The sequence below is a fragment of the Eptatretus burgeri genome, chromosome 1 (genome assembly GCF_056783735.1).
Source record: "Eptatretus burgeri isolate ZD-2024b chromosome 1, Ebu_testis_v1, whole genome shotgun sequence".
Taxonomy (NCBI): domain Eukaryota; kingdom Metazoa; phylum Chordata; class Myxini; order Myxiniformes; family Myxinidae; genus Eptatretus; species Eptatretus burgeri.
Window position 1 is genome coordinate 48,920,097 of NC_140961.1, and position 144,179 is coordinate 49,064,275.

Below are 144,179 nucleotides of genomic sequence, written 5' to 3' on the forward strand. Positions count from 1 at the left end.
TAATTTTGAAACAGTTATGTTCTTTTTCATATTTTTTATTTTCAACAATTAGAAGATAATCACAGAATATATATTGTTTATTGGCTTCTGATTCTGTGTTTAATCCCACCCTATCACATGCAGGATAATTCTCAAATTTGTTATATGGAGAATCAGGGAATTCAAGAGGCTCAATATCTCGTATACTATTCATATTTATAAAGTAATACTTTACTTCAAACAAAATCCATCATCTGTAGTACTTTCATTGGTGCTTTCACAATCATCTATAAAACTACTTTCATAACTATCGTTTGAACACAAACTCTTGGTATCATAACTGTCTTCTGTTCCAACAGAGATACTATCATCACTCTCATAATCTTCAAAATCTTCAGTTGATAATGACTCGTATTTAATTAGTAGAAAAAACATTTCCATCTATATTCATATACTTTTTTTCATTAACAGATTCAACTACAACATTTTTTTATATTAAAGGTAATTTTAAAATGGTCCTTAACTACTACTGAATGAAATGTCATTTCACCTGATATATTAACATCCTTTATTTCATCAAGATTTACATCTTTAGGGTTGTTGAAAAAAATACAAATTTCTCCTTGCAAATTGCAGATGGTCTTTTCTTTTCTTTCGAAAGCTTCATCCATAAGGTTTTTCTTTTTTGATACTTTTTCTTGTTTCATTGCTTTTTCTAGTTTTGGATATATAGTGGGGCGGCTTAGCCCAAATATTCAAAAGAATTGTGTATTTTGTGATACAATTACCAAATTTGGCACAAATGTACATTAATATGTTGCGAACATTTTCAGATATTGGGCCACTTGAGATTCTCTCTTTATGTCCGCCATATTGGATTTCAAAATGGCCACCACTTGAAATCGACATTTGCTATTATCTCTGGACGTAATGCAGCTATTGACTTGATTCTGGTATCTAAATGTATGTTTTTGGGGGAAAGGAATCCAATGGTACCATTTTCAACTTAATATTATCTATCACAGTCTGTTATATAATTTTATTTGGAAATTATCTAGGCAAATATTGGATTCAACACAATACTTTGAAAAGAATGTCTTAGTTCTGTAAATATAAATAAAATAAAAAACTATACTAAATCACTAGTAACAACTCAGACAAGCTCATATATACTGGCAGTCTAAAATATAAATTTTATATTAGCCCAAATATTTATATTAGCCCAAACAAATATAGGCTGCCAGACGAGGGATGGAAACCTTGAGGAGTTCTTTTGTCACGAGAATCAGCCATGTCCTCCTGCATTGTCTGATGGTAGAAGCCTTTGCACTGGTACCAAGAGTGATCTCCTCACATGCTTGGAAGAAGTCTCCGACGCAAAGACAGAGACTCCTGTCACGACCTGTATTGTGCTTGATGGAGCAGCCATCATCCAGATGCTGAAGCCGGCTGCATCAAAGACCTTTGAAGAGTATGCACAACAGATCTTCATCCCATATATGTCCATGAAGCTGCAAACAGTGTCACGCCTGGATCTGGTCTGGGATACTTACCTTGCTGATTCACTGAAAGGTAGTACACGTGCAAAGCGGGGACAAGGTGTGCGGAGACGTGTGGTGGCTGCCGCAGCCATACCAGGAAACTGGCAGAACTTCCTACGAGTGGACAGCAACAAGACCGAGCTGTTCAGGTTCCTCTCAGCAGCTCTCATGGAATGGTTTGACCAGGAGGACAAGCAACTCGTCATTACTGATGGAGAGGCAGTGCTCAGCAAGCCACTACTGCCAGATCTGACCTCACTCGCCCCATGTAACCATGAAGAAGCTGACAGTCGGATGTTGCTGCATGCATCTCACGCAGTCCAGCATGGACACCATGCAATACTCATCCAGACTGTAGACACCGATGTTGTGGTGCTGGCAGTGTCCCTGGCACAGGAGTTGCAACCAGAAGACAAACTGTGGCTGGCATTCGGAACAGGCCAGAGTTTCCGATACCTAGCAGCACACGAAATAGCAGCTGGATTGGGATGAGAGAATGCTCGTGCACTGCCATCTTCCATGCTCTAACTGGATGCGACACTGTGTCTAGTTTTCATAGACATGGCAAGAAGACTGTGTGGGCAGTCTGGACGGTACTGCCAGAACTCACTGAGGCACTGCTGCTGCTGTCCTCTGCACCTTGTGACATACCAGACGATGCAATGCGCATCATCGAGAGGTTCGTGATCCTGTTGTATGATCGAACCAGCAAATGCACAGACATTGACAAGGCCAGGAGGAAACTCTTCGCAAGGAAGAACAATGTGCAGCTCATCCCTCCAACGAAGGCAGCTCTGGAGGAACATGTCAAGAGGGCAGTGTATCAAGGTGGACATGTGTGGGGTCAGATACTGCTGCTAGCACCAGGGCTCCCTCCACCAACCAACTGGGGTTGGTCAAGGACTGGAGAAGGACAGTACACACCTTACTGGACCAGGCTAACTGAGGCAGCTCACAGCTGCATTGAGCTGGTTTCTTGCAAGTGCAAGAAAGGGTGTGTGAGGTGCTGCAAGTGCAAAAAGGCTGCCCTTCAGTGCACAGCCCTCTGTGTGTGTGAAGGGGACTGCACATGACGATGAGTCATCAACATACATGTACTTGTGGCAATGCTGAACTTGTTAACATGACACTGTTTATGTACACGTATCTTCAGTACCGGTATATACCTAGCCTCAGATACCAGTACACCTAGCCTCAAATACTAGACCATGTAGCATGTCAGTATTATACCTAAGACATTTACAGAACTAAGAGATTCTTTTCAAAGTATTGTGTTGAATCCAATATTTGCCGAGATAATTTCCAAATAAAATTATATAACAGACTGTGATAGATAATATTAAGTTGAAAATGGTACCATTGGATTCTTTGCCCCCAAAAACACACATTTCGATACCACAATCAAGTCAATAGCTGCATTACGTCCAGAGATAATAGCAAATTCAGATTTCAAGTGGTGGCCATTTTGAAATCCAATATGTCGGACATAAAGAGAATTTCAAGTGGCCTAATATCTGAAAATGTTCGCAACATATTAATGTACATTTGTGCCAAATTTGGTGCTTGTATCACAAAATGCACAACAGGTTTGCTATGCTGCTACGCTAATATTGCCAGAATGAGAGGAGAAACTTTTGTTGGAGCTACTTTAATTGATGTTCTTCCACATATACAAAAAGCCCTTCCACTGAAGGAAATTGAAGAACTCATTATTCGCCATAATTGTTTTTATCCAATAGTTGTTATATTTATCTTCATTCAATTTTACATCCTCGACATATTTCTCAGTATCTTTTACAAATGTAGAGATTGATTGAAACTTGTCTTTTGTGTCTTGATACATTGTATTTGTTAAGTAAAAAAAAAGTTCGTGAATAAAATGGTTTTAATCACAGATTCACCTATTAATTGTATGATATTTTCATCAAGAAAATTTTAGTTTGAGCAAAGTTTTGCGATATCAATATGATGAATACAACATACTGCGACATTTGTAATCATCTATCTATAATTCCAGCAATGTGTGTGTGTGTGTGTGTGTGTGTGTGTGTGTGTGTGTGTGTGTGTGTGTGTGTGTGTGTGTGTGTGTGTGTGTGTGTGTGTGCGCGTGTCTGTGACCGCTGTTTCTCGACAACCGCTGGTCCGATCTAATTGAAACTTGCCAGGTATATTGCTGAGGCCCTGAGGATGTGCCTTTTCAAGGTTTGATATTAATCGGACAAGTGCTTCCCAAGTTATGGCCATTTATTTACCAAACCAATGACAAGACATGTTGTTGCGTGGGCGTGGCCAATGGGGAAGGGAAGCTCAGCTGCGTTCCCCATTACGGGTTACAACGTACGGACTTCCGGAGAGTGATGACTTCGTGTATTCTTATAATTTCTCGATTTCTTATGCGCATTTATTGATAAACACAATGCCGCAAGTTATGATCGTTTTCATATGAGACGGTGCATAAATTTCGGTAACATCAGAGTGCTGGTATGCTCCGAACCAGGAAGTAAATTTTTTTCTCTCTCTTGTCTTCTCTTTTTGTTTTTCCTTGCGATGACATTGCGAAAAGGCAAAATACGTTGGCGCTAATTGAATAATTGGCCATTAAAACCTAAATTGTGAATCATCGTAACTGTGATATGCGAACTTCCGCGCCACGCACGTACGGGCATGCGAGAGTGAAGAAACGGCCTGTGAGGTTGTTGTTTGTTGCTCGCGGTTGGAATATTTATTTATCATTATTTTTTATTATTTTTTTTTTATGGGCACGTACTAGTCTATATATATATATATATATATATATATATATATATATATATATATATATATATATATATATATATATAATTCCAGCAATCTGTGTCTGTATGTGTGTGTCTGTGACCGCTGTTTCTCGACAACCACTGGTCCGATCTAATTGAAACTTGCCAGGTATATTGCTGGGGCCATGGGGATGTGCCTTTTCAAGGTTTGATATTAATCGGACAAGTGCTTCCCAAGTTATGGCCATTTATTTACCAACCAATGAAAGGACACGTTGCTGCGTCGGCGTGGCTACGTAGGCTGATGCGCGGCTGGCCGACGATGTCACATGCTGTTCCGGTTACGATGGGGATCAGTGCCTTAGTTACCGTAGCGTAGGAGTGGCAATGGTCAATGGCAGTGAATGTCATGGCAAGCAAAGACAGGGAGGTAAACTTGATTTTAATTTGGATTTTAATTAACTCTGTGTGTGTAAGTATCACAGCAGTTGTTACTTCAGTGCAAGCGATAATTCGTGGAATGCATGTCAACATTCCGTACGGGCAAGCACCACTTCCGGATAGTGATGACTTAATGTATTCTAATAATTTCTCGATTTCTTATGAGCATTTATAGATAAACACAATGCCCCAATCCAATCGTCGTTTACGAGAGTGAAGGAACGGCCTGTGTAGTTGTTTCTGGTTCACGGTTTGAAAGTTTTTTTTTTGTTTGTTTTTTGGGGGGGGGGGGGTTGCACGTACGGGCACACATGTACGGGCACGCGAGAGCGAATTAACGGCCTGTGTGGTTGTTGTTTCTGGCTCGCGGTTTGAAAGTTTTTTATTTTTATTTTATTTTATTTTTGCATGTACGGCCATGCACGTACGGCCACGCACGTACGGGCATGTACTAGTGAATATAAATGTAATAATAAAACACCTTCAAAGCAACAAACACACATTCAATCTTTTCAGACAAATATCTCCATTTAAACAAGAAACAAAACATTGTGAGAGATGTGTTATTGATATTCTTTAAAAAAATTATAGTCGACACCTTCAATCACACAAATGCAAGAAGAATGAAGAAAGGGAAGCGACTACCAAATTCTCTATTGAAAATACTAATGGGGCATTTAAAGGGCATATAAAAATAAGATCGTTTTGCTTTGAAGACCCTGGACCATCTTCAATCATTGAAGCTGTTGATATGGTTAAACAAAGTATTGAAACTGTAATTAAAAACACATGAGGTGAAATGAAAACTTTTAAGTTTTACATAGGAGTAAAATTGAATATGGTAAGAGAAGGTGATGAAACTACTCCCGAAATGAGAACAAACCCTCACTTTATCACATCATTTCAAAATTTTGTAAGATGTGATATTTACGATGAACTCCAGAAACAAGAACAAGATGTTGATAACACTGTAGTGGGTCATGGATTTGCGATTTCAAAAATAATCTTTTTAGATATACACATCTTAAAATCATATCCTCTTCAAGCTTCTTATATTGATTTACCAAAAGAGATAAAACTTAAGAAAGCGGTTATTAATATTCAAAACAAAGATAATAAATGTTTTTTATGGTCTGTTCTTGCTCACGTAGATCCTCCACAAGGGAAACCTGAAACGGTTGAACATTAGAAGAAATACGAGAATACGCTAAATGTTAAAGATTTAAAGTTTCCAATGTCATTGAGAGATATTCCTAAATTTGAGAAAATGAATAATCTATCTGTTAATGTATATGGATTAACGGATACAAACAAAGTTCAAATAATAAAAATTTCAATAACTATAAAAATGATGAAACACACATTGACCATCTATGTTATAGTTCAGGGAAAAATTCACATTGTGCTTGTATCAAAAATTCATCAAGACGAAGCACCTCACAAGTATTCAATAGAACAAATAAAACATATCCCTGCAAGAGATGTCTCAACTTCTTTCATTCGAAAGAACGATTAAATCAACATTCAAAATACTGTGGTAATCATAAATCAACCGTAATTGATATACCAAAAGTCGGAAAGAAAATATCATTCAAAGATTACAACATATGTAACAAACATCCATTTATGAGATATGCTGATTTTGAAAGTATCCTTGAAAAGATAGATACTGTGTCTCCAACTCCAAATAAATCATACACAAATAAATATCAAAAACATAGTCCTTGTGGTTTCTGTTATTATATCAAATCATCTGTTGGTGATAAATACAACAAGTTAGAACTTTATAGAGGAGAAGATGCCTCAGAGGAGTATGTCAGATGATTGGAAAAAGACTGTATAAGACGAAGAGAAATAATGGTTAAAACCTATGAACCAATGTCATTAACAAAGGGAGAGAAATAGGAATTTAGAAAGAACAGTATCTGTCATATTTGTGAGGAGAAAATTGAGGGAGAGGTCAAAGTTAGGGATCATTGTCATCTTACTGGAAAATATAGAGGTCCAGCTCATTCCCATTGTAATCTTAATTACAAGCCCCCAAACTTTATTCCTGTCTTTCTTCACAACCATGCTCACTACGATACAAATATATTTATAAATTAACTTTCAAAGACATCTGGAGATATTTCTGCCATTCCTAACACAGATCAAAAATACATCTCATTCACAAAAACAATTCATACATAACCCATATCAGATTTCTTGACACATTCAAGTTTATGGCAAACCCATTATCTAACTTAACATCATATATTAAAAACTGACTGAATCTTAAATCACATTTCTCAAATCAAGAAGAGAATGATCTCTTATCACAAAAGGGAATATATCCGTATGGATTCATTTGAGAGGTTTAAATAAACAGAACTTCCTTCAAGGGAAAGTTTATATAGCAAGTTGAATGAAAATCATATTTCCGATCGAGATTACACACAAGCTAAAATGGTTTGGGAGAAGTTTAATATAAAGAATCTTGGAAAATATCACTTTGTGTCTTAAAATTGATGTATTATTATTGACTGATGTGTTTGAGACTTTTAGAACAGTCTGTCATAATAAAAATTCTTATGGATGAGACACTGCTCACTATTACACAGCCCCGAGTTTGGCTTGGAGTGCAATATTAAAAATGACGAAACAGGATTTCGAATTAATCAGTGATATAGATATGCTTTTAATGATAGAGAAGGCTAAAAGAGGAGGAATATCTCAAGTATGTTCCAAAGGATATGCTAAAGCAAATAACAAATATTTTCCTGATTATAATAAGAACGAGGACAACTCTTACCTGATGTATTATGATGTGAACAATTTGTATGGGTGGGCTATGTCTCAATCTTTACCTTGTGGAAAACTTAAATGGGTTAAAGAAAAAGTTATGAAAAAGTTTTGCAAGCCATTGTTATCGCCTCTCAAAAAGCATTGGATGAAGCTGAAGTTGGACATTATTTTGAGGTTGATTTAAAATATCCAAAAGAACTTCATAACAAACATAAAGACCTACCCTATGCCCCTGATAAAGAAAGTCCAAGAAAAGAATGGTTAAGTGATTACCAACAGTCATTTAATATAAAAGGTAAATCAACAGAAAAACTACTTACAACATTAAATGATAAAGAAAGTTATGTTTTGCATCAAAGGAACTTGAGGCAATATTTATCTGCTGGGTTGAGAGTTTGGAAAATTCAACGAATTTTGAAATTTAAACAAACTCATTGGTTAAAGAAGTATATTGATTTTAATACAAAAAGGAAAACAGAAGCAAAAACAGATTTTGAGAAGAACTTTTAGAAATTAATGAATAATGCTGTATTTGGAAAGACGATGGAAAAATGTTAGGAATAGGCAAAACATAAGACTTGCTACATCTTGGAAACAGGCTTCAAAGTTAATTAATCGACCAAGTTTTAAGCGAGCGGAGGTGTTTTCAGAAAACTTTTGTGCTGTTCGTTTGAAAAAAAGAGAGTATTGAAATGGACAAACCTATTTATATAGGACCATCAATTCTGGACTTGTCAAAGTCGTTAATATATGACTATTACTCTACTAATTTAAAACCAAAGTAGAAGGATAATGTATCATTGTTATATATGGATACAGATAGTTTTATATTAGAAATTAAGACAAGTGATGTATATGGGGATATGATTGATATATATGATACAAGTAATTATGTCAGGTGATGTGTTGTTTTCATCAAAGAATAAAAAGGTTATTGGAAAGTTTAAAGATAAATTGGGGGGGAAGGTAATGAGTGAATTTATAGGATTGAGATCAAAGTCTTATGCTTATAAGTATATTGATAATAATATTGAAGGGTGTGATAAGAAGCTAAAGGGACTAAAGAAAAATATAATCAAGGAAACAATAAACTTTAAACATTATTACAACTGTTTAACCTTAAAGAAGGAAGAGTATGGAAAAATGAATATAATAAGAAGTTATAAACATCAATTATATACAGAAGAGGTAAATAAGAAAACATTAGGAGCTTTTGATGATAAAATATATATTTTAGAGAATGGAATCAATTGTCTCCCTTATCAACCTTATGGTTATAAGTATGTGTTAAGATATTGGGTTGGGGATTTTAACGGGCTACTGCCGTCTTTTTTGCTGATTTATAAATGATAGAACCAAGCAATAACCAAACCAAAGAGTGGAGATGTAATCAGCCTTGGTATTTAAATGGGAAACATAATGAATGTGAGAAATATCAAATAAGTCTTATTGAAGAAACAATCAGGGTAAAAGTAGATAAAACAAATAAGTTGGAGGATTTAAAGAAAAAAATTAATATCCTTGAATGGACTGAAAACTTTGATGGTTATCAATTGAACAATGGAAAAACAATTTACTACAATCTCAAAATGTTATGTGGTTCAGGAGGTGGTCAGATAAGAGCATTAAGAGACGTTTATCATTTTATCTTTGCTCAACAAAGATACTTAAACCAAGAACCAGAAGCAACATTCTCCCTCTACTTCTGTCGCACACCAACCCCGAGTGCAGATGCAGCAACAGGCAGACAACGAGGTGCAGTGAAGAGAGGGCAGAGCAGAGAGACAGAGAAGTGGGTGCGGCAAACAGGCGGAGACGAGTGTGAGGCAGGCAGGTGAGGAAGTGTAGGTGGAGAGAGGGGGAGGGGCGGGAGGGGAGAGGGTGGACGGCTTCGCGATCCGGCTTTTATAAACCCTGGGCAAAGGGTGGGGCGACGACCTGAAGCGACGCGCCGTCATCCGAATTGTGCCCTTCCATTGGATCCTGGCCCCGCCCTGCCAGGCTCCTGGGGCCGGAAACGGTCTCATTCGCATATCCGGGGCGACATCGCCTGGAGCCCTGCACCAAACTCCTGGGCCATGTTTTGGCGACTAGACGAGGGTTGTGTCGGCCTGCATGCCCGTTCAGTGCACCCCCGGTGAGCTGCGGTTGGTGTTGTTGACGTGCTTAGCCCGACCCGTGCCATGCGGTCCAAGTGTCCTGGGCTGTGCAGCATGCCCCTGTTTGGTGGCAAATTGTATCGATGTGGGGGCGCGGGGTGATTTATTCCTGTGTGCGGGAGATGTTGGTGGGCGAGGTTGTGAGCTTCTGGTGAGTGAAGCTGGAGCAAGGTAAGATGCCGTTGTAAATCGGTGCACAGATTCCAATGAAAGTGCGCGCCATGCGAGTTCTGTACAGTGTTGGTGGTGAGTCTCTCATAGGGTGGCTGCCTGGGTGCGGTGCCTGCTTTGATTTGTATCCTGGATAAAAGGAAAATGGTTGGAATGGAAATCATGATTGAAGATAGAGATATAGTTATTAGACCTAACTATTAGACCCACACAATGCACTTTGTCCCGTTAACCCATTAGACATGAGGGGAAGATCTGACTGCACGAAGACGAACAAAATAACTGCCTAGGGATCACTGTATGTTGGGTGCCATTGCCTTAGAGGCATGCGGTTTTGCCGAACCACAACAATATGTTCTGTTCTGGAAACCGTATCCCTCCAACTCCAATAGCAGCCAACACACAGTGGTCCTCAGTCAGGTATTTCATTAATGTACATTCAGATCGTCCCCTCATTCTTGTCTAGTGGGTCAAATGGGACAGTGCATTGTGTAAATCTCATAGTTAGGTCTGATTAAACCTCTGAACTTCATTCCTACTCTTTCTTTTTGGCTATTCCTGAGGTAAATCCAAGAAAGGGGTCCTTGGGAGGCTGGCAGGCACTCTGCTCGGACACCCATCGGTAAAAATCACAGCCACGCCCTTCGCGCAAGAATGCGTCCTCACAGAAGACGAAGGGCAGCAGTAAAAGCCAACAATAAACGCCAGCGCTGCATGGAGCACGTGCAGCACAACGATGACCCCCCACCCATTGTTCAGGTGATCAGAGGCATAACCAACACATCAAATGCTAACAACATACAGTATGCACGTGGCGCACTCTTCTTCAATCCAAATCTCCTTTAATAAATATATCTATATCCAATCCTTTCCCTCAATTCCCTGACACAGATCAGGGCTGGCACCGTGTGCCTCGTCGCCTCTGATCACTGCGAACATGATGTTCGATGACGGGCGGACTTATGCCCTGACCACATGTACAATGGTAGATCCGCGCACACTGTACAGGGCATGCTCAATGGCAGGCGGACTTGCGCGCTGACCACGTGCACATTGGCGGACCTGCGCGCACTGTACGGGCATGCTCTATGGTGGGTGGACCCGCGCGCTGACCATGCGTACAATGGTGGACTTGCGCGCAGCCCGTGATACTTTATCATCCTACGGAACGGGGCAAGAATAACACACATTCTCGGTCTGGTCTGCGCATGAGGTTACAATAAAATCTTACCATCGGTCTTCGCTCACCACGACGGCCACAAGTGTCTCACGCAGACGGAAGACATCATCCCGCACCAAAGCCTCAATGCAGCTGCTACCAGGCAGAGACATGCTGTGTGGCCGGTGGCTCAGGCCATGTGGCGCACCACTGAGCAGGCACATTGACCGGCGCCAACCGTGGGTCGCTGGGGCATGGCACGGGGTTCGGTGCAAGGTGATTCATATCACGGGGTTCGGTGCAAGGCGATTCATATCATGTGGTTCAGAGCAAGACGATTCCGCAGCTTGGAACCATCTGGCAGGAAGTAAAATGGGGCCGCTTCCGGTCATGGCGGCCAGCCCGTGTGCTGGCCAGGGCCCAATCAGAGTGCTTGATTCAGATGATGACACATCACTTTGGGTGGTCATCCTCGCCCGCACCACGGGAACTATAAAAGGACAGGTCACGGAGCCGCTAGTGTGTCGTTCCTGCTCGTCATTCCTGCCAATCGTTCCTGTCTTCATTCCTGTCGGCTCGTTCTGTCTGTCTTGGGATCGACAACCTACCCATTTGCCTGCCTGCTCCGCCCTTCTTTGCCAAGTTTCCTGCTGACTCCGCATTCTTCACCACCTCGCTGCCCTTCTTTACCAATTTGCATGATGACTCCGCATTCTTCACCATCTCGTCGCCCTTCTCCGCCCACTTGCTTCAGATTCCGCCTCTCTCCACCCATTGGCTTCTGACTCCACCCAAGTCCCTTCATTCACACCTGATGGTCGCATCTCATTCTCTTGACCGACGCCAGCTGCAGGAAGTGCCACGATGCAAGAGATGATGTGCCAGCTGTCAGGGAGGTATCGCCCAGCAGACATCCCCCAAAACATATTGGTGACGCGATCAGGAAATCATGCAAGGTATTGAGAGACCGTTAACCTCATGTCCCCTCCACTTTTTATCTTAATTAACTTCTCTTCATCGGGTTTTGTGTGTGTGTGTGTGTGTGTGTGTGTGTGTGTGTGTGTGTGTGTGTGTGTGTGTGTGTGTGTGTGTGTGTGTGTGTGTGTCCTGGCACCTGTCCTCGCTTAAGTTAAGGTTGTACAAGAATTATATCAGGATAACCCTGCTCTGTGTCTGCTTTTGTAAGTTGCTTGGACATTGCCGCACCTTTCACATTTCTTCCTATTCCTGCTACAGACAACAATAAACTATATTCACTGTGCCACATTGCTTTCCTCACCTGCCTGTAATAAATCCTTTTGTAGAAATGTTCTCAGCTCGTTCTTGTCTTTTTTGTCATTGATCCAGCATGGTCCGTATCCTAACCTAGCCGGGACTTTATTCCCAATGATCCGTTCCTTTTAGCCGGTACATCCTTGGTAGTGTCACTCGGCTGCATCTGATCTGGTAAAGTGATCCGGTTCGGACAAGGCGTACTGAGGGCGTGTCCTCCAGTAATTTGGTCACGTGATTAATTCGGTAACCGAATTAACCCATAGGCAGAGGACCCTAGGTCACGTGGTTGAGTTATTGGCATTCATGCTCGGTTAGTGACCCGCCACGTCACGGAATTATCCATGTGCGACGGCCTGCAATTCCGGGGAGTCTGGTGGGAACCAGAGATAGCTTCCCCCCCTGGTGGTCTTCTCACCCAACCCCTGGCCTGCAACAATATTCATCGGGATTTCCCGATTTTTTTATTTTTTTATTTTTTTTTAACAACAGGAAACCACCAAAATTTCCTTCTGAATTTTGAAAAGAGCTTTATATTTTATCAACTTTAAAACCTTTTTATTATTTAACATTTTGGTTAAATTCAAACTTGTTGGTTTATCAACATCAGTTTCAAGCCAATATTTAATTGAAAACCCCCCATTATTATTATTTTGTAGAACATATTTATTAATATTTACCCTTTTCTTGTAGGTATGCTTGGACACAGAAATGATAATTTTCTTGAAGCCTTCTTGCTGTCATTTATGTATCAGAAATATATAATCGATTGATATGATGACAGGTAATACCTACCCATCTTCCGATTGTTAAATTGGTGTGTATTCCCTCACTTGCTATATAAAATCCTGTTTTTGTGTTTTCATTATATAAACTACGGCAAAGCTGTTTTTGATTTTAGTGTGATTAAATTCTTTTATTTGTTGTTTGCCAATAGTGTTTCCACAAATCCCTTTATTGGCACCAAGTGGGTAATATTCTTCCTTACGAGACTGATTTAATTATTTCAGGGCTTTGAGGTTTATTTTAAATGACCAATTATACTTTCAATCATTCATATCATATCTCCAAGGTTATATTCTCATAAAAACGATACGTCCTCCTTTTTAAAATTTAATTTCAATTGGAATTGTGAATTCTGTATGTCCTGGAGATAAAAATCAACGTTTCTGTATCTTTGGAATACACAGCTGTTTTCTTTCAGGAAATATATTGTGATAAATCAATTAATCTCACCAAATCATTCACATCAGTAGGGCTTGGATAACATTAATTTATCAGTATTTTTCACATAAATATTTTTTGTTGTACTATATTTCTGTCGTTCAGACTGTAGCTTTGTATAATGATTTGACATATCACTATCTAACTCTTGGGTTAGAGTGTTAGACCAAAGGTAGAACCATCTTTTCCAACATGTCATTTATATTAGATTAAAAATAACTTCATAAATTATTTTATTACCATTGAGTTGAAATAACACATATAGACATAATTGACCACAACAGAGCCTGGTGTTGGTGCAGTGGTTAGGGCAGCGGCTTGGGATCCAAAAGGTCCTGAGTTCAAGCCCCGTTTGGCCACTAAATTAATACACCAGGGGGTTGACTCAGCCTGTCATCCTTCCGAGGTCGGCGAAGTGAGTACCAGTGTACTGGGCCAGTGTATACCCCGGTTAAAATAGGTGTACCATATCCCTGTGTCGTAAGAGGCGACCAGGGTTGCGTCAGGAAGGGCATCTGGCGTAAAACATGTGCCAAATCACGATGCGGATCATACGGATGATCCGCTGTGGCGACCCCTAACGGGAGCAGCTGAAGGAAGAAGAAGAAGAAGACATAATTGACCACAACACTTGGAATTTAATTCTTGGACTTCAAATGTTTGATAAACACCCTTCTGTTAGAATTTTATTACTTCAAGAGGTGGTAGTAGACCATAACTATCAAAATAATATTTCGGTGTATTATTATAAATACAAACCCAATGAGAACTTCTCCTATTATTATCTTCTAAATTCATAACAATATTCTTTGTATATTTAGACAAGTTTGTTAATTCATCTCTCATACAAATAACCACGTTATCAATTTTTTTTTTACAATATTTGGCAAGTTCTATATTTGATGTTGTATTCTTTCCAAATTCTTTAAACCACTCATCAATGCTCATTTATTTATAAGAAAGACATAATCTATTGCCCCTTTTAGTAAATTTTACACCAGTTTGTGCAATATAAGAAAGCATATCTCCAACTAATAATCTTGCATTATCAGTAGGCTTTCAAGTTTTTCAGCAAAAATCTACAATTACACCACTTTCACTAATTTGTTTCTCCAACTCTTTGTTCTGTCTTTCCAACTCTTTTTGAGTTTGTATTTGAGCCTTCATTTCGTTGGCAGTTTTCACTGCTACTGAACTACCACATGACTGGTGTTGGTTTAATGGTTAGGGTGGTGGGCTTGGGAACCCAGGATCCTGAGTTCAAATCCTGCTTAGCTTTTGAATTAATACCAGGTGGGGTTGATTCTGCCTGTTATCCTTCTGAGTTTGGCAAAATGAGTGCCAGCTTGCTGGTGTCCTGTGTCGGAGTGGTAACCCCTCCAGGATTGTGCCCAATAGCCAAGGAGACTGCCGAGGCAGCACCAATGCTCTGCACAAAGTATGGTCCCAATGGGTGGATGGAAATACCACCTGTCAATGCTCCTGTTTACATATACCCCCAGTTGGCACTTTACTACTCATTTATTTATCAAAAAGAGGAACTTCCATGGTAAAACTATTATCTGCTTTTGTATCATCATTATACACTGCCATTCTTTGACTATAACCAAGGTCTGGGTTTGTTACCGTTGCCATATCGGGAATACAATCTTCGACAGCCCCCTTACCCATTCTATCACGAAATGAATATTGTGTAAATTTCATCATTTCAGACATAGCAGGGACAGAATTAACTGCTTCAAATTATTGTGTTCCAATATACAAACGAACACGATGAAACATTTTCCAGAAGAAATAATTTACAAGTGTAGCATTTGTGTTATTTCCAACCTTCGTGAATGCAAATTTACACAACAAGAAACTATCGGCTAGATTAAAATATGTTTGTTGATTATTTATTTCAAAGGTTTCTGTTCATTCTGTTTTCCAGTCTGTTCCTATTATAGCATTTATCTTGAAGTAGTCTTCGTTTTTAGTAGATTTTGAAACAATAATGGTATCAACCAAATCATAGATACTATCAATTACTTCCGTACTTGTATTTATTTTGTTAAAAAAAAGATCTTAAAACCTTTGAAACCCTGATATTTGAATTATTTTTGTCGTTCTGGGGGAGACAATTGAGTTTTAACTTTCTTAATTTATTTTGTTTCTTGTAATTGATGGGACTCCTTTTGAGCATCATTTGTACTCCTTATAGCACCCATTACATTTCCCACGGCAGAAGCAGTTGAACCTATTGGGTCTTTTTGATAAAGAGTAGTTGAACTTATACCCATTAGACGATTAGAGCATCAATTATGCCATCTCCTATATTTTGAAATTGATGTCCTCCACCCCATTGTCATTTTTGTTTATAGTACCCTCGACCAAGATACATACCTTCACCCCTATAATATGGGGGAAAGGAACATCAGTGGAGGATAAATGGGGCTTCCGAGACAGCCATTCAAATGAATGGGGAAAAAGGGAAAAACTCTCTGAATCAAGCCCCAAAAACCCAAAATAGGAGACTGATTTCCTCCCCTCCCATACAAATGAATGGGAAAAACTCTCTGAATCAAGCCCCAAAAACCCAAAATAGGAGACTGATTCCTCCCCCTCCCATACAAACAACTGTAAAATTGAGTGTCTCAAGGCCTAAAACCCCAAAATAGGAGACTCATTTCCTCCCCATCCCATACAAGCAAATGTAAAATTGAGATTTACTGATTAAAGCACTTCTTTCCTTTTATATTTTCATTCCACTCAAAGAGCGAACCAATGAATATTTGTCCATGTTCTCCTTCAGGAAATAACTTAATTTTCCTATTACATTCATCACCATCGAGTATATTCACAAAGATTACTTTGGAACTTCGTTCTTGGTTTAAGTATTTTTGTTGAGCAGAAATGAAATGATAAACTTCTCTCAATGCTCTTGTTTGACCACCTCTTGAGCCACATATCATTTTGAGATTGTAGTAAATTGTTTTTCCATTGTTCAATTGATAACCATCAAAGTTTTCAGTCCATTCAAGTTTCAGTGAGAGGAGAGGTGATGATCTGTGAGCAGCAATATGGGTTTATGCCAGGAAAGAGCACCACTGATGCGATGTTTGCTTTGAGAATGTTGATGGAGAAGTATAGGGAAGGCCAGAAAGAGTTGCATTGTGTGTTTGTGGATTTAGAGAAAGCTTATGATAGGGTGCCAAGAGAGGAGTTGTGGTATTGTATGAGGAAGTCGGGAGTGGTGGAGAAGTATGTGAGGATCGTGCAGGATATGTATGAGGACAGTGTGACAGCGGTGAGGTGTGCAGTAGGAATGACGGACCGGTTTAAGGTTAAAGTGGGATTGCACCAAGGATCGACTCTGAGCCCTTTCCTGTTTGCAATGGTGATGGACAGGTTGACGGACGAGATCAGACTGGAGTCTCCATGGACTATGATGTTCGCGGATGACATCATGATCTGTAGGGAGAGTAGGGAGCAGGCTGAAGCGAGCCTTGAGAGGTGGAAGTACGCACTGGAGAGAAGGGGAATGATAGTCAGTAGGAGTAAGACGGAGTACATGTGCGTAAATGAGAGGGAGGGTGGTGCTATGGTGCGGTTGCAAGGAGTTGAGGTGGGGAAGGTGGATTGGTTTAAATACTTGGGATCAACTGTCCAAAGTAACGGAGAGTGTGGGAGAGAAGTGAAAAAGAGAGTGCAGGCAGGATGGAGTGGGTGGAGAAGAGTTGCAGGAGTGATTTTTGACAGAAGGGTAGCTGCAAGAGTGAAGGGGAAAGTATATAAGACGGTAGTGAGACCAGCTATGTTGTATGGTTTGGAGGCGGTGGCACTGACAATAAGACAGGAAGCGGAGCTGGAGGTGGCAGAGTTAAAGATGCTGCGATTCTCGTTGGGAGTGACGAGGATGGATAGGATAAGAAATGAGTATATTAGAGGGACAGCGCAGTTAGGACGGTTTGGAGACAAAGTGAGAGATGCGAGATTGAGATGGTTTGGACATGTGCACAGGAGGGAAACGGAGTATATCGGGAGAAGGATGTTGAATATGGAGCTGCCAGGCAGGAGGAGAAGAGGAAGGCCAAAGAAGAGGTTCATGGATGCGGTGAGGGCGGACATGCGGGTGGTTGGAGTGTCAATGGAAGATGTGGAGGAAAGAGCAAAATGGAGACGGTTGATCCGCTTTGGCGACTCCTAACGGGAGCAAGCCGAAAGAGGAAGAAGAAGAAGATGTAGAAATGCAAAAAAAAAAAATTTTTTTCTCTAACAATTTTTTGGGGGGGAGGTGGGGGGGGGTTGGAAATCACTTAAAACATGTAGAAATGCAAAAAAAGGAAATCGAAATTTTATTGAAAAAAAAGTTGCAAAAATTTTTTTTCTCCAACAATTTTGGGGGGGGGGGGTTGTCCAAAATCTAATGGCATGATCGTTGGACCATACCTAACCCCCCACCAAGTTTTGTCGAGGAGTTTTTCCGTAATACAAAATATTTTTTAATTTAACATTTTCATTTAATTTAACATTTAACAAAAATTTAACATTTTCACGCTCACGCTCATGCTGGTGCTCACGCTCACGCTGGGGGTATCGCTATAGCTCTCTGTTCTTCGAACAGGCGAGCTAAAAATGGGGCACAGAGGCCTCAGTGTGTGATTTGTTTTGAAGTGCTTTCTACGGAGTCTATGAAACAAAATAAGTTGCAGAGGCATTTGACTACAAAACATGCGCCTTATCAGGATAAGGAGAGAGCGTTCTTTGAGAGGAAACTTCTTGCACTCAAGAATACGGGTTCTAACAGAGAGGGTACATGCCATCAGACCAATTCTCGAGCATTAGAGGCCCCGTATCGAGTGTCGCTCCATGTTGCCAAGACTAAAAAGTCTCACTCCATTGCGAAAGAACTCGTGCTGCCATGTGCAAAGGACATGGTTTCTCTGATGGTTGGGGAGGAAGCGGCGAAGAAACTGGCAGTTATACCCCTCTCTGACAACACCATCCAACGCAGAATTGAAGATATGAGTCTGGACGTAACGGCTCAGGTCGTAAAGAAGATCAAGGAATTGCCGTGGCATGCCATACAGTTGGACGAGTTCAATGATATCGCATCGTACGCGCAACTCATCATCTGGGTCCGCTTCATCAAGGCTGATAACTTTGTTGATGAGCCTCTGCTCATCAAACCATTGGAGGCCACCACCAAAGGTGAGGACATTTTTGGGAAAGTAGAGCAGTTTTATCGTGACCATGATCTGGACTTTGGAAAGTTGCTCAGTTCTACAACAGACGGCGCACCAGCAATGTTAGGAGTGCGTTCTGGATTCAAGGCTAAATTGCTTGAGGTGGCTCCTCAGACCTCCATGGTACACTGCATGATTCACCGAGAAGCGCTCGCCTCTCGCACTTTGCGAGAAACCTAGCAGAGCGTGCTCTCAGAAGTCCTAAAAATGGAGAATCACATCAAATCGAGTGCCCTCAACACTAGGTTATTCAGGCCATTCTGCCAGGAGATGGACGCCGACCATAAGAATTTACTATTCTACACTCAAGTCAGATGGTTATCTCGAGGAAACCTTCTTCTGTGCGTTTACGAGCTCAAAGATGAACTGAAGGAGTTCCTACGCACACAAGGGAAAACGGCATGGGTAGCGTTGCTTGAGTCGGACTCTTGGCTGTCAGAACTGTGCTATCTCATTGACATCTTTGAACATCTCAATGTCCTCAACCGTTCCCTCCAAGGCAAAGACGCCAACCTCATGATTTTTCACGACAAAATGAGCGGATTTCTGGCGACTCTAAAATTACTGGCAGACAAAGCAGCTGTTAAGCGCTTCAGCCTTTTCCCCCGTCTGGTGGAGCATCTAACGACCTGCCAGTACGATGATACTGAGCTCGACAGTCTTTCTGGGGAGATAGCACGTCACCTTCGGTCGCTCATTGAACAGTTCGAGCACTATTTCCCTGAGCTGGATGTGCAGTCCTTTTTCTGTGGTCCGGGGCCCTTTCACCGCTCCACTGGACTCGATTGCTGATGAAGATGATACAGCACAGGAAGAGCTTGTACAGTTCCTGCAGGATTCAGGAGCGCAGGCTCTTGCGCGGACGGATTCGTTGTCGACATTCTGGTGCAAAATGCTGCCGTCGTACCCGACCCTGTCACGGCACGCCATTAAGGTTTTCATGCTATATCCTTCATCATACTTTTGTGAGCAGTCGTTCTCCACCATGGTGGTGATTAAAACAAAGTTCAGAAATCACCAAGAAATGGAGCATGATATGATCCTGGCATTGTCATCTACTTCTCCACGAATAGAGAAGTTGGTTTCGGATAAACAGGCTCATCCTTCTCACTGATATATCTAAATGTCATTCGGACTAAACTTCTGAAACATTCAACTACTATTTGGATACTGTCAGCTATTCTCCGTTTACTCGTCTATGAAAACATGATGATGGTGAATAAAGTAAACAGTAAATGTTCTTATGTCATATGAAATCTTATCTTGTATATTATGAATTGGGTTTTGAATCTTTCGGGTCACGCAATGTGGAGGTTCTGAAATTGGGTCGCCACGAAAAAAAGTTTGAAAACCACTGCTCTGGAAGATAGTGTTGTGTCAGATTCCTCCAGAAGATTACGTTGTGTGTTTGAACTGAAAAATAATAATAAAAAAAATAATGAGTCAAGGACAGACACACACACACACACACACACACACACACACACACACACACACACACACACACACACACACACACACACACACACACACACACACACACACACACACGTTTCTCACCTTGGACTCGACTCATTCAAGGTCATATGATGTGAGAGTAATTCTTTCCAGTCAACAATAATATCGTTCAGTTCATTTCGAAACGATTGAATATCTTGAAGGAAATCATTAATTTTTATCCACTCATTGTGTAATTCAGATAACTCATTTTCATCATCAGTTATCAACAAAGTTCTTATTGGGGGCAACCTGTTAGAAAAAAAAACATACAATAATTATTAGTCGTATCATGATTTAATTAATAATCAATTGCTTCACCATCATTCTAAGAGGATGCCAGACTTTACAAATCACACACACACACACACACACACACACACACACACACACACACACACACACACACACACACACACACACACACACACACACACACACACACACACACACACACACACACACCAATATTGTGATGGGTTATCTTCTTCGTCAGATGAAAGATAGTTCATGTCTCAGTCATTTACCATTGGGACAAGATGAGAAAAATGAAAAAACTGTCAAACGGAAAAGATTTTCAACCGAGAGAAATGCCTGGCTTATAAACACGGTCTTCACACAACTTGATGACGTAATGGGAGATTACATAACAATGGTTTTTCCAGAGTGTGTTTCCACAAAGAAAATGACTTGGTTTGGGCGAGGCAGCCGTTCTCAAGCAGTCTGACTCATTTTAACATGAAAATGAAAAATGTTTTAAATGATTTTAATAAAACCTACGTTTAAAAGCTGTTTTTAACTAAACTTTGTTCTGTTAGTGTTCTGATGATTTAAAATAAAACCACGAGAGATGGGCACAGAATACTTACTCATTTTTACGACAACTGTGTTCTAGACACTTCCCCATTTTACAAAACTCACCCGAACAGCCCTTTCTTTCGTGCTTGAAGAGATAACGTGAATATAATAGGATAATTAATTTACTCCCCAAAGTAGAACATGGGTAAATATTCATTGTTTCGCTCTTTGAGTGGAATGAAAATATAAAAGGAAAGAAGTGCTTTAATCAGTAAGTCTCAATTTTACATTTCTCAATGGGGCAGAGATCAGTCTCCTATTTTGGATTTTTGGGCCTTGAGACAGTCTCAATTTTACATTTGTTTGTATGGGAGGGGGAGGAATCAGTCTCCTATTTTGGGTTTTTGGGCCTTGAGACAGTCTCAATTTTACATTTGTTTGTATGGGAGGGGGAGGAATCAGTCTCCTATTTTGGGTTTTTGGGCCTTGAGACAGTCTCAATTTTAAATTTGTTTGTATGGGAGGGGAGGAAATCAGTCTCCTATTTTGGGTTTTTGGGCCTTGAGACAGTCTCAATTTTACATTTGTTTGTATGGGAGGGGGAGGAATTAGTCTCCTATTTTGGGTTTTTGGGCCTTGAGACAGTCTCAATTTTACATTTGTTTGTATGGGAGGGGAGGAAATCATTCTCCTATTTTGGGTTTTTGGGGCTTGATTCAGAGTTTTTTTTTTTCCCTTTTTCCCCATTCATTTGAATGGCTGCCTCAGAAGCCCCATTTATCCTCTACTAACATCCCCTCTCCTGCAATTATATTATATTTTCCCAACTCGTATTTTCTCACAATAACCATCGTATTTATTTCTTGGTAAACTTTACGTAGGTGAATTCTGATGGATACAATTTCTCCATTGAAGGAAACCATACGATTACCTTGATCGGTTATCCTAAAATTTACTCTGTTTTTTTCTGCCACAGGTAGATCAACAAGATTTTTCGGCTCCATATTGAATTTATAACCAATTGGAGTTAAGTATGTGCTGAATGAAAACATTGTATTTGTTATTATTCCATCATTATAAACACCATCAAATCACAGTGAATTAACACTGAATTTATACCTGAGGATATTTGAATGACATTATCATTGTAAAAAAAGAGTCCATTCGTTTCAATTTTTGTTTGAGGAGAAAATAAATCTCTAAATGAATTATCAATTGTGAAATCAACCTTGTAATTATTTTTTTGTTTCAACATTGATTTTGAAGTACGTTTATAAATATCCATTACAATATTTTTTTGTTCATCACCCTGTTCTTTCAGAAGTCGAGCAATTTCAGAAGATATTTGATAAATTTTGTATGCTCCGGATGAAAATGTTATAGTTTTGTATCCGCTTCCCGGATTATAACTAAACTTATCATTTTTTCTGTGATATTAAAAAGGGTATTATAAGTTTCGATGGACAATAAAGAAGCCTCATATTCTTTTGTTGGGTGAAGTTGTAGTGGGTAAGGGAATGAAGCCGTGTGAAATATAAACTGAGGATTGTGCTTCTCATCTTATTAAATATGGGGTAAAATATCTTTATATTGTCATTTATTAATTATTTTCATTAACTGGTCTAAAATGGCGGATGCTTCATTAAAACAATTGTTGTTTCCAGCCTTCTTACTACCTAACAGCACGAACAATCTATTAACAAAATTGTGATGGGTCATTTGGAAGAAAACATCTGAACCATGCCTACTGAAAGCCTTAATAATATATTTGTGCTTCTCATTTTTCTTTTTTCTCCCAGCAACATAAACCCATAATCAAGTGAGTTTAACAAATAAATCTATACTCTATCATCTTCATTTTCCACATTCATTGGTTAATTTAAATCTGAAACTCGATTCTTGGCTAAAATGTAACATCCATCTTTGGTTAGAAGAAACATGAATCTTAGAGTTAATTTAACAGGTGGTCAGACAGAACCTAATAACCTCAATTCATCATTATATGTCAATACTTTTTAGCAGCGTCTCGCGTAGCGAACGCTGCTCATAGAGAGCTCGGCGTTGTTCTTGTTGTTGTTGTTCTTCTTCTTGTGAAGACAAAACCTTAATCTCGAGGACTCGGCTCTTGTATATACAAGATCCGGATCTCCTTAAATACTGAGCACATGTACACATCCTCACATAGACGGTGCCTTTTGAGAGCGTCTATCATGAACTTTTAAATATATTCCGACATTTGCTTTAAAGTTTCGAAAAGTTCACGTTACTATTTAAAGATTATTCCATTTATCGTATTGTAATTTCGTAAATACACGATATATCGTAAATACGTAAATACATTTTGACGGGTTTCGCTATTGGCTTAATCAAGGCACGTGACGAAATATCGGAAGTTGTTATTGTTGTTGTTAAATTTTTTTGCTGACAAAACCTTTAGGACGCTGCTCTTGGACACATTTGTCCTTGTTCTTTAACAACATAGAATTGTTGTGTGTTTTGTTTGCTGGTTGTTTGGTTGGAAAGAGACCTGCAATGGAATTTTTTTTAATCTTTTTTTTTTAAAACTGTTGAACATTCCTTGTTTTGGAGAGCATTCACAACAATCAGGGGGTTGATTTATCACTTCAAGTTGTTGAAATAATCCATCATCATATTCTAATTTTCCTGTATCTTCTAAGTCTTGCTTCATCATTTGACTAAAATCTTTCATCATTTGAGGGTTTTCAGGAGTGTATTCTATCACAGAAACTATAGAAACATCTATCATTTTTGTGGAAAGTTTTAAAAAGTGGTTAAAAAAATTTCTCTTGTTTTCTTTCAAACGCTTCTTCACCCATTAGTTTCTGTCTGCATTTCTTCTTTATGTCTTCCTGTTTTTTTACAACATTTGAAACCAACTCTTGATGTTCCTTCAATCTTCTTGCTCATTTTTTCGCATTCATTTATTTATTGTAAAATATCATTCCCTGAATTGTGAAGGTCAATACAGAAATTTTCCTTTTTTACATCATTAAAATAGATGTTTTCTAATAAATCCTTTTCTTTAAATATTTCATCAAATTATTTATTAGCATTAATATGAGTTATAATTTTTCTGGATTGGTAAGTAGTCAAGTTTATACATCAAAGCATAAATCATGTCCTTGAAAGAGATGTCTAAATATCCTTCGATCTCAACAAAGACTTGATAAACATTTAAAGTATTGTTCCAATCATAAAACAGCATTTGTTGAGATACCAGAACCAGGAGAGAAAGTTGTATTTAATTAAACAAATAAATGTATAAAACACCCATTTGTAAAATGTGCTGATTTTGAGAGCAATTTGGAAAAGACTGATGATATAAAAAAAAAAATGAAAAGCATATTCCTTGCAGGTTTTGTTATTACATTAAATCATTTGTAGGAAGTAAATATGATAAGTGGGAGTTGTATAGAGGACTTGATGCTGCTGATGAATTTGTGAAAAGGCTTGAGGATGATTGTATTTAGTAAACTAAAATTATGTCAAGAACCAATAAACCTCTTGACTTATCTCCTCATGAAGAGAAAGAGTTTGAAGAAGCAAGGATTTGTTCTATATGCTCAGAGGCTTTGGAAAAACTGATAAAAGGGTTCGAGATCATTGTCATTTAATGGGGACATATAGGCATTTAATGGGGAAATATAGAGGAGCAGCTCATCATGATTGTAATCTTAATAATAGGATTCTTATATTCATACCTGTATTTCTTCATAATATTTGTCATTACTAGTGCGGGCCCGTAGGTGTGTGCCCGTAGGTGCGTGGCCGTATGTGCGGGACCGTAGGTGCGTGGCCATACGTGCAAAAAATAAATAAATAATTGTGACGTCATAGCACCGTGTCCTGTCATTGGTTGGTAAATAAATTGCCGTAACTTGGGAACCGCTTGCCCGATTCATATCAAACCTTGAAAAGGCACATCCTCGGGTCCCCGGCAATATTCCTGGCAAGTTTCAATCAAATCGGACCAGTGGTTGTCGAGAAACGGCGGTCACAGACAGACACACATACAGACACACACAGAGATTGCTGGAATTACAGACAGATGATACACATCTCTTATCAAAGAATGAAGTAAGACTCTTTTTGTACAATAACAGCAATTCCTAAACATCAAAATTAAATCTCATTTGCAAAACAGATTTAAACTCCTGAAATGGGTATAAATATAAATATTAGATTTCTTCACTCATGAATTTATTGGGTTCTTTTGGGTCTTCAGGGTCTTTTCGTGTCTTTTGGGTCTTCAGGGTCGTTTAGGTCATTTGGGTCTTTTGGGTCTTCTAGGTCTTTTTGGTATTTTGGGTCTTCAGGGTCTTTTCGGTCTTCTGGGCTTTCAGGGTCTTTTCGGTCTTTTGGGTTGACTGCCTGTCATCCTTCCGATGTTGGCAAAATGAGTGCCAGCTTGCTGGTATTCTGTGTCAGAGTGGCGATTTTTTTGCTGTGCAGTATTTGCTGTACCCCGTAGTTTAAAGTAATTTTGCTGTGCAGAGTTAAAGGGAGAGCCCGTATTTATGTACAACTAAAATGGCCGCCAGTCTACCAGTAGGCAATTTTAATCAGATCGCAAAATAAAGTTAGGGGCAAGTGTATGCCATAGTGTACTGTGCTTGTGCCAAATTTGAATAAAATCGGACCATGCATGTCAGAGAAATGGTTGGGGGCCATCTTGGATTTGATGTCGAAAAAATGGCGTGCATATGTATACCATCATGTATCATCTTTTTGCCAAGTACAAATAAAATCGGTCCATACATGTCCGAGATATGGTTGCGGACGCACGCTCGCACGGACACGAAAATCGAGACCAAATCCATAAGCCCCCATTTCGGACTAAGTCTAAGGATGGCTAATAAAGATGGCTGTTGTTTGCTTGTAAATATCTATGTGTTTGATGATTGCCTGTCTGTGTGTGTATAAATAAATAATTGTTATCTTTCAAATGTGCCCCGTTCGTGTCCTTTCAATAATTATCCAACATAGCGCGTTCATAATTGATATACAGAAAGGTTTTGCCCCAATGATTGGCTTCGCTGATTCGGGAAAGCTGCACGCACATTTCTGCTTGGCCGTAATAAGTACTCGAGTGCACGTTGAGGGCGTGGACCCTAACTCAGGTAGTTCGAACAATGAGTAGGTAACCTGATTATGATGTGAGCACCCTGCTTGGTTTAATTGCTTTTGCCAGCGATCGCGGTTGCTTAACAACCCATCTGGCTGCCGAGTTATCTTTGGTCCGGGGGCTTCAGGGTCTGTGGTGGTAGCAGATTTGAGTACGCACCTCGTGAGCCCGGCACATGTGTCGATACCGCAACAATATTGATATAACTTCAAAAACCCGGCACGTCAAAAACAAGACAATGGATGCCATTCACGACATTCTTCTCTAGCCAGATCTTTGTGCCCAGTGTCAGTTTACCATACCTGTGCAATGAATGAAGCAGATGAGGAACCGTGCTGATGACTACGTAGTGGCTTCCAATTAACCGATCAAACAAACACCATGTGTTGCACTCTATTGGCTACTGTTACAATTATTCTTTGGGACCAATTGTCCCAGGAGCACTATTCCAGATCAAACCTGAACAAGATAAGTCAAGACAAGGTACTTCCATGCACATAATTTCAACACAAGCAATTGAGCAAGAAATGAGATGAGAATGGTGGTTTTGAGAATTCAAATGGGGGAATGGTGGGAAGGATGGCAGTTGGGGAATTTATATGGGAAAATGGTGGGAGAATTCAAAGGGAGGCAAAGCAAAGCATATTCAACTACAAGGGCACTCGGTAGAGCGCATACCTCCGCCACGTAATGCCTGATCCACGAGAACATATCGGGCCCAATACATTTTTGAAATATCATGCTGTATATCGTTTTTGGCTCTATGTTTAAATGGTGAAGATCACTTTAAAAATTAAACAATTATCGTATCCAGATCCGGATTCGGATCTTCACCAAAATCAAATAAAGTCGTTGTGGTCACACACTCAACCTGCCCACCAAGTTGCACCAGAATCCGTCCACAACATTCTGAGATATCGTGATATATATTCATTAGTTTAGCCATATCTCTCAATGGTGAATAATTACTTTAAAAAATGATCGGATCCAGATCCGGATCTGGATCTTCACCAAAATTGAATCAATTCTTCCTTGTCAGATACCCAATGTGTTCAAGTTTCATCCAAATCCATCCACAATGGTTTGAGATATCCTGCACACAGACTGACAAACAAGAAAAAGACCGTGCAGAGCACAATACTTGCAAAATCCACCCCCCTCTCCAAAGGTTGCCATGGTTACTTTAAATTGTCAATTTCATTAAGATTAAAATTGACAATCTTAATCAAAGCTCAGGTCAATCGGATTAAAATTAATTATTTTTCAGATTGAAATTGATGATTTTAGAAGTTTTACCTTGAGTTGACCTTTGACCTCATTTAGTTCGTTTCCAAATTCAGTGAAGGACGATGCAAATGGTCTTCAACTTTCAAGTTAAGAGGATGTAAATTGACGATTTTTCAGTTGAAAATTGATGATATTAGAAGTTTTACCTTGAGTTGACCTTTGACCTTTTGATCTCAAAAATAGTTGGTTTCCCAATTCAGTGACACAATATGCAAATCTTTTTTAAAATTACAAGTCAATCGGATGAAAAATAACGATTTCAGAAATTGGACCTCAAGATAACCTTTAACCCTTGACCTCAAAATCAAAAGGCTTCTCAGTTGAGACTACCTCTACAACTTGATGATGTTTCATGATGATCAGTTTAGAATTGTGGCCTGTAGGCGATAGACAGGCAAACAAACAGACAGCCAGATAGACAAACAAAATCGACTGACCAATATACTTCTTGCACTCAAGAATACGCGTCTTAACAGAGAGGGTACATGCCATCAGACTGTGGCTACCTCATTTTCTTGGGGCGCGGCTGTGCCGCCAATGCAGTGCCCCCCCCCACACACAAAATTTTCCCCCACCCCGTTACCAAGAAGCTGGTACTCATTTTGCCAACCTCAGAAGGATGACAAGCTGAGTCAACCCACCTTGTGTTAATTCAATGAGAGACAGGGGCTCAAACTCAAGACCCTAAGATCTTAAGACAGCCATCTTAACCATGAAGCCAACACCAGGCTTTGTGAATTCGAAGACTGTGATAGCATCATAGGGGAGCAGAAAGTGTTACATCGTCCACCGTTTTGACGTGGGAATGCTCATGTGCTTTCATGAGTGGAAGGAAGGTGAGAGTGAAGGTGGGGAGCTTTGGAAGGGGGAGGTTGAGGACTTTCGGTGGGGGAAGGGTTGGAGGATTGAGTGAGGGGAGGGGATCGATGCTTCAGGGTGAGGAGGCGAAGGGTGAGGACTTGGGGTTAGGTGATGGGAGTAGATTTGGGAGGGGGAGACTGAGGCTTTTTACCTCCACCACCGAAGGTGAAGGAGGTTATGTTTTCACCTCTATCCGTGTTTGTTTGTTGCAAAATCGAAGATTTCTGAACTATATTGATCAGTCGATTTTGTTGTTCTGTTCATCAATCACCTGCAGGTCACAATTTTAAGCCGATCTTCATGAAACTTCAGCACATGGAAGAGTTTGACAAAAGCAAGAAGCCCATTGTTTGAGGTCAAAAGGTCAACATAGGACAAAGTTCAACAACTTTATCAAATTTCTAAAATCCTCAATTTTTCATCAAGATGGACGAGAAATTTGAACAGGATTTTCATATCAGCTTAATGAATCCAACCACCAATGATTGTTCAAGTCAAATTTGTTTTTTGGATTTGGCAAGTATCGTGCTGTGAACGGCCTCTATTTCTTGTTTGTTTGTTTGTTTGTTTGTGTGTTTGTGTGTTTGTTTGTTGGATATCTCCAAAAGTTGTGATGGATTTGGATGAAACTTGGTGGACAGGTTGGATGTGTGACAAGGGTGAAGTTATGAGATTTTGGTAAAGATCCAAATCCGGTGACTGCAATTTTTTAAGTGATTCTTCATCATTGAGAGACGAAACCAATAACGATAGATAGCACGATATTTCAAAAACTTATTGGGCCCAATATGTTCGACTGGATCAGGCATTGCACGGCGGAGGTATGTGCTCCACCAAGTGCCCTTCCATTTTGTTGACGAATTGGTGTGTGTGTGTGTGTGTGTGTGTGTGTGTGTGTGTGTGTGTGTGTGTGTGTGTGTGTGTGTGTGTGTGTGTGTCTGTGTGTGTGTGTGTGTGCGTGTGTGTGTGTGAGACCACCATCTCACACACACAATCACTCCATTGTTAATGTGCTAGTTATTCTTAAATGAGCGTTGTATGGGAGCTGGATGGTAGATGAGGTTCACAGGCTAAGAATTATGCGTTGACAGATATTATGACACAAATGGACAGATTTTGCAGGATGAAGGCAGAAATCACAATGAAAATAATTGACACCTCATAGGAGTCCATTCCCTCTGTGGGCCCAGTCTCATGCCCACACAGGCAGGGTACAGGGTGCATACCCGTTGAGGCAGAAGCATGGTTATCAGCAGAGGAAGGTTTGGCCCCAAGGAGCAATCCCAGCAAAGACAAAATGTCACTAAAGAGGAACTGATATCTCCCCTCCCCTCCTATTATCTCTTGCCCCATGCATGGCCACTGAGGCAGTCGACCCAATCACAGCGACATCATCGTATAAATGACCCTCTCATTGTAACATCGTATAAACGACCCTCTCGAGGACCCTCTCACTCTGCCTCACTTGGCCCTTGCTGGTTCAGTCATGTCAGACAACGTGCTTAATCTTACTCGCCTCTTCCGCTAACATCGTCGTTAAAATGTGTACTTGAACAGGAAAACATGATCTCAACACAAAGCCCTTGTTGCATGTCAAAATGATCAAATCACACTCTTCACTATGTCTCTCTGAAAGGACCCTTTGGAACCCCCCCTCCGCCCTCCATCCACTTTCTGAACAATCTTCTGGAAGAAGTCCTTACTTTCAAGTTTCTGGGTCTCACTATCTGCCATGATCTTTCCTGAGAAATCCACATTTCCAACCTGGCCTCCAAAGCAAGTCGCCGACTGGGAATCCTCTATCGTGCAAACAAACAAACTTCCTCGACCCACCTGAGCTCCTGACCACATACAAAGCTTTCGTCCGCAGCCTGATGGAGTGCTGCTCTCCCGACTGGGCTGGTGCTCCTGCCTCCCACCTTTCACGACTTCACGCTGTGGAAACCAAGGCATTTCGGATCATTGGCATCTCCTGCGATGATGCTGAGTCTTTGGGTCTCTCACTCTCACCGTAGGCAGGTCGGTGGTCTTCCTGTCTTCTACCGTCTCCTCTCCAGTCTCACCCCCCCGCCCCCGCTGCACTGTCTGCGATTTGTCCCCCCCACCATATTTCTGAAGGGTGCTCAAGGTCCGCCAACAACCCCCTTCTGGTAAATCTACCAAAATCACGAATCACGACTCACCTTCACTCCTTCATTCCTCTTTTTTTCCGCCTTTGGAATAAACTCCCTCACGCTGTTCAATCCCATTCTTCCCTCTTGGCCTTCAAAACAGCTGTTCACCAGCACCTCTTATCATCCCCCATCCAAATCCTCGATCTTTTCTACCCACGTTAATCTACCCCAAACCCACCTCCTTCAAATTCCCTGCATTCCTTCCTGAAAGTCCCTGTAATGTCCATCTTGTATTCCCCATGTTACCCGCCCCATCCCTCTCCCTTCCACATATCTCCTTATGTCTCTTTTCCCCACTGTTTCGTCGTTCCCACTCCCGCCCCTCTTGTGTCATGTCCCCCTTGGTAGGCGTTGTGTGTTAGCTCTCATACGAGCCTCGACAAGGGATACAACAAAAAAAACATCTACATCGATGTACATGGACCATGCTCGTGCCTTCCGTTTTAATAGCTATACCTTACATCACACACAACACAGCCCCCTCCGCCTTGATATGAGATTCCTGACAAGATCAACCTGAGAGGTAGGCTTTGGCACTTAAAAATTCACATGCTAAATATATTACCCACGAGCAAATACCACCTGTAAAGAGAAGGGGCAGAGAGATGGGGGGCAGGAGGTGGGGAGAGGGATAGAGAGACAGAGAGGGTTTGGGGTCAGAGAGGGTAGGTTAGGGGATGGAGGGGTGGGGGCGGGAGAGGAGTGTGCAGAAGGAAAGAGAGAGACAAGTGGGAGACAGGAAACAAGACCAAGGCTTACCTTGCCGTGTTTAACCCCCTGGGGATCTTTGACTGGTCAAGGGTTAAACATGACCATCACCGCCGCGCCTCAACACAAAGTGCCATTTCCTGTGTGTTTTGTATTTTACTGCGATGGCCCCACTTCACACAGGGGCGACAAAGGTTTCATCGGCTTGAACTGTGTCCTCCTGAACCAGATAGAATGGACAACCGACTGAAGTACAGCACTGACTGCATTCTGCCCTCCTGTACCTCTGATCTCACAGTCATTGTTGCTGTTTCCTTCTGGTCTTGCTTTCTGCTGTTGAGTCAAGGCTGACCTGGATGCAGCTTTCGCAAATTGTTTTTGGGCAAGTTCGCTTCTTGTACATTTCCTTCTTTTGGTGGGAGTCATCTTCCTACAAAATAAAGGAGGGAGAAGGGGGCAGGGGGGAAGGGGTGCGAGGGAGCGAGGGAGAGAGGAGCAGAGGGAGAGAGGGGCAGAGGGAGAGAGGGGCAGAGGGAGAGAGGGGCAGAGGGAGAGAGGGGCAGAGGGAGAGAGGGGCAGAGAGAAAATGTGCTTTATGAACGATAAAAACACACACACACACACACACACACACACACACACACACACACACACACACACACACACACACACACACACACACACACACGCAGACACACAGACACACACACCCTTTTGACCTTGAATATGACCAAATTCAGAGAAAGAGGAATGGGTGTTCGCCCATTCCTCTGATTGTCTCAACCCCTTTTTCACACCATTGATGTGTGCATGTGCATCCACATACCTCTTAATATCCTCCTCATGTTTCTCCAGGTTGTCACACCACCTCTCCAGCTCACCGCACATCTCTGCAGCCACCAGTGTCCCGTGCCGTGTCTGTAAGTCCCATTAACATCAGACCTTGTTGCTTCAACACGCATGTTCAAGCTTACATGATCGAGCAGTGTCCGTAGGTGAGTGAGAGTGAGTGAGTCTATAAATACTTCATTCATTATGGCTTGAACTAAACACACGATTTTGATGAAACTTGACCACAACCTTCATCACCGATGACCACAACCGATGAAAAGGCCTGAGAGAACCGGTGCATAACTGCTTGTTGAGGCATGGGTTTCAACCGCTCCATTCATCAGCTTCATTGTGTCCGATGATATCCTCACCAACTTCTCCTGAAACTCACATCGTATACGTCACCAACATAAATATGATTCTTCATCTTTTTATTATCTAAAAGTGAGGTTGAGGCTCAGCTAAAAGCAACGATTCTGTGCAACATGTCAAACATTATAAGATCGCTCATACACGAAAACATTTTGATGGATGTAATTCCTGTTGATCAGGGGACAATGTATGATGTCAAAGAACTTTGTTTCTGAAGGCACCATTCCACACATGTACAAAAAAGTGTCAGGGCAAAAAGACTGGTCCCCATTCAAATAAAAATGAGGATCATGTGTGCATCATATGATTGAAGCTTTTTTTATTCCATGAGGGATAAAGTCTTGAAGATATAAAGTGAACGTCTGAATTTGGGGTTTTCCATTTGTTGTGAACAAAATTGTCATTTGTGGATAAAGTGAATCTTGAACCGGACGAGATCATTACAAAAGAGCTGGTGCCATGCACTGTTACACAAGATGTCCTTTTGTGTCACTTACCTCACTGTTCATGTCATTTCAGATCTGAGAATGGTCGCATAGTTCTGTGGATGATTTGGTTCATGTTCTTCTTTTTGGGGATTTTCTCTGCAAAGTGTGAAAACAGGTTACACGTGCACTGAATCGTATAAACTACCTTTGTGTACTTTTTCTCATTCATATACATTTACTTGTGTCAAACGGCACCCGAGTCGGACCGAACAAACCAATCAGCGCTTGTGATCAGTGAGAATCGTGAAATGATGATGTCCTGGGAGGTCTCTGTTCCATCACCTGAAAGCCACCAACATGTGGAAATTGCAGCAAAACAGCGTGCACATATAATGGAGATAACACACACACACACACACACACACGCACGCACACACACACACACACACACACACACACACACACACACACACACACACACACACACACACACACCTCCTGGAATAGTGACCATCATCCCCTGTGCCACACCAGCACTTGCTGATCAACAGAAGGTGCCTCTGCCATATCTACTCCACTCATTACCAGGTTACAAGATCTTTAAGTTGCAGATGGCAGGATAGATCTCAAAATAAAATAAAAATTACCCCCGTGTGGTGGTGACGGTCATCTCTGTAATGTTTTTTTTACGATCATAATCGATGAACCGTTGCCAGATATCTCCTAAAATGACAGATGAGATAGGTTTTGAAAATGGCCACTTTCACAAATTTCTGGACCTTGACCCTGACTTCGAATCTGGGAAAAATATGTCGTTGGGCATCACTCATCGACCTCAACCCACATACCAAATTTCATCAAGATCGGAAGTAAAAAGTTTTCTTTGTACCTGGAGGTTTTTTCCACCATCTTCCAGGTTACGTGGCAGCCAAACGGGACGGATATTCAAAAATCTGTCCGGTTAGATACACGATAATATTTTTTACTATCATAATCAATAAACAGTTGCTGAATATCATGTAGAATGGCAGACGAGATAGGTTTTGAAAATGGCGATTTTTATAACTTACGTGACCTCGTGACCTTGACCCTGACCTTGAACCCGGACAGAAGTTATATCGTTGTGCAACACTCATCGACCTCTACCCACATACTTAGTTTCATCAAGATCGGAAAGAAAAATTGTTGACGGACGGACGGACATCTGGTCCGGCTTCATTGGGTCATCTCGGTAGAGATGACCTAAAAAGGCGTCCTGACTTGGTTGCTGTCTGTAGGAACCCCTCCTCGCCCTAAAAACAAAACAAAACAGCTGCTACACTACGAACCACAGCATCAGTCAACCTTCATAGCTTTAGATACGAGAAGTTCCAAACCTGCAACAAATAGTTCCAAACCCTCTGCTGTTTCCAAAAAAAAATCATCTATTTCTGCTCCTCGAACCATTCCTCACCATGTACTCCTTGATAATCACCTATTTCATGTGTTTCTCTCTGGTGTGCTTCCAAATCTGATTTACACACAACTCCCTTCTTAAACTCCAAGGAACCAAAATGATTTCAGAAAAAAAATGACAATGGCTTCAGCACGATGCATTGTCACTACAAACGAAGGCAAAACGAAAACGATGCAAACGAAGATGAGTACAGAAAGGGAGCATCCCCACCATTTAGTTACAATTCCCATGATTGCCAAGAGAAGAGAGTGAAAGTATAAAATGTGCTTCACATGCAGGTTCCACCATAAAGCCCACGGCCGTTTCAAAGGGGACGTTCAGTCGCTTGTCTGCATCTGCAACCATTCACTTGTGGATATGATCGTGCTCTTCGTACAGGGTAGGCCATTGTTTGCTCATACATATACCCTTTCCAAATTCCAGTTTGCTGCCGTACACTAACTACGAAGAGTTTGATTTGTTTGCATCTCGTCTGCCATTCGGAGGGATGGGTATACAGGTGATGAAAAAGATGCACCACTCAGTTTATAAAGTACAACCGCGTGGATAACCAGACGGGACCTTTTGCACAATCGCAAAGCAACAAACACATGATATCTACCAGGAAACGACCAATCACCTGGCAAGCATCCAAAATTCATCACCTGTCTTTTCATGTTCTTGTCAGTACTCTGCTCTCCACTCGAACTTTCATCATTTTCCCGTTTTCGCTTTTCTTTCCGACTGTTCTCTGTCATTTCAATTTTGAGACCATTGCTTGGAACGTTGACTTGCCCACTTCTCTTTGGTGATTGCTCTGTTGTGAGGTTCACAAGAATTAGTTGATGTTTTAAACAGCGGAATGACAGCCAAGACAGAGCATCAATCGGTACCTTTGTATTTACGAAGACGTTTGCTTGGTGTTTCATCCACATCCACACTTAAAAAGTCATGTGAACGTTTCCTCGGCCCATGAGTCTCCTTGTTCATCCATGGATGCTCCAAGATCTCCTGCAAAGCAAAATAATTTGGTTTATCCAGATCCGTAAAATTGCATGATCACCTTTCGACTCCATCTCATTTGATGATCAAGAACCACTTACTCCACAAAAAGTGAACTTTTGCAGTCCTGGTTGAACCATCGTTCATTAAAATCAAACATACAAAGCAGAAGCAGCCAAATGATCACACACCTTCATTGAAATCCTCTTGGTTGGATCCATGCAGAGCATGGCTTTCAAAAGCGCAGTGCACTGGTGTCCAACAGAAGTGGGAGGATCATATTCGTAGGGATAATTGATTGATGCCAGTTCCTGTAAAGAGATCGATCTGTTAATTCACCAATTCATTAACCGCTGTCCAAATCCACAGTTGGTGGAGCAATTAAGGTTAATTCACACACGAACCCACAGGATGCCAGTCCATGGCATATATCTTTGCTCTATCCTCTAAATGCTGAGCGTCCAACGAGGAATCAACATGTACCATTTTTAGTGTTTGCTATGAAACGACCAGGTTCACAATTTGTCTCGCCACCTTGCAGACCCTGAGTGGATAATCCAATTTTTACATTTTACATTCTAAATTTATACCAAGGATAAAACAACATGCAGTGAACAAATTGTACAATGCTGCTGCTTTCTCCATTGCAATGGTGACGTGCTCCCGTAAAATCATCGTTTCTTCACAGTTACTGTTCTTTCATTGTAACGATTTTACTTACTTGGGCTGATGTTAAATCTGATGAGGATACTCGTAACTATGAATTACCATGACAGAGACATTCCCTTTGATCATCATGATGAAGATCATCGCGATGATTCGGACCATTGTGAGGAGGGAGAGAACACTCACCTCCATGATCTGCCACTGGAATGGGAAAGATCCCTGCATCACAGCATGCATGAGAATCCCAAGAGCCCACACGTCGACCGCAGGACCATTGTAGCCCTCGTCTCTGTACATCTCCGGAGCCATATATTCAGGTGTTCCACATCTTTCAAACAGGAGTGTGCCAGGTGTAAACACACGTGATAGCCCGAAGTCGGTGACCTTAAGGGTACCGAGGTCATCGTACATGATGTTCTCGAGCTGGTGGGAGGGGAAAGCAGACGAAGATAAGATCAAAGTGTGGAAGATATAAAGTTTGTATTTTCAGAAAGGAATCTTTTATACCTGCTTCACTCAACTCGTATCACCATTCCTTTACAAAGCGCACTCTTTATTTTCTCTTTATCACATGAAATGTAATCACAAAAAAAAGTCATATCACCTGAACTGTAAATAAACACACCACAAGATCACATGGTTTGAGGACATTGAGTGAGACAAATACAACACTGAATGTTTTAACAAGAGTTACTTATTGCATGTACATTATCAACTCAAAACACAAAAATGTCTGACAGGGGAAAACTGATATCTCCACGTATGAGATCAATTGGACCATCATGCCTGTGGCATATCAATCCCCCCCCACCCCCCACCACTGTAACATAATCAAGCAATGCATGAGCCCAACTTGGGGAAGTGGGGGGGGGAGGGGAGGCCATGCAATTTAGTGAAGGTTATGTTAATACAGACAACATGTTGATGCTTTACAACACCCACAACCCACAACAGCAAAATATGATAGATTTTACATCATCTCTGACACCAAATCTGAACCTCTGCTCGTTCTCATGGGTATTGATGTTTGGAAATGGAGGTCGACACCAGTGTCACTGTTTCCCTTGTCAGCTGAGCTGCTTTCACCAACCTGTGCAGTGAACCTGACCGATCTGAACTGCACCAGGTGTCCTTTCCGCTCTCGACCGACACGGCTGAGCAGATCAAACCATGTGGAACTTGTGATATTACCTTCTGTTATGGCAATCTTTATAGGTCTTGCCCTTAATGGGATGCAAGACGATCGCAATGCCACTGCGTGTGTGTGTGTGTGTGTGTGTGTGTGTGTGTGTGTGTGTGTGTGTGTGTGTGTGTGTGTGTGTGTGTGTGTGTGTGTGTGTGTGTGTGTGTGTTTGTGTGTGCGTGTGTGCGTGTGCGTATGCGTTTCCGCATCTCTATATTTTCACTTGAAAATGTTTTTCTCTGTAACCGCCTGTCTGATCGATGCAAAACTTCAAACATCGGGGAGAGACTCCTGGTGGAGAATATTGTTGTTGCGAACTCTGACGTCATAGGTCACATGGTATGGCAGCCCCATTGGATTAAAGGGAAAAAAAACTCCACATCATTTTCTTCGAAAGCACTCAAGGAAAAAAAACTTGAAACTTAACATATTGTCTCAACTCCCCATGGGGCACATTGGATGATGACGATGACGTCATCAGTGAAGTGGTATTCCGGCAATAATTGAATAAATTGAAATCCTTATCCAAAAATGGTTTTCTCTGAAACGACTTGTCCAATCGATGTGAAACTTTAAACATGGGAGAGACTCCCCATGGAGAATATTTTATTGCTAACTATGATGTCATAGGTCACACGGTATGGCAGCCATGTTTGGTAAAAGGAATAAATTTGGACAATTTTCTCCAAAACTGCTCAACAAAGAAAATTGAAACTTGACACATGTCATCTCCCCATGCGATATGCAGTGTGTGGTGGAAAATAACTCAATTTCCACAAGTTGGATCAGCATACCAAGGGAGAATGTTTAATTTCGTAGATACGGAGGAAGAACATTGAATGCTTGACTTGTGTTGTTTTGTGTGTTTTGTGGAATAAAGTGTTTTACAGTGGCCGGATTGCAAATCCTGGCACCGACCTCCAAGAAAGGTCCCCAACTGGAAGAGGATGTCCACAGACACAGTTGGGCACCAGATATGGATGGCCGTTGGCTTACAAAGATCTCTGAAGGGTGAGTCACACTGTCATATCAATACCATTCACACATCCACATACAATGACAGAAACCTCTCCAAATCCTGGTCTTTAACTGATATCCTTCTCCGACTGCATGATCATCATGTTTTGTGTGGATTCATTTTACCTTTATGTCTCCGTGTGTAACGTTCCTGCTGTGCATGACGTTGAATGCAGAAGCCGCCTGGAAAGAAAGGACTGACTTAATGGGTGGTTACACAAATAGGAGTTTCCAAAAAAATCTTATTTTTTTTAAATATCCCGTTTTTAAACCACACGATAAACATCACAAATAACGAATTCCATCAACATCGGCTCAGCTCACCTGACGAATTAGGGGTCGCGCCTGCTCCTCAGTCATGAGTGTACCTTTACCATTCATATAATGAAGCAGATCACCTGTGCAGATAATCCAACAGATACCATGAGTGATTGAAACCTTTCAGTGAAATCTACACATTCGCCAACAATCACCTGTAGCACTCGGGATTTTGGAGGAACACCGATGAGAGAGAAGAGTTTGTTGAGTGAAAAAGAGGGAAGAGTGGTTTGGGGGAATGGGTTGGATGGTCACACTCACTCTCCATGCTGAAATCACCAAAACAAAGACATGATTTATTTTTCAACATTGTGGCTTTACTTCTCAAAGGCCGTACAAGCTGTTACAAGTGACCACCACTTTCATGGCTCCTGATACTTGTCTCCCTGGCTCCGTGATGAAGTAAACCACTTTCCAATAAATGGGGAACTTCATTATTTTATTAATGTGTAAAATTATTACCCTCGTCAGTTCAAAAAATCTTCTTCTCTGAAGTGGCTGAACAGATTGAGGCAAAACTTTACACGTCTTACCGTCTCTCCATGAGGAACAAAACGTTCACACACCTGACAGCATCGGTCACATGGTTTGGCAGCGATATTGGATTTACCCTGAAACCTATAAAAATCTTCTTCTCCAGAACAGCTGGACAAATCGAGGGGAAACTTCACACAAATGTTCCCTCAAACCATGTGTATACGAGTTTGTTAAGGCATAATTGATCAGTCACATGGTTTGGCAGCCATATTGGATTGAAGGGAAATACTAAACAATGTTTTCTCTGGAACCGCTTAATCAATCGATGTGAAACTTCAGATTTATGATCTGGTAGTGATAGAGAATAAATGTTTTAAATTTCAACTTGATCGGACACGTGTTCTGGCAGCCGGAATTATTTTTTTATTTAATTTTGATATGAGTTTAAAAATAAATAAATAATAAATCTCACTTGGCTGTGCCTGAGGGGAGAGAAGTAGCAGCTGAAATGTGAATCCTCTCCAGGTTCCTCTTGATGACCTCATCTTTGCTTTTTCCTTGTTCGGATTCCTTCTGATTACTCCAATGCAGGACCATTCCTGTTTGGTCTTCCACTTGATTTGAATTAAATGTATTTTTATCCCATTCCAAATTCAATTGAATGATAATAAACGTCATGGGTCAGGGTCAGGTATCCGATCAAAGCGGGACGTCTTGGTACCCAGTCATCATTGCCAGCAGTTATAAAGTGACAGTTGTCGTTATTAATTATGTAACACACAATTACATACACCACACAAAACACACCACACAAAACGACACAAAATACACCACACAAAACAACACAAACACCACACAAAACAAGTTCTGGAGAGGTCCAGCAATATCTGATTACTCTTTTTCTTGTTTGTTTTCCAGGACATTCCTCTAAATTTCCCCATTGAAATTTCACCTGGAATCACATCATCATTAGTCCTGGCGCTGGGAGGGGGGGGGAGTTCGTGTCCATCAATCTTCTGCGGCGTTACCTTGGATTTTCTTGTTCTGGAAACCAAGACCTTCAAGAAAAGTTTGGGTAACACTTCCAAACCAAGTACGTTTTCTCTGCAGCCCCGGCCAAACATTTACGGTTTCGCCCGTAGTTATCCAAATTGACGATATCGGAGTTCCTGGGAAAACGTCATAATCCCGCACACGGAAATGGTTTATTTTGCTCTGGTTTGATTTTTGGAGTGCATTTAACCAATTTCTATTGCGATTTGTTACACTAAATGCACAAAATATCCAGAAATTGCCATAATTTAGATAATTGTTGATGACATCACTACTGGTTTCAACAATACCATATTATATCGGGTACTATTACCAGATATCGCTTCAAATGCCACCAATAAATATTATAACAACCTTGCAAGGTTATTTGCAATCACTTTCTAAAGGAATTTAGGAATACAAACATGAGGAATTCATCTATAACTGTTAGTTTCGTATGAGTCGTAGCTTTAAACATGCTACATCACCCCCTAATGTTTGTGGATTAAGCTGGTTGACAATATTCATCTCTTTCAATAAATTACAATGACTGGTTGAGCTCTGATCTGATTATAGGCATATATGCAACAGCTTGCTGGTATTATACATTGAGAAAAACATTAACATGTTTATAAATGACAATTTATTCAAAACGTTCATGAATGTCACTTCTAATATGAAACATACTCGAAATTGCAGGAGTTACCATCATTATTTAAATATACCGAGAAATCCGCAGTTGTAGAATCATACAATCATCTAAAACAGTTGTTGAAACCAAGCAAAGTACGACAAAGATCATGTATTGAAATCTGATGATTAGATGCAAGTCAATGTAATGACAAAACTTGGTATCATATGCGAGCACAGTTCTCACAAGAGAGCAAGAAAGGAAAACATTTCTATCATCGCCTAATCAGTCCCACAAATTACAATTTGATAAAAGGAGTAGTGATAAACAGGTAATAACCATAATTTACCGAATAATTCCATTTCAAACAAAATGGGGAATTTCAATGTTCAGCAATTTCAACAAATGAATTTTACTGAGTGATAATGAATCGTACCCGGTAGTTACTAAAATTGTATAGCCATAAATGGTAGACTAATTTCTTCATATAAATGGGAATTATAATTCTCGACAATCTCAAGCAGTGCTTTTATGCTACAAGTTAGCCTATATGAACAAACAATGGGATTTTGCAGGCATTGCGTGAGGTTTTCATGCAGCGACAGAACTTCCCACACTTAACCCCAGACATCCGGCATGAACATGTTGATTTGGCACACTTTTGGCAAGTCCAGGAGACAGACCAGCAGAAATCAAGATTTTTTCCAAGAACTTACATGCATGAGGTGACCCTGATCATACACATATCCATAATCTTCAGGCTTCACAGACTCTGTTTCATGATCCAGATGGTTCTCCAGGGCGTGCATGATGGTATAAGCGGAATAAAACGCACGCTGAATGTGAGGATGTCGGCCCTGACAAGTCGGTGGTAGGTTGTACAGACAGCTGTTTTTGCTGCAGTGAAAGATCTCTGCTCTGAGGGTGACGAAATCGTCAGCGTCGCTTCCTCTTCTCAGCACTTTCACCAGATATCGTTCAGCATTGCGAGCTACGGCAGCCGATCGGAATGGGGATGTGGCAAAATGCTTGAGGAATCTCTTGGGATCCGCCTTTAGTGCAGCCTTCTTGGTACCAACTTTGCTGGTGATGTCGCATCCTGTAAGGCTGTAAAGAGCTGGCAGGACTGCACATAAATGTTGACCCAGGTTCTGGAAAAGTGTATGAAGTGGCACATATCGAGTTGTATCCCCCAGACCAGCTCGAACCCATAACTCCTCCAGGTTGTGTTGCAGAGACACTTGCATGTGATACAACAGAGCAACAATGACGTCGGTGTCATTGGAGATGACAACACACACGCTGTATCTGGAGTCCAGAGCATCAAGAATATGGATAAGGATGCGAAGATCAGCTTCCTCAAATGTTGAATGGAGATGATCTAAAACAGTCTCTGTGCCCTCATGAACCTTGATGCAATGAACGTCCTCGTCTTCTCTCGTCACTTGGCCGACCACAGTGGGGTAACGTCGAACAACTCGAGACGCATTTTCACGAAGATGAGAATAGATCAGCTTTTCTAGTTGAATCTTGTTACCATTTGAAGGCCAAAGGTTGCCATCTCTTTCGGCAGAGGTGTCCCTGGCTCGACGCAGCTGAGCTTGATTGGTGCAGTGTCAGTCCGCCTTATTCTCTCACCGTCCTTAATTGAGCCGTCTTCAGAGTACATATCGAAAACATAGTCACATTGCCCAAACTCATGGTATACATCTGTAAATGATGAAAAGGCCGTAACTAATTCTTGAAAAGTTGCCAGTCTGGTTCATCGAACTTTGCGAACATTAGCCGTAACGTCAATCATGAAGTTTGAGTTTCTCTGATGCTTGTATCAGTCGTTGTCAGGTTTTAGGAAAGTCTGCAATTCTTTGAGAAGTTGGCTTTTATCAGGCTTGGTCATCAGTCCCTCCTCGTCAAAAAGGAGTGGGGAGGGTACAAATGGTAAAGTAGTAAAGTTTCTGAAGTGAGTCCACGGTCACGGGCGATCTCGAAGTTTTTGTCAGCTCTGTTGTGCTCCTTGATTGTCTTTTTGAGAGTCTTCTGTGGCGGACGACGGATCGTTTTCATGGATTTGGGAGAAGAACGATGGATTACTGGACTCAGTCTGGTAGGTTTGTCGATAAATCGCTCTTGCCTAAACATGATATATTTCGCCTTTCCCTTTGAGATGCAGTTCATCATGTCCTCGCGAATATCATCTGTCATAATCTCTCTGGTGACAAAATTGTGAAGAAGGGCTGTGTTGGTCGATGACAGGGGAGAGCCTTTCTCTTCAACATATTGTATCATGGCCTGGACGTGAGATTCGTTGCGAGTTGTGATGGTCTGTGAGGACTCTTGGTGATTTGAGGACTCGTGAGTGTTCTCCCTCACACCGGCATACTCATGGTGGAGATTTTTGACTGCCATCATCTCATGATAAATGAGGTCCCATTGCGCCACATACTCCTTTTGCTTTGCATGTCCGATAACCCCGTCACTGCACTTCCATAAGTTGATGCTCTGCTCCAGCTTCTGATCTCCACCAACTGCTGTGAAGCGGCCAGGTTTGTCCTTGATTGAGAACTTCCCTTTTGAGAAGTTCTCGAAGACTGATGGCGCAGTTTGAGGAAGCAGTGGCATATCCTCCAAGTAGACCGAGGACCAGCGTCGGTAATTGAATGAATCAAAGGAAGCAAACAGGTAGAGAGACCGCTGCACAGCGTCAATATGGAGCTCCCATGACCCCTCATGATCAGCTCGCAAGAGATCTCGCACCACACCCATCATGTTGAGGAATTGAGCCCAGTATCAAAAGTTTTCATTGCTGGATGATTGGCTTTGGATAAATAGATCAAGGTCAGTGGATAGATTGGTAGCAGTGGTCGCAAATTCTGTCATATATTTCTGAGCATCGCTGATATTCTTCTTGGTGAAAGTTGACTTTAGCTTTGCGAGGATAACAAGCTCTGATGCATATGGTAAGATGCCCTTCTCTGCAAAGAATTCATTATTGAGAAGACGTTGGAATGATTCAGCCAGTAATTGGATGCCTTGAAGGGAGCGGCTGTCATGACCTCCATTGAGAATCGAGTTCTGAATGACAGTGGGACCGAAGACACCTGCCTCCAGCACAATGTTGCCAGCTCCACTTATTGGACCAAAACTACGACTCCTCTGAAAATAAACTGTTGTAGATAAATTCCTCCCGTTTTCATCCAAATTGTTTGTGTATAAAACACTTGCAAGGTTGTTTTGAATCTCATTGGGTCCATTTGAAACGATAGTTAGGTAATAGCACTGTCTGGAAACTGAGGTATGTTTCAACCCGAATGTGATTGCATTGAAAAAATTGGCTAAAATATCCCAATTTATTGTTATTGTAATGAATTTAGGGTAACAAATCACAATAGAAATTCGTTAATTGCACTCGAAAAATCAAACCAGAGCAAAATAAACCGTGTGTGTGTGTGTCTGTGTGTCTGTGTCTGTGTCTGTGTCTGTGTCTGTGTCTGTGTCTGTGTCTGTGTCTGTGTCTGTGTCTGTGTCTGTCTGTGTCTGTGTCTGTGTCTGTGTCTGTGTCTGTGTCTGTGTGTCTGTGTGTGTCTGTGTGTGTCTGTGTGTGTCTGTGTGTGTCTGTGTGTGTCTGTGTGTGTCTGTGTGTGTCTGTGTGTGTCTGTGTGTGTGTGGACATTGGGACCATACTCTGTGCAGAGCATTGGTGCTGCTGAAGCATTCTCAAGAAACAAAAGGTTTTTAATCTCCTTTTCTTTTATATCAGACATTGTGCAGTCATTATAACTTTCCTCCAAAACGATAACAAAATACTTCCTCAATTGAGTTGAATTGTACAAGCAGCATAGAATTAAATATTTATTTGTTTATCACATTTGATGGAATGTTGTAGAAAACAACAGGTTGATGGGTGATAAGATTGTGTGGGAAACAAGAACATCACTCATGACAGGATGGCATCACAAGCTCCTCTCAACGGAATGCCGTGATGTCATCCAGCATGGCAAGCCTGGTGTTGCCTTAACCGTTAGGGTGGCTGGCTTAAAATCTCAGGGCCTTGAGTTCAAGCCCCTGTCTCTTCATCATTGAATTAACCCCAGGCAGGTTGACTCAGTGTGCCATCCTTCTGAAGTCGGCAAAATCGGTAACGGGGTGGCATTGCTCAGCCGTGCTCTCAGAAAATGATGCAGCCAAGCAGCCAGAGGCTGTGCACGAATAAATAAATAATCCAGCATGGCAAACACTTTGAGAAAAGTGTGCTTTCAGCCAGACGAACCGGAATAGAAGATGGAAGTAAATTGAGATGCCATAATCAGAATTGTAAGACATTGTTATTGATGCCGATGAAGTTTGGTGACCATCCATGAAGGAGTAAGAGAGGAGATGGGAAACAAAAACAGATATCGTGGTGTTATTTATATCGATGTACATTGTGGAATATGCTTGAACAAGCTTCATCAGACCTGGCACTTCCCAAAAGGTTCACTCATTCCATGAATGACACGGTAAAGCCATGCAGTGAAAAGCCACATATAATCCACAGTGAATTAGGAACAGACATCACACCTGAAGAACAGAAGAACGATAAAGAAACATACCTCCATGTGCAAGTTCCATCACCATGTACATCATTTCCTCCGTCTTGTTAACATCAAACATTCGAACTGGGTGGGGATGGCAGAGTGCAGCATAAAGTAAACTATATCATGAATAAAATGCACAATTACAAAATTGATATTACATTGAAAACATCAGTCAAGTGAACGGTAACTTTGTGATGAGAACCATAAGTTATGGTGAGGCCTTCAAATGCCCCTCTCTCCCCCATCCCCTTTTCCTGTGAATGATGTGGCTGATCTGCTGAGATACTCAGCGTTAAGTTCCACATAAAACATGTTCTGGACATTCCTTGAGATGGGAAAGCAGTTTGCATTGGGACAACTCGTGCACCTTGGTATTGAAATGTCCTGCTGTGGATCTATTGGATGCAGAGTGACTATATCTTAAGACCCATGAGATCATGAATTATCATGGTCTTATAATGATCACGTGACCCTGAGTCCTTGGAACACCTGTGCAGAGCCATTATCATTATCATGAGAACATGGACCCTTTAACACCCCCAGTGCAGAGCAACTGTCCTGAGACCCCTGAGAGGTGTGTACAATCCAACGTGGCCGACTTTTTAGAAAGAACCTCAGGGTCTACAACCCAGAAAGGTCCTCAGGGTGGGTCCGCAGGACCTGTAACCAGACTATTTGGGGCAACGGTTAAAGTGTCCACTCTGAGTGTGGGAGGTCGGTGGTCGAAACCCGTCCGAGTCATACCAAATATTTTAACAATGGTACATGCTGCTTGCTTGCTTTGCATTCAGCACTTAAAAGGACAGAGCATGGATAAACAGCCATTGGTTGGCAATGCTAGTGGTCTTCAACATCCTTCGGCTCATGCGAGCAGACAGGACACCCGGCATAATATGTATCCGAGGGGAGGAGAACTTCATGGTGCAGCACCCTGCCTACGAAGCATCTATCGTACAGTATATAATCATGTCGGGAATCGAACCCAGACGAGGTAGATCCAATGTAAGTGAACAGCTTCTGCAGCATTCCGTAATCCTATTACTTTTTGAGAAAAGAGGTTGCTGAACCATGGATAGAAGTAGACTCGTCAGTTGAGCCATTTTTGATGAAATACACGAACAAATGAACACAAACCCCAAAAGTTTTAATCCATATTTTCTGCAATCATTTCATGAAAAAAACATTTCAAAGACCACTGCTTATGAAGTCCACTTGTCAGTGAACACCGGTGATGATACATGAAGAACATCATCAAAATGATGATTACAATTTGTTCATTGGAATGAAACCCTCACTTACTGATGTTTGGATGATTTAATGAAGACATGATTGAGGCTTCATTTGAAAACTGCAAAAGAGAGAGGGAGAGAGAGAAAGAGAGAGCAATGTTTGTAATAAAGTTACATCATGTGAAATTGAATGAACTCATCTGACAGCCCATGCCCTCGTGTGTAGGCATCCCTCAAGTTTCATGCACCGTGTACACACAAAGATGATGGAATGACTCGATGAGGTATCAGACCAAATACAATGGGACAGTTTGCTTTGTGGAATGGACTCTTGATCCAACTTTGTGTGAGAAACCAGCAATCCTGTTTTTTAAACACACAATTTATCGACTATATGACCACAACTACAACTTCCTCAATTATTCCCACCTCATTGCTGGGTCGGCAAGGGGAAGTTTTTGGACCAAGTCTTTCTCGAACCGGATGGCGAAGCCTGACGTTCAGCAAAAGGTGAGAGGAGTTTGTAATTTGTTCAGGATGCCGGTGATAATTTGTCTCCTCTTTAAGAAAAACACTGAGGGGTCATTAATGTCCACAAACAAGTCGTGCTCACAGATGGGACAGCCAGCGTCACGTCCTTCCGATGGACCGTGCACACATTGATGCCTTACCCTGCATGTGAAGCACCAGGATGACAGTTTTTGGTTGGAGCGGGATTCAAACCCAAGGGAAACAGATGAGAGGTGAGTGCACAAACCTCTGGAGGCAAGGCTGTCAGGCCAGTCCCCACAACTGAGATATGAACCCCGTGAGAACATGACATGGAACCGTTTAATCCCCTTTGAATATGGAACATGAGAAGAGTTTTTCTAAATACCGTTCGTTGCCAGAAATATTTATATTTGTATGATACCGAAGAAGAAGATGACATTTTAATTAGTGCCATGAACACGAGATCAGTTTTGTGAATACATTTGTTTTCCACCTGCAGGGAGGTGCAAATTTTCATATCAGATTCTGCAACCGGTCCAGACGGCATCAGCACATGTGTCCTAAAAACCTGCTCCTCTGCTCTTACTCATCCTCTCTCTGTTCTATTCACCCTCTCATTTGCTCAAGGTCATCTCCCATCTGCTTGGAAATCAGCAAACATTACCGCTCCTGCATAAAAAAGGTACAAAAACAGATCCCTGCAACTTCAGATCAATCAGCCTTCTCCCAATCATCAGTAAGGTTATGGAATCCATCATCGCTTCAGACATTAAATCCTTCCTCTTCTCCAATGGCCTGATTTCCGATCATCAATTTGGTTTCAGACCAGGTCACTCTACCCTGGATATGCTGCTTCTGCTCTCCCAACAATGGATGGAGATCCTCAATGCCAGATGTGAAATCGGAGTCGTATCCCGAGACATATCGCGTGCTTTTGACATGGTCTGGCACCCTGCTCTGCTCACCAAACTCTCTTCCTATGGTGTCCAAGGCCATCTCCACTCATGGCTCGCAGGATTCCTCCCTCCTGTCACAGCTAAAGTGTGGCCCTAAGTGAAGTTCTTCCATCCCCTCTTCCTGTCCAGGCTGGAGTTCCTCAAGGCAGCGTTCTGGGTCCTGTTCTTTTTCGTGTTTTCATCAACGATCTCTCCAACTCTCTGGAAAATCCTCTTTATCTTTTTGCTGATGAGTCCACCCTCTGCCGTACCATCTGTCATCCTTCAGACCGGCAAGCAGGAGCTTCTTCGCTCACTGCAGATCTGGGTAAAATCACAAACTGGTCCAACACGTGGAACATGTCTTTCAATCCTGAAAAATCTCACACTCTCACGACGTCTCTCTGAAAGGATCGTTTGAAACCCCTCCACTCCCCCCCCCCGCCCCCGCCATCTATTTTCTCAACAATCTTCTGGAAGAAATCCTTTCATTCAAGCTTCTGGGTCTCACTATCTGCCATTATCTTTTCGGGGAAAGCCACATTTCCACGCTGGCCTCCAAAGCCAGTCGACGACTGAGAATCCTAAATCGTGCAAAGTCCTTCCTCGGTCAATCTGAGCTCCTGACCAGAGACAAAACTTTCATCCGCAGCCTGATGGAGTACTGCTCTCCCCTCTGGGCTGGTGCTCCCGTCTCTCACCTTTCTCGGCTTCACGATGTGCAAACCAAGACATTTAGAGTCATTGGTATCTCCTGCGATGAGGCTGAGTCTTTGGGCCTCTCACTCTCTCACTGCAGGCAGGTCGGTGGTCTTTTTGTCTTCCACAGTCTCCTCTTCTCTCTCACCCCGCCTGCTCTCTCTGCGATATGTCCTCCCCCACCCCCCCCCCATATTTCCGCAGGGCAATCAAGGTCCACTCGCAATCCACTTCTGGTAAAACTACCAAAATCACGAATCACTGCCCACCTTCACCCTTTCATTCCTCTTTTTACCGACTTTGGAATAAACTCCCACACTCTCTTCAATCCCATTCTTTCCTCTCGACCTTCAAAACAGCTGGTTCACCACCACCTCTTATCATCCCCCATCCAAATCCTCGATCTTTTCTACCCACGTTCATCCACCCCAAACCCACCTCCTTCAAATTCCCTGCTTTCTTTCCTAAAAGTCCCTGTAATGTCCATCTGCTCTTCTCATGTTCCCCACCCCATCCCTCTCCCTTCCATAGATCTCCTAATGTCTCTGTTCCCCACTATTTTTGTTCTTCCTTCTCTCCCCCCCCCCCCGCATCTTGTCTCCCCCCCCCCCTTGTTGTGTGTTGTGTGTTCGTTCTCATATGAGCCTCGACAAGGTATACAAAAAAAAAGAAGAAAATCATGAACGTAGGTTAAGGATAAAGTCACATGATACTGTGATGTACACTCTAACCCAGTTCATCATGAAATACTCACATTGATCCAGTCACCATTGTGGGAAACCTTCACAGCAAACTAGAAGAGACAGACAAGTAAAAGTTTGTCATCAATAGGTACGGAGCTTTGAGGGATATTATTTACAACAATTGACTCCTCACAAGTATCGTGCACATCTTGCAAAATCACAAAAACATGGTGACTTATGAATCGATGGTAACAGTCAAGCATGGCATCAGCCTCTATTAATAAAAGGTTCAGGGAAGTTTATCAACAGGAGACGAGTTTGTAAATACACGAAGGTTTAACAAAAAAAAATCCCGGTGAAGTTTACAACATTTACATTCATTTGAATGCATTTCACAGTCTGTACGAATTTATGGGATGGACTTGATGGGAAAGTGTTAACCTCATTATACACCCCCCCACCCAAACCCCCCACAATGTTGAATGGAAAGGACATGGTCAGGGTGTGCGAGCAGCAAATTTGATTGCTCATGATGATGTAAGATTCTGTAATATTTTGTCCAAGTACGGTTCAATGGAATGCCTTTATAAATGCTAAAAAGGTAATTTGTGTTATTCAGAAAAAAAAAATTAAGACATTTCCCACCATTGATGCAGCATCTTTTACAACACCTTGTTTAATACATTACATTTGTTCTTCGTGTCTGTTGTTTGTGTCCTTTTTGACGTCCTTGAAAACACTACGTTTCCTGTTTGGAATGATTTTTAATTCTGTTTGACTGCCAGACAGGCAAAGAATAAAAATGAAATTGCTCATTGAGCAAGGAATTGCCGGAATAACTTTGTCATATCTCCGTGATCTCTGGAAATCAATTTGGACCTTTTTAGTCGATAGTGCTTCTGTTTAACGAGTTATAGCACTTAGTTTGGTCATGATCGTAACTTGGAAGTCAATCGGACTTGAAATGGCGTCTTTATCGCAATTTGAAAGTTTTGACCCGACCCCTCTGACATTCGACCCCCGACCGCTAAGAAGGGTGTTGGTGTGACACCCAAATGAGAGATAAGGTTGGATGCAGTGTTGGAGGATGCACATTTTGGATTTGGTTTGAAGTCGATACGTCCATTTTAGCAGACGTTATTGCGAAAATAAGAATTTAGTTTTTTTGGTGACCTTGACCTTTGACCTCGATTCACCAAAAACGACAAGTGTCTAAGTTGGACCATTGGCAACGTCTGTACCCAGTTTGGTGATGATCGCTGAAACGGTGTGGCTGCTACAGGGTAAACAAATACACAAACAGACAGACACACAGAATTACACACACAACCGACCAACATAATTGCCGAAATCGGAAGGATTCCGGAAATTAATGAAGTGGTTTAGTTTATCATTTATAATATGAAATAGGGAAAGCCAAGAAACAAATGAAACCCTTTAGAATTACCCTTTATAATTACCCTTTATAATAACCCTTTAGAATTACCATTTATAATAACCCTTGAGAATTACCTTTTGAATAACCCTTTAGAATAACCCTTTATTATAACCGTTTGGAATTACCCTTTATAATTACCCTCCAGAATAACACTTCAGAATAACCCTTTGGAATTACTACTTATAATAACCCTTTATAATTGCCTTTTAGAATAACCCTTCAGAATAACCCTTTAGAATGACCCTTGAGAATTACCATTTATAATTACCCTTGAGAATAACCCTTCAGAGTAACCCTTTAGAATAACCCTTTATAATAACCCTTTATAATAACCCTTTCTAATTACCCTTTGGAATCACCCTTCAGAATTACCCTTCAGAATAATCCTTTATAATAGCCCTTGAGAATTACCCTTTATAATTAGACATGGAAAGCTTCTTCTTGTTCGTTTTTGACGGATGGCTGAATGGACAGAAGGAAGGACAGAGTGGAATATTGAAGGAGTTTCACCGTTTAAACTGGATGTCCCTCGTGTGTGCGCATGTGTGATTGGGATGATTTCAAAGCCAAAGGAAGTTTTGCAAAACTGCAGGTTCGTGTTCTCGTAGACATGTTAATTGCACAAAATAGGGTGTTGACTTCAAATCATGATGCAAAGGTCCCCTTTGGCATGGAAGTTCCTTAGCGTCATAGAAACAAATTTATCCACAAAGAAACAAAAGACACACGTCATATCTCAAAATACAAGATTAGCGCCGTCGACCATTTTGGAAAACATGGCGCAGTCATAGCTCATTAACCGTTTGTCATCGAAACTATTATGATACATGTTTTCTAACTAACTTGAGGTCGCTGAATTCATTTCCAGCATCAGCTATGCATTTCAGATGCATTTAAAGGTGAAATCCAAAAAATAATACAAATTATAACAAATTTTATTGTTTTTCACATACAGAAAATTTGAGGTAATTACATTATCCATCGCACAATGTCGTAATTACATAAGTTCTTCCTCTTCTCCTCTCTTGTCCTGCTACATCCTGCCAGTGTGGGCGCACGAACCTTGACATCTGCAGAGAAGCATACAGCGCTGTCTCTGCACGCAGCACTTACAAGGAGCTTTACATTCAGTCTTACACTTGCAAATGGACCGCACAGTCTTCTTCCCCATCTCATCTGGATTGAGGATCTCATCAAGATTCGCAACTTGTTGTGTGTCTGACAAGTGCTGGTGAATGCTGACGCATGTTCCATGGAGGGCTGATGTTGCAGTCGTCGTAGAGGATGGATTATGGTCAATGTTATCAAAACCGCCTGTGGTGAAAACGTGTTTAACTGCCTGAGGGGGGACCACCACACCAACCTGCTCCCAGTGACCAATGACTGAATTCGCAATATCTGTACTAAGCACTTTCAAATGGTCATACGAGATGCACAACCCTCGCTGATGCAAATCATCGATTCGAAATTCACGGCCAGTTTGAAGATGTACTTTCATAGCCATATACAGCGAAGCTGGTGTTTCCCTTTCTCTGTTGTGACGTGCAACACTGTCACGTTTTTTGGATCTGCATGCAACTGAGTTGAAGATGATATGCTACCCAATTGATGTTGCAACCTTGGACTTCTTAGATCCAGGAGATGGCTGATTGAAAGATGGTCCATCAAGAAGCATGTACAGGAATGAACACAGAGTGGTTGGAATTGATTCAGCTTCAGATGAGGTTGAGAAGAAACCCGTAAAAGCTTGCCGAATTTGAAGATATTATCGACAGAGGATCTTGACTGCTTTGTGCAGGGTGGAGACTTCAGTTGATGTATTGTCTTTCATATCAACTATAGCTTTGGATAGGTCATCGTCGAAAACAAGAGATCAGCAACGGTTAATCTTTACTGCCTTGATGTCAGAAATCATGCGCTCAATGTTCTCTCTCAGGCGTGTTGTATTGCATTTGATGTAGGGAAAGCCGAGAGCAGCAATACGCTTATCATAAAGGGTCGTCGAGTGAGCCATTGCTTGCGACCTCCCTGAACCACGGTTATCTTCAATAAAGTCAAGTAACTCATTGAGAACATGTGCTCGCATCACCTGCGTGTTATGACTATCAGTGATGTGAAATCCGACCGTCTCCACTTTCCTATACAGCCGAGTCAGGCACGCATGATGATAGACGGCATTGATGGCGATCAAGTCAACAGCGGAGAGTTGAGACAACAGGCGTTTGTCACCCAACAGCTGAGCACAGTCATTGATTTTTTTTTTTCTCAGCCAAGTGTAGCAGCTTTTCTGAGCTCTTTCTTGTTGCCCACTTCATCACAAAAGAGACACGGAGTGTCAATTGGTTCACTCAAAGATGCAGAGGTTGATGTCTGTGTGACTGACCTGGCTGCACGAGTTTTTACCGGGCTAAATGACGCTTGTCCTTGATGCTCATTCCTGGCTCTCTGCACTTTCTGATCGTCGACAACATTCCTGCAAGCTTTGTGCCACACTCCATGATTAGACATCATCAGCTGCACTCTATTCTGAGTATCACTGTCACCAGTATTCTCTACGAACACAAAATCAGGCAGCTCACCTAATTCATTGAGTTCCTGGATATTGTTCACAACCTGTCTGTAAGTGGCTGAAAGTCTTTCAGGATTGTTTCTCAATTTAACAGATGATGAGGGATCCGAAGTTGGATTATGAGTCTCGTCTGATTGACATATAAAACATAGGCTCCAGTCCATCCTGGCAGGCGTGCTGTCACAGTTATCGGAACTCATTTGGATTAGTCACTTTGAATCTGAAAGTAAAAATTAAAAATTAAAGGTCACATAACATAGATACATCATGCGACTAACTCATGTGTGGTTAAATTCGGCATGAGAAAACCATTTCTGAGTTGGGTCTGACCTAACCATCATATAGTAGACATGTTAAGTCATGTCTCATTCTCACAATTTTTTTTCTCATACATTTTAGAAAAAATGTAACATTTATGTATTTTTGTGTATGATTTGACCTTTAAATACATCAGAAAGCAAAATTGTCACCGAAAATGAGTTCAGTGACCTCAGGTTCGTTAGAAAACATGTATCATAATAGTTTATATGACAAACGGTTCATGAGCGATGACTCGGCCATGTTTTCCAAAATGGTCGACGGCGGCCATCTTGGATTTTGAGACATGACGTGTATCTTTGGATAAATTTGTTTCTATGCCCCTCAGGAACTTCCAGGCCAAATGGGACCTTTGCATCACGATTTGAAGTCAAATGTCAATTAACAAGTCTACTATTCCAATTCACTTTTAAATTGTAACATTTAATTCAAATTAACTTGTTCTTCGATCGTAAACTCACATTTACAGGAACAGGTGGAGTTGATTTTTATTTTTTAACCTTCATCAACATGAACCACCTTTACCCTAAAAGGCGGCACAGATAACTTTTCCGTACCTCTTGGTTGGAGCAGACATTCCGTGCCTGATAAACGGCTCCGAATCCTCCTTGGCCGAGCTTCTTGATGAGCTCATAGTTGTGGATCTAAACACAAAGTGAAAGTAAATGTCATGTTTCAGTAAAACACCAGTAAAAGAGAATGTTAACAACGTTTTTATAAAATATATATTTCTCAATATCATATCACCTTTATAATCCAGTTGTTATGTTGAAAGAAACTTGATAAATACTCCACAGAGAAACTTTATCAATCAAATGATTTGGTCACATCGAACACTTCCAAGTGTCGGGGATGTGATCGAGTGATCATGATGGGATTTGGGAACTTCAGGCCCTAAGATCTTAAGCCAGTCATCTCAACACAAAAGCCAACAACAATGTTCTTGCATGAGTAAAGACGAATAAAGTAGATAACCATCAACAAAGTCTCGCAAACCCTGAAAGGTCGAGTCAAAGGTGTTGAAGATGAACAATTGTTCAATTCAGGAGGCAATGCGGGTGAGGAAATGTTCTCCAAGTTCAAATCCGGAGGACGTGCAGGTGAGCAATTGTTCCCCAAGCTCAAATCCGGTGGACTTGCAGGTAAGGAAATGTTCCCCAAGTTCAATTCCGGTGGACTTGCAGGTAAGGAAATGTTCCCCAAGTTCAAATCCGGTGGACTTGCAGGTAAGGAAATGTTTGCGAAGTTCAAATCCCAAGGACGTGCAGGTGAGGAAATGTTCCCCAAGTTAAATTCCAGAGGACTTGCAGGTGAGGAAATGTTCTCGAAGTTCAATTCCGGAGGACGTGCAGGTGAGCAATTGTTTCCCAAGCTCAAATCCCGAGGACGTGCAAGTGAGCAATTGTTCTCAAAGTTCAAATCCGGAGGACGTGCAGGTGAGGAAATATTCCCCAAGTTCAATTCCGGTGGACTTGCAGGTAAGGAAATGTTTGCGAAGTTCAAATCCCAAGGACGTGCAGGTGAGGAAATGTTCCCCAAGTTAAATTCCAGAGGACTTGCAGGTGAGGAAATGTTCTCGAAGTTCAATTCCGGAGGACGTGCAGGTGAGCAATTGTTTCCCAAGCTCAAATCCCGAGGACGTGCAAGTGAGCAATTGTTCTCCAAGTTCAAATCCCGAGGATGTGCAGGTGAGGAAATGTTCCCCAAGTTCAATTCCGGAGGACTTGCAGGTGAGGAAATGTTCTCGAAGTTCAAATCCCTCGGACGTGCAGGTGAGCAATTGTTCCCCAAGCTTAAATCCGGAGAACGTGCAGGTGAGCAATTGTTCCCCAAGTTCAAATCCCGAGGACGTGCAGGTGAGCAATTGTTCCCCAAGCTCAAATTCGGAGGACGTGGAGGTGAGCAACTGTTCTCTAACTTCAAATCCGGAGGACGTGGAGGTGAGCAATTTTTCCCCAAGCTCGATTCGGGAAGTAATGGAGATGAGGAATTGTTCCCCAAGCTCCACTGCTGCTCCGCTCCAGAATTACAATCCATTGTTTTTCATGAGCACAAATAAAATCACAACCAAACACAAAACGAACAAAGTGCGTCTGCTCGAAAAGCTGCAAAGCAAACGATGACAAACTCACTGTGACGTTTTAGCACCATGGTTACAAGAGCAGGTGAGATCACAATCCCATTGTGACATCATTAAAAAAAAAAATTAGAAATTTAAAACATTGGGATAATGGGAAACTTCTATTGGAATACATGTTGGGTAACACAATCAAGGTCGGGTTATTTAAAAGTTTTGTAAAACACGAAGAAGATTGTTTTTAGATTAGTGAGGATAAATAAATTAATAAATAAACAATCAAGCCAGAAATACATGAACAAAGTGGAAAAGAGGGAACAACACATTAATAGCAGGGTCGAGGGACAAAACTGAGGGACAAGAGTTCGGGGGGAGGGGGGATACTGGTGTGGGAGGGGGCGGGGAAAGACTGGTCTGGGGTGGGGGGAGACTTTGGGTAGGGGGAATGGTCTGGGAGTTGGTGGGGAGAGATTTGTTTGGTTGGGGGGAGAGGGTGAGATTGGTCAGGGAGGAGGAGGGAGGAGACTGGTCTGAGAGGAGGAGAAAGACGTGTATTGGAGGAGGGAGAGATTTGTCTGTTGGTGGGGCGGGGGTGGGGGAGAGACTGGACTTGTGGTGGGCCAGTCTGGTCTGGGGGGTGGGGAAACTTGTCTGGGAGAGGCTGGGGAGGGATTCATCTGGCCCAGAGGGGGGGGGAAGTGAGACTGGTCTTGGAGGTGGGGGAGGGACCTCGTCTGGGAGGGCGTGGGGAGGAACTGGTCACGGAACTGTGGCGGGGGGGGGGAGGACTCGTCTGGGAGGTGGGGGAGAGATTGGTATGGGAGGTGGAGAAGGGGAGACGTCTGGGTGGGGGAGCATGGTTTCGGGGGAGGAGATTAATCCGGGGAGGGGTGGGAGACTGGTCTTGGAGGGGAGACTGGTTTCGTGGGGGGACTGGTCTGGGAGTGTGAAGACTGATCTGGGAGGTGGACACTGGACTGGGAGAATGGCGAGAGACTGGTGTGGTCTGGCAGGGGGCGGGGAAGACTGGTCTGGGAGAGGGGGAGCTTAGTAAGCTCGGTGGTGGAGTGATTGGTCAGGGGGAGGGTGGGAGGCTGGTCTGGGAGGTGGGGGAGAGATTGGCCTGGCAAGGGGGGGGGGGCGAGACTGGTCTTGGAAGTAGGGGAGGGACTGGTCTGGGAGGGGTGGGGAGGTACTGGTCTCGGAACTGTGTCGGAACTGTCTGGGAGGGGTAGAATGGTCTGGGAGGGGGAGAATGGTCTGGGAGGGGTAGAATGGTCTGGGAGGGGTAGAATGATCTGAGGGGGTGGGAAGGCTGGTCTGGGGGGCAGGTCGGGGGGGGAGGGAGAGACTGGTGTGGCGGTGCAGTGGGGGAGATTGGTCTTGAAGGAGGGGAGAGACTGGTCTGAGATTGGTCTTGGAGGAGGGTGAGAGACTGGTCGAGGAGGAGGTGGAGAGATTGGTCTGGCAGGATGGGAAGACTGGTCTGGGAAGTGGGGGGGGGGGGGGTTGAGATTGGTCTGGGAGCAGGGGGGGTGGATATTACATGCAGCATTTGGCTGCTGGTTGCATCATCGTTGGGAGTATAGCTGCGCCGCTGATGCAGTCCCTACTGTTACCAGTAAGCTGGTTCTCATTTCACCACCCTCAGAAGGATAACAGGATTAGTCAACTTACCTGATGTTATTTAACGCCCAACAGGGGGCTCGAACTTCTGGCCCTAAGATCTAAAGCCAGTCATCTTTCCACGAAAGCCAACAACAATCTTCTTGCATGAGTAAAGACGAATAAAATGTATAACCATCAACAAAGTCTCACAAACCCTGAGAGGTCGAGTCAAAGGTGTTGAAGATGAACAATTGATCAAGTTCAATTCAGGAGGCAATGCAGGTGAGGAAATGTTCTCCAAGTTCAAATCCGGAGGAGGTGCAGGTGAGGAAATGTTCTCCAAGTTCAAATCCGGAGGACTTGCAGGTGAGGAAATGTTCTCCAAGTTCAAATCCCAAGGACGTGCAGGTGAGGAAATGTTCCCCAAGTTCAATTCCGGAGGACTCGCAGGTGAGGAAATGTTCTCCAAGTTCAAATCCGGAGGACTTGCAGGTGAGGAAATGTTCTCCAAGTTCAAATCCGGAGGACGTGCAGGTGAGGAAATTTTCTCCAAGTTCAATTCCGGAGGACTTGCAGGTGAGGAAATGTTCTCCAAGTTCAAATCCGGAGGACGTGCAGGTGAGGAAATTTTCTCCAAGTTCAATTCCGGAGGACTTGCAGGTGAGGAAATGTTTTCCAAGTTCAAATCCGGAGGACGTGCAGGTGAGGAAATGTTCTCCAAGTTCAAATCCCAAGGACGTGCAGGTGAGGAAATGTTTTCCAAGTTCAAATCCCAAGGACGTGCAGGTGAGGAAATTTTCTCCAAGTTCAATTCCGGAGGACTTGCAGGTGAGGAAATGTTCTCGAAGTTCAAATCCCGAGGAGGTGCAGGTGAGGAAATGTTTCCCAAGTTCAATTCCGGAGGACGTGCAGGTGAGCAATTGTTCCCCAAGCTCGACTGCTGCTCCTCTCCAGAATTACAATCCATTGCTTTTAATGAGCACAAAGTAAATCACAACAAACACGAAACGAACAAAGTGCGTCTGCTCTCAAAGCTGCAAAGCAAACGATAACAAACTCACTGTGACGTTTTCGCACCATGGTTACAAGAGCAGGTGAGATCACGATCCCATTGTGACATCATATATAAAAAAATATGAATGTAAAACATTGGGATAATGGGAAACTTCTATTGGAATACATGTTGGGTAACACAATCAAGGTCGGGTTATTTAAAAGTTTTGTAAAACATGAAGAAGATTGTTTTTAGATTAGTGAGGATAAATAAATTAATAAATAAACAATCAAGCCAGAAATACATGAACAAAGTGGAAAAGAGGGAACAACACATTAATAGCAGGGTCGAGGGACAAAACTGAGGGACAAGAGTTCGGGGGGAAGTGGGGATACTGGTGTGGGAGAGGGCGGGGAAAGACTGGTCTGGGGTGGGGGGGGAGACTGGACCGTGGGTGGTGGGGAATGGTCTGGGAGGTGGTGGGGAGAGATTTGTTTGGTTGGGGGGAGAGGGTGAGATTGGTCAGGGAGGAGGAGGGAGGAGACTGGTCTGAGAGGAGGGGAAAGACGTGTATTGGAGGAGGGAGAGATTTGTCTGTTGGTGGGGGCGGGGTGGGGGAGAGACTGGACTTGTGATGGGCCAGTCTGGTCTGGGGGAGACTTGTCTGGGAGGGGGTGGGGAGAAATTGGTCTGGTTGTGGGGGGAGGCAAGTCTGTTCTTGAAGTAGGGGGAGAAACTGGATTGGGAGGTGGTGGGTGGTGCAGGAGGAAAGGGACTGGTCTTGATGTGTAGAAACTGGTCTGGGAGGGAGTGGAGAGAGGTCGGTTTGGCAGGAGGGGGCGGGGGAAAGACTGATCAGGGATGTCGGTTGGGGAGACTGGTGTGGGAGGTGGGGGGAAAGAGATTGGTTTGGAAGGGGGTGGATACCTATCTGGGAGGTGGGGGGGCGAGACTGATCTGGGAGGTGGGTGGGGAGACTGGTCTGGGAGGAGGTGGAGAGATTGGTCTGGGAAGCGTAGTGGAAGAGTGGTCCGAGAGGTGGGGGGGCGGGGTTGAGGGAGAGTGGTCTTGGTGTGATTGGACAAGAATCTTTCAACATCGGAGTACGAACTTATGGAGTATTTTTTCAACAAAGTTTCATGTTGATTGGAAGAAAATGTGGCCGGCATTCCAAAAAGTCTGTTTTCTGCAGGGATGGGTTGTGGGGTGTTTTAGGTATCAGGAATAAACGACCTTGCTTTGCTGAATTAATTGCTGTGGAGTATTTTCTTTGTGATGCAGGAACTGTATTCCGATTATGATGTACCATACTCTGTTGTAGACCGTCTGTGCTGCCTGGCAAGCAGGGCCAGATTTACCCAACGTGAACAGGGGCCTCCACAACCCAACACAGGCCCCATGGCCTCCACAACCCAACACAGGCCCCGTGGCCTCCACAACCCAAAACATGCCCGTGGCCTCCACAACCCAACACATGCTCCGGGGCCTCCACAACCCAACACATGACCCGGGGACTCCACAACCCAACACATGACCCGGGGCCTCCACAAGCCAAGGGCTCATCCATGATTAAGCCAAGCCATGTCGGCCGACCAACACATCTGTGGAATCGTTTTTCAGTATTCAAAATCGTTCTGCCTTCCATTTCAATTTTCCTTTCAGTGTAAAACAAGGATTATAAAATAGGAATCGAAAGGTTGCAGCCGATAGCAGTCACTCGCCTTGAGAAGGCCAGAGCATGAATGGGTCTCAGGCCTCGAACATCTTGTTTCCCAGAAGTGATCATGTTGTTGTTGTTGTGAAGATAAGGTGGAGGTAATATTTTTTTATGGAGGCATTCCTGTTTTTGAAGTTGTAGTTGTTGTGAAGGTAATATTGTTGTGGAGCCGGGTGTCGGCGGCGAGCACGACCGCAAGATGGAGCAGTGGAGTCGGCTCCACCGAACACCCAGAATTAAAAGGTCGTCACCCCGGATAACTCCGGAGCCGACGGGTCCCTTATCGGACCGAAGATCGCCAATAGGTCGACCGTGTGGGATAGCGTTGATTGCCAATTTCGATTTACCTAAATACCCACGTCGTCCAAACTCCCGGGGAAATTCACCCTCGGCGGAGCTCGAGCAGAACGAGCCGTTGGCGTGCTCGAACCGTGCGTAACCCGAGCGGATGGTTACCGAGGTCCGTCGGTCCAAATGCACAATTTTCCACTTGCAAATTTCCAAACACACACCGTGCTAAACCAATAAAAAAAACACAGGAACGAGCTGAAACATTTTACAGGAGATTTATTTATAACGAGGGGGGGGAGAGAGGGAGGGGGAGGGGGAAGGAGAGGGTGAGGGGAGGGGGAGGGGGAGAGGGAGGGGAGGGGGAGAGAAGGAGGGAGAGGGGAAGGAACACACAAGGAGCAGAATTAAACCGACTAAGAAATGCAAGTATGTACAAGGAACTTAAACAATTCTACTTCAACAAGACAGACCCGTACACAGACACCCAAAAAGAAAAATGACCCGATGGGTCTTCAGTCGGTCGAGCTGGCCCGGGGTACCTGTCCCGCCACGTGTGGTCACGCCAACCCAAACCTCCATGGTGGGACTTGAACCCATGACCTTGGCGTTGCCAGAACCAAGACTGCAGGCCGCTATTGCCACGATCCACCAGAACACACTCTTGTCAACAACCACTCACTGGCTTTGGATGCCAGGTTGGAAATGTCTCGATTGAAATGTCCTTTCCCACAAGAAATGTCTCACACACGATCACAGGCTGCTTGACAAAAAAACTCCACGATTTCCATCTGCCGCCCTCTCCTGAACGCTGGTCCAGACAACCACACCCTCTCCTCAGGAGGGAGGGGCTTCTTCTCCTGGCCACTCGCCTCCTCATTGGTCAGACCCATCGCGCGATTCCCTGGCCGTCCTCCATTGGACAGGCCCACGGTAGGCGGGGCAACTCCCACCCCTCTGGGCGGAGTCCCGAGCGGAGGTATTGTGGCTCCGCCCCCCTCCTCGCCTTCGGTCATGTGCATAATGGCGATCGTGTTGGGTCAGAAACGGGGCGGGTGAGACGCCGCTCCTTACCGATTGGCTGAAGATGGACGCCATCTCTGTTTGACTCTGCCCATGCGCGCGTTTTCCGGCGAGTGCGCCCGAGCAGAGTGGTGTCGTGTGAAAGTGAAGGTGGGCGTTGTTGTCGTTGATGTAAAAAATCCTAACTCTCATAATAACTCCGCAGCGCATGAACATTTAATCCCCATTAGATTAGGGACGGGAACCTAACGACAAACACGTACTTACCGATATAACTGTTCTGTAGGGACCTGAATGTTGAGTGCAGTGAACTTCCAGATTCGTAACAACATTGAGGTAAATATTTATTTCTACCTCTCCCACCGAAGGTGGAAGGAAGTTATATTTTCACCCATGTCTGTCTGTCTGTCTGTCTGTCTGTCTGTCTGTCTGTCTGTCTGTCTGTTTGTCTGTCTCTGGTTGTTTGTGTGCAGCATATCTCAAAAAGTTGTGGATGGATTCGGATTAAATTTGGTGGACATGTTGGATGTGTGACAAGGACGAACTGATTCGATTTTTGTGAAGATCCGAATCCAGATACGGCTTCTCTTCTTTTTTGCACACCTTGTCGAAGCTCGTATGAAGCGAACACACAACGCACATTAAGGGGGAACGAGACAAGAGGGGCGGGAGTGGGAAGGACAAAAGAGTGGGGAACAGGGACATTCGGTGATCTGTGGTAGGGAGAGGGATGGGGCGGGCAACATGGGGAATACAAGATGGACATTACAGGGACTTTCAGGAAGGAAAGCAGGGAATTTGAAGGAGCAGAGTTTGGGGTGGATTAACGAGGGTAGAAAAGATCGAGGATTTGGATGGGGGATGATAAGAGGTGGTGGTGAACAGCTATTTTGAAGGCCAAGAGGGAAGAATGGGATTGAATAGAGTGAGGGAGTTTATTCCAAAGGCGGGAAAAAAGAAGAATGAAAGAGTGAAGGTGAGCAGTGATTCGTGATTTTGGTAGTTTTACCAGAAGGGGGTTGTTGGCAGACATTGAGCACCCTGCGGAAATATGGTGGGGACAAATCGCAGACAGAGCAGGGGTGGGGAGGGGCAAGACCAGAGAGGAGATGGTAGAAGACAGAAAGACCACCGACTTTCCTGCAGTGAGAGAGTGAGAGGCCCATAGACTCATCCGCATCGCAGGAGATACCAATGATCCGAAATGCCTTGGTTTCCACAGCGTGAAGTCGAGAAATGTGGGAGGCAGGAGCACCATCCCAGTGGGAGAGCAGTCCTCAATCAGGCTGTGGACGAAAGCATTGGATGTGGTCAGGAGCTCAGGTGGGCCGAGGAAGTACTTTGCATGACGGAGGATTCCCAGTCAGCGACAGGCTTTGGAGGCTAGTTTGGAAATGTGGCTTTCCCAGGAAAGATCATGGCCGATAGTGAGACCCAGAAGCTTGAAAGAAAGGACTTCTTCCAGAGGATTGTTGAGAAAGTGGATGAGGTGTTTTTTTAAACGGTCCTTTCGGAGAGACAGCATGAGAGTGTGAGATTTGTCCGGATTGAAAGACATGTTCCACGTTTTTGACCAGTTTGTGATTTTACCCAGATCTGCAGTGAGCGAAGAAGCTGCTGCTTGAAGGTCTGTGGGATGACAGATGGTACGGCATAGGGTGGAATCATCAGCAAAGAGATAAAGAGGATTTTCCAGCGAGTCAGAGAGATTATTGATGAAAACCAGAAAAAAGAACTCCAGGAACTTGAGTAACTCCAGCCTGGAGAGGAAGAGGGGATGAGAGAACTCCATTTAGGACCACACGTTGACTGCGACAGGAGAGGAAGTCTGTGAGCCATGAGTGCAGATGGCCTTGGATACCGTAGGAAGAGAGTTTCCTGAGCAGGACAGGGGGCCAGACCGTGTCAAAAGCACACAATATGTCTCGGGTTATTGCTCTGATTTCATGTTCAGCATTGAGGACCTCCATCCATTGTTGGGAGAGAAGAAGCAGCATATTTTGGGTAGAGTGACCTGGTCTGAAACCAATTTGATGATCGGAAATCAGGCCTTTCCAGAAGAGGAAGGATTTAATGTCTGAAGCGATGATGGATTCCATAACCTTGCTGATGATTGGGAGATTGCAGATTCTGTGGTTGCAGGGATATGTTTTTGCACCTTTTTTATGCAGGGGCGGTAATGTTTGCTGATTTCCACACAGATGGCAGATGACCTTGAGCAAATGAGAGGGTGAATAGAACAGAGAGAGGGTGAGCAAGAGTAAAGGAGCAGGTTTTACAGACAAGTGGGCTGATGCTGTCTGGACCGGTTGCAGAATCTGAGTCGAGTTTGACAGCAACAGTCCAGGGACAGTTGGTTGTGACTGGGTTAGGTGGGCACAGAAAGCGATGGGGTTTGGACACAAGATTTAGATACAAACACCGAGTTTAAGCATTCAGCCTTTTCACGTGCGGTATTAGCAGTGCGGCCATTTGAGGTAAGGGCAGGGGTGGAGGGGGAACATACACCAGAAACAGATTTGATTAGACACCACCAGGATTTGGAGGAGGGAGAGAGGTTTGAGAGTTCAGACTTGAGATGAGAAAGATGTTGTTTTCTGGCTCACCTGAGGGTAGATACACACTTGTTCCAAGCTTTATGGAAGGAACTGAGATTACCCTCAGTTGGGTTTGCTTTCCATGAGGCAAAGGCAAGTTGTTTCAGGACAACTGCCTCGCCAGAAGCTTCAGTGAACCAAGGGCGGGAGGAAGGGTAGGACAACTGAAGACAAGAGGTGATAAGCCTCTGCATGAGAGAGCAAGTTTCTTTGAAAGAATTCCCAGGATGAGTTGACGTTGGAGAAAGTAGCGATGGGAGACCAGTCCATAAGCTTGATGGCTGCTTGGAGACCCTGCCAGTTGGCTAGAGTGAAATGCCAGACTCGACGGCGGTGAGGTGATTCTCTGATAACAGCCAGAGAGATGTCCAATTTGACAAGCACGAAGTCAGAAGAACTGATTGGAGTGGAGAAAGAACAGCAGATATTTTCAGGGAAATTTGTCAAAATCAGATCCAGAAGAGATCGAGTACAATTGGTTGAGATCCGGGTCGGGAAATTGACCGATTGAGTCATTCCTAATGAGTCACAGAAAGCTTTTGCTGAAGAGCCATGACAGGTGAAAGCGGGACCCACACCCAGCCAACTGGCATGATGACAATTGAAGTCACCACATATGAGGAAGAGAGAGTTTCGATGAGAAGATAGAAGTTGGTCCATGTTTTTGGATAGTGAGGTGTAAATGGAGTCATATAAGCCTGGTGTTGGCTTCGTGGTTAGGGTGGCAGCTTGGGATCCTTGGGTCCTGAGTTTATGCCTCGTTGGCTGCTGAATTAAAATACACCAGGAGGTGGACTCAGCCTGTCATCCTTCTGAGGTCGGCAAAATGAGCACCAGTGTACTGGTAAGGGGGACACTGCATCAGCGGCATTGCCGCGTCCCAACCAATGATGCAACCAGCAGCCACGGGGTGCACTCGATAGAGCGAATGGAGTTTACATTGTTTAGTCGATGGTACAGTACACATATAAACATGAGGTGGGAGCGGAGCGGAAGCCGTAGCCAGAGGTATTCCTGGGGGTGTGGGGGAGTGAGGGCAGGGCATTGAGAGTGAAGAATAGCGAGTCTTTGATGAAGAGAGCAACTCCTCCACCTGGACGAGTTTCAGGTCTGTCATACCGGAGGAGGGAGTAACCAGGGAGAGATACTTGGGAGTCATAGACGTCTTGAGGGAGGAAAGTTCTGTTCGGCAGACGATGTCTGGTTTGTCAGTGGCAACTTGAATGGAAATATCTGTAAAGTTTGAGCGAAGGGTGAAGGCTCCGGATATTTGAGGTCCACACTGTTCATGAAGAGGGAGTGGAGGAAGCTTTCGGTGCAGGGGATGGGAGGGGACGGGGAAGGCAGGACAAGGGAGGAGGGGTGGGGTTGGGAGAGTTGTTGAAAGAGTGAGGGGGATTGCAGAATAGCGAGGGGACAGGGGCACAATGAGCAGGAGAAAAGGCTCTGTGGTGCTGGGGGATAGGGGGCTAAGAGGGGAGGCGGAAGGCAGTGTAGGTTTTGTGAACATGGATTGATGAGATGCAGGGGAGAGGGCAGGGGAAAGAGGCAGTGTTGTGGATGACAGGGGGGACTTTGAAAAGGGTGAGTGAGGGGGGTGAATGGTGGGAGAAGGGTGAGTGGGGGGAGTTGAGGGAGAAAGGTGAGGGGGGAGTTTTTGAGAGAGGTGAGAGGGAGACTTGGAGGGAGAAGTGTGTCATGGTTGCTTTGAGAGGGAGGGGTGAGAGGGGCGAGTTGGCACTGTCGTTGCAAAAAAAGGAATGTTTGATGGAAAGTGAACACTCATTGCAAACTGGGTTTTAATTTTTTTTCGTTCAGAGATGTGATTAAAGACGTTTCTTGATGGATGCAATAAAGGCAAATTCAGAGAATGGAGAGAAGAAATGCTGTAACAGTTGGATTTGTTAGATAAGGGATGAAGGAAAGGTCGAATTGAGAGCAGTCTGTGAAATGGGAGAAGAGTAGTGAATTATGATACAGTAAAGAGAACCACATGTGTGAAAGAGGAAGATGAAGCATAAAAGAGATCGTTGTTATTTTCATTATTATTGTTTGAGCGAATTTTCATTAGATTAGGTCATGGAAAGGTTGTCGATAAAGATCGTGATGTGAATGGTGAATTTGGATTGGTAAACGTAGAGGGTGGAAACAGATCACGTGGTTGCGAGTGAAGCACGTGGCTCTGGGAGGTGTTTTGTCAAAAGTGAATTTACTTATTTTAAATCAAGATTGCATAACATTCGGAAAAGGGAAGATTGAAGTAAAATCGTGGAGGTGTGTGGTTAATTTGGAACTGTAAACGCAGAGTGAAGCTGCTGGTCGATGAAAAATACCAGTAAGAGGATGGAGAGAGACACGTGGTTACAGGAGGTGTATAGATCGAAAGGATACAAGGAAGATTATTAATTGTTGATGTATTTTTGAAAAACAGGTAAGATTCGGGAATGGGAGGTTGTAGGAAGAAATCGTGAAGGTAATGGCGAAAGTGGATCAGCTCAACTAGTATGAAGGTGGTGTGCTGGCAGTGGGTGCAAGAAGAAGAAGAAGAAGGAGAAGGATCGGGACTCGTGGGTATGCAGGGAGAAAGGTAGTGTTTTTTTTGGTTTGTTTTTTTGTTTTGGATATAAGACAATAACCAGAGTATTTATATTTGGAGGGATGGAGGACGTTAGGAAAGTGGGGGAAATAGGAATTGAAGGTAATTGGGAGAGATTACAAATAAACACGATCGTACACTGAGAGGGGAAGGCCTCAAGGAACCCGTGACGACAAAGTTGTCAAAAACTCACAAAATAGCATGATTTTTGAAACAAAACCAAACTGGGAACACACAGTAACATGTCGATGAGAAAATAAACAGTTAAAACGGGACAGATAATGACCGGAAACTTGACTTTGAGAAAGTCAGCAGAGAGCCACAAGACATAGTGTAGTAGATAGTAGAAAAATCGTGCAAATTATGATACAAGCATCAAATTTGGCATTTCTGTTCTGCAGGGCTTTCTGATCAAATCTGCCCGATTGGCCATTGGAAAATCCAAATTTTGAAAGATTTGAAAAAAAAAAAAAAACTTCTAAAAAATTTGAAGTCACAGTTGGCTGAAATTCTTGAAGCACAAGTGAACATCCCAGACAGAGAACTAAGGGGAGATGCAGTCATCATTGATGGCTCATCACTTATCAATGCCCAACCTCCACACACTTCAAAGATATTTGATGACAATGCATAAGAAGACATCATCCCAAAGGTGGAATCCTCTGGTGCCAGGTAAGAGAGGGTGGACGTAGTGTTTGATGTGTACAAGAAGTCAAGTCTGAAGTCCGAGGAAAGGTCTAAAAGGGGGCAAGGAATTAGAAGAAGAGTAAGACCCAAGTAACTGGAGAAGCTTTCTTCGAGATGACAGCAACACGACTGAGCTCTTTCACTTCCTTGCGGAGAAGATGTGTGAAGCACAGACGACAAGCACAGTCATTGTCACAAAAGGAGAAGATACCATTTGCAACACAAGGAAGTCACTGGATGCTGTGTCTCCATGTTGTCATGAAGAAGCTGACACTCGAATATTTGTACACACCAGGGATGCAACGACGGATGGTAGCAAGTCCATTATCATTAAGGCTAATGACACGGACGTACTAGTCATAGCAATATCTGTACTGCCATCCTTACAGGAACGAGGTCTTGACAACATTTGGATTGCCTTTGGCCAAGTAGCCAAGGCACAATGGATTCCGGTCCATGAGGTAGTTTCTGCAATTGGGCCTGAGAAAGCTCGTGGGATCCCATACTTCCATACGTTCACTGGATGTGACGTCGTGTCTGCCTTCCGTGGTAAAGGGAAGAAAACTGCATGGCAGACTTGGAACATCTTTGATGATGTTTCTGAAACATTCACCAATCTCAGCCAGCATCCAACATTGATTCGTGATCTTGACTTTTTTTTAAGTTTTTTTTTTCAAATTTTTTAAAATTTGGATTTTCAAATTGCCAATCAGGCAGATTTTATGAGAATCCCCTGGAGAACAAATGTGCCAAATTTGATGCTTGTGTCATCATTTGCACCATTCCTCTCAAAAATTGCTGTTATCTGCCCCACAAAGAGACCTGCCGACGCTCCAAACCCAGAACCGGAAGGCTACTCGAATTTTAAAAGTGATTCTTCCCCATTGAGAGATCGGGCTAAACTAATAAAGAGCTCGATCTCTCCAAAAGTTGTGGACGGATTTTAATGAAACTTGGTGGACATGTTGGGTGTGCGGCTCGGAAGAATTGATTCAATTTTGGTGAAGATCAAAATCTGGATCTGGATACGTCTTTTTTAATTTTAAAAGTGATTCTTCACCATTGAGAGATGGGGCTAAATACGACATATTTATTGGGTCTGATATGTTCTTTTGGATCAGGCATTGCACAGCGGAGGTACGCGCTCCATCGAGTGCACTTCAAGTTCTGGATGCGATCCTGTTCTTGGAGGTGTAGTTGTTGCTGTGAAGGTAATCAGTTAACATCATGTGTGCTGATCCCTTTATATGTTCAAGAATTCTCACCTTGTCCTTCAAAATCGTCTCGACGGTGCGAGGACTGGTCTGGGAGGTGTCCAAGGCATGGCCGATGTGAGATGGAGTTTCACCCTTCTCTGAACACCTTAATATTGTTACGAATATGGAAGCTTACTGCACTCAACATACAGGTCCTATAGCTAAGTTATTTCGATAAGTAAATGTGGATAGATAGCTCCCTTTCCCTTGTTTAATGGGTAATTAAATGTTCATGCACTGCAGAGTTATTTTGAGAGTCAGGGTTTTCTTTTATTTTTACACCACCAACATCAACTACAATAACCGCAGCATCACCCTCACCTTCACCTCGCTCTGGCCGATGCCAAGGTGGGCGGAGTTCAAGGAGGAGCCTCGCAGTAGCCCGCGACCAATCAGCGTGCTCTGAGTGAGGTGGCCGCCGATCAACCAATCAGACCCCGTGATGGTGAGAAAGGTGGTCCACGTGACGTCACCACCCCCCCTCCCCCGGGCCAATCGACGGACTTGCCACTCGTTTTAGCCAATGACGGAGACGAGTGCATTTTGCGCGCCAAAACCGTCCAGTGAGGGAGAGCGGGGAGGGAGGAGGCGTCCCCCCCACCCCCCCGGAGAATGGTGAATGAAGTTGCGGCGCGATCGGACGAGGAAGGAGAGTTTTTGAAATAGTTGATGACCATCGAGCAGGCGAGGTTGTGGTCAATCTGACGGGCAGGTTGAACAAGTGTGGAGTTATCAGCCCTCGCTTTGACTTTCAACTCAAAGACTTGGAGAAGTGGCAGAGAAACCTCCTGCCTTCTGGACAGTTTGGGATACAGAGGAGAGTTTTGGTTGCTGGGACGAGCGCTGAAGGGAGCTCTGGATTCTATTATCGCATCTCGACGCTGGCCTGGTTCGCCCATGTCAGCCGAATCACACAAGGTGGACAGGTCCATGTCCTTCTGGGTATGTGTGTGTGTGTGTGTGTGTGTGTGTGTGTGTGTGTGTGTGTGTGTGTGTGTGTGTGTGTGTGTGTGTGTGTGTGTGTGTGTGTGTGTGTGTGTGTAGGAAGGCCCGTCTGTAAGTGGGAATGGTTTGTGATTATGTGTAAATTTGCATTCTCCATTAGGCGTGATAACTCTGCCCTTACGTGCTTCCGTCCTTTCCCTGATATACTGTTAATAAATACCCCATTTGTTGGGTTGTCGATCTTGTCGAAAAAAAAAAAATTTTCAATTTTTTTTTTTTGAGATTTGTTCTTCCCTTCTTATCAGTATTTAAAAATGGCGATTTCATTAAATACAATGGCGATTTCGCTGAAACGTGGTTGGTAGGTTCATACCATGACCGAGTTGTGTGGGAATGAGAACCGTGGATATGGACACCACCGTTGCCGAGCAACCGGACTTTGAAATTTTTGAAAAATCATAAAAAATTTATTTTTACGAAAATCAAAAATCGGGCCACGAGCGACTGTGGGCAGTACATTCAGATATATTGTCAAAAATTTCCAGCCGGATCCTATGAAAACTGTCAGAGAAGATAGACTTTGAATGAACCCTGGTCGAAAACAATAAAAAATAACGAAGTTCGTTATATCTCAGAGACTATGAGTCAGATATAGAGGAAACTGGTATGGTAGGTTCATGGTATGGACTAGTTATGTGTGAGAAAGAACCGTTGCAATGGACCCCTCCGTTGCCTAGCAACGGCCAAAAAACCTCTAAATGTGGGGGTATTTTAACGAAAAAACAATCTCCAGCATTAACCCTTGAAGCTAGAATCATGAATTTTCTTGTGCTTAATCCTCAGGTCATTCCCCATCGAATGGGCCCATCGCATCAGGTTCCATTGGGTTGGCGACTACGCATGTCCCCCTTCCGGCTTGTTTAATGTATCAGTTCGTTGCTGTGTTTCTTCCATTGGTTTAGCATGGTGCGTGTTGGTGGATTACAAAGGCTGTTGCCACTGAAATGTACATTTCGACCGACGGTACTTCGGCAACCATCAGCTCGGGTTGCGTACGGGTCGGGCAAGCTAACGGCTCGACTCGTACGAGTGCCGTCGAGGGTGTGAATACTCGGTAACTCGCCACGTGGATCTCGAGGTATTTTGAAGATTGGCAAATAACCCTGTACCACGTGGTGGAATTATTGACGGTATGGTATGGGACCCGTACCCTCGGAGTTTTCCGAAAGGTACGATCTAGATTCCGGGTGTTCGGTAGAGTTGACCCTACTGCCTCACCTCACGGTCGTGCTCGCAGCCGATACCCGGCTCCGCAACAATATGTCCATTTTGACCTCCAGACTCAGGCTCCTAATCTTATTGGGTGCACTCTCTGGAGGATCATCGTATTGTTTGTGTTTCTGCATCACTTTTGCACTTCTCTGACATGTTGATAAAGGGCAAAAAAAATTTCCAGGAGGAGCTCGGCTACAACAGGGAATCACGTCAGCAACGTGGCACCAAATGCTTGCTGTTGGAACCAGGACTCTCAGCGTCCGAATGGAGGAATCAGCCCAACAAAGTAGGCCAGCTATTCATATGTACCGTGAATGTTCATACGTCAGAGGATATTTTTTCAGTCTTGTGTCATGGGATTTCGTTCATAAGGACTGTTGTTCGTAACTTGGGGTCCGGCAGTACATACAAGAAGTGATGTGGTCAATAATAATTGGACATATCAGATTACTTTTTCACAAAATCTCGAGAATGATCCGTGCATTTTGTCACTGCTGCAAGAGCTTAAACATCCCACTGCGGTAGAAGTCCGTTCCAAGACTGCAACCACCTGCACGTGGCTACGTGGACTGCCTCATCATTTTGACAGTGCTGGTCTCTCAGGTGATCTTTCATTCAAGGGCCCAAACAGATTGCAGGAGGTCAAGTCCGGACTGTATGGGGGTGGAGGAGCACTTCCCAGCCATTCTTTGAGATTTCCTCCAATATCAGACGTGCTGTGTGAGGTCTCGCATTGTCATGTTGAAAGAGGACAGCTTTTCAAATCTATCACTTTTGCTGAAGTGCACGATTCAGTTTCTTGAGTGTCTACACAGAGTGAGATGCGTTGATGGTTTCCCCCTTGGGCAGGAAACCAACCAGTATACATTCCTCAGCATCCCAGAAGACCGTTCCCATAACTTTGCTTGTGGAGGGTACTCTCTTGGTCCCCTTCTTTTTTGAAGATGTAGATTGATGCCATTCCATGCTTCTGCTGCTTGGTTTCTGGGTCAAAATGGTGGAATGAGCTTTCGTCACCAGTCACAATACGGAACAAGATGTCATCTCCCTTAGCAGCGTGTCATTGAAGCAACTGTGAAGACACATCCATGGGTGTGTTTTTGTGTTCGTAAGCAAACGGGGAACCCAACGAGAACAAAGTTTCCCATATTCCAAGATCGCTATTATCTCCTGTACGGCATGGTGTCCTCTGCCGTGCTGTGCTGCGATCTCCCGAACCATTACCGTTCAATCCTCGCTGATGAACACATCAACTGTCAACTAGTTGTGTTCAGTCATAGTGCTTCTCGGCCGATCACAGCATGGCTGATCGATGATGTCTGTGTCTCTGTCTCTTAAGTGTTTCATTCACCTTCTGATACTGCTCACACCAATGCAGGCATCTCCATATGCCTGACTCAATCGGCTGCAGATATCTGCAGCTGAGTTGTTCTCCTTCACGAGGAATTCAATCACTGCACGTTGGTGAAACAATGTCATTTTGTCACAATGGATTGTAGGAACTTTGGTGCTGTGCATGTGAGCCTCTGTTTATATTTGAGTGGATGGATGGATAGATGTCACAAACAGCTTTGTGTGCTGCGATATTTGGGACAAACGTGTGGAATCCATTGATGCTCATGACTGGGTACGGTGCTCGTGTATAGCATCTCCAAGGGTCGAGTCACGCTTCGGTGGAGAACAGACGATAGATGTCAATGTTCTTGAGATGCTTGTTTCTTGGTCCCATCGAGGTGGACTTGGACGCCATAAGCAGAGAGTTTTATTCCAAGTTTGGAGGTTTAACTCAATTCAACCCCACATTTGTAACCAATCTTCGTGTAAAAGAAGCCATACATGCGTCACGTGTGCATGCCACACCCATTGATTGGACAGTTCACTTGACTCCGCCCACAATTTCCATATTTTATCCTTAATAACATCAGAATTTACCTTTTAGAGTTTATTTAGAACCTTTTATTATAATCATTTGGATCCCTTTGGAACACAGGTTCCCAAACTTTTTTGTCCATGCCCCAAAATTTGAAATCACATTTGCTTTGTGACCCAAATGTTACCGGAACCTACTTGGTTCCAGAACCGTCCATGAAAATTGTAAGAGAAAACGCTTTTGACATGAAAAACCATCTCAAAAACTGGGATTTGTGAAAAGTTGGAAAACTACCAACATTTGGATATGGTGTATCGCTGGAAGATCAAGCGGTGCCGAGTCATCTGCCACCCATCAGAAGGCCCTGGTGAACCAAGTTCGGGTCGCGATCCTGGGTTTGGGAATGCCTACTTTGAATTACCCTTGAGAACCCTCAAGAATCAACGTTTAGAACCCCTTAACATTTACTCTTGACAATCCTCTAGATTACTAGAGGGTTAAAAATTATTATATCGAGTCACAGACGAATCAAACTTTACATTATTTTATGCATTGAACAAGAAAATGAAAATCTACAAACCAATCTGTCTGGTGGAGTCTGTCAGTGTGAACTGCCGGGTCATCAGTCCTGCCACTTGTACACGAAATAGCCCGTTTTCTGGCACTTGCAAGTGGCTCAAATTTATATGGCTCAGGGCCAGAAACGCCATAGTATAAATTCCCATCACCTCTGACTCGTCCTTGGCAATATCAAAATGAAAACACTCAATTTCATCGCCGCTGAAATCACTCTCTGATTCGCATCTCGCTATTGTTCACACGCTGTTTCCGAATGTTCACGAAGTTTTCGGAGAACGTGACGTCATAGCATCTTCGGTAAATTCTGGTCTGTTTTTCGATCACTGACAAAAGTTTTGACTTTTACGTTAATTTTAGCATATTTTGAGTTTCAAATGTAAGAAAATAATTGCCCAACGATTATTGATGTGATTACAACCTTCAAATCACGCAAAGTCATCAGCGATCGAAAACCTGCTCTTTAACGAGAGGGTAAAATGAATTCAAGTGTGAAAAGAAACTTTAAGGTCTGAAGAAGAGTGCATTAAAGGAGACGATGAACTTTCAACATTACCTTGAATGTTTGTGGAAGAGAAAAGATGTTTATCGAGAGATTAATCTATAAGAAACTAGAACGGGCACTCATACAGCGCATACCTTCGCCGCCACTACTTTTTTTGTTCTTGGTATGAGTGTGGTGAACTGGTTTCATATGAATGGTCTTATGACACAAACCACATATCTATAATGTCATGACCCCCCCCCCCCCGACTTTCGGCGGCTACGGACTAAACAACAATCAACTCACGTTGTTTTGGCGAGTCTTCACTCGCAAGCTCGGTGAATACAACGTTTCAACAAGAGAAGGTAATTTCGTTTGATGCTGGTTTCATGCAAATCGAATAAGAATGTGTTCTTAGAATATTAGAATCTTAGAAAAATCGAATAAGAATGAATAATAATAAAGAATAACTGGTGACATGTGTTCTGACGTCATTGTGTCACATGATTGGGCATTAAATTCTGAACATTTTGGTGCTGGGTTCATGGAAAGCGGACAAGAATTGACCGCGTTATGACAAAAACCGCATATTTTTCAAGGTCGTGACCCCCCTGACCTTTGACCCCGAACCGGTAACAAGAGTATGGGCGTCATTGTGTCATATTGCATATCACAAGATGAGGCGTTGAATTCTGAACATTTTGGCGTTGGTTGCATGCAAAGTGAATAAAAATTGACCATGTTATCGTGAAAAGACGATTTTGACCTTTTCGTGACCTTGACCTTGACCTTTGATCCGAACGATCCCAAAATCTAATCGAATGCTTCCTGGCTAATAACCAATCATCCTACCAAATTTCATGCAATTCGGTTTTATACTTTTTGAGTTATACGAATCACAAGATTACAAATAAATAAATAAATAAATAAATAAATAAATACACGCCGACCAAAACAACCTTTCACAGAATGTGAAGGTAATTATAAGCATGAAATATTCTCAGAAACTGTTAGTAAGAAAGCTCGAACAGCATTTGATGATAAAAGATATATAATGAGTGATGGAATGATGTTGCCGGTGGATGTCTTGGAACTGACCGTTGGGCGAAGAAGAATTTTGTCTCTCAAGGGACCCTGGATACCATTGACCAGAGTCGCAGGGCCAGGCTGAATGGCAGAGCTGAGCTGTTCAGGGAGCTGAGGCATAAAACTGTACGTGCACTGAGGGTGGACAAGGAGGCCTATGTGTGAGGAATCTGTGAGGGGGTAGAGCATCACCTGTGGACAGGTGATTCTCGTCCCGCTTACAGGGGAATTCGCGCATTGCGTTCATCCAAGCCCATCCCTCGGTGTACTGCAGTTGGAGCAGAGAGTGGTAGGCTCTTGATAGAGGAGTCTGAAGTGAAGGCCCGCTGGGCCAGTTACTTTGAGCGGTTGTACCAGGCTGATCCCCCAGCTGTCGAGTTGGACGTCAGGGGTGTTTCAATCACTGTTGCTGACCCTCCAATCAACTGTGGTCCACCTTCGTTTGTGGAAACACAGGCTGCGGTGAACTGTTTGAAATGGGGTAAAGCTCCAGGGATCTGCGGCATCCATGCTGAACTTCTCAAGGCTGGTAGAAATGTTGCACTCGTGTCGTTGCATGGAGTTCTGTGCTCTGCCTGGAACACAGGCATCATCCCAACTGACTGGAAGAGGGGCCTTGTTGTCCTTCTCTGGAAAGGGAAGGGTGATCGCCAAGACAGCAACAACTACCGAGGAGTGACACTGCTCTCAGTGCTGGGCAAGGTCTTTGCTTGGATAATTCTTGATAGGGTTCGCCACCATCTACTTGAGCACCAGCGTCCAGAGCAGTCAGGCTTTACACCAAAGAGGTCAATGATTGACCGTATCCTTGCTCTTCGGGTCCTCACTGGATGCAGACGAGAGTTTAGGCAGGGGCTGCTTGCAGCCTATGTTGATCTCTGCAAAGCATTTGATTCAATGAATCAGGATGCCCTCTGGAGGATTCTTGGTCTTCGTGGGGTGCCACCAAAATGGATCGATCTGATGTCTGAACTCTACTCTGGTACTGAGAGTGCTGTGAGATGTGGTGGTACCATCTCTGACTTCTTTCCAGTTGTTACTGGAGTTCGTCAGGGGTGTGTTCTGTCTCCCACACTTTGCAGCACTTGTCTGGACTGGATTCTGGGGAGGATGATGCAGAGATCAAGCTGTGGTGCATCATTTTGGAATGTCAAGATCTCTGACCTTGATTTTGCAGATGATGCAGTCATCTTTGTGGAGACTTTAGATATCCTTTTGGGGGCCCTCGAGGTGCTGAATGAGGAGTCGGAGCCGCTGGGATTACGAGTTTCCTGGATCAAAACTAAGATCCAGGCTTTCAATGATATCTTTGATGCTGCTGTACTGTCTGTGCCTGTTTGTGGTGAGGATGTTGAGGTCATGGAGAGAGTCACTCACCTTGGCAGTGATATTCATGTCTCTCTGGCTGTGAGTCAGAGGTCAACAGACGTCTGGGATGGGCCTGGGGATGATTGATTCACTGGATCATGGGGTGTGGCGCTGCTGGTACCTGTGCGGGAGGACGAAAGTCTGAGTCTTCAGGCCCTTGGTGCTTGCAGTGATGGATGTGGGATTTGGACTCTGACCAGGGAACTGAGACAGAAACTTAATTGCTTTGGTACCAGGTCTCTTCGGAGAATCCTTGGCTATCGCTGGTCAGACTTCGTGTCCAATGAACAATTGCTGTGAGAGACTCAAATGAGATTTGTTACATGCATAGTCCGTGAGCGGCAGCTGCGGCTGTATGGACATGTTGCTCGTTTTCCTGACACTGATCCTGCTCACCAGATTCTCTCAGTGAGGGAGTCTTGTGAGTGGAGGAGGCCAATGGGCCGACCACGTGTCTTGTGGTTGCAGCAGGTTGATCGGCATCTCAAAGTGATGGGGATGGGCCAGGCACCTTCCTGGGGGATGGCCAGACAGAGGCCCCTGGAGTACCGGCTGAAAGTGGATGCATCGCCGCGCTCCTCGGGCGCATGCTCCCGTACCTGACCTGACCTGACCTGATGGAATATATACATTGCCTTATGGGTTTAAAGTACAAGTGTTAATAAAAATGGGGTTGTGGGTTTTAACGGGCTACCGCCACCTTTATTAAAATTGATGAATAAATTAAGTTATTCCGGAAAATTTAACACAAATATTTATAGGATCTCTATTTGACAACTCAATTTGGTTGAAGAAATGATCATCTGAAAGGAAGGCGAAGCCCAGCCCTGCAGGGAAGGTAGTGTCAAAAGGGAGGTGTGTTTAACGAAGTCATGTGTTCCAGTTGGAAAAGGAAAAATATGAGTGAGCGAAAGCGAGCGAATATTGCGACTTTGAGAAGTGGGACACATTACTGCATCAAACCCTCCCTTTTGACACCACCAGCATGCATAAATTCCCTCTTGTCTCTTTTGCTACAATTCATGCCCTCAGATGCCTCATTGCAATGACTTATCACCTGTGCACTAAAATGGATCCAGACAACTTACTGAAGGAAAGACAAGAGTTTAGGAAGAAAGAGAGGTCAGAAACTGAAAGTATGAGATATTGTGTTGGGTTTTTATTCGCACCCTGACACATTTTGCACCCTCAGATGAGGCTGCAATTACCCCATGACTCAGCGGTTCGGGCTCGTCTCCTCCGAACACTTCCTTCTGGTCAACCTACTCTTGGTTTGATGGCGTCCAGTCATACGGGTCATTCGTTCTTGTGCCAACGTGATGAGCTGCATGGTGGCGGTTTCTTGTGCCAAGGTGCAAGGGGAGGCCATGACTTGGGCAGGTTTCTGGTAACAGGGCTGAAGAAACAGCATGCCTTGAGTGATATATATTGAATGTGAAAACTGCAAACAGTCTGGAAAGAAGAAGATTTAGAAGAAGTGTCAATGTCCATGTGGAAATAGTGCAGAGAGAAAGTGAAGGGCGTAACAGTATGAACTAGAAGGGCACTCGGTAGAGCGCATACTTCTACTACGCAATGCCTGATCCACGAGAACATCTGGGCCCAAGACATTTTTGAAATATCATGCTATATGTCGTTTTTGGCCTGATCTCTCAAAGGTGAAGAATCACTTTAAAAATTAAATAATTATCGTATCCAGATCTGGATTCAGTTCTTCACCAAAATTGTATAAATTTGTCCTCATCACACACCCAACCTGCCCACCAAGTTTCATCCGAACCCATCCACAACTTTTGGAGATATCCTGCACACAAACAAATGGACAAACAAGAAAAGACGTCATGCAGAGCACGATACTGGCAAAATCCATCAAACAAATTTGACCTCAAAATTAATTGCTGGTTGAATTCAATGACCAAATATGCAACTCTTCAAATTCCAAGTGAATCGGATGAAAATTGGCAATTTTAGAAATTCGGCCTTTGTTGACATCCAAAATAATTGGTGTTGAATTCAGTGACCTGATATGCAAATCCTCTTCAAATTTGAAGTCAATGGGATGAAAATTGAGGATTTTAACAATACCACCTTAGTTGTTGACATTGGGCCAATGTTGACCTCAAAAATAATTGGCTGGTTGAATTAGTTAACCTGAAATATAACTTTTTTTCAAATTTCAAGTCAATGGGATGAAAATTTAGGATTTTCGAAATATCACCTTAGTTGTTGACCATTGGCCTATGTTGGCCTTTTGGTCAAAGTTGACCTCAAAATAATTGGCTTCTTGAATTTAGTAACCTGAAATATAACTCGTCTTCAAATTTCAAGTCAATCAGATGAAAATTGAGGATTATCGAAATACCACTTGAGTTGTTGACCATGGGCCTATGTTGACCTGAAAAACAATACGCTTCTTCCTTTTGACAAACTCTACCATGTGGTGAAGTTTCGTGAAAATCGGTTTAAAATTGTGACCTGCAGGCGACAAACAGACAGACACACAGGCAGAATAACAAAATCGACTGACCAATATACTTGAAAAATCTTCGATTTTGCAAGTTACAAGAAAAAGACGCCGTGCAGATCACGATACTAACAAAATCCACCCCATCTCCAAAGGTTGCCATGAATACATTAAATTGTCCATTTCATTAAGGTTTAAAACTGACAATCTTAATCAAAGCTCAGGTCAATCGGATGAAAATTGATTATTTTTCAGATTGAAATTGATGATTTTAGGAGGTTGACCTTGACATTTTGACCTCAAAAGTCGTTGCTTTCCCAATTCAGTGATGGAGTTTCCCAATTCAGCTATCCATAACTGTTTGGTTTCTCTCATAAACACAACCATCAAATATGACGAGATTATTTTTTGATTTATTATCTAAATCTTGGGGTGAAGGCATATCATCTGTTTTATCATGAAGAATACGAGTTATAGGTTTTGATTTCTTTTTACATTTCTCTATGTCACAAAATAGTTGTATTATATCTTCAATGAAATAATCATTTTGTTTGTTTTGAAGTTTAAATAAATCAAATATGTCTTCTTTTTGAAGACCTGCATTAAAACCTTGTAAGATTAGTTGATACTCAGGTTGAAAACTTGACTTTATGAAAATAATTAAATTATCAAAATGTAAAAAGTTGGGAGGAAGGAGCACTTTAAAAGCAAGCAGGTTTTTCCACATCCGCTTGAAACAACTATGAGACATGTTAATGAATTTGCAAGATTATTTTGGTTGTTAAATTTTATCATATTTTTTCCAAAGGGGTAAAAAAATCATTCGTTTATATATTTAGAAAATAGATTATTTAAATGTTTATAGGCTCTTTTTAGAAACTATGTTTTATCCTGAGTTCAGGAAAAAATTTCAAGATAATCCACGATTATATTTATTCAATATCTTATGTTAATATTTCCCTGAAAATGAAATCATGAATCATAAATAACATCAATCCATGAAACATTACCATCATTTGTTCAGTCTTTTCTCTTGTCCAACAATGTGTGTTATCACCCTCATACTTGCCATTGATCTATCTTAGTAATCTTGTTAAGTAATTCATTTTTGGTATAATTTTGAAACAGCAATCTTCCTTTTAATACTTTTTATTTTCATTAATTAAAAGGGAATTACAGAATATACATTGTTTATTGGCTTTTGACTCAGTGTTTAATCCCACTCTATCACATGCAGGACAATTCTCAAATTTGTCATGTGGAGAATCGAGGAATTCAAGAGGCTCAAGATCTGGTACACTATTCATATATATATATATATATATATATATATATATATATATATATATATATATATATATATATATATATATATATATATATATATATATATATATATATATATATATATATATATATATATATATGGTAAAACTTTACTTCAAATAAAATTCATCTTCGGTACTTTCATTGGCGCTTTCACAATCATCTATGAAACTACTTTCATATCTATCATTTGAACAAAACTCTCAGTATCAAAACTGTCTTCTATTCCAACAGAGATACTATCATCATCATAATCCCCAAAATCGTCACTTGAATAAAGACTCATATTTAATTGGTTGAAAAAAATATTACCATCTCGATCCATATACTTTTTTTCATTAACAGATTCAACGACTATAATAAATATTAAAGGTATTTCAAAATGGTCCAAAACTACTACTGAATGAAATGTCATTTCACCTGATATATTAACATCCTTAATTTCATCAAGATTCACATATTTTGGATTGGTGAAAAAAAAAAATTGTCCTTACTTATTGCTGATGGTTTCACCTTCTCTTTCGAAAGCTTCATCCATCAGGGTTTTCTGTTTTGATACTTTTTTTTGTTTCATTGCCTTCTCTAGTTTTGAATATATTGCCAGAAGGAGAAGAGAAACTTGTTTGAGCTACTTTAATTGACATTCTTCCAGACATACTTAAAGCCCTTCCACTGAAGGAAATTGAAGAACTCATACTATCAGTCATAATTGTTTTTATCAAATAGTTGTTATATTTATCTTCATTCAATTTTACATCCTCGACATATTTCTCAGTATCTTTTACAATTGTGGCGATTGAGTGAAACTTGTCTTTTGTGTCTTGATATATTGTATTTCTTAAGTAAAATAAAGTTGGTGGGTAAAATGTTATAAAGCACAGATTCATCTATAAATTCAACAGAAGTTTCACCAAGAAAATGTTATTTTAAGCAGTTTATCCAGATAAATATGGTGAATACAATGTACTGCGATGTTTCTAATCATAAATATAAATGTTATAAAAACACCTTCAAACCAACAAACACACATTCAATCTTTTCAAACAAATATCTCCATTTGAACGAGAAACAAAACATTGTGATGTCTGTTCTAAGGATGTCTTTAAAGAGAGTTATCAAAAACACCTTCAATCAAAAACATGGAAACGACATTGAGAGAAACTTGAAGAGAAATATGAAGAAAATTGGATTTAGGGAGATGCTATTGAGCCGAAACCATTTGAAATTAAAATTCTTTTTAAGATGTTTTAAAGATCGGATTGAGGTAAATCTTTTAATATTGGTGATTTTATATTAGTGAGATTTAATAGTAGTGTAAGATCCATTTGGGAAGTGATTCATATCTCAAAGGATTCAATTATCAAGGTTGTTGGTGGAATGTTTAAAAAGCATAAATCATTCACAATATATCTTGGAGACTCCTTTACCTTCTGAACAGAAGATGATGTTATTGAAGAAAAATATATGAGAACAAATCCACCACCGCTTATGACATGCTGATGGTTTCATATTGTTGCGAATTCGCGCCCGCCGGCGTGCGATCGGCCGCTCGACTCGAATGGCGGCCGCCTCGCCCAACGGAACGGACAATTCTGTCGTGACCCTCTCGGAACAACGCTGGGTGCAAGTCACGGGTGGGGGTTTAACCCCACCACGACCGTGCCAATTGCCCACCCGCGCAGGATAGGGTTGCTCGCCAAATTCGATCTACCTAAGTACCAGCACGGATGGTCGACCGGGCGATCGTACCTCGCCGCAGGCCGACTCCGGACACGAACCACTTAAGCGGTCCGTTCCGTGCTATCGGGATGACCGAGCGGTGTTATCGTCGGCCTCGACGGTTCCGATTAATTATCGGGCATATTAAGCCCACGACGAACCCTTTACGTGGAGCAGGATGGAGGGTCAATAAAGAAAAGACGAAGCGAAACGGGAAAACAGTTCACACAATGCACATTTTTTTACGCGACACACGGAAAGCACACATATACAGCCAAACAGTCAAATGCACCTATATCAGGAAAACAAAAGAAACAATGACGCAGAGTTACTACCGACTACGCACACACACGGCAACACTTACACAGTTCTACTTTACAGGACATGGCGCCAACACACATTTACTCAAAAGCAAAGGAAAGAAGCCACCCTCATAGACAAGGGGGCAGACGGGCCTGTAGGCCAATATGTGCGTGGGACTTGAAGGAGCGGCCAGGTCCGCGATACCGGGTGGGTCCTACCCGCGTCCTCGTGACGCGTTGGCGGACGAGCCGCAGATGTGGCTGCGTGGCTGTGCCCTGACTCCGTGCTCCTTCGCGGGTTTCGTTGGCATGACGTTTGGAGTGGGGTGGGAACGGGGCCCCTTTGTTGCACTATCTCAGCGTGGGGGAAAAGGAGGAATTCTTGATGCCCTGGGGGAGGGAGAATGGCTGGCTGGCTTGGGTCCCGTGATCTCCCACTGCGACCTCGTCGCCGACCGCCGTCCTTCTCGCCTCGGACCCGAGCTCCTTGGCCTCTTCCCACAACTCTCCTCAGCCGACTGCAGAACCCAACTCGATGCCTTCGCCAACCGACTCCACTCTCTGCCACACTCTGCTGCTGCCACACTCTGCCCTCCAACCAAAAACTGACTCTGCCACCAAAACTGACTCTGCCATGATTCGCCTTGCGCTCGCCGTTTTATAGGCCGGCAGGAGAAAACAATATGCAAATTTCCGGATCAGAATGACCTCGGGGGCGGAGCCACGCTCACCCATTGGACGGAGGAAAAGTGGGCGTAAACCTCCCCTGATCCTAGAATTTGTATATATGGATTTCACACAGACGCACCTGGAGGCGGGGCCAAGCCGCTCCGCGCTTGCTAATTGGATGGATCAGAAGTGGGCGTGTAGCGTTCTTGATCCGAATTCTCCCTCGGAAAGGTCGCCATTTGCACTCGCGGCTAGGTGCGTATCGCTTGAACGAGCCCAAGACAGCCCGACGCTCAGTGTTCACAGGTGGGGCGGGAATGGCCGTAGAAGGAGAGAGGTGAGGGTGGTGGAGGGTTTATCGGTGGTGGTTTGATGGTTATGGTGGTTGAGACGTGGTTGGTTCAAAATAAAGATAGAACAGAAAAACGGCTAACTCAAAGTGTCGCAGCCCGAATGAATCACAAAAATTCCCTCTAAACAACGGGTTTGGGGCGAACTCCACATGTACTTCGAGTTATCTCACCTACGGGCCCTTCATGGTGTTTTGCGAATTTCCACAGCCGTAACAATACGTATGGTGTTTGCTTAATGGTAAGTGTGGTGAGATATCCTGCACACAGACTGACAAATCCTGCGATATCCTGCACACAGGATATTTCAGATATCCTGCACACAGACTGACAAACAAGAAAAAGACCGTGCAGAGCACAATACTTGCAAAATCCACCCCCCTCTCCAAAGGTTGCCATGGTTACTTTAAATTGTCAATCTCATTAAGATTAAAATTGACAATCTTAATCAAAGCTCAGGTCAATCGGATTAAAATTAATTATTTTTCAGATTGAAATTGATGATTTTGGAAGTTTTACCTTGAGTTGACCTTTGACCTCATTCAGTTTGTTTCCAAATTCAGTGAAGGACGATGCAAATCCTCTTCAACTTTCATGTTAAGAGGACGTAAATTGATGATTTTTCAGTTGAAAATTGATGATATTCGAAGTTTGACCTTGAGATCTCAAAAATAGTTGGTTTCCCAATTCAGTGACACAATATGCAAATCTTTTTTTAAATTTCAAGTCAATCGGATGACAAATAACGATTTCAGAAATTGGACCTCAAGATAACCTTTAACCATTGACCTCAAAATCAAAAGGCTTCTCAGTTGAGACTACCTCTACAACTTGATGATGTTTCATGATGATCAGTTTAGAATTGTGGCCTGCAGGCGATAGACAGGCAAACAAACAGACAGCCAGATAGACAAACAAAATCGACTGACCAATATACTTTAAAAATCTTCGATTTTGCAAATAACAAGCAGAGAGGGGTGAAGACCTAACCTCTTTCACTTTCGGTGGCAGAGGTAACAACTTATAGCACGAGTCATGTCAAAAGGGAGCGTTTGATGCACATAATGTGTCCCACTGGTCAAAGTCGCAATATTCGCTCGCTTCTGCTCACTCATATTTCTCCTTTTCCAACTGGAACACATTACTTCGTTAAACACCTCTCTTTTGACACTACTTTCCCTGCGGGGCTGGGCTTTGCTTTCCTTTCATATGATCATTTCTTTGACCAAAGTCAGTCGTCAAATAGAGATCCTTCAAATATTTGTTATATTTTCGGGAATAAGTTAATTTTCCGATAACACATTGCCATCGAGTATGACCTGAACTTGGTTCTTGCTTTAAATATATTTTGTTGAGCAGAGATGAAAAATGACAATCAGATAAGAGCTGGGAAAATTACCAAGTTGATTCAGACAGAGACCTCATTGTTCTTCTGATTCTTCCACCACACACAGTAGAGCAATTCGGAGAAACAGCCTGACTGTTTCTCTCTCAAAAATGCTATAATAAGGCTGCATCTCTCACTCAAAAAACATTTTGATGCAATGAAGATGAACGAGAGTTTGCATTATGATCCAATGTTTGACCCAACAGAGATGAACCATTTTTCACCCGATGAAGAATATAATGACCCATCACAACATTGGTAAGTTTAATATACTATTAAACTGTTAATGTAAACCCATATAGTGCGTGCGTGTGAGAGAGAGAGAAAGAGAGAGAAAGAGAGAGAAAGAGAGAGAAAGAGAGAGAAAGAGAGAGAAAGAGAGAGAAAGAGAGAGAAAGAGAGAGAGAGAGAGAGAGAGAGAGAGAGAAAGAGAGAGAAAGAGAGAAAGAGAGAGAAAGAGAAAGAGAGAGAGAGAGAAAGAGAGAGAGAGAGAGAGAGAGAGAGAGAGAGAGAGAGAGAGAGAGAGAGAGAGAGAGAGAGAGAGAGAGAGTTGTGAGGAACAGACATGAAAATGAGGTGTGTGTGTGTGTGTGTGTGTGTGTGTGTGTGTGTGTGTGTGTGTGTGTGTGTGTGTGTGTGTGTGTGTGCATGTGAGAGAGAATTGTGAGGAACAGAAATGAAAATGAGGTGTGTGTGTGTGTGTGTGTGTGTGTGTGTGTGTGTGTGTGTGTGTGTGTGTGTGTGTGTGTGTGTGTGTGTGTGTGTGTGTATGTGTGAGTGAGAGAATTGTGACCTCATAAACTTCTCACCTGAAAAGCCTACATCTAACTTAATGTACTTTGATGTTAATAACTTGTATGGCTGGGTAATGTCTGAATCTCAACCCTATGCTTATCTTTAATGGGTGTAAGAATACGAGTACAAATCTATCTTCGATGATATAATCTCCACAATTCAAGAATATTTAGATAAACGGGATTATGGGTATTATTTTGAAGTGTATTTAAACTATCCCAGAAAACTTCATAACAAACAAAAAGACCTTCCTCATGGAGCTGTAAAAGAGATCCCCAATCAAAAGCTATTCAGTGGTTATCAACGACATTTCTTTAGTTCTTAAAATGAGTTGAAATATATCCCTAAAACTAAATTATGAACAACATTGTTTGATAAAGAGAAGTATGTTTTACATCAAAGAAATCCAAAGCAATTTCTCGAAGTACACTTTATTGAAGACTACAAGTTAAAAAGGTACATGGGGCACTAAAGTTTCATCAGTCATTGGTTATGTAAATATATTGATTATAATACGAGGATGAGAACAAAGACTAATAATGATTTTGAGAAGCATTTTTACAAGTTGATGAATAATTCGGTATTTGGAAAAACAGTGGAAAATAAAAGGACGAGACAAAATGTAAGATTCGCTTCAACTGGAAAGAAGGTGGAGAAGTTGATAAATAAACTAAGCTTTAAAGGAGTATAAATATTGACAGATAATTTTTGTGCTGTTCATTTGAATAAAGACAGTATAAAGATGGATAAACCGATTTATGTGGGAACATAAGGTTTAGATCTTTCAAAGTATTTAATGTATGATTGCATTTATAATAATCTAAAGAAAAGATATGGTGTGAATATGATATTGCTATATATGGATATGGAGAGCTTCATACAAGAGATAACTTCAGATGATGTTTTTAAGGATATGGGAGAAGATGAAGAAATTTATGATACAAGTAATTATGGTCCTAATAACCCACTCCTTTCAAATAAGAATAAAAAGGTTATTGGTAATTTTAAAAGATGAATTCGGTGATAAGATTCCAATTGAATTTGTCGGTGTTAGATCAAAGGCAAATGCTTCTCAATACTTAAAGAGCAGGTTGCGGATCACCAAACATGTTCTCAAAATTTATCAATATGATTATATGCGCATTAAATAGTTCGATGCAAACTATTGTGGTTGCCTAACTATTGGGAAAATTAATTAAATTTAACTCCGAAGTTGTTATTTCTCGTGGCTGTTGAAAAAAACAGCCGCGTGCCATATATGGATGGTGACGTCACGTTCACCAAAACAAAGCGGACGCTCACTCACTCATTGAAGAAGTGTCCAGTTCAGCGGGCCGTTCTTTTGCTTTTTTTGAGCTTGCAACTGTCTATATTATCCTTTTTTATTTTGAATTATTGTAGAACAAAGTTATTTGGATATTTGTACATCATTCTTCGTACGTGTGTCGTCATGTTTTGCGAAAATGGCTGGAAAACGGGTAATCGCTCCCACCGATTCCCAAAGGAATGAAACATTCGCCGGCAGTGGATAAGATTTGTACAAACAAAACGGGCGAATTTTCTCCAATAGAAAACGGGTAAAGAGGACTCTTTGGATAGACTTGTCATTTGTGGTGACAATTTCACAGCCGAGGATTACGAAGGCATAAACACATCTGATCACCACTCTGTGAATATGAGTTGTTGGTTGGCAAGTTCTCCAGATACTGCTCTGTCACAGAATCAATTGTTGAGTTTAAGTGAGAAAAACCTTGAAATATATTCTTCAAGAGTACATGGAAAAACACATAAATAAACTTTCTGAAAAACACAAGTATGAAAAAATTTCTCAACAAATCAACTTATTGTTGATTAATTTACTTATTTAACAGCATCAGCAAATTGGGCTATTTCATTTCAATTGTAAAAAATTGATCAATTTTCCACTTTTTTTTTTTCTAAATTTGGGAGAATATCTCCCAATGAGGCTAAACATGTTTTGGTATTTCTATTCCACAATAGTCTCTTGAAAGTTGGGGTTTGTTCTAACTGTTCACTTTCGCTGGGGTCAAGCTCAGCTGTCAGAAAGACTTCAACGCCAAAGCTACGGTGTATAATATATTTGGGTCCATTATTGATTCATTCTATTTCTGACTCTTGAGTGACTGCAGTCCAGAATAAACGTTGAGAATCGCTTAACATTTACTCTTGAGAACCCTCCAGAATCAACGTTTAGAACCCCTTAATATTTACACTTCAGAACCCCTTCGAATTAACGTTACGAACCCCTTAACATTTACTCTTCGGAACCTCTGAAAATCAACGTTTAGAACCCCTTCACATTTACTCTTGAGAACCCTCCAGAATCAACGTTTAGAAACCCTTAACATTTTCTCTTGGGAACCTCTTAAAATCAACGTTAAGAACCCCTTAACATTTACTCTTGAGAACCCTCCAGAATCAACGTTTAGAAACCCTTAACATTTTCTCTTGCGAACCCTCTGAAATCGCTGTTTAGAACCCCTTAACAATGACTCTTGAGAACCCTCTAGAATCAACGTTTAGAACCCCTTAACATTTACTCTTGAAAACCCTCTCGAATCAACGTTTAGAACCCCTTAACATTTACTTTTGAAAACCCTCTGAAATCGCTGTTTAGAACCCCTGAACATTTACTCTTGAGAACCCTCTAGAATCAACGTTAAGAACCCCACAACATTTACTCTTGAAAACCCTCTCGAATCAACGTTTAGAACCCCTTAACATTTACTTTTGAAAACCCTCTGGAATCTCTGTTTAGAACCCCACATCATTTACTCTTGAGAACCCTCTGGAATCATCGTTTAGAACCCCACAACATTTACTCTTCAGAACACTTTCTTAAAACAGCACGTTTACTGTGGAGGTTATTTACGTTTACTCTTATTTTTGACTATTTTCTCTGAAACTGGTGATTGGTTTCTATGAATTCGGTTTTTATTTATTTGTGAGCAGCTTGTGACTGTGGCTATCTCATTTTCTTGGGGCACGGCTGTGCCGCCGATGCAGTGCCCCCCCCAAACTTCACCCCCACCCCCTGTTACCAAGAAGCTGGTACTCATTTTGCCAACCTCAGAAGGATGACAAGCTGAGTCAACCCACCTTGTGTTAATTCAATGAAACAGGGGCTCAAACTCAAGACCCTAAGATCTTAAGACAGCCATCTTAACCATTAAGCCAACACCAGGCTTTGTGAATTGTGAAGACTGTGATAGCATGATAGGGGAGCAGAAAGTGTTACATCGTCCACTGTTTCAACGTGGGAATGCTCATGTGCTTTCATGAGTGGAAAGAAGGTGAGAGTGAAGGTGGGGAGCTTTGGAAGGGGGAGGTTGAGGACGTTCGGTGGGGGAAGGGCTGGAGGATTGAGTGAGGGGAGGGGATCGATGCTTCAGGGCGAGGAGTGGAAGGGTGAGGACTTGGGGTTGGGTGATGGGAGTAGATTTGGGAGGGGGAGACTGAGGGTTTTTATCTCTCCCACCGAAGGTGAAGGAGGTTATGTTTTCACCTTTAACTGTGTTTCTTTGTTGCAAAATCGAAGATTTCTGAAGTATATTGATCAGTCGATTTTGTTGTTCTGTTTATCAATCACCTGCAGGTCACAATTTTAAGCCGATCTTCATGAAACTTCAGCACATGGTAGAGTTTGACAAAAGCAAGAAGCCCATTGTTTGAGGTCAAAAGGTCAACATAGGCCAAAGGCAACAACTTTTAGCAAATTTCTAAAATCCTCAATTTTTCATCATGATGGATGAGAAATTTGAACAGGATTTTCATCTCAGCTTAATGAATTCAACCACCAATGATTGTTCAAGTCAAATTTGTTTTTTGGATTTGGCAAGTATCGTGCTGTGAACGACCTCCATTTCTTGTTTGTTTGTTTGTTTGTTTGTTTGTGTGTTTGTGTGAAGGATATCTCCAAAAGTTGTGATGGATTTGGATGAAACTTGGTGGACAGGTTGGATGTGTGATAAGGGTGAACTGATGAGATTTTGGGAAAGCTCCAGATCCGGTGACTGCAATTTTTTAAGTGATTCTTCATCATTGAGAGACGAAACCAATAACGATAGATAGCACGACATTTCAAAAACGTATTGGGCCCAATATGTTCTACTGGATCAGGCATTGCATGGCGGAAGTATGTGCTTCTGGAAGAAGTCCTTACTTTCAAGCTTCAAGGTCTCACTATCTGTCATGATCTTTCCTGAGAAATCCACATTTCCAACCTGGCCTCCAAAGCCAGCCACCGACTGGGAATCCTCCATCGTGAATAGTCCTTCCTCGGCCCACCTGAGCTCCTGACCACAAACAAAACTTTCGTCTGCAGCCTGATGGAGTGCTGCTCTCCCCTCTGGGCTGATGCTACTGCCTCCCACCTTTCTCAGCTTCATGCTGTGGAAACCAAGGCATTTCAGATCATTGGCATCTCCTGCGATGAGGCTGAGTCTTTGGGTCTCTCACTCTCTCACCGCAGGCAGGTCGGTGGTCTTTCTGTCTTCTCCCGTCTCCTCTCCAGTCTCACCCCGTCTGCTCTGTCTGCGATATGTCCTCCCTCACCCCCCCCATATTTCCGCAGGGCGCTCAAGGTCCGCGAACAACCCCCTTCTGGTAAATCTACCAAAATCACGAGTCACTACTCACCTTGACTCTCTCATTCCTCTTTTTCCCACGTTTGGAATAAACTCCCTCACTCTGTTCAATCCCATTCTTTCCGCCAGGCCTTCAAAACAGCTGTTCACCACCACCTCTTATCGTCCCCCATCCAAATCCTCGATCTTTTCTACCAACGTTAATCCACCCCAAACCCACCTCCTTCAAATTCCCTGCATTCCTTCCTGAAAGTCCCTGTAATGTCCACCTTGTCTTCCCCATGTTACCCACCCCATCCCTCTTCCTTCCACATATCTCCTAATGTCTCTTTTCCCCACTGTTTTGTCCTTCCCACTCCCACCCCTCTTGTGACATGCCCACCCCCCCCTCTTGCTTTGCGTTGTGTGTTCGCTCTCATACGAGCCTCGACAAGGTATACAAAAAAATATAAAAAATCCACGTCGATGAACATGGACCATGCTCGGGCCTTCCATTTTAATAACTCTACCTTACATCACACACAACACAGACCCCCTCCCCCTTGGTATGAGACTCCAGACAAGATCAACCCAAGAGGTAGGCTTTGTCACTTAAAAATTCACATGCTGAAGATATTACCCACGAGCAAATACCACCTGTAAAGAGAGGGGGCAGAGAGATGGGGGGCAAGAGGTGGGGAGAGGGATGGAGAGGGAGAGAGAGACAGAGAGGGTTTGGGGCCAGAGAGGGTAGGGAAGGGGATGGAGGGGTGGGGGCGGGAGAGGAGTGTGCAGAAGGAAAGAGAGAGAGACAAGTGGGAGACAGGAAATAAGACCAAGGCTTACCTTGCCGTGTTTAACCCCCTGGGGATCTTTGACTGGTCGAGGGTTAAACATGACCATCACCGCCGCGCCTCAACACAAAGTGCCATTTCCTGTGTGTTTTGTATTTTACGGCGATGGCCCCACTTCACACAGGGGCGACAAAGGTTTCATCGGCTTGAACTGTGTCCTCGGGAACCAGATAGTATGGACAACCGATTGAAGTACAGCACTGACTGTGAGATTGGAGGTCCGGGAGGGCAGAATGCAGTCATTGTTGCTGTTTCCTTCTGGTCTTGCTTTCTGCTGTTGAGGCAAGGCTGCCCTGGATGCAGCTTTCGCAAATTGTTTTTGGGCAAGTACGCTTCTTGTACATTTCCTTCTTTTTGTGGGAGCCATCTTCCTACAAAATAGAGGGAGACGGGTGGGGGGGGGAGGGGTGCGAGGGAGAGAGGGAGAGAGTGACAGAGGCATTGGCAGAGAGAAAATGTTGTGCGTTATGAACGAGAAATACACACACACACACACACACACACACACACACACACACACACACACACACACACACACACACACACACACACACACACACACACACACACACACACACACACACACACACACAGACACACACACCCTTTTGACCTTGAATGTGACCAAATTCAGAGAAAGAGGAATGGGTGTTCGCCCATTCCTCTTTGATTGTCTCAACTCTTTTTTTCACACCATTGATTTGTGCATATGCATCCACATACCTCTTAATATCCTCCTCATGTTTCTCCAGGTTGTCACACCACCTCTCCAGCTCACCACACATCTCTGCAGCCGCCAGTGTCCCGTGCCGTGTCTGTAAGTCCCATTAACATCAGACCTTCTTGCTTCAACACGCATGTTCAAGCTTACATGATCGAGCAGTGTCTGTAGGTGAGTGAGAGTGAGTGAGTCTATAAATACTTAATTCATTATGGCTTGAACTAAACACACGATTTTGATGACACTTGACCACAACCTTCATCACCGATGACCACAACCGATGAAAAGGCCTGAGATAACCGGTGCATAACTGCTTGTTGAGGCATGGGTTTCAACCGCTCCATTCATCAGCTTCATTGTGTCCGATGATATCCTCACCAACTTCTCTTTAAACTCAAACTTATAATGTCAAATGTAAACTTATAATGTAAACTTATAATGTCAAACATTATAAGATCGCTCATACACAAAAACATTTTGATGGATGTAATTCATGTTGATCAGGGGACAATGTATGATGTCAAAGAACTATGTTTCTGAAGGCACCATTCCACACATGTACAAAAAAGTGTCAGGGCAAAAAGACTGGTACCCATTCAAATAAAAATGAGGATCATGTGTGCATCATATGATTGAAGCTTTTTTATTCCGTGAGGGATAAAGTCTTGAAGATATAAAGTGAACGTCTGAATTTGGGGTTTTCAATTTGTTGTGAACAAAATTGTCATTTGTGGATAAAGTGAATCTTGAACCGGACGAGATCATTACAAAAGAGCTGGTGCCATGCACTGTTACACAAGATGTCCTTTTGTGTCACTTACCTCACTGTTCATGTCATTTCAGATCTGAGAATGGTCGCATAGTTCTGTGGATGATTGGGTTCATGTTCTTCTTTTTGGGGATTTTCTCTGCAAGGTGTGAAAACAGGTTACACGTGCACTGAATCGTATAAACTACCTTTGTGTACTTTTTCTCATTCATATACATTTACTTGTGTCAAACGGCACCCGAGTCGGACCGAACAAACCAATCAGCGCTTGTGATCAGTGAGAATCGTGAAATGATGATGTCCTGGGAGGTCTCTGTTCCATCTCCTGAAAGCCACCCACATGTGGAAATTGCAGCCAACAAAAGCATGCACATATAATGGAGATAACACACACACACACACACACACACACACACACACACACACACACACACACACACACACACACACACACACACACACACACACACACACACACACACACACACACACACACACACACACACACACACACACACACACACACACCTCCTGGAATAGTGACCATCATCCCCTGTGCCACACCAGCACTTGCTGATCAACAGAAGGTGCCTCTGCCATATCTACTCTACTCATTACCAGGTTATAAGATCTTTAAGTTGCAGATGGCAGGATAGATCTCAAAATAAAATAAAAATTACCCCCGTGTGGTGGTGACGGTCATCTCTGAGATGTTTTTTTTACGATCATAATCGATGAACCGTTGCCAGATATCTCCTAAAATGACAGACGAGATAGGTTTTGAAAATGGCCACTTTCACAAATTTCATGACCTTGACCCTGACTTCGAATCTGGGAAAAATATGTCGTTGGGCATCACTCATCGACCTCAACCCACATACCAAATTTCATCAAGATCGGAAGTAAAAAGTTTTATTTGTACCGGGAGGTTTTTTCCACCATCTTCCAGGTTACGTGGCAGCCAAACGGGACGGATATTCAAAAATCTGTCCGGTTAGATACACGATAATAATTTTTACTATTATAATCAATAAACAGTTGCTGAATATCATGTAGAATGGCAGACGAGATAGGTTTTGAAAATGGCGATTTTTATAACTTACGTGACCTCGTGACCTTGACCCTGACCTTGAACCCGGAGAGAAGTTATATCGTTGTGCAACACTCATCGACCTCTACCCACATACTTAGTTTCATCAAGATCGGAAAGAAAAATTGTTGACGGACGGACGGACATCTGGTCCGGCTTCATTGGGTCATCTCGGTAGAGATGACCTAAAAAGGCGTCCTGACTTGGTTGCTGTCTGTAGGAACCCCTCCTCGCCCTAAAAACAAAACAAAACAGCTGCTACACTACGAACCACAGCATCAGTCAACCTTCATAGCTTTAGATACGAGAAGTTCCAAACCTGCAACAAATAGTTCCAAACCCTCTGCTGTTTCCAAAAAAAAAAAAAATCATCTATTTCTGCTCCTCGAACCATTCCTCCCCATGTACTCCTTGATAATCACCTATTTCATGTGTTTCTCTCTGGTGTGCTTCCAAATCTGATTTACACACAACTCCCTTCTTAAACTCCCAAGGAACCAAAATGATTTCAGAAAAAAAATGACAATGGCTTCAGCACGATGCATTGTCACTACAAACGAAGGCAAAACGAATATGATGCAAACTAAGATGAGCACAGAAAGGGAGCATCCCCACCATTTAGTTACAATTCCCATGATTGCCAAGAGAAGAGAGTGAAAGTATAAAATGTGCTTCACATGCAGGTTCCACGATAAAGCCCACGGCCGTTTCAAAGGGGACGTTCAGTCGCTTGTCTGCATCTGCAACCATTCACTTGTGGATATGATCGTGCTCTTCGTACAGGGTAGGCCATTGTTTGCTCATACAGATACCCTTTCCAAATTCCAGTTTGCTGCCGTACACTAACTGCTAAGAGTTTGATTTGTTTGCATCTCGTCTGCCATTCGGAGGGATGGGTATACAGGTGATGAAAAAGATGCACCACTCAGTTTATAAAGTACAACCGCGTGGATAACCATACGGGACCTTTTGCACAATCGCAAAGCAACAAACACATGATATCTACCAGGAAACGACCAATCACCTGGCAAGCATCCAAAATTCATCACCTGTCTTTTCATGTTCTTGTCAGTACTCTGCTCTCCACTCGAACTTTCATCATTTTCCCGTTTTCGCTTTTCTTTCCGACTGTTCTCTGTCATTTCAATTTTGAGACCATTGCTTGGAACGCTGACTTGCCCACTTCTCTTTGGTGATTGCTCTGTTGTGAGGTTCACAAGAATTAGCTGATGTTTTAAACAGCGGAATGACAGCCAAGACAGAGCATCAATCGGTACCTTTGTATTTACGAAGACGTTTGCTTGGTGTTTCATCTACATCCACACTTAAAAAGTCATGTGAACGTTTCCTCGGCCCATGAGTCTCCTTGTTCATCCATGGATGCTCCAAGATCTCCTGCAAAGCAAAATAATTAGGTTTATCCAGATCCGTAAAATTGCATGATCACCTTTCGACTCCATCTCATTTGATGATCAAGAACCACTTACTCCACAAAAAGTGAACTTTTGCAGTCCTGGTTGAACCATCGTTCATTAAAATCAAACATACAAAGCAGAAGCAGCCAAATGATCACACACCTTCATTGAAATCCTCTTGGTTGGATCCATGCAGAGCATGGCTTTCAAAAGCGCAGTGCACTGGTGTCCAACAGAAGTGGGAGGATCATATTCGTAGGGATAATTGAATGATGCCAGTTCCTGTAAAGAGATCGATCTGTTAATTCACCAATTCATTAACCGCTGTCCAAATCCACAGTTGGTGGAGCAATTAAGGTTAATTCACACACGAACCCACAGGATGCCAGTCCATGGCATATATCTTTGCTCTATCCTCGAAATGCTGAGCGTCCAACGAGGAATCAACATGTACAATTTTTAGTGTTTGCTATGAAACGACCAGGTTCACAATTTGTCTCTCCACCTTGCAGACCCTGAGTGGATGATCCAATTTTTACATTTTACATTCTAAATTTATACCAAGGATAAAACAACATGCAGTGAACAAATTGTACAATGCTGCTGCTTTCTCCATTGCAATGGTGACGTGCTCCCGTAAAATCATCGTTTCTTCACAGTTACTGTTCTTTCATTGTAACGATTTTACTTACTTGGGCTGATGTTAAATCTGATGAGGATACTCGTAACTATGAATGACCATGACAGAGACATTCCCTTTGATCATCATGATGAAGATCATCGCGATGATTCGGACCATTGTGAGGAGGGAGAGAACACTCACCTCCATGATCTGCCACTGGAATGGGAAAGATCCCTGCATTACAGCATGCATGAGAATCCCAAGAGCCCACACGTCGACCGCAGGACCATTGTAGCCATCGTCTCTGTACATCTCCGGAGCCATATATTCAGGTGTTCCACATCTTTCAAACAGGAGTGTGCCAGGTGTAAACACACGTGATAGCCCGAAGTCGGTGACCTTAAGGGTACCGAGGTCATCGTACATGATGTTCTCGAGCTGGTGGGAGGGGAAAGCAGACGAAGATAAGATCAAAGTGTGGAAGATATAAAGTTTGTATTTTCAGAAAGGAATCTTTTATACCTGCTTCACTCAACTCGTATCACCATTCCTTTACAAAGCGCACTCTTTATTTTCTCTTTATCACATGAAATGTAATCACAAAAAAAAGTCATATCACCTGAACTGTAAATAAACACACCACAAGATCACATGGTTTGAGGACATTGAGTGAGACAAATACAACACTGAATGTTTTAACAAGAGTTACTTATTGCATGTACATTATCAACTCAAAACACAAAAATGTCTGACAGGGGAAAACTGATATCTCCACGTATGAGATCAATTGGACCATCATGCCTGTGGCATATCAATCCCCCCCCCCCCCACCACTGTAACATAATCAAGCAATGCATGAGCCCAACTTGGGGAAGTGGCGGGGGGGAGGGGAGGCCATGCAATTAAGTGAAGGTTATGTTAATACAGACAACATGTTGATGCTTTACAACACCCACAACCCACAACAGCAAAATATGATAGATTTTACATCATCTCTGACACCAAATCTGAACCTCTGCTCGTTCTCATGGGTATTGATGTTTGGAAATGGAGGTCGACACCAGTGTCACTGTTTCCCTTGTCAGCTGAGCTGCTTTCACCAACCTGTGCAGTGAACCTGACCGATCTGAACTGCACCAGGTGTCCTTTCCGCTCTCGACCGACACGGCTGAGCAGATCAAACCATGTAGAACTTGTGATATTACCTTCTCTTATGGCAATCTTTATAGGTCTTGCCCTTAATGGGATGCAAGACGATCGCAATGCCACTGTCTGTGAATCTGTGTGTGTGTGTGTGTGTGTGTGTGTGTGTGTGTGTGTGTGTGTGTGTGTGTGTGTGTGTGTGTGTGTGTGTGTGTGTGTGTGTGTGTGTGTGTGTGTGTGTGTGTGTGTGTGTGTGTGTGTGTGTGTGTGTGTGTGTGCGCGCGTGCGCGCGCACGTTTCCGCATCTCTATATTTTCACTTTGAAAATGTTTTTCTCTGCAACCGCCTGTCTGATCGATGCAAAACTTCAAACATCGGGGAGAGACTCCGAGTGGAGAATATTGTTGCTGCGAACTCTGACGTCATAGGTCACATGGTATGGCAGCCCCATTGGATTAAGGGAAAAAAAAACTCCACATCATTTTCTTCGAAAGCACTCAAGGAAAAAAAAACTTGAAACTTAGCATATGTTCTCAACTCCCCATGGGGCACATTGGATGATGACGATGACGTCATCAGTGAAGTGGAATTCCAGCAATAATTGAATAAATTGAAATCCTTATCCAAAAATGGTTTTCTCTGAAACGACTTGTCCAATCGATGTGAAACTTTAAACATGGGAGAGACTCCCCATGGAGAATATTTTATTGCTAACTATGATGTCATAGGTCACACGGTATGGCAGCCATGTTAGGTAAAAGGAATAAATTTGGACAATTTTCTCCAAAACTGCTCAACAAAGAAAATTGAAACTTGACATATGTCATCTCCCCATGCGATATGCAGGGTGTGGTGGAAAATAACTCAATTTACACAAGTTGGATCAGCATACCAAGGGAGAATGTTTAATTTCATAGATACGGAGGAAGAACATTGAATGCTTGACTTGCGTTGTTTTGTGTGTTTTGTGGAATAAAGTGTTTTACAGTGGCCGGATTGCAAATCCTGGCACCGACCTCCGAGAAAGGTCCCCAACTGGAAGAGGATGTCCACAGACACAGTTGGGCACCAGATATGGATGGCCGTTGGCTTACAAAGATCTCTGAAGGGTGAGTCACACTGTCATATCAATACCATTCACACATCCACATACAATGACAGAAACCTCTCCAAATCCTGGTCTTTAACTGATATCCTTCTCCGACTGCATGATCATCATGTTTTGTGTGGATTCATTTTACCTTTATGTCTCCGTGTGTAACGTTCCTGCTGTGCATGACGCTGAATGCAGAAGCCGCCTGGAAAGAAAGGACTGACTTAATGGGTGGTTACACAAATAGGAGTTTCCAAAAAAATCTTATTTTTTTTAAATATCCCGTTTTTAAACCACACGATAAACATCACAAATAACGAATTCCATCAACATCGGCTCAGCTCACCTGACGAATTAGGGGTCGCGCCTGCTCCTCAGTCATGAGTGTACCTTTACCATTCATATAATGAAGCAGATCACCTGTGCAGATAATCAAACAGATACCATGAGTGATTGAAACCTTTCAGTGAAATCTACACATTCGCCAACAATCACCTGTAGCACTCGGGATTTTGGAGGAACACCGATGAGAGAGAAGAGTTTGTTGAGTGAAAAAGAGGGAAGAGTGGTTTGGGGGAATGGGTTGGATGGTCACACTCACTCTCCATGCTGAAATCACCAAAACAAAGACATGATTTATTTTTCAACATTGTGGCTTTACTTCTCAAAGGCCGTACAAGCTGTTACAAGTTACCACCACTTTCATGGCTCCTGATACTTGTCTCCCTGGCTCCGTGATGAAGTTAACCACTTTCCAATAAATGGGGAACTTCATTATTTTATTAATGTGTAAAATTATTACCCTCGTCAGTTCAAAAAATCTTCTTCTCTGAAGTGGCTGAACAGATTGAGGCAAAACTTTACACGTCTTACCGTCTCTCCATGAGGAACAAAACGTTCACACACCTGACAGCATCGGTCACATGGTTTGGCAGCGATATTGGATTTACCCTGAAACCTATAAAAATCTTCTTCTCCAGAACAGCTGGACAAATCGAGGGGAAACTTCACACAAATGTTCCCTCAAACCATGTGTATACGAGTTTGTTAAGGCATAATTGATCAGTCACATGGTTTGGCAGCCATATTGGATTGAAGGGAAATACTAAACAATGTTTTCTCTGGAACCGCTTAATCAATCGATGTGAAACTTCAGATTTATGATCTGGTAGTGATAGAGAATAAATGTTTTAAATTTCAACTTGATCGGACACGTGTTCTGGCAGCCGGAATTATTTTTTATTTAATTTTGATATGAGTTTAAAAATAAATAAATAATAAATCTCACTTGGCTGTGCCTGAGGGGAGAGAAGTAGCAGCTGAAATGTGAATCCTCTCCAGGTTCCTCTTGATGACCTCATCTTTGCTTTTTCCTTGTTCGGATTCCTTCTGATTACTCCAATGCAGGACCATTCCTGTTTGGTCTTCCACTTGATTTGAATTAAATGTATTTTTATCCCATTCCAAATTCAATTGAATGATAATGAACGTCATGGGTCAGGGTCAGGTATCCGATCAAAGCGGGACGTCTTGGTACCCAGTCATCATTGCCAGCAGTTATAAAGTGACAGTTGTCGTTATGTCTGTTATCAATTATGTAACACACAATTACATACACCACACAAAACACACCACACAAAACGACACAAAATACACCACACAAAACAACACAAACACCACACAAAACAAGTTCTGGAGAGGTCCAGCAATATCTGATTACTCTTTTTCTTGTTTGTTTTCCAGGACATTCCTCTAAATTTCCCCATTGAAATTTCACCTGGAATCACATCATCATTAGTCCTGGCGCTGGGAGGGGGGGGGGAGTTCGTGTCCATCACTCTTCTGCGGCGTTACCTTGGATTTTCTTGTTCTGGAAACCAAGACCTTCAAGAAAAGTTTGGGTAACACTTCCAAACCAAGTACGTTTTCTCTGCAGCCCCGGCCAAACATTTACGGTTTCGCCCGTAGTTATCCAAATTGACGATATCGGAGTTCCTGGGAAAACGTCATAATCCCGCACACGGAAATGGTTTATTTTGCTCTGGTTTGATTTTTGGAGTGCATTTAACCAATTTCTATTGCGATTTGTTACACTAAATGCACAAAATATCCAGAAATTGCCATAATTTAGATAATTGTTGATGACATCACTACTGGTTTCAACAATACCATATTATATCGGGGTACTATTACCAGATATCGCTTCAAATGCCACCAATAAATATTATAACAACCTTGCAAGGTTATTTGCAATCACTTTCTAAAGGAATTTAGGAATACAAACATGAGGAATTCATCTATAACTGTTAGTTTCGTATGAGTCGTAGCTTTAAACATGCTACATCACCCCCTAATGTTTGTGGATTAAGCTGGTTGACAATATTCATCTCTTTCAATAAATTACAATGACTGGTTGAGCTCTGATCTGATTATAGGCATATATGCAACAGCTTGCTGGTATTATACATTGAGAAAAACATTAACATGTTTATAAATGACAATTTATTCAAAACGTTCATGAATGTCACTTCTAATATGAAACATACTCGAAATTGCAGGAGTTACCATCATTATTTAAATATACCGAGAAATCCGCAGTTGTAGAATCATACAATCATCTAAAACAGTTGTTTAAACCAAGCAAAGTACGACAAAGATCATGTATTGAAATCTGATGATTAGATGCAAGTCAATGTAATGACAAAACTTGGTATCATATGCGAGCACAGTTCTCACAAGAGAGCAAGAAAGGAAAACATTTCTATCATCGCCTAATCAGTCCCACAAATTACAATTTGATAAAAGGAGTAGTGATAAACAGGTAATAACCATAATTTACCGAATAATTCCATTTCAAACAAAATGGGGAATTTCAATGTTCAGCAATTTCAACAAATGAATTTTACTGAGTGATAATGAATCGTACCCGGTAGTTACTAAAATTGTATAGCCATAAATGGTAGACTAATTTCTTCATATAAATGGGAATTATAATTCTCGACAATCTCAAGCAGTGCTTTTATGCTACAAGTTAGCCTATATGAACAAACAATGGGATTTTGCAGGCATTGCGTGAGGTTTTCATGCAGCGACAGAACTTCCCACACTTAACCCCAGACATCCGGCATGAACATGTTGATTTGGCGCACTTTTGGCAAGTCCAGGAGACAGACCAGCAGAAATCAAGATTTTTCCAAGAACTTACATGCATGAGGTGACCCTGATCATACACATATCCATAATCTTCAGGCTTCACAGACTCTGTTTCATGATCCAGATGGTTCTCCAGGGCGTGCATGATGGTATAAGCGGAATAAAACGCACGCTGAATGTGAGGATGTCGGCCCTGACAAGTCGGTGGTAGGTTGTACAGACAGCTGTTTTTGCTGCAGTGAAAGATCTCTGCTCTGAGGGTGACGAAATCGTCAGCGTCGCTTCCTCTTCTCAGCACTTTCACCAGATATCGTTCAGCATTGCGAGCTACGGCAGCCGATCGGAATGGGGATGTGGCAAAATGCTTGAGGAATCTCTTGGGATCCGCCTTTAGTGCAGCCTTCTTGGTACCAACTTTGCTGGTGATGTCGCATCCTGTAAGGCTGTAAAGAGCTGGCAGGACTGCACATAAATGTTGACCCAGGTTCTGGAAAAGTGTATGAAGTGGCACATATCGAGTTGTATCCCCCAGACCAGCTCGAACCCATAACTCCTCCAGGTTGTGTTGCAGAGACACTTGCATGTGATACAACAGAGCAACAATGACGTCGGTGTCATTGGAGATGACAACACACACGCTGTATCTGGAGTCCAGAGCATCAAGAATATGGATAAGGATGCGAAGATCAGCTTCCTCAAATGTTGAATGGAGATGATCTAAAACAGTCTCTGTGCCCTCATGAACCTTGATGCAATGAACGTCCTCGTCTTCTCTCGTCACTTGGCCGACCACAGTGGGGTAACGTCGAACAACTCGAGACGCATTTTCACGAAGATGAGAATAGATCAGCTTTTCTAGTTGAATCTTGTTACCATTTGAAGGCCAAAGGTTGCCATCTCTTTCGGCAGAGGTGTCCCTGGCTCGACGCAGCTGAGCTTGATTGGTGCAGTGTCAGTCCGCCTTATTCTCTCACCGTCCTTAATTGAGCCGTCTTCAGAGTACATATCGAAAACATAGTCACATTGCCCAAACTCATGGTATACATCTGTAAATGATGAAAAGGCCGTAACTAATTCTTGAAAAGTTGCCAGTCTGGTTCATCGAACTTTGCGAACATTAGCCGTAACGTCAATCATGAAGTTTGAGTTTCTCTGATGCTTGTATCAGTCGTTGTCAGGTTTTAGGAAAGTCTGCAATTCTTTGAGAAGTTGGCTTTTATCAGGCTTGGTCATCAGTCCCTCCTCGTCAAAAAGGAGTGGGGAGGGTACAAATGGTAAAGTAGTAAAGTTTCTGAAGTGAGTCCACGGTCACGGGCGATCTCGAAGTTTTTGTCAGCTCTGTTGTGCTCCTTGATTGTCTTTTTGAGAGTCTTCTGTGGCGGACGACGGATCGTTTTCATGGATTTGGGAGAAGAACGATGGATTACTGGACTCAGTCTGGTAGGTTTGTCGATAAATCGCTCTTGCCTAAACATGATATATTTCGCCTTTCCCTTTGAGATGCAGTTGATCATGTCCTCGCGAATATCATCTGTCATAATCTCTCTGGTGACAAAATTGTGAAGAAGGGCTGTGTTGGTCGATGACAGGGGAGAGCCTTTCTCTTCAACATATTGTATCATGGCCTGGACGTGAGATTCGTTGCGAGTTGTGATGGTCTGTGAGGACTCTTGGTGATTTGAGGACTCGTGAGTGTTCTCCCTCACACCGGCATACTCATGGTGGAGATTTTTGACTGCCATCATCTCATGATAAATGAGGTCCCATTGCGCCACATACTCCTTTTGCTTTGCATGTCCGATAACCCCGTCACTGCACTTCCATAAGTTGATGCTCTGCTCCAGCTTCTGATCTCCACCAACTGCTGTGAAGCGGCCAGGTTTGTCCTTGATTGAGAACTTCCCTTTTGAGAAGTTCTCGAAGACTGATGGCGCAGTTTGAGGAAGCAGTGGCATATCCTCCAAGTAGACCGAGGACCAGCGTCGGTAATTGAATGAATCAAAGGAAGCAAACAGGTAGAGAGACCGCTGCACAGCGTCAATATGGAGCTCCCATGACCCCTCATGATCAGCTCGCAAGAGATCTCGCACCACACCCATCATGTCTAGGAATTGAGCCCAGTATCGAAAGTTTTCATTGCTGGATGATTGGCTTTGGATAAATAGATCAAGGTCAGTGGATAGATTGGTAGCAGTGGTCGCAAATTCTGTCATATATTTCTGAGCATCGCTGATATTCTTCTTGGTGAAAGTTGACTTTAGCTTTGCGAGGATAACAAGCTCTGATGCATACGGTAAGATGCCCTTCTCTGTGAAGAATTCATTATTGAGAAGACGTTGGAATGATTCAGCCAGTAATTGGATGCCTTGAAGGGAGCGGCTGTCATGACCTCCATTGAGAATCGAGTTCTGAATGACAGTGGGACCGAAGACACCTGCCTCCAGCACAATGTTGCCAGCTCCACTTATTGGACCAAAACTACGACTCCTCTGAAAATAAACTGTTGTAGATAAATTCCTCCCGTTTTCATCCAAATTGTTTGTGTATAAAACACTTGCAAGGTTGTTTTGATTCACATGGGGTCCATTTGAAACGATAGTTAGGTAATAGCACTGTCTGGAAACTGAGGTATGTTTCAACCCGAATGTGATTGCATTGAAAAAATTGGCTAAAATATCCCAATTTATTGTTATTGTAATGAATTTAGGGTAACAAATCACAATAGAAATTCGTTAATTGCACTCGAAAAATCAAACCAGAGCAAAATAAACCGTGTGTGTGTGTGTCTGTGTGTCTGTGTCTGTGTCTGTGTCTGTGTCTGTGTCTGTGTCTGTGTCTGTGTCTGTGTGTCTGTGTGTCTGTGTGTGTCTGTGTGTGTCTGTGTGTGTCTGTGTGTGTCTGTGTGTCTGTGTGTCTGTGTGTCTGTGTGTGTGTGTGTCTGTGTGTGTGTGTGTGTGTGTGTGTGTGTGTGTGTGTGTGTGTGTGTGTGTGTGTGTGTCTGTGTCTGTGTCTGTGTCTGTGTCTGTGTGGACATTGGGACCATACTCTGTGCAGAGCATTGGTGCTGCTGAAGCATTCTCAAGAAACAAAAGGTTTTTAATCTCCTTTTCTTTTATATCAGACATTGTGCAGTCATTATAACTTTCCTCCAAAACGATAACAAAATACTTCCTCAATTGAGTTGAATTGTACAAGCAGCATAGAATTAAATATTTATTTGTTTATCACATTTGATGGAATGTTGTAGAAAACAACAGGTTGATGGGTGATAAGATTGTGTGGGAAACAAGAACATCACTCATGACAGGATGGCATCACAAGCTCCTCTCAACGGAATGCCGTGATGTCATCCAGCATGGCAAGCCTGGTGTTGCCTTAACCGTTAGGGTGGCTGGCTTAAAATCTCAGGGCCTTGAGTTCAAGCCCCTGTCTCTTCATCATTGAATTAACCCCAGGCAGGTTGACTCAGTGTGCCATCCTTCTGAAGTCGGCAAAATCGGTAACGGGGTGGCATTGCTCAGCCGTGCTCTCAGAAAATGATGCAGCCAAGCAGCCAGAGGCTGTGCACGAATAAATAAATAATCCAGCATGGCAAACACTTTGAGAAAAGTGTGCTTTCAGCCAGACTAACCGGAATAGAAGATGGAAGTAAATTGAGATGCCATAATCAGAATTGTAAGACATTGTTATTGATGCCGATGAAGTTTGGTGACCATCCATGAAGGAGTAAGAGAGGAGATGGGAAACATAAATAGATATCGTGGTGTTATTTATATCGATGTACATTGTGGAATATGCTTGAACAAGCTTCATCAGACCTGGCACTTCCCAAAAGGTTCACTCATGACATGAATGACACGGTAAAGCCATGCAGTGAAAAGCCACATATAATCCACAGTGAATTAGGAACAGACATCACACCTGAAGAACAGAAGAACGATAAAGAAACATACCTCCATGTGCAAGTTCCATCACCATGTACATCATTTCCTCCGTCTTGTTAACATCAAACATTCGAACTGGGTGGGGATGGCAGAGTGCAGCATAAAGTAAACTATATCATGAATAAAATGCACAATTACAAAATTGATATTACATTGAAAACATCAGTCAAGTGAACGGTAACTTTGTGATGAGAACCATAAGTTATGGTGAGGCCTTCAAATGCCCCTCTCTCCCCCATCCCCTTTTCCTGTGAATGATGTGGCTGATCTGCTGAGATACTCAGCGTTAAGTTCCACATAAAGCATGTTCTGGACATTCCTTGAGATGGGAAAGCAGTTTGCATTGGGACAACTCGTGCACCTTGGTATTGAAATGTCCTGCTGTGGATCTATTGGATGCAGAGTGACTATATCTTAAGACCCATGAGATCATGAATTATCATGGTCTTATAATGATCACGTGACCCTGAGTCCTTGGAACACCTGTGCAGAGCCATTATCATTATCATGAGAACATGGACCCTTTAACACCCCCAGTGCAGAGCAACTGTCCTGAGACCCCTGAGAGGTGTGTACAATCCAACGTGGCCGACTTTTTAGAAAGAACCTCAGGGTCTACAACCCAGAAAGGTCCTCAGGGTGGGTCCGCAGGACCTGTAACCAGACTATTTGGTGCAATGGTTAAAGTGTCCACTCTGAGTGTGGGAGGTCGGTGGTCGAAACCCGTCCGAGTCATACCAAATATTTTAACAATGGTACATGCTGCTTGCTTGCTTTGCATTCAGCACTTAAAAGGACAGAGCATGGATAAACAGCCATTGGTTGGCAATGCTAGTGGTCTTCAACATCCTTCGGCTCATGCGAGCAGACAGGACACCCGGCATAATATGTATCCGAGGGGAGGAGAACTTCATGGTGCAGCACCCTGCCTACGAAGCATCTATCATACAGTATATAATCATGTCGGGAATCGAACCCAGACGAGGTAGATCCAATGTAAGTGAACAGCTTCTGCAGCATTCCATAATCCTATTACTTTTTGAGAAAAGAGGTTGCTGAACCATGGATAGAAGTAGACTCGTCAGTTGAGCCATTTTTGATGAAATACACCAACAAATGAACACAAACCCCAAAAGTTTTAATCCATATTTTCTGCAATCATTTCATGAAAAAAACATTTCAAAGACCACTGCTTATGAAGTCCACTTGTCAGTGAACACCGGTGATGATACATGAAGAACATCATCAAAATGATGATTACAATTTGTTCATTGGAATGAAACCCTCACTTACTGATGTTTGGATGATTTAATGAAGACATGATTGAGGCTTCATTTGAAAACTGCAAAAGAGAGAGGGAGAGAGAGAAAGAGAGAGCAATGTTTGTAATAAAGTAACATCATGTGAAATTGAATGAACTCATCTGACAGCCCATGCCCTCGTGTGTCGGCATCCCTCAAGTTTCATGCACCGTGTACACACAAAGATGATGGAATGACTCGATGAGGTATCAGACCAAATACAATGGGACAGTTTGCTTTGTGGAATGGACTCTTGATCCAACTTTGTGTGAGAAACCAGCAATCCTGTTTTTTAAACATACAATTTATCGACTATATGACCACAACTACAACTTCCTCAATTATTCCCACCTCATTGCTGGGTCGGCAAGGGGAAGTTTTTGGACCAAGTCTTTCTCGAACCGGATGGCGAAGCCTGACGTTCAGCAAAAGGTGAGAGGAGTTTGTAATTTGTTCAGGATGCCGGTGATAATTTGTCTCCTCTTTAAGAAAAACACTGAGGGGTCATTAATGTCCACAAACAAGTCGTGCTCACAGATGGGACAGCCAGCGTCACGTCCTTCCGATGGACCGTGCACACATTGATGCCTTACCCTGCATGTGAAGCACCAGGATGACAGTTTTTGGTTGGAGCGGGATTCAAACCCAAGGGAAACAGATGAGAGGTGAGTGCACAAACCTCTGGAGGCAAGGCTGTCAGGCCAGTCCCCACAACTGAGATATGAACCCCGTGAGAACATGACATGGAACTGTTTAATCCCCTTTGAATATGGAACATGAGAAGAGTTTTTCAAAATACCGTTCGTTGCCAGAAATATTTATATTTGTATGATACCGAAGAAGAAGATGACATTTTAATTAGTGCCATGAACACGAGATCAGTTTTGTGAATACATTTGTTTTCCACCTGCAGGGAGGTGCAAATTTTCATATCAGATTCTGCAACCGGTCCAGACGGCATCAGCACATGTGTCCTAAAAACCTGCTCCTCTGCTCTTACTCATCCTCTCTCTGTTCTATTCACCCTCTCATTTGCTCAAGGTCATCTCCCATCTGCTTGGAAATCAGCAAACATTACCGCTCCTGCATAAAAAAGGTACAAAAACAGATCCCTGCAACTTCAGATCAATCAGCCTTCTCCCAATCATCAGTAAGGTTATGGAATCCATCATCGCTTCAGACATTAAATCCTTCCTCTTCTCCAATGGCCTGATTTCCGATCATCAATTTGGTTTCAGACCAGGTCACTCTACCCTGGATATGCTGCTTCTGCTCTCCCAACAATGGATGGAGATCCTCAATGCCAGATGTGAAATCGGAGTCGTATCCCGAGACATATCGCGTGCTTTTGACATGGTCTGGCACCCTGCTCTGCTCACCAAACTCTCTTCCTATGGTGTCCAAGGCCATCTCCACTCATGGCTCGCAGGATTCCTCCCTCCTGTCACAGCTAAAGTGTGGCCCTAAGTGAAGTTCTTCCATCCCCTCTTCCTGTCCAGGCTGGAGTTCCTCAAGGCAGCGTTCTGGGTCCTGTTCTTTTTCGTGTTTTCATCAACGATCTCTCCAACTCTCTGGAAAATCCTCTTTATCTTTTTGCTGATGAGTCCACCCTCTGCCGTACCATCTGTCATCCTTCAGACCGGCAAGCAGGAGCTTCTTCGCTCACTGCAGATCTGGGTAAAATCACAAACTGGTCCAACACGTGGAACATGTCTTTCAATCCTGAAAAATCTCACACTCTCACGACGTCTCTCTGAAAGGATCGTTTGAAACCCCTCCACTCCCCCCCCCGCCCCCGCCATCTATTTTCTCAACAATCTTCTGGAAGAAATCCTTTCATTCAAGCTTCTGGGTCTCACTATCTGCCATTATCTTTTCGGGGAAAGCCACATTTCCACGCTGGCCTCCAAAGCCAGTCGACGACTGAGAATCCTAAATCGTGCAAAGTCCTTCCTCGGTCAATCTGAGCTCCAGACCAGAGACAAAACTTTCATCCGCAGCCTGATGGAGTACTGCTCTCCCCTCTGGGCTGGTGCTCCCGTCTCTCACCTTTCTCGGCTTCACGATGTGCAAACCAAGACATTTAGAGTCATTGGTATCTCCTGCGATGAGGCTGAGTCTTTGGGCCTCTCACTCTCTCACTGCAGGCAGGTCGGTGGTCTTTTTGTCTTCCACCGTCTCCTCTTCTCTCTCACCCCGCCTGCTCTCTCTGCGATATGTCCTCCCCCACCCCCCCCCCATATTTCCGCAGGGCAATCAAGGTCCACTCGCAATCCACTTCTGGTAAAACTACCAAAATCACGAATCACTGCCCACCTTCACCCTTTCATTCCTCTTTTTACCGACTTTGGAATAAACTCCCACACTCTCTTCAATCCCATTCTTTCCTCTCGACCTTCAAAACAGCTGGTTCACCACCACCTCTTATCATCCCCCATCCAAATCCTCGATCTTTTCTACCCACGTTCATCCACCCCAAACCCACCTCCTTCAAATTCCCTGCTTTCTTTCCTAAAAGTCCCTGTAATGTCCATCTGCTCTTCTCATGTTCCCCACCCCATCCCTCTCCCTTCCATAGATCTCCTAATGTCTCTGTTCCCCACTATTTTTGTTCTTCCTTCTCTCCCTCCCCCCACATCTTGTCTCCCCCCCCCCCTTGTTGTGTGTTGTGTGTTCGTTCTCATATGAGCCTCGACAAGGTATACAAAAAAAAAGAAGAAAATCATGAACGTAGGTTAAGGATAAAGTCACATGATACTGTGATGTACACTCTAACCCAGTTCATCATGAAATACTCACATTGATCCAGTCACCATTGTGGGAAACCTTCACAGCAAACTAGAAGAGACAGACAAGTAAAAGTTTGTCATCAATAGGTACGGAGCTTTGAGGGATATTATTTACAACAATTGACTCCTCACAAGTATCGTGCACATCTTGCAAAATCACAAAAACATGGTGACTTATGAATCGATGGTAACAGTCAAGCATGGCATCAGCCTCTATTAATAAAAGGTTCAGGGAAGTTTATCAACAGGAGACGAGTTTGTAAATACACGAAGGTTTAACAAAAAAAAATCCCGGTGAAGTTTACAACATTTACATTCATTTGAATGCATTTCACAGTCTGTACGAATTTATGGGATGGACTTGATGGGAAAGTGTTAACCTCATTATACACCCCCCCACCCAAACCCCCCACAATGTTGAATGGAAAGGACATGGTCAGGGTGTGCGAGCAGCAAATTTGATTGCTCATGATGATGTAAGATTCTGTAATATTTTGTCCAAGTACGGTTCAATGGAATGCCTTTATAAATGCTAAAAAGGTAATTTGTGTTATTCAGAAAAAAAAAATTAAGACATTTCCCACCATTGATGCAGCATCTTTTACAACACCTTGTTTAATACATTACATTTGTTCTTCGTGTCTGTTGTTTGTGTCCTTTTTGACGTCCTTGAAAACACTACGTTTCCTGTTTGGAATGATTTTTTATTGTTTGACTGCCAGACAGGCAAAGAATAAAAATGAAATTGCTCATTGAGCAAGGAATTGCCGGAATAACTTTGTCATATCTCCGTGATCTCTGGAAATCAATTTGGACCTTTTTAGTCGATAGTGCTTCTGTTTAACGAGTTATAGCACTTAGTTTGGTCATGATCGTAACTTGGAAGTCAATCGGACTTGAAATGGCGTCTTTATCGCAATTTGAAAGTTTTGACCCGACCCCTCTGACATTCGACCCCCGACCGCTAAGAAGGGTGTTGGTGTGACACCCAAATGAGAGATAAGGTTGGATGCAGTGTTGGAGGATGCACATTTTGGATTTGGTTTGAAGTCGATACGTCCATTTTCGCAGACGTTATTGCGAAAATAAGAATTTAGTTTTTTTGGTGACCTTGACCTTTGACCTCGATTCACCAAAAACGACAAGTGTCTAAGTTGGACCATTGGCAACGTCTGTACCCAGTTTGGTGATGATCGCTGAAACGGTGTGGCTGCTACAGGGTAAACAAATACACAAACAGACAGACACACAGAATTACACACACAACCGACCAACATAATTGCCGAAATCGGAAGGATTCCGGAAATTAATGAAGTGGTTTAGTTTATCATTTATAATATGAAATAGGGAAAGCCAAGAAACAAATGAAACCCTTTAGAATTACCCTTTATAATTACCCTTTATAATAACCCTTTAGAATTACCATTTATAATAACCCTTGAGAATTACCTTTTGAATAACCCTTTAGAATAACCCTTTATTATAACCGTTTGGAATTACCCTTTATAATTACCCTCCAGAATAACACTTCAGAATAACCCTTTGGAATTACTACTTATAATAACCCTTTATAATTGCCTTTTAGAATAACCCTTCAGAATAACCCTTTAGAATGACCCTTGAGAATTACCATTTATAATTACCCTTGAGAATAACCCTTCAGAGTAACCCTTTAGAATAACCCTTTATAATAACCCTTTATAATAACCCTTTCTAATTACCCTTTGGAATCACCCTTCAGAATTACCCTTCAGAATAATCCTTTATAATAGCCCTTGAGAATTACCCTTTATAATTAGACATGGAAAGCTTCTTCTTGTTCGTTTTTGACGGATGGCTGAATGGACAGAAGGAAGGACAGAGTGGAATATTGAAGGAGTTTCACCGTTTAAACTGGATCTCCCTCGTGTGTGTGCATGTGTGATTGGGATGATTTCAAAGCCAAAGGAAGTTTTGCTAAACTGCAGGTTCGTGTTCTCGTAGACATGTTAAGTGCACAAAATAGGGTGTTGACTTCAAATCATGATGCAAAGGTCCCCTTTGGCATGGAAGTTCCTTAGCGTCATAGAAACAAATTTATCCACAAAGAAACAAAAGACACACGTCATATCTCAAAATACAAGATTAGCGCCGTCGACCATTTTGGAAAACATGGCGCAGTCATAGCTCATTAACCGTTTGTCATCGAAACTATTATGATACATGTTTTCTAACTAACTTGAGGTCGCTGAATTCATTTCCAGCATCAGCTATGCATTTCAGATGCATTTAAAGGTGAAATCCAAAAAATAATACAAATTATAACAAATTTTATTGTTTTTCACATACAGAAAATTTGAGGTAATTACATTATCCATCGCACAATGTCGTAATTACATAAGTTCTTCCTCTTCTCCTCTCTTGTCCTGCTACATCCTGCCAGTGTGGGCGCACGAACCTTGACATCTGCAGAGAAGCATACAGCGCTGTCTCTGCACGCAGCACTTACAAGGAGCTTTACATTCAGTCTTACACTTGCAAATGGACCGCACAGTCTTCTTCCCCATCTCATCTGGATTGAGGATCTCATCAAGATTCGCAACTTGTTGTGTGTCTGACAAGTGCTGGTGAATGCTGACGCATGTTCCATGGAGGGCTGATGTTGCAGTCGTCGTAGAGGATGGATTATGGTCAATGTTATCAAAACCGCCTGTGGTGAAAACGTGTTTAACTGCCTGAGGGGGGACCACCACACCAACCTGCTCCCAGTGACCAATGACTGAATTCGCAATATCTGTACTAAGCACTTTCAAATGGTCATACGAGATGCACAACCCTCGCTGATGCAAATCATCGATTCGAAATTCACGGCCAGTTTGAAGATGTACTTTCATAGCCATATACAGCGAAGCTGGTGTTTCCCTTTCTCTGTTGTGACGTGCAACACTGTCACGTTTTTTGGATCTGCATGCAACTGAGTTGAAGATGATATGCTACCCAATTGATGTTGCAACCTTGGACTTCTTAGATCCAGGAGATGGCTGATCGATAGATGGTCCATCAAGAAGCATGTACAGGAATGAACACAGAGTGGTTGGAATTGATTCAGCTTCAGATGAGGTTGAGAAGAAACCCGTAAAAGCTTGCCGAATTTGAAGATATTATCGACAGAGGATCTTGACTGCTTTGTGCAGGGTGGAGACTTCAGTTGATGTATTGTCTTTCATATCAACTATAGCTTTGGATAGGTCATCGTCGAAAACAAGAGATCAGCAACGGTTAATCTTTACTGCCTTGATGTCAGAAATCATGCGCTCAATGTTCTCTCTCAGGCGTGTTGTATTGCATTTGATGTGGGGAAAGCCGAGAGCAGCAATACGCTTATCATAAAGGGTCGTCGAGTGAGCCATTGCTTGCGACCTCCCTGAACCACGGTTATCTTCAATAAAGTCAAGTAACTCATTGAGAACATGTGCTCGCATCACCTGCGTGTTATGACTATCAGTGATGTGAAATCCGACCGTCTCCACTTTCCTATACAGCCGAGTCAGGCACGCATGATGATAGACGGCATTGATGGCGATCAAGTCAACAGCGGAGAGTTGAGACAACAGGCGTTTGTCACCCAACAGCTGAGCACAGTCATTGATTTTTTTTTTTCTCAGCCAAGTGTAGCAGCTTTTCTGAGCTCTTTCTTGTTGCCCACTTCATCACAAAAGAGACACGGAGTGTCAATTGGTTCACTCAAAGATGCAGAGGTTGATGTCTGTGTGACTGACCTGGCTGCACGAGTTTTTACCGGGCTAAATGACGCTTGTCCTTGATGCTCATTCCTGGCTCTCTGCACTTTCTGATCGTCGACAACATTCCTGCAAGCTTTGTGCCACACTCCATGATTAGACATCATCAGCTGCACTCTATTCTGAGTATCACTGTCACCAGTATTCTCTACGAACACAAAATCAGGCAGCTCACCTAATTCATTGAGTTCCTGGATATTGTTCACAACCTGTCTGTAAGTGGCTGAAAGTCTTTCAGGATTGTTTCTCAATTTAACAGATGATGAGGGATCCGAAGTTGGATTATGAGTCTCGTCTGATTGACATATAAAACATAGGCTCCAGTCCATCCTGGCAGGCGTGCTGTCACAGTTATCGGAACTCATTTGGATTAGTCACTTTGAATCTGAAAGTAAAAATTAAAAATTAAAGGTCACATAACATAGATACATCATGTGACTAACTCATGTGTAGTTAAATTCGGCATGAGAAAACCATTTCTGAGTTGGGTCTGACCTAACCATCATATAGTAGACATGTTAAGTCATGTCTCATTCTCACAATTTTTTTTCTCATACATTTTAGAAAAAATGTAACATTTATGTATTTTTGTGTATGATTTGACCTTTAAATACATCAGAAAGCAAAATTGTCACCGAAAATGAGTTCAGTGACCTCAGGTTCGTTAGAAAACATGTATCATAATAGTTTATATGACAAACGGTTCATGAGCGATGACTCGGCCATGTTTTCCAAAATGGTCGACGGTGGCCATCTTGGATTTTGAGACATGACGTGTATCTTTGGATATATTTGTTTCTATGACCCTCAGGAAATTCCAGGCCAAATGGGACCTTTGCATCACGATTTGAAGTCAAATGTCAATTAACATGTCTACTATTCCAATTCACTTTTAAATTGTAACATTTAATTCAAATTAACTTGTTCTTCGATCGTAAACTCACATTTACAGGAACAGGTGGAGTTGATTTTTATTTTTTAACCTTCATCAACATGAACCACCTTTACCCTAAAAGGCGGCACAGATAACTTTTCCGTACCTCTTGGTTGGAGCAGACATTCCGTGCCTGATAAACGGCTCCGAATCCTCCTTGGCCGAGCTTCTTGATGAGCTCATAGTTGTGGATCTAAACACAAAGTGAAAGTAAATGTCATGTTTCAGTAAAACACCAGTAAAAGAGAATGTTAACAACGTTTTTATAAAATATATATTTCTCAATATCATATCACCTTTATAATCCAGTTGTTATGTTGAAAGAAACTTGATAAATACTCCACAGATAAACTTTATCAATCAAATGATTTGGTCACATCGAACACTTCCAAGTGTCGGGGATGTGATCGAGTGATCATGATGGGATTTGGGAACTTCAGGCCCTAAGATCTTAAGCCAGTCATCTCAACACAAAAGCCAACAACAATGTTCTTTCATGAGTAAAGACGAATAAAGTAGATAACCATCAACAAAGTCTCGCAAACCCTGAAAGGTCGAGTCAAAGGTGTTGAAGATGAACAATTGTTCAATTCAGGAGGCAATGCGGGTGAGGAAATGTTCTCCAAGTTCAAATCCGGAGGACGTGCAGGTGAGCAATTGTTCCCCAAGCTCAAATCCGGTGGACTTGCAGGTAAGGAAATGTTCCCCAAGTTCAATTCCGGTGGACTTGCAGGTAAGGAAATGTTCCCCAAGTTCAAATCCGGTGGACTTGCAGGTAAGGAAATGTTTGCGAAGTTCAAATCCCAAGGACGTGCAGGTGAGGAAATGTTCCCCAAGTTAAATTCCAGAGGACTTGCAGGTGAGGAAATGTTCTCGAAGTTCAATTCCGGAGGACGTGCAGGTGAGCAATTGTTTCCCAAGCTCAAATCCCGAGGACGTGCAAGTGAGCAATTGTTCTCAAAGTTCAAATCCGGAGGACGTGCAGGTGAGGAAATATTCCCCAAGTTCAATTCCGGTGGACTTGCAGGTAAGGAAATGTTTGCGAAGTTCAAATCCCAAGGACGTGCAGGTGAGGAAATGTTCCCCAAGTTAAATTCCAGAGGACTTGCAGGTGAGGAAATGTTCTCGAAGTTCAATTCCGGAGGACGTGCAGGTGAGCAATTGTTTCCCAAGCTCAAATCCCGAGGACGTGCAAGTGAGCAATTGTTCTCCAAGTTCAAATCCCGAGGATGTGCAGGTGAGGAAATGTTCCCCAAGTTCAATTCTGGAGGACTTGCAGGTGAGGAAATGTTCTCGAAGTTCAAATCCCGAGGACGTGCAAGTGAGCAATTGTTCTCGAAATTCAAATCCCGAGGAGGTGCAAGTGAGCAATTGTTCTCCAAGTTCAAATCCCGAGGATGTGCAGGTGAGGAAATGTTCCCCAAGTTCAATTCCGGAGGACTTGCAGGTGAGGAAATGTTCTCGAAGTTCAAATCCCTCGGACGTGCAGGTGAGCAATTGTTCCCCAAGCTTAAATCCGGAGAACGTGCAGGTGAGCAATTGTTCCCCAAGTTCAAATCCCGAGGACGTGCAGGTGAGCAATTGTTCCCCAAGCTCAAATTCGGAGGACGTGGAGGTGAGCAACTGTTCTCTAACTTCAAATCCGGAGGACGTGGAGGTGAGCAATTTTTCCCCAAGCTCGATTCGGGAAGTAATGGAGATGAGGAATTGTTCCCCAAGCTCCACTGCTGCTCCGCTCCAGAATTACAATCCATTGTTTTTCATGAGCACAAATAAAATCACAACCAAACACAAAACGAACAAAGTGCGTCTGCTCGAAAAGCTGCAAAGCAAACGATGACAAACTCACTGTGACGTTTTAGCACCATGGTTACAAGAGCAGGTGAGATCACAATCCCATTGTGACATCATTAAAAAAAAAAATTAGAAATGTAAAACATTGGGATAATGGGAAACTTCTATTGGAATACATGTTGGGTAACACAATCAAGGTCGGGTTATTTAAAAGTTTTGTAAAACACGAAGAAGATTGTTTTTAGATTAGTGAGGATAAATAAATTAATAAATAAACAATCAAGCCAGAAATACATGAACAAAGTGGAAAAGAGGGAACAACACATTAATAGCAGGGTCGAGGGACAAAACTGAGGGACAAGAGTTCGGGGGAGGGGATACTGGTGTGGGAGGGGCGGGGAAAGACTGGTCTGGGGTGGGGGAGACTTTGGGTAGGGGGAATGGTCTGGGAGTTGGTGGGGAGAGATTTGTTTGGTTGGGGGAGAGGGTGAGATTGGTCAGGGAGGAGGAGGGAGGAGACTGGTCTGAGAGGAGGAGAAAGACGTGTATTGGAGGAGGGAGAGATTTGTCTGTTGGTGGGGGCGGGGGTGGGGAGAGACTGGACTTGTGGTGGGCCAGTCTGGTCTGGGGGGTGGGGAAACTTGTCTGGGAGAGGCTGGGGAGGGATTCATCTGGCCCAGAGGGGGGGGAAGTGAGACTGGTCTTGGAGGTGGGGGAGGGACCTCGTCTGGGAGGGCGTGGGGAGGAACTGGTCACGGAACTGTGGCGGGGGGGGGGAGGACTCGTCTGGGAGGTGGGGGAGAGATTGGTATGGGAGGTGGAGAAGGGGAGACGTCTGGGTGGGGGGAGCATGGTTTCGGGGGAGGAGATTAATCCGGGGGAGGGGTGGGAGACTGGTCTTGGAGGGGAGACTGGTTTCGTGGGGGGGACTGGTCTGGGAGTGTGAAGACTGATCTGGGAGGTGGACACTGGACTGGGAGAATGGCGAGAGACTGGTGTGGTCTGGCAGGGGGCGGGGAAGACTGGTCTGGGAGAGGGGGAGCTTAGTAAGCTCGGTGGTGGAGTGATTGGTCAGGGGAGGGTGGGAGGCTGGTCTGGGAGGTGGGGGAGAGATTGGCCTGGCAAGGGGGGCGAGACTGGTCTTGGAAGTAGGGGAGGGACTGGTCTGGGAGGGGGTGGGGAGGTACTGGTCTCGGAACTGTGTCGGAACTGTCTGGGAGGGGTAGAATGGTCTGGGAGGGGAGAATGGTCTGGGAGGGGTAGAATGGTCTGGGAGGGGTAGAATGATCTGAGGGGTGGGAAGGCTGGTCTGGGGGGGCAGGTCGGGGGGAGGGAGAGACTGGTGTGGCGGTGCAGTGGGGGAGATTGGTCTTGAAGGAGGGGGAGAGACTGGTCTGAGATTGGTCTTGGAGGAGGGTGAGAGACTGGTCGAGGAGGAGGTGGAGAGATTGGTCTGGCAGGATGGGAAGACTGGTCTGGGAAGTGGGGGGGGGGGGTTGAGATTGGTCTGGGAGCAGGGGGGGTGGATATTACATGCAGCATTTGGCTGCTGGTTGCATCATCGTTGGGAGTATAGCTGCGCCGCTGATGCAGTGCCCACTGTTACCAGTAAGCTGGTTCTCATTTCACCACCCTCAGAAGGATAACAGGATTAGTCAACTTACCTGATGTTATTTAACGCCCAACAGGGGGCTCGAACTTCTGGCCCTAAGATCTAAAGCCAGTCATCTTTCCACGAAAGCCAACAACAATCTTCTTGCATGAGTAAAGACGAATAAAATGTATAACCATCAACAAAGTCTCACAAACCCTGAGAGGTCGAGTCAAAGGTGTTGAAGATGAACAATTGATCAAGTTCAATTCAGGAGGCAATGCAGGTGAGGAAATGTTCTCCAAGTTCAAATCCGGAGGAGGTGCAGGTGAGGAAATGTTCTCCAAGTTCAAATCCGGAGGACTTGCAGGTGAGGAAATGTTCTCCAAGTTCAAATCCCAAGGACGTGCAGGTGAGGAAATGTTCCCCAAGTTCAATTCCGGAGGACTCGCAGGTGAGGAAATGTTCTCCAAGTTCAAATCCGGAGGACTTGCAGGTGAGGAAATGTTCTCCAAGTTCAAATCCGGAGGACGTGCAGGTGAGGAAATTTTCTCCAAGTTCAATTCCGGAGGACTTGCAGGTGAGGAAATGTTCTCCAAGTTCAAATCCGGAGGACGTGCAGGTGAGGAAATTTTCTCCAAGTTCAATTCCGGAGGACTTGCAGGTGAGGAAATGTTTTCCAAGTTCAAATCCGGAGGACGTGCAGGTGAGGAAATGTTCTCCAAGTTCAAATCCCAAGGACGTGCAGGTGAGGAAATGTTTTCCAAGTTCAAATCCCAAGGACGTGCAGGTGAGGAAATGTTCTCCAAGTTCAAATCCGGAGGACTTGCAGGTGAGGAAATGTTTTCCAAGTTCAAATCCCAAGGACGTGCAGGTGAGGAAATTTTCTCCAAGTTCAATTCCGGAGGACTTGCAGGTGAGGAAATGTTCTCGAAGTTCAAATCCCGAGGAGGTGCAGGTGAGGAAATGTTTCCCAAGTTCAATTCCGGAGGACGTGCAGGTGAGCAATTGTTCCCCAAGCTCGACTGCTGCTCCTCTCCAGAATTACAATCCATTGCTTTTAATGAGCACAAAGTAAATCACAACAAACACGAAACGAACAAAGTGCGTCTGCTCTCAAAGCTGCAAAGCAAACGATAACAAACTCACTGTGACGTTTTCGCACCATGGTTACAAGAGCAGGTGAGATCACGATCCCATTGTGACATCATATATAAAAAAATATGAATGTAAAACATTGGGATAATGGGAAACTTCTATTGGAATACATGTTGGGTAACACAATCAAGGTCGGGTTATTTAAAAGTTTTGTAAAACACGAAGAAGATTGTTTTTAGATTAGTGAGGATAAATAAATTAATAAATAAACAATCAAGCCAGAAATACATGAACAAAGTGGAAAAGAGGGAACAACACATTAATAGCAGGGTCGAGGGACAAAACTGAGGGACAAGAGTTCGGGGGGAAGTGGGGATACTGGTGTGGGAGAGGGCGGGGAAAGACTGGTCTGGGGTGGGGGGGGAGACTGGACCGTGGGTGGTGGGGAATGGTCTGGGAGGTGGTGGGGAGAGATTTGTTTGGTTGGGGGAGAGGGTGAGATTGGTCAGGGAGGAGGAGGGAGGAGACTGGTCTGAGAGGAGGGGAAAGACGTGTATTGGAGGAGGGAGAGATTTGTCTGTTGGTGGGGGCGGGGTGGGGGAGAGACTGGACTTGTGATGGGCCAGTCTGGTCTGGGGGGGAGACTTGTCTGGGAGGGGTGGGGAGAAATTGGTCTGGTTGTGGGGGAGGCAAGACTGCTCTTGAAGTAGGGGGAGAAACTGGATTGGGAGGTGGTGGGTGGTGCAGGAGGAAAGGGACTGGTCTTGATGTGTAGAAACTGGTCTGGGAGGGAGTGGAGAGAGGTCGGTTTGGCAGGAGGGGCGGGGGAAAGACTGATCAGGGATGTCGGTTGGGGAGACTGGTCTGGGAGGTGGGGGGAAGAGATTGGTTTGGAAGGGGTGGATACCTATCTGGGAGGTGGGGGGCGAGACTGATCTGGGAGGTGGGTGGGGAGACTGGTCTGGGAGGAGGTGGAGAGATTGGTCTGGGAAGCGTAGTGGAAGAGTGGTCCGAGAGGTGGGGGGGCGGGGTTGAGGGAGAGTGGTCTTGGTGTGATTGGACAAGAATCTTTCAACATCGGAGTACGAACTTATGGAGTATTTTTTCAACAAAGTTTCATGTTGATTGGAAGAAAATGTGGCCGGCATTCCAAAAAGTCTGTTTTCTCTAGGGATGGGTTGTGGGGTGTTTTAGGTATCAGGAATAAACGACCTTGCTTTGCTGAATTAATTGCTGTGGAGTATTTTCTTTGTGATGCAGGAACTGTATTCCGATTATGATGTACCATACTCTGTTGTAGACCGTCTGTGCTGCCTGGCAAGCAGGGCCAGATTTACCCAACGTGAACAGGGGCCTCCACAACCCAACACAGGCCCCATGGCCTCCACAACCCAACACAGGCCCCATGGCCTCCACAACCCAACACAGGCCCCATGGCCTCCACAACCCAACACAGGCCCCATGGCCTCCACAACCCAACACAGGCCCCGTGGCCTCCACAACCCAACACATGCCCGTGGCCTCCACAACCCAACACATGCTCCGGGGCCTCCACAACCCAACACATGACCCGGGGACTCCACAACCCAACACATGACCCGGGGCCTCCACAAGCCAAGGGCTCATCCATGATTAAGCCAAGCCATGTCGGCCGACCAACACATCTGTGGAATCGTTTTTCAGTATTCAAAATCGTTCTGCCTTCCATTTCAATTTTCCTTTCAGTGTAAAACAAGGATTATAAAATAGGAATCGAAAGGTTGCAGCCGATAGCAGTCACTCGCCTTGAGAAGGCCAGAGCATGAATGGGTCTCAGGCCTCGAACATCTTGTTTCCCAGAAGTGATCATGTTGTTGTTGTTGTGAAGATAAGGTGGAGGTAATATTTTTTTATGGAGGCATTCCTGTTTTTGAAGTTGTAGTTGTTGTGAAGGTAATATTGTTGTGGAGCCGGGTGTCGGCGGCGAGCACGACCGCAAGATGGAGCAGTGGAGTCGGCTCCACCGAACACCCAGAATTAAAAGGTCGTCACCCCGGATAACTCCGGAGCCGACGGGTCCCTTATCGGACCGAAGATCGCCAATAGGTCGACCGTGTGGGATAGCGTTGATTGCCAATTTCGATTTACCTAAATACCCACGTCGTCCAAACTCCCGGGGAAATTCACCCTCGGCGGAGCTCGAGCAGAACGAGCCGTTGGCGTGCTCGAACCGTGCGTAACCCGAGGGGATGGTTACCGAGGTCCGTCGGTCCAAATGCACAATTTTCCACTTGCAAATTTCCAAACACACACCGTGCTAAACCAATAAAAAAAACACAGGAACGAGCTGAAACATTTTACAGGAGATTTATTTATAACGAGGGGGGGGAGAGGGAGGGGAGGGGAAGGAGAGGGTGAGGGGAGGGGGAGGGGGAGAGGGAGGGGAGGGGGAGAGAAGGAGGGAGAGGGGAAGGAACACACAAGGAGCAGAATTAAACCGACTAAGAAATGCAAGTATGTACAAGGAACTTAAACAATTCTACTTCAACAAGACAGACCCGTACACAGACACCCAAAAAGAAAAATGACCCGATGGGTCTTCAGTCGGTCGAGCTGGCCCGGGGTACCTGTCCCGCCACGTGTGGTCACGCCAACCTAAACCTCCATGGTGGGACTTGAACCCATGACCTTGGCGTTGCCAGAACCAAGACTGCAGGCCGCTATTGCCACGATCCACCAGAACACACTCTTGTCAACAACCACTCACTGGCTTTGGATGCCAGGTTGGAAATGTCTCGATTGAAATGTCCTTTCCCACAAGAAATGTCTCACACACGATCACAGGCTGCTTGACAAAAAAACTCCACGATTTCCATCTGCCGCCCTCTCCTGAACGCTGGTCCAGACAACCACACCCTCTCCTCAGGAGGGAGGGGCTTCTTCTCCTGGCCACTCGCCTCCTCATTGGTCAGACCCATCGCGCGATTCCCTGGCCGTCCTCCATTGGACAGGCCCACGGTAGGCGGGGCAACTCCCACCCCTCTGGGCGGAGTCCCGAGCGGAGGTATTGTGGCTCCGCCCCCCTCCTCGCCTTCGGTCATGTGCATAATGGCGATCGTGTTGGGTCAGAAACGGGGCGGGTGAGACGCCGCTCCTTTCCGATTGGCTGAAGAGGGACGCCATCTCTGTTTGACTCTGCCCATGCGCGCGTTTTCCGGCGAGTGCGCCCGAGCAGAGTGGTGTCGTGTGAAAGTGAAGGTGGGCGTTGTTGTCGTTGATGTAAAAAATCCTAACTCTCATAATAACTCCGCAGCGCATGAACATTTAATCCCCATTAGATGAGGGACGGGAACCTAACGACAAACACGTACTTACCGATATAACTGTTCTGTAGGGACCTGAATGTTGAGTGCAGTGAACTTCCAGATTCGTAACAACATTGAGGTAAATATTTATTTCTACCTCTCCCACCGAAGGTGGAAGGAAGTTATATTTTCACCCATGTCTGTCTGTCTGTCTGTTTGTCTGTCTCTGGTTGTTTGTGTGCAGCATATCTCAAAAAGTTGTGGATGGATTCGGATTAAATTTGGTGGACATGTTGGATGTGTGACAAGGATTAACTGATTCGATTTTTGTGAAGATCCGAATCCAGATACGGCTTCTCTTCTTTTTTGCACACCTTGTCGAAGCTCGTATGAAGCGAACACACAACGCACATTAAGGGGGAACGAGACAAGAGGGGCGGGAGTGGGAAGGACAAAAGAGTGGGGAACAGGGACATTCGGTGATCTGTGGTAGGGAGAGGGATGGGGCGGGCAACATGGGGAATACAAGATGGACATTACAGGGACTTTCAGGAAGGAAAGCAGGGAATTTGAAGGAGCAGAGTTTGGGGTGGATTAACGAGGGTAGAAAAGATCGAGGATTTGGATGGGGGATGATAAGAGGTGGTGGTGAACAGCTATTTTGAAGGCCAAGAGGGAAGAATGGGATTGAATAGAGTGAGGGAGTTTATTCCAAAGGCGGGAAAAAAGAAGAATGAAAGAGTGAAGGTGAGCAGTGATTCGTGATTTTGGTAGTTTTACCAGAAGGGGGTTGTTGGCAGACATTGAGCACCCTGCGGAAATATGGTGGGGACAAATCGCAGACAGAGCAGGGGTGGGGAGGGGCAAGACCAGAGAGGAGATGGTAGAAGACAGAAAGACCACCGACTTTCCTGCAGTGAGAGAGTGAGAGGCCCATAGACTCATCCGCATCGCGGGAGATACCAATGATCCGAAATGCCTTGGTTTCCACAGCGTGAAGTCGAGAAATGTGGGAGGCAGGAGCACCATCCCAGTGGGAGAGCAGTCCTCAATCAGGCTGTGGACGAAAGCATTGGATGTGGTCAGGAGCTCAGGTGGGCCGAGGAAGTACTTTGAATGACGGAGGATTCCCAGTCAGCGACAGGCTTTGGAGGCTAGTTTGGAAATGTGGCTTTCCCAGGAAAGATCATGGCCGATAGTGAGACCCAGAAGCTTGAAAGAAAGGACTTCTTCCAGAGGATTGTTGAGAAAGTGGATGAGGTGTTTTTTTAAACGGTCCTTTCGGAGAGACAGCATGAGAGTGTGAGATTTGTCCGGATTGAAAGACATGTTCCACGTTTTTGACCAGTTTGTGATTTTACCCAGATCTGCAGTGAGCGAAGAAGCTGCTGCTTGAAGGTCTGTGGGATGACAGATGGTACGGCATAGGGTGGAATCATCAGCAAAGAGATAAAGAGGATTTTCCAGCGAGTCAGAGAGATTATTGATGAAAACCAGAAAAAAGAACTCCAGGAACTTGAGTAACTCCAGCCTGGAGAGGAAGAGGGGATGAGAGAACTCCATTTAGGACCACACGTTGACTGCGACAGGAGAGGAAGTCTGTGAGCCATGAGTGCAGATGGCCTTGGATACCGTAGGAAGAGAGTTTCCTGAGCAGGACAGGGGGCCAGACCGTGTCAAAAGCACACAATATGTCTCGGGTTATTGCTCTGATTTCATGTTCAGCATTGAGGACCTCCATCCATTGTTGGGAGAGAAGAAGCAGCATATCTAGGGTAGAGTGACCTGGTCTGAAACCAATTTGATGATCGGAAATCAGGCCTTTCCAGAAGAGGAAGGATTTAATGTCTGAAGCGATGATGGATTCCATAACCTTGCTGATGATTGGGAGATTGCAGATTCTGTGGTTGCAGGGATATGTTTTTGCACCTTTTTTATGCAGGGGCGGTAATGTTTGCTGATTCCCACACAGATGGCAGATGACCTTGAGCAAATGAGAGGGTGAATAGAACAGAGAGAGGGTGAGCAAGAGTAAAGGAGCAGGTTTTACAGACAAGTGGGCTGATGCTGTCTGGACCGGTTGCAGAATCTGAGTCGAGTTTGACAGCAACAGTCCAGGGACAGTTGGTTGTGACTGGGTTAGGTGGGCACAGAAAGCGATGGGGTTTGGACACAAGATTTAGATACAAACACCGAGTTTAAGCATTCAGCCTTTTCACGTGCGGTATTAGCAGTGCGGCCATTTGAGGTAAGGGCAGGGGTGGAGGGGGAACATACACCAGAAACAGATTTGATTAGACACCACCAGGATTTGGAGGAGGGAGAGAGGTTTGAGAGTTCAGATGAGCTCAGAAAGATGTTGTTTTCTGGCTCACCTGAGGGTAGATACACACTTGTTCCAAGCTTTATGGAAGGAACTGAGATTACCCTCAGTTGGGTTTGCTTTCCATGAGGCAAAGGCAAGTTGTTTCAGGACAACTGCCTCGCCAGAAGCTTCAGTGAACCAAGGGCGGGAGGAAGGGTAGGACAACTGAAGACAAGAGGTGATAAGCCTCTGCATGAGAGAGCAAGTTTCTTTGAAAGAATTCCCAGGATGAGTTGACGTTGGAGAAAGTAGCGATGGGAGACCAGTCCATAAGCTTGATGGCTGCTTGGAGACCCTGCCAGTTGGCTAGAGTGAAATGCCAGACTCGACGGCGGTGAGGTGATTCTCTGATAACAGCCAGAGAGATGTCCAATTTGACAAGCACGAAGTCAGAAGAACTGATTGGAGTGGAGAAAGAACAGCAGATATTTTCAGGGAAATTTGTCAAAATCAGATCCAGAAGAGATCGAGTACAATTGGTTGAGATCCGGGTCGGGAAATTGACCGATTGAGTCATTCCTAATGAGTCACAGAAAGCTTTTGCTGAAGAGCCATTACAGGTGAAAGCGGGACCCACACCCAGCCAACTGGCATGATGACAATTGAAGTCACCACATATGAGGAAGAGAGAGTTTCGATGAGAAGATAGAAGTTGGTCCATGTTTTTGGATGGTGAGGTGTAAATGGAGTCATATAAGCCTGGTGTTGGCTTCGTGGTTAGGGTGGCAGCTTGGGATCCTTGGGTCCTGAGTTTATGCCTCGTTGGCTGCTGAATTAAAATACACCAGGAGGTGGACTCAGCCTGTCATCCTTCTGAGGTCGGCAAAATGAGCACCAGTGTACTGGTAAGGGGGACACTGCATCAGCGGCATTGCCGCGTCCCAACCAATGATGCAACCAGCAGCCACGGGGTGCACTCGATAGAGAGAATGGAGTTCACATTGTTTCGTAGATGGTACAGTACACATATAAACATGAGGTGGGAGCGGAGCGGAAGCCGTAGCCAGAGGTATTCCTGGGGGTGTGGGGGAGTGAGGGCAGGGCATTGAGAGTGAAGAATAGCGAGTCTTTGATGAAGAGAGCAACTCCTCCACCAGGACGAGTTTCAGGTCTGTCACACCGGAGGAGGGAGTAACCAGGGAGAGATACTTGGGAGTCATAGACGTCTTGAGGGAGGAAAGTTCTGTTCGGCAGACGATGTCTGGTTTGTCAGTGGCAACTTGAATGGAAATATCTGTAAAGTTTGAGCGAAGGGTGAAGGCTCCGGATATTTGAGGTCCACACTGTTCATGAAGAGGGAGTGGAGGAAGCTTTTGGTGCAGGGGATGGGAGGGGACGGGGAAGGCAGGACAAGGGAGGAGGGGTGGGGTTGGGAGAGTTGTTGAAAGAGTGAGGGGGATTGCAGAATAGCGAGGGGACAGGGGCACAATGAGCAGGAGAAAAGGCTCTGTGGTGCTGGGGGATAGGGGGCTAAGAGAGGAGGCAGAAGGCAGTTTAGGATTTGTGGACATGGATTGATGAGATGCAGGTGAGAGGGCAGGGGAAAGAGGCAGTTTTGTGGATGACAGGGGGGGACTTTGAAAAGGGTGAGTGAGGGGGTGAATGGTGGGAGAAGGGTGAGTGGGGGAGTTGAGGGAGAAAGGTGAGGGGGAGTTTTTGAGAGAGGTGAGAGGGAGACTTGGAGGGAGAAGTGTGTCATGGTTGCTTTGAGAGGGAGGGGTGAGAGGGGCGAGTTGGCACTGTCGTTGCAAAAAAGGAATGTTTGATGGAAAGTGAACACTCATTGCAAACTGGGTTTTAATTTTTTTTCGTTCAGAGATGTGATTAAAGACGTTTCTTGATGGATGCAATAAAGGCAAATTCAGAGAATGGAGAGAAGAAATGCTGTAACAGTTGGATTTGTTAGATAAGGGATGAAGGAAAGGTCGAATTGAGAGCAGTCTGTGAAATGGGAGAAGAGTAGTGAATTATGATACAGTAAAGAGAACCACATGTGTGAAAGAGGAAGATGAAGCATAAAAGAGATCGTTGTTATTTTCATTATTATTGTTTGAGCGAATTTTCATTAGATTAGGTCATGGAAAGGTTGTCGATAAAGATCGTGATGTGAATGGTGAATTTGGATTGGTAAACGTAGAGGGTGGAAACAGATCACGTGGTTGCGAGTGAAGCACGTGGCTCTGGGAGGTGTTTTGTCAAAAGTGAATTTACTTATTTTAAATCAAGATTGCATAACATTCGGAAAAGGGAAGATTGAAGTAAAATCGTGGAGGTGTGTGGTTAATTTGGAACTGTAAACGCAGAGTGAAGCTGCTGGTCGATGAAAAATACCAGTAAGAGGATGGAGAGAGACACGTGGTTACAGGAGGTGTATAGATCGAAAGGATACAAGGAAGATTATTAATTGTTGATGTATTTTTGAAAAACAGGTAAGTTTCGGGAATGGAGGTTGTAGGAAGAAATCGTGAAGGTAATGGCGAAAGTGGATCAGCTCAACTAGTATGAAGGTGGTGTGCTGGCAGTGGGTGCAAGAAGAAGAAGAAGAAGGAGAAGGATCGGGACTCGTGGGTATGCAGGGAGAAAGGTAGTGTTTTTTTGGTTTGTTTTTTTGTTTTGGATATAAGACAATAAACAGAGTATTTATATTTGGAGGGATGGGGGACGTTAGGAAAGTGGGGGAAATAGGAATTGAAGGTAATTGGGAGAGATTACAAATAAACACGATCGTACACTGAGAGGGGAAGGCCTCAAGGAACCCGTGACGACAAAGTTGTCAAAAACTCACAAAATAGCATGATTTTTGAAACAAAACCAAACTGGGAACACACAGTAACATGTCGATGAGAAAATAAACAGTTAAAACGGGACAGATAATGACCGGAAACTTGACTTTGAGAAAGTCAGCAGAGAGCCACAAGACATAGTGTAGTAGATAGTAGAAAAATCGTGCAAATTATGATACAAGCATCAAATTTGGCATTTCTGTTCTGCAGGGCTTTCTGATCAAATCTGCCCGATTGGCCATTGGAAAATCCAAATTTTGAAAGATTTGAAAAAAAAAAAAAAAAAACTTCTAAAAATTTTGAAGTCACAGTTGGCTGAAATTCTTGAAGCACAAGTGAACATCCCAGACAGAGAACTAAGGGGAGATGCAGTCATCATTGATGGCTCATCACTTATCAATGCCCAACCTCCACACACTTCAAAGATATTTGATGACAATGCATAAGAAGACATCATCCCAAAGGTGGAATCCTCTGGTGCCAGGTAAGAGAGGGTGGACGTAGTGTTTGATGTGTACAAGAAGTCAAGTCTGAAGTCCGAGGAAAGGTCTAAAAGGGGGCAAGGAATTAGAAGAAGAGTAAGACCCAAGTAACTGGAGAAGCTTTCTTCGAGATGACAGCAACACGACTGAGCTCTTTCACTTCCTTGCGGAGAAGATGTGTGAAGCACAGACGACAAGCACAGTCATTGTCACAAAAGGAGAAGATACCATTTGCAACACAAGGAAGTCACTGGATGCTGTGTCTCCATGTTGTCATGAAGAAGCTGACACTCGAATATTTGTACACACCAGGGATGCAACGACGGATGGTAGCAAGTCCATTATCATTAAGGCTAATGACACGGACGTACTAGTCATAGCAATATCTGTACTGCCATCCTTACAGGAACGAGGTCTTGACAACATTTGGATTGCCTTTGGCCAAGTAGCCAAGGCACAATGGATTCCAGTCCACGAGGTAGTTTCTGCAATTGGGCCTGAGAAAGCTCGTGGGATCCCATACTTCCATACGTTCACTGGATGTGACGTCGTGTCTGCCTTCCGTGGTAAAGGGAAGAAAACTGCATGGCAGACTTGGAACATCTTTGATGATGTTTCTGAAACATTCACCAATCTCAGCCAGCATCCAACATTGATTCGTGATCTTGACTTTTTTTTAAGTTTTTTTTTTCAAATTTTTTAAAATTTGGATTTTCAAATTGCCAATCAGGCAGATTTTATGAGAATCCCCTGGAGAACAAATGTGCCAAATTTGATGCTTGTGTCATCATTTGCACCATTCCTCTCAAAAATTGCTGTGATCTGCCCCACAAAGAGACCTGCCGACGCTCCAAACCCAGAACCGGAAGGCTACTCGAATTTTAAAAGTGATTCTTCCCCATTGAGAGATCGGGCTAAACTAATAAAGAGCTCGATCTCTCCAAAAGTTGTGGACGGATTTTAATGAAACTTGGTGGACATGTTGGGTGTGCGGCTCGGAAGAATTGATTCAATTTTGGTGAAGATCAAAATCTGGATCTGGATACGTCTTTTTTAATTTTAAAAGTGATTCTTCACCATTGAGAGATGGGGCTAAATACGACATATTTATTGGGTCTGATATGTTCTTTTGGATCAGGCATTGCACAGCGGAGGTACGCGCTCCATCGAGTGCACTTCAAGTTCTGGATGCGATCCTGTTCTTGGAGGTGTAGTTGTTGCTGTGAAGGTAATCAGTTAACATCATGTGTGCTGATCCCTTTATATGTTCAAGAATTCTCACCTTGTCCTTCAAAATCGTCTCGACGGTGCGAGGACTGGTCTGGGAGGTGTCCAAGGCATGGCCGATGTGAGATGGAGTTTCACCCTTCTCTGAACACCTTAATATTGTTACGAATATGGAAGCTTGCTGCACTCAACATACAGGTCCTACAGCGGTTATTTCGACAAGTAAATGTGGATAGATAGCTCCCTTTCCCTTGTTTAATGGGTAATTAAATGTTCATGCGCTGCGGAGTTATTTTGAGAGTCAGAGTTTTCTTTTATTTTTACACCACCAACATCAACTACAATAACCGCAGCATCACCCTCACCTTCCCCTCGCTCTGGCCGATGCCAAGGTGGGCGGAGTTCAAGGAGGAGCCTCGCAGTAGCCCGCGACCAATCAGCGTGCTCTGAGTGAGGTGGCCGCTGATCAACCAATCAGACCCCGTGATGGTGAGAAAGGTGGTCCACGTGACGTCACCACCCCCCCCCCCCCGGGCCAATCGACGGACTTGCCAATCGTTTTAGCCAATGACGGAGACGAGTGCATTTTGCGCGCCAAAACCGTCCAGTGAGGGAGAGCGGGGAGGGAGTAGGCGTCCCCCCCCCCCGGAGAATGGTGAATGAAGTTGCGGCGCGATCGGACGAGGAAGGAGAGTTTTTGAAATAGTTGATGACCATCGAGCAGGCGAGGTTGTGGTCAATCTGACGGGCAGGTTGAACAAGTGTGGAGTTATCAGCCCTCGCTTTGACTTTCAACTCAAAGACTTGGAGAAGTGGCAGAGAAACCTCCTGCCTTCTGGACAGTTTGGGATACAGAGGAGAGTTTTGGTTGCTGGGACAGCCGAATCCCACAAGGTGGACCCATGTCAGCCGAATCACACAAGGTGGACAGGTCCATGTCCTTCTGGGTATGTGTGTGTGTGTGTGTGTGTGTGTGTGTGTGTGTGTGTGTGTGTGTGTGTGTGTGTGTGTGTGTGTGTGTGTGTGTGTGTGTGTGTGTGTGTGTCGGAAGGCCCGTATGTAAGTAGGAATGGTTGAAGTGCTTGTGTGTAAATTTGCATTCTCCATGAGGCGTGATAACTCTGCCCTTACGTGCTTCCGTCCTTTCCCTGATTTACTGTGAATAAATACCCCATTTGTTGGGTTGTCGATCTTGTCGAAAAAAAAAAAAAAATTTCAAATTTTTTTTTTTGAGATTTGTTCTTCCCTTCTTATCAGCATTAAAAATGGTGATTTCATTAAATACAATGGCGATTTCGCTGAAACGTGGTTGGTAGGTTCATACCATGACCGAGTTGTGTGGGAATGAGAACCGTGGACATGGACACCACCGTTGCCGAGCAACCGGACTTTGAAATTTTTGAAAAATCATAAAAAATTTATTTTTACGAAAATCAAAAATCGGGCCACGAGCGACTATGGGCAGTACATTCAGATATATTGTCAAAAATTTCCAGCCGGATCCAATGAAAACTGTCAGAGAAGATAGACTTTGAATGAACCCTGGTCGAAAACAATAAAAAAAACGAAGTTCGTTATATCTCAGAGACCATGAGTCAGATATAGATGAAACTGGTATGGTAGGTTCATGGTATGGACTAGTTATGTGTGAGAAAGAACCGTTGCTATGGACCCCTCCGTTGCCTAGCAACGGCCGAAAAACCTCTAAATGTGGGGGTATTTTAACGAAAAAACAATCTCCAGCATTAACCCTTGAAGCTAGAATCATGAATTTTCTTGTGCTTAATCCTCAGGTCATTCCCCATCGAATGGGCCCATCGCATCAGGTTCCATTGGGTTGGCGACTACGCATGTCCCCCTTCCGGCTTGTTTAATGTATCAGTTCGTTGCTGTGTTTCTTCCATTGGTTTAGCATGGTGCGTGTTGGTGGATTACAAAGGCTGTTGCCACTGAAATGTACATTTCGACCGACGGTACTTCGGCAACCATCAGCTCGGGTTGCGTACGGGTCGGGCAAGCTAACGGCTCGACTCGTACGAGTGCCGTCGAGGGTGTGAATACTCGGTAACTCGCCACGTGGATCTCGAGGTATTTTGAAGATTGGCAAATAACCCTGTACCACGTGGTGGAATTATTGACGGTATGGTATGGGACCCGTACCCTCGGAGTTTTCCGAAAGGTACGATCTAGATTCCGGGTGTTCGGTAGAGTTGACCCTACTGCCTCACCTCACGGTCGTGCTCGCAGCCGATACCCGGCTCCGCAACAATATGTCCATTTTGACCTCCAGACTCAGGCTCCTAATCTTATTGGGTGCACTCTCTGGAGGATCATCGTATTGTTTGTGTTTCTGCATCACTTTTGCACTTCTCTGACATGTTGATAAAGGGCAAAAAAAATTTCCAGGAGGAGCTCGGCTACAACAGGGAATCACGTCAGCAACGTGGCACCAAATGCTTGCTGTTGGAACCAGGACTCTCAGCGTCCGAATGGAGGAATCAGCCCAACAAAGTAGGCCAGCTATTCATATGTACCGTGAATGTTCATACGTCAGAGGATATTTTTTCAGTCTTGTGTCATGGGATTTCGTTCATAAGGACTGTTGTTCGTAACTTGGGGTCCGGCAGTACATACAAGAAGTGATGTGGTCAATAATAATTGGACATATCAGATTACTTTTTCACAAAATCTCGAGAAGGATCCGTGCATTTCTGTCACTGCTGCAAGAGCTTAAACATCCCACTGCGGTAGAAGTCCGTTCCAAGACTGCAACCACCTGCACGTGGCTACGTGGACTGCCTCATCATTTTGACAGTGCTGGTCTCTCAGGTGATCTTTCATTCAAGGGCCCAAACAGATTGCAGGAGGTCAAGTCCGGACTGTATGGGGGTGGAGGAGCACTTCCCAGCCATTCTTTGAGATTTCCTCCAATATCAGACGTGCTGTGTGAGGTCTCGCATTGTCATGTTGAAAGAGGACAGCTTTTCAAATCTATCACTTTTGCTGAAGTGCACGATTCAGTTTCTTGAGTGTCTACACAGAGTGAGATGCGTTGATGGTTTCCCCCTTGGGCAGGAAACCAACCAGTATACATTCCTCAGCATCCCAGAAGACCGTTCCCATAACTTTGCTTGTGGAAGGTACTCTCTTGGTCCCCTTCTTTTTTGAAGATGTAGATTGATGCCATTCCATGCTTCTGCTGCTTGGTTTCTGGGTCAAAATGGTGGAATGAGCTTTCGTCACCAGTCACAATACGGAACAAGATGTCATCTCCCTTAGCAGCGTGTCATTGAAGCAACTGTGAAGACACATCCATGGGTGTGTTTTTGTGTTCGTAAGCAAACGGGGAACCCAACGAGAACAAAGTTTCCCATATTCCAAGATCGCTATTATCTCCTGTACGGCATGGTGTCCTCTGCCGTGCTGTGCTGCGATCTCCCGAACCATTACCGTTCAATCCTCGCTGATGAACACATCAACTGTCAACTAGTTGTGTTCAGTCATAGTGCTTCTCGGCCGATCACAGCATGGCTGATCGATGATGTCTGTGTCTCTGTCTCTTAAGTGTTTCATTCACCTTCTGATACTGCTCACACCAATGCAGGCATCTCCATATGCCTGACTCAATCGGCTGCAGATATCTGCAGCTGAGTTTTCTTCACGAGGAATTCAATCACTGCACGTTGGTGAAACAATGTCATTTTGTCACAATGGATTGTAGGAACTTTGGTGCTGTGCATGTGAGCCTCTGTTTATATTTGAGTGGATGGATGGATAGATGTCACAAACAGCTTTGTGTGCTGCGATATTTGGGACAAACGTGTGGAATCCATTGATGCTCATGACTGGGTACGGTGCTCGTGTATAGCATCTCCAAGGGTCGAGTCACGCTTCGGTGGAGAACAGACGATAGATGTCAATGTTCTTGAGATGCATGTTTCTGGTTCCCATCGAGGTGGACTTGGACGCCATAAGCAGAGAGTTTTATTCCAAGTTTGGAGGTTTAACTCAATTCAACCCCACATTTGTAACCAATCTTCGTGTAAAAGAAGCCATACATGCGTCACGTGTGCATGCCACACCCATTGATTGGACAGTTCACTTGACTCCGCCCACAATTTCCATATTTTATCCTTAATAACATCAGAATTTACCTTTTAGAGTTTATTTAGAACCTTTTATTATAATCATTTGGATCCCTTTGGAACACAGGTTCCCAAACTTTTTTGTCCATGCCCCAAAATTTGAAATCACATTTGCTTTGTGACCCAAATGTTACCGGAACCTACTTGGTTCCAGAACCGTCGATGAAAATTGTAAGAGAAAACGCTTTTGACATGAAAAACCATCTCAAAAACTGGGATTTGTGAAAAGTTGGAAAACTACCAACATTTGGATATGGTGTATCGCTGGAAGATCAAGCGGTGCCGAGTCATCTGCCACCCATCAGAAGGCCCTGGTGAACCAAGTTCGGGTCGCGATCCTGGGTTTGGGAATGCCTACTTTGAATTACCCTTGAGAACCCTCAAGAATCAACGTTTAGAACCCCTTAACATTTACTCTTGACAATCCTCTAGATTACTAGAGGGTTAAAAATTATTATATCGAGTCACAGACGAATCAAACTTTACATTATTTTATGCATTGAACAAGAAAATGAAAATCTACAAACCAATCTGTCTGGTGGAGTCTGTCAGTGTGAACTGCCGGGTCGTCAGTCCTGCCACTTGTACACGAAATAGCCCGTTTTCTGGCACTTGCAAGTGGCTCAAATTTATATGGCTCAGGGCCAGAAACGCCATAGTATAAATTCCCATCACCTCTGACTCGTCCTTGGCAATATCAAAATGAAAACACTCAATTTCATCGCCGCTGAAATCACTCTCTGATTCGCATCTCGCTATTGTTCACACGCTGTTTCCGAATGTTCACGAAGTTTTCGGAGAACGTGACGTCATAGCATCTTCGGTAAATTCTGGTCTGTTTTTCGATCACTGACAAAAGTTTTGACTTTTACGTTAATTTTAGCATATTTTGAGTTTCAAATGTAAGAAAATAATTGCCCAACGATTATTGATGTGATTACAACCTTCAAATCACGCAAAGTCATCAGCGATCGAAAACCTGCTCTTTAACGAGAGGGTAAAATGAATTCAAGTGTGAAAAGAAACTTTAAGGTCTGAAGAAGAGTGCATTTAAGGAGACGATGAACTTTCAACATTACCTTGAATGTTTGTTGAAGAGAAAAGATGTTTATCGAGAGATTAATCTATAAGAAACTAGAACGGGCACTCATACAGCGCATACCTTCGCCGCCACTACTTTTTTTGTTCTTGGTATGAGTGTGGTGAACTGGTTTCATATGAATGGTCTTATGACACAAACCACATATCTATAATGTCATGACCCCCCCCCCGACTTTCGGGGGCTACAGACTAAACAACAATCAACTCACGTCGTTTTGGCGAGTCTTCACTCGCAAGCTCGGTGAATACAACGTTTCAACAAGAGAAGGTAATTTCGTTTGATGCTGGTTTCATGCAAATCGAATAAGAATGTGTTCTTAGAATATTAGAATCTTAGAAAAATCGAATAAGAATGAATAATAATAAAGAATAACTGGTGACATGTGTTCTGACGTCATTGTGTCACATGATTGGGCATTAAATTCTGAACATTTTGGTGCTGGGTTCATGGAAAGCGGACAAGAATTGACCGCGTTATGACAAAAACCGCATATTTTTCAAGGTCGTGACCCCCCTGACCTTTGACCCCGAACCGGTAACAAGAGTATGGGCGTCATTGTGTCATATTGCATATCACAAGATGAGGCGTTGAATTCTGAACATTTTGGCGTTGGTTGCATGCAAAGTGAATAAAAATTGACCATGTTATCGTGAAAAGACGATTTTGACCTTTTCGTGACCTTGACCTTGACCTTTGATCCGAACGATCCCAAAATCTAATCGAATGCTTCCTGGCTAATAACCAATCATCCTACCAAATTTCATGCAATTCGGTTTTATACTTTTTGAGTTATACGAATCACAAGATTACAAATAAATAAATAAATAAATAAATAAATAAATACACGCCGACCAAAACAACCTTTCACAGAATGTGAAGGTAATTATAAGCATGAAATATTCTCAGAAACTGTTAGTAAGAAAGCTCGAACAGCATTTGATGATAAAAGATATATAATGAGTGATGGAATGATGTTGCCGGTGGATGTCTTGGAACTGACCGTTGGGCGAAGAAGAATTTTGTCTCTCAAGGGACCCTGGATACCATTGACCAGAGTCGCAGGGCCAGGCTGAATGGCAGAGCTGAGCTGTTCAGGGAGCTGAGGCATAAAACTGTACGTGCACTGAGGGTGGACAAGGAGGCCTATGTGTGAGGAATCTGTGAGGGGGTAGAGCATCATCTGTGGACAGGTGATTCTCGTCCCGCTTACAGGGGAATTCGCGCATTGCGTTCATCCAAGCCCATCCCTCGGTGTACTGCAGTTGGAGCAGAGAGTGGAAGGCTCTTGATAGAGGAGTCTGAAGTGAAGGCCCGCTGGGCCAGTTACTTTGAGCGGTTGTACCAGGCTGATCCCCCAACTGTCGAGTTGGACGTCAGGGGTGTTTCAATCACTGTTGCTGACCCTCCAATCAACTGTGGTCCACCTTCATTTGTGGAAACACAGGCTGCGGTGAACTGTTTGAAATGGGGTAAAGCTCCAGGGATCTGCGGCATCCATGCTGAACTTCTCAAGGCTGGTGGAAATGTTGCACTCGTGTCGTTGCATGCAGTTCTGTGCTCTGCCTGGAACACAGGCATCATCCCAACTGACTGGAAGAGGGGCCTTGTTGTCCCTCTCTGGAAAGGGAAGGGTGATCGCCAAGACTGCAACAACTACCGAGGAGTGACACTGCTCTCAGTGCTGGGCAAGGTCTTTGCTTGGATAATTCTTGATAGGGTTCGCCACCATCTGCTTGACCACCAGCGTCCAGAGCACTCAGGCTTTACACCAAAGAGGTCCCACACTTTTCAGCACTTGTCTGGACTGGATTCTGGGAAGGATGACGGAGAGATCAAGCTGTGGTGCATCATTTTGGAATGTCAAGATCTCTGACCTTGATTTTGCAGATGATGCAGTCATCTTTGTGGAGACTTTAGATATCCTTTTGGGGGCCCTCGAGGTGCTGAATGAGGAGTCGGAGCCGCTGGGATTACGAGTTTCCTGGATCAAAACTAAGATCCAGGCTTTCAATGATATCTTTGATGCTGCTGTACTGTCTGTGCCTGTTTGTGGTGAGGATGTTGAGGTCATGGAGAGAGTCACTCACCTTGGCAGTGATATTCATGTCTCTCTGGCTGTGAGTCAGAGGTCAACAGACGTCTGGGATGGGCCTGGGGATGATTGATTCACTGGATCATGGGGTGTGGCGCTGCTGGTACCTGTGCGGGAGGATGAAAGTCTGAGTCTTCAGGCCCTTGGTGCTTGCAGTGATGGATGTGGGATTTGGACTCTGACCAGGGAACTGAGACAGAAACTTAATTGCTTTGGTACCAGGTCTCTTCGGAGAATCCTTGGCTATCGCTGGTCAGACTTCGTGTCCAATGAACAATTGCTGTGAGAGACTCAAATGAGATTTGTTACATGCATAGTCCGTGAGAGTCAGCTGCGGCTGTATGGACATGTTGCTCGTTTTCCTGACACTGATCCTGCTCACCAGATTCTCTCAGTGAGGGAGTCTTGTGAGTGGAGGAGGCCAATGGGCCGACCACGTGTCTTGTGGTTGCAGCAGGTTGATCGGCATCTCAAAGTGATGGGGATGGGCCAGGCACCTTCCTGGGGGATGGCCAGACAGAGGCCCCTGGAGTACCGGCTGAAAGTGGATGCATTGCCGCGCTCCTCGGGCGCATGCTCCCGTACCTGACCTGACCTGACCTGACCTGATGGAATATATACATTGCCTTATGGGTTTAAAGTACAAGTGTTAATAAAAATGGGGTTGTGGGTTTTAACGGGCTACCGCCACCTTTATTAAAATTGATGAATAAATTAAGTTATTCCGGAAAATTTAACACAAATATTTATAGGATCTCTATTTGACAACTCAATTTGGTTGAAGAAATGATCATCTGAAAGGAAGGCGAAGCCCAGCCCTGCAGGGAAGGTAGTGTCAAAAGGGAGGTGTGTTTAACGAAGTCATGTGTTCCAGTTGGAAAAGGAAAAATATGAGTGAGCGAAAGCGAGCGAATATTGCGACTTTGAGAAGTGGGACACATTACTGCATCAAACCCTCCCTTTTGACACCACCAGCATGCATAAATTCCCTCTTGTCTCTTTTGCTACAATTCATGCCCTCAGATGCCTCATTGCAATGACTTATCACCTGTGCACTAAAATGGATCCAGACAACTTACTGAAGGAAAGACAAGAGTTTGGGAAGAAAGAGAGGTCAGAAACTGAAAGTATGAGAGATTGTGTTGGGTTTTTATTCGCACCCTGACACATTTTGCACCCCCAGATGAGGCTGCAATTACCCCATGACTCAGCGGTTCGGGCTCGTCTCCTCCGAACACTTCCTTCTGGTCAACCTACTCTTGGTTTGATGGCGTCCAGTCATACGGGTCATTCGTTCTTGTGCCAACGTGATGAGCTGCATGGTGGCGGTTTCTTGTGCCAAGGTGCAAGGGGAGGCCATGACTTGGGCAGGTTTCTGGTAACAGGGCTGAAGAAACAGCATGCCTTGAGTGATATATATTGAATGTGAAAACTGCAAACAGTCTGGAAAGAAGAAGATTTAGAAGAAGTGTCAATGTCCATGTGGAAATAGTGCAGAGAGAAAGTGAAGGGCGTAACAGTATGAACTAGAAGGGCACTCGGTAGAGCGCATACTTCTACTACGCAATGCCTGATCCACGAGAACATCTGGGCCCAAGACATTTTTGAAATATCATGCTATATGTCGTTTTTGGCCTGATCTCTCAAAGGTGAAGAATCACTTTAAAAATTAAATAATTATCGTATCCAGATCTGGATTCAGTTCTTCACCAAAATTGTATAAATTTGTCCTCATCACACACCCAACCTGCCCACCAAGTTTCATCCGAACCCATCCACAACTTTTGGAGATATCCTGCACACAAACAAATGGACAAACAAGAAAAGACGTCATGCAGAGCACGATACTGGCAAAATCCATCAAACAAATTTGACCTCAAAATTAATTGCTGGTTGAATTCAATGACCAAATATGCAACTCTTCAAATTCCAAGTGAATCGGATGAAAATTGGCAATTTTAGAAATTCGGCCTTTGTTGACATCCAAAATAATTGGTGTTGAATTCAGTGACCTGATATGCAAATCCTCTTCAAATTTGAAGTCAATGGGATGAAAATTGAGGATTTTAACAATACCACCTTAGTTGTTGACATTGGGCCAATGTTGACCTCAAAAATAATTGGCTGGTTGAATTAGTTAACCTGAAATATAACTTTTTTTCAAATTTCAAGTCAATGGGATGAAAATTTAGGATTTTCGAAATATCACCTTAGTTGTTGACCATTGGCCTATGTTGGCCTTTTGGTCAAAGTTGACCTCAAAATAATTGGCTTCTTGAATTTAGTTACCTGAAATATAACTCCTCTTCAAATTTCAAGTCAATCAGATGAAAATTGAGGATTATCGAAATACCACTTGAGTTGTTGACCATGGGCCTATGTTGACCTGAAAAACAATACGCTTCTTCCTTTTGACAAACTCTACCATGTGGTGAAGTTTCGTGAAAATCGGTTTAAAATTGTGACCTGCAGGCGACAAACAGACAGACACACAGGCAGAATAACAAAATCGACTGACCAATATACTTGAAAAATCTTCGATTTTGCAAGTTACAAGAAAAAGACGCCGTGCAGATCACGATACTAACAAAATCCACCCCATCTCCAAAGGTTGCCATGAATACATTAAATTGTCCATTTCATTAAGGTTTAAAACTGACAATCTTAATCAAAGCTCAGGTCAATCGGATGAAAATTGATTATTTTTCAGATTGAAATTGATGATTTTAGGAGGTTGACCTTGACATTTTGACCTCAAAAGTCGTTGCTTTCCCAATTCAGTGATGGAGTTTCCCAATTCAGCTATCCATAACTGTTTGGTTTCTCTCATAAACACAACCATCAAATATGACGAGATTATTTTTTGATTTATTATCTAAATCTTGGGGTGAAGGCATATCATCTGTTTTATCATGAAGAATACGAGTTATAGGTTTTGATTTCTTTTTACATTTCTCTATGTCACAAAATAGTTGTATTATATCTTCAATGAAATAATCATTTTGTTTGTTTTGAAGTTTAAATAAATCAAATATGTCTTCTTTTTGAAGACCTGCATTAAAACCTTGTAAGATTAGTTGATACTCAGGTTGAAAACTTGACTTTATGAAAATAATTAAATTATCAAAATGTAAAAAGTTGGGAGGAAGGAGCACTTTAAAAGCAAGCAGGTTTTTCCACATCCGCTTGAAACAACTATGTTAATGAATTAGCAAGATTATTTTGGTTGTTAAATTTTATCATATTTTTTCCAAAGGGGTAAAAAAATCATTCGTTTATATATTTAGAAAATAGATTATTTAAATGTTTATAGGCTCTTTTTAGAAACTATGTTTTATCCTGAGTTCAGGAAAAAATTTCAAGATAATCCACGATTATATTTATTCAATATCTTATGTTAATATTTCCCTGAAAATGAAATCATGAATCATAAATAACATCAATCCATGAAACATTACCATCATTTGTTCAGTCTTTTCTCTTGTCCAACAATGTGTGTTATCACCCTCATACTTGCCATTGATCTATCTTAGTAATCTTGTTAAGTAATTCATTTTTGGTATAATTTTGAAACAGCAATCTTCCTTTTAATACTTTTTATTTTCATTAATTAAAAGGGAATTACAGAATATACATTGTTTATTGGCTTTTGACTCAGTGTTTAATCCCACTCTATCACATGCAGGACAATTCTCAAATTTGTCATGTGGAGAATCAAGGAATTCAAGAGGCTCAAGATCTGGTACACTATTCATATATATATATATATATATATATATATATATATATATATATATATATATATATATATATATATATATATATATATATATATATATATATATATATATATATATATATATATATATATATATATATGGTAAAACTTTACTTCAAATAAAATTCATCTTCGGTACTTTCATTGGCGCTTTCACAATCATCTATGAAACTACTTTCATAACTATCATTTGAACAAAACTCTCAGTATCAAAACTGTCTTCTATTCCAACAGAGATACTATCATCATCATAATCCCCAAAATCGTCACTTGAATAAAGACTCATATTTAATTGGTTGAAAAAAATATTACCATCTCGATCCATATACTTATTTTCATTAACAGATTCAACGACTATAATAAATATTAAAGGTATTTCAAAATGGTCCAAAACTACTACTGAATGAAATGTCATTTCACCTGATATATTAACATCCTTAATTTCATCAAGATTTACATATTTTGGATTGGTGAAAAAAAAATTGTCCTTACTTATTGCTGATGGTTTCACCTTCTCTTTCGAAAGCTTCATCCATAAGGGTTTTCTGTTTTGATACTCTTTTTTGTTTCATTGCCTTCTCTAGTTTTGAATATATTGCTCACGGAGCCACGCTCACCCATTGGACGGAGGAAAAGTGGGCGTGAACCTCCCCTGATCCTAGAATTTGTATATATGGATTTCACACAGACGCACCTGGAGGCGGGGCCAAGCCGCTCCGCGCTTGCTAATTGGATGGATCAGAAGTGGGCGTGTAGCGTTCTTGATCCGAATTCTCCCTCGGAAAGGCCGCCATTTGCACTCGCGGCTCGGTGCGTATCGCTTGAACGAGCCCAAGACAGCCCGACGCTCAGTGTTCACAGGTGGGGCGGGAATGGCAGTAGAAGGAGAGAGGTGAGGGTGGTGGAGGGTTTATCGGTGGTGGCTTGATGGTTATGGTGGTTGAGACGTGGTTGGTTCAAAATAAAGATAGAACAGAAAAACGGCTAACTCAAAGTGTCGCAGCCCGAATGAATCACATAAATTCCCTCTAAACAACGGGTTTGGGGCGAACTACACATGTACTTAGAGTTATCTCACCTACGGGCCCTTCATGGTGTTTTGCGAATTTCCACAGCCGTAACAATACGTATGGTGTTTGCTTAATGGTAAGTGTGGTGAGATATCCTGCACACAGACTGACAAATCCTGCGATATCCTGCACACAGGATATTTCAGATATCCTGCACACAGACTGACAAACAAGAAAAAGACCGTGCAGAGCACAATACTTGCAAAATCCACCCCCCTCTCCAAAGGTTGCCATGGTTACTTTAAATTGTCAATCTCATTAAGATTAAAATTGACAATCTTAATCAAAGCTCAGGTCAATCGGATTAAAATTAATTATTTTTCAGATTGAAATTGATGATTTTGGAAGTTTTACCTTGAGTTGACCTTTGACCTCATTCAGTTTGTTTCCAAATTCAGTGAAGGACGATGCAAATCCTCTTCAACTTTCATGTTAAGAGGACGTAAATTGATGATTTTTCAGTTGAAAATTGATGATATTCGAAGTTTGACCTTGAGATCTCAAAAATAGTTGGTTTCCCAATTCAGTGACACAATATGCAAATCTTTTTTTAAATTTCAAGTCAATCGGATGACAAATAACGATTTCAGAAATTGGACCTCAAGATAACCTTTAACCATTGACCTCAAAATCAAAAGGCTTCTCAGTTGAGACTACCTCTACAACTTGATGATGTTTCATGATGATCAGTTTCGAATTGTGGCCTGCAGGCGATAGACAGGCAAACAAACAGACAGCCAGATAGACAAACAAAATCGACTGACCAATATACTTTAAAAATCTTCGATTTTGCAAATAACAAGCAGAGAGGGGTGAAGACCTAACCTCTTTCACTTTCGGTGGCAGAGGTAACAACTTATAGCACGAGTCATGTCAAAAGGGAGCGTTTGATGCACATAATGTGTCCCACTGGTCAAAGTCGCAATATTCGCTCGCTTCTGCTCACTCATATTTCTCCTTTTCCAACTGGAACACATTACTTCGTTAAACACCTCTCTTTTGACACTACTTTCCCTGCGGGGCTGGGCTTTGCTTTCCTTTCATATGATCATTTCTTTGACCAAAGTCAGTCGTCAAATAGAGATCCTTCAAATATTTGTTATATTTTCGGGAATAAGTTAATTTTCCGATAACACATTGCCATCGAGTATGACCTGAACTTGGTTCTTGCTTTAAATATATTTTGTTGAGCAGAGATGAAAAATGACAATCAGATAAGAGCTGGGAAAATTACCAAGTTGATTCAGACAGAGACCTCATTGTTCTTCTGATTCTTCCACCACACACAGTAGAGCAATTCGGAGAAACAGCCTGACTGTTTCTCTCTCAAAAATGCTATAATAAGGCTGCATCTCTCACTCAAAAAACATTTTGATGCAATGAAGATGAACGAGAGTTTGCATTATGATCCAATGTTTGACCCAACAGAGATGAACCATTTTTCACCCGATGAAGAATATAATGACCCATCACAACATTGGTAAGTTTAATATACTATTAATGTAAACCCATATAGTGCGTGCGTGCGTGAGAGAGAGAGAGTGAGAGAGAGAGCGAGTGAGAGCGAGAGAGAGAGAGCGAGAGAGAGAGGGAGAGAGAGAGAGAGAGAGAGAGAGAGAGAGAGAGAGAGAGAAAGTGTTGTGAGGAACAGACATGAAAATGAGGTGTGTGTGTGTGTGTGTGTGTGTGTGTGTGTGTGTGTGTGTGTGTGTGTGTGTGTGTGTGTGTGTGTGTGTGTGTGTGTGTGTGTGTGTGTGTGAGTGAGAGAATTGTGAGGAACAGAAATGAAAATGAGGTGTGTGTGTGTGTGTGTGTGTGTGTGTGTGTGTGTGTGTGTGTGTGTGTGTGTGTGTGTGTGTGTGTGTGTGTGTGTGTGTGTGAGAGAGAGAGAGAGAATTGTGACCTCATAAACTTCTCACCTGAAAAAGCCCACATCTAACTTAATGTACTTTGATGTTAATAACTTGTATGGCTGGGTAATGTCTGAATCTCAACCCTATGCTAATCTTTAATGGGTGAAAGAATACGAGTACAAATCTATCTTCGATTATATAATCTCCACAATTCAAGAATATTTAGATAAACGGGATTATGGGTATTATTTTGAAGTGTATTTAAACTATCCCAGAAAACTTCATAACAAACAAAAAGACCTTCCTCATGGAGCTGTAAAAGAGATCCCCAATCAAAAGCTATTCAGTGGTTATCAACGACATTTCTTTAGTTCTTAAAATCAGTTGAAATATATCCCTAAAACTAAATTACGAACAACATTGTTTGATAAAGAGAAGTATGTTTTACATCAAAGAAATCCAAAGCAATTTCTCGAAGTAGACTTTATTGAAGACTTCAAGTTAAAAAGGTACATGGGGCACTAAAGTTTCATCAGTCATTGGTTATGTAAATATATTGATTATAATACGAGGATGAGAACAAAGACTAATAATGATTTTGAGAAGCATTTTTACAAGTTGATGAATAATTCGGTATTTGGAAAAACAGTGGAAAAATAAAAGGACGAGACAAAATGTAAGATTCGCTTCAACTGGAAATAAGGTGGAGAAGTTGATAAATAAACTTAGCTTTAAAAGAGTATAAATATTGACAGATAATTTTTGTGCTGTTCATTTGAATAAAGACAGTATAAAGATGGATAAACCGATTTATGTGGGAACATAAGGTTTCGATCTTTCAAAGTATTTAATGTATGATTGCATTTATAATAATCTAAAGAAAAGATATGGTGAGAATATGATATTGCTTTATATGGATACGGAGAGCTTCATTCAGGAGATAACTACAGATGATGTTCTCAAGGATATGGGAGAAGATGAAGAAATTTATGATACAAGTAATTATGGTCCTAATAACCCACTCTTTTCAAATTAGAATGAAAAGGTTATTGTTAATTTTAAAAGATGAATTCGGTGATAAGATACCAAGTGAATTTGTCGGTGTTAGATCAAAGGCATATGCTTCTCAATACTTAAAGAGCAGGTTGCGGATCACCAAACATGTTCTCAAAATTTATCAATATGATTATATGTGCATTAAATAGTTCGATGCAAACTATTGTGGTTGCCTAACTACTGGGAAAATTAATTAAATTTAACTCTGAAGTTGTTATTTCTCGAGGCTGTTGAAAAAAAACAGCCGCGTGCCATATATGGATGGTGACGTCATGTTCACCAAAACAAAGCGGACGCTCACTCACTCATTGAAGAAGTGTCCAGTTCAGTGGGCCGTTCTTTCGCTTTTTTTTGAGCTTGCAACTGTCTATATTAGCCTTTTTTATTTTGAATCATTGTAGAACAAAGTTATTTGGATATTTTACATCATTCTTCGTACGTGTGTCGTCATGTTTTGTGAAAATGGCTGGAAAACGGGTAATCGCTCCCACTGATTCCCAAAGGAATGAAACATTCGCCGACAGTGGATAAGATTTGTACAAACAAAACGGGCGAATTTTCTCCAATAGAAAACGGGTAAAGAGGACCATTTGGATAGACTTGTCATTTGTGGTGACAATTTCACAGCCGAGGATTACGAAGGCATAAACACATCTGATCACCACTCTGTGAATATGAGTTGTTGGTTGGCAAGTTCTCCAGATACTGCTCTGTCACAGAATTAATTGTTGAGTTTAAGTGAGAAAAACCTTGAAATATATTCTTCAAGAGGACATGGAAAAACACATAAATATACTTTCTGAAAAACACAAGCATGAAAAAATTTTCTCAACAAATCAACTTATTGTTGATTAATTTACTTATTTAACAGCATCAGCAAATTGGGCTATTTTATTTCAATTGTAAAAAATTGATCAATTTTCCACTTTTTTTTTTTCTAAATTTGGGAGAATATCTCCCAATGAGGCTAAACATGTTTTGGTATTTCTATTCCACAACAGTCTCTTGAAAGTTGGGGTTTGTTCTAACTGTTCACTTTTGCTGGGGTCAAGCTCAGCTGTCAGAAAGACTTCAACACCAAAGCTACGGTGTATAATATATTTGGGTCCATTATTGATTCATTCTATTTCTGACTCTTGAGTGACTACAGTCCAGAATCAACGTTTAGAACCCCTTAATATTTACACTTCAGAACCCCTTCGAATTAACGTTAAGAACCCCTTGACATTTACTCTTCGGAACCTCTTAAAATCAACGTTTAGAACCCCTTTACATTTACTCTTGAGAACCCTCCAG

General features: G+C 43.1%; 2 protein-coding genes, 1 long non-coding RNA gene and 2 pseudogenes across 11 annotated transcripts; 1 reads left to right on the forward strand and 4 right to left on the reverse strand.

Annotated features, from left to right (window-relative positions):
- Nucleotides 1-30,980: 30,980 nt before the first annotated feature.
- Nucleotides 30,981-92,090, reverse strand: LOC147034440 (serine/threonine-protein kinase MARK2-like). 5 transcript variants are annotated; one of them, XM_085883413.1, is made up of 16 exons: nt 91,953-92,090; nt 91,134-91,225; nt 90,403-90,781; nt 54,069-54,155; nt 49,258-49,296; nt 46,448-46,496; nt 45,164-45,229; nt 38,441-38,514; nt 38,243-38,299; nt 36,103-36,339; nt 35,442-35,561; nt 35,142-35,259; nt 34,914-35,065; nt 32,883-32,969; nt 32,009-32,100; nt 30,981-31,612 (listed from the first exon to the last, which is right to left on the reverse strand). In XM_085883413.1, exons 3-14 carry the CDS (start codon nt 90,457-90,459, stop codon nt 32,943-32,945), a joined length of 1,083 nt encoding a protein of 360 aa, XP_085739539.1. In that variant the 5' UTR covers nt 90,460-90,781; nt 91,134-91,225; nt 91,953-92,090; the 3' UTR covers nt 30,981-31,612; nt 32,009-32,100; nt 32,883-32,942. The 5 variants fall into 5 exon arrangements, with proteins under 5 accessions (XP_085739539.1, XP_085739531.1, XP_085739523.1 ...); XM_085883405.1 differs by lacking the exons at nt 30,981-31,612; nt 32,009-32,100; nt 32,883-32,969 and having other exon boundaries at nt 33,889-35,065; nt 90,403-90,777; XM_085883397.1 differs by lacking the exons at nt 30,981-31,612; nt 32,009-32,100; nt 32,883-32,969 and having other exon boundaries at nt 33,889-35,065.
- LOC147034441 (serine/threonine-protein kinase MARK1-like) lies at nt 33,854-113,837 on the reverse strand. Of its 5 annotated transcripts, none has more exons than XR_015058734.1 (11): nt 113,270-113,837; nt 108,461-108,499; nt 105,654-105,702; nt 104,370-104,435; nt 97,610-97,683; nt 97,412-97,468; nt 95,229-95,465; nt 94,568-94,687; nt 94,268-94,385; nt 92,768-94,191; nt 33,854-33,953 (listed from the first exon to the last, which is right to left on the reverse strand). XR_015058734.1 is itself a non-coding variant. In XM_085883474.1 (11 exons), exons 3-11 carry the CDS (start codon nt 105,679-105,681, stop codon nt 92,013-92,015), a joined length of 879 nt encoding a protein of 292 aa, XP_085739600.1. In that variant the 5' UTR covers nt 105,682-105,702; nt 108,461-108,499; nt 113,270-113,837; the 3' UTR covers nt 91,953-92,012. The 5 variants fall into 5 exon arrangements, 4 of the variants coding, with proteins under 4 accessions (XP_085739600.1, XP_085739573.1, XP_085739594.1 ...); XM_085883474.1 differs by lacking the exon at nt 33,854-33,953 and adding an exon at nt 91,953-92,039 and having other exon boundaries at nt 94,040-94,191; XM_085883447.1 differs by lacking the exon at nt 33,854-33,953 and having other exon boundaries at nt 92,435-94,191.
- Nucleotides 41,109-45,097, reverse strand: LOC147034442 (uncharacterized; annotated as a pseudogene).
- On the forward strand, nt 61,234-97,616 carry LOC147034443 (uncharacterized). The gene is made up of 3 exons (XR_015058745.1): nt 61,234-61,368; nt 91,163-91,302; nt 97,149-97,616. It is a non-coding gene; the product is annotated as an uncharacterized LOC147034443 (long non-coding RNA).
- Nucleotides 97,861-104,303, reverse strand: LOC147034444 (uncharacterized; annotated as a pseudogene).
- Nucleotides 113,838-144,179: the final 30,342 nt, after the last annotated feature.

Coding starts and splice junctions, on each gene's coding strand:
- LOC147034440 (XM_085883405.1), bottom strand. CDS start 90,459: ATGGTCATGTTTAACCCTCGACCAGTCAAAGATCCCCAGGGGGTTAAA. Junction 38,515..45,163: donor GATGGAACTTGCACATGGAG/GTATGTTTCTTT, acceptor TTATCTGCACAG/GTGATCTGCTTCATTATATG. Junction 36,340..38,242: donor TTACACACGGAGACATAAAG/GTAAAATGAATC, acceptor CCCTCCCACCAG/CTCGAGAACATCATGTACGA.
- LOC147034441 (XM_085883447.1), bottom strand. CDS start 105,681: ATGTCTTCATTAAATCATCCAAACATCA. Junction 97,469..97,609: donor CGCGACCCCTAATTCGTCAG/GTGAGCTGAGCC, acceptor CTTTCTTTCCAG/GCGGCTTCTGCATTCAGCGT. Junction 94,386..94,567: donor CCAAGAGGATTTCAATGAAG/GTGTGTGATCAT, acceptor TTTGCTTTGCAG/GAGATCTTGGAGCATCCATG.